The sequence below is a fragment of the Taudactylus pleione genome, unplaced genomic scaffold (assembly GCF_031769625.1).
Source record: "Taudactylus pleione unplaced genomic scaffold, aTauple2 ptg001381l, whole genome shotgun sequence".
Classification (NCBI taxonomy): domain Eukaryota; kingdom Metazoa; phylum Chordata; class Amphibia; order Anura; family Myobatrachidae; genus Taudactylus; species Taudactylus pleione.
The window spans coordinates 216,019-350,019 of NW_028285781.1; the positions used below are offsets into that span (position 1 = coordinate 216,019).

At 45.1% G+C, this 134,001-nt stretch overlaps 1 protein-coding gene across 3 annotated transcripts; it reads left to right on the forward strand.

Moving 5' to 3' along the window:
• The first annotated feature begins 29,728 nt into the window (after nt 1–29,728).
• PLA2G4F (phospholipase A2 group IVF) lies at nt 29,729–119,899 on the forward strand. Of its 3 annotated transcripts, XM_088463479.1 has the most exons (20): nt 31,229–31,400; nt 57,860–57,932; nt 59,236–59,372; nt 67,141–67,266; nt 71,722–71,762; nt 71,863–71,905; nt 83,506–83,563; nt 86,927–87,093; nt 87,181–87,294; nt 87,391–87,425; nt 87,852–87,987; nt 92,866–93,002; nt 93,091–93,313; nt 93,734–93,848; nt 96,747–96,884; nt 97,884–97,991; nt 109,624–109,818; nt 110,300–110,466; nt 110,847–111,033; nt 118,706–119,899. In XM_088463479.1, the coding sequence occupies exons 1-20, from the start codon at nt 31,278–31,280 to the stop codon at nt 118,939–118,941; spliced, it is 2,559 nt and encodes an 852-aa protein (XP_088319605.1). In that variant the 5' UTR covers nt 31,229–31,277; the 3' UTR covers nt 118,942–119,899. The 3 variants fall into 3 exon arrangements, with proteins under 3 accessions (XP_088319607.1, XP_088319605.1, XP_088319606.1); XM_088463481.1 differs by lacking the exons at nt 31,229–31,400; nt 57,860–57,932 and adding an exon at nt 29,729–29,748; XM_088463480.1 differs by lacking the exons at nt 92,866–93,002; nt 93,091–93,313.
• Nucleotides 119,900–134,001: the final 14,102 nt, after the last annotated feature.

The following is a 134,001-nucleotide window of genomic DNA, read 5'->3' on the forward strand; positions in this document are numbered from 1 at the left end:
CACCGTGCCAGCCAATAAGACACTGTAAGTCTGTTTATCTTCAAGTTACAATGCGGTGACATCATACACTGTGCACTATCGCCACCTGGTGGCAGCTGCAGCAACTACATGTGGAACATATTGAACTGTAGATTGATGATGAACCCTCCCAGGCACACACTACGCACACAGACTCAACAGCCACTGGATAAATTGCTTCCCTGCTACTGCTGCTGACGGCTCTGTGGGAGCCTCTGCTGCTGCCTACAAGGACCTCAAACCAACGAAGCAAGGACGGACGGACGGACGGATTCTTATTGAATATCAGGTCATTAATAATGGGGAGGGAGTGCAACATTGCACTCCCAGTAGTTTGCTACACGTCACTATGCTCTATGCACAGGTTCACTAATTCGCCATGCATCCAATATGATACATTCACTAGGAAGTAATGACACCCATGAGGCATGAGGCACTTTATGCCTCCAGATGGCTCATTAGTTCCTGGTGAATAGATCAGCTGTTTGGAGGTAACTGGGACACTGCACTGTATCTCTTACTGTGTATATTACCCTCACTAGTGAGCTGAGTCCAACTTACTACAGTAACTTCTTTACTAATAGCATAGATAGCGTGTCATCAATACACTTATTGTATGGCCTCCTGTTTTCTAAAATGGAAGCCTAGTGTACAGGACAGTACATACATATACAGCCTCCCCATCTTATACAGAATATACATAATATCCAGCTCTCAGACACGTTATGAAACATACATGTATATACAGTGCCTGTATCTGATGGTACTCATTGGTGAGGGCACTTATTGTTCCAGAAACAAGAAGTTCCTCTACCATCATTGCTGGGTACACACTTAACGATATGTACCCAGCGAGATATTTCAGGCGACTGGACTCGGCGGGGGTCCCGGCATCGGCAAGTTTATACACACTTGCCGATAGAGGCGTCTTTAGAGAGGAGGAGGCCCGTGTGCATCCCCCGTCACGGGCCTCCCCCTCTCACTCCGGTGTCCGGCAGCCGACTGACGCGGCTGGCCGGACACCGCAGAATCAATAGACTCTGGGCACTAGAATGTGCCCAGGCTCTATTGCGCATGTGCAGATCTCCGCCATTTTCCCGGCGATCTTCACACAACGCATGCGCAAATCGGTGGAAAAATGACCGCGGTGGCCATTTTCCGGTGTTTGAACAGCGCTGGGAGACCCGATGCGGGACTTCGGAGAGGCAAGTTTGGCAAAGTATGGGTGCAGGGCGGGCCCCCGGAGGCCAGTGTGCACCGCACACCTTGCACCCATTATAGATACGCCCCTGCTTGCCAATGCCAGCAGCGATAGCGGGAGACATGTTGCATTCGGCAGCATGGTCCCCGCTGATGATCTGATGATATCGCGTGTCGGACCTGCATGTAGGTCCGACAGGCGATGTCGCTGATGATGCGCAGGTGTGAACATCATCAGCGACAGCGGGTACACACTCGCCGATGTGGACTAAATGTCGTCCAATCCGCCGTATCCGACGACATATCGTCTAGTGTGTACCTGGCATAACAGTCCTGTCTGAAATGTGCATCACCCACGAACTGCTTTTCAGCTAATCTAAGGACCAGGAAGACACCTACCTGGCACCAGGGCCTTCAGCAAGTCAGGTGAGTATTGGCACATTTCTTCTTCAGGGTCCATAGGCTCCACAGGGAGACCTTGGGGTGTAGGTGATGGCTTGTACATCCAGGGAACCACGCAGGTAATTTTCAACTCCCAGGATGCACCGGGCTGCTCTCCCTAGCCAGAGCACCTCAGTTCTAGACGGTGCCCGGCCAGAGTCGGGTCACTGTAACGCAGGAGGCTGCATAGCAGCCCTTAAACTTGAGATTTCGCTGTCACTCCTCCCGGCCGCGACCCCAGTACTGATCTGGGGCTCTCGGCGGGCGGCTGGGGGACACGCTATCACAGGCTCCCATGCTGACCTGGACTGCATCCGGATCCAGGGGATAAGGTAAGTCGGGTCACCGCTCGCGGTGATCCGTGCATTGCGGCAGTCAATACCTCCGGTCCCAGGACAGATCGGAGGCCCTTGGGGTGGATGCAGGCTCCATCCATCGCGCTCCACTAGACCACCAGGGACATAAACGGTGTAGGAACCGGCGTCCCGGGGGTTTATAACCAGGCAGGGGAGGCAGCTTCCCTGTCTTAGCGGCTCCTCCCCTCAGCTCAGTGCGCCATTCCTATGAGGTCTGGCTTCCCTGAGCTGCTCTCCTCCTCTGGACACACCCCCTCTGAGGTCCCCGGCAGCTACTTTCTTTCAGTGGCAGGTCGCAGCTCTCTCAGGACGTAGTGGAGTCCAGTCCCCCTACATACCTCACCCCCTGGTCAGCGTATGTCTGCACTATAGTCTACCAGACACTGAGTCTGCATAGTTGAATTGTAGTGCCATTGTGAAGGTGTTTTCTGCATTGTATGTGACTTGTGCTAGCTCTGTCTATCTGTGTCTCTCTACTCATACTGTCACCATATTACTATACCTTTTCCTTTTTCCTAATGCCCTAACAGTATGTTGTCAGGGTGTTTCTAATACCTCACATTTATTAATATAATATATTTGTGTGGTTGGTCGCGTACTGTATGTGTTGCACTGTGCCAAATTTGAGCCTGTGTTCTTGCAGCTTTCCTAAAGCATCAGTCAAGAGCTGTATTTTGTCTTCCTACTGGTATCAGATATACTCAGGGGTTGCATTATACTCAGTGCCATATTGTGTGCTTATTTCTCTACAACTATGGGCCATATTCAATTAGGTGCGAAAAGTCAATTTCTGCGGAAAAGTATCGCGAGTGACATCATTTCCCCATGCGAAAAGATTCCTCCATATTCAATTCCGGAGACTTTTCACCGGTGCGGAAACTAACGACACGCGCCACCGTGCCAGCCAATAAGACACTGTAAGTCTGTTTATCTTCAAGTTACAATGCGGTGACATCATACACTGTGCACTATCGCCACCTGGTGGCAGCTGCTGCAACTACATGTGGAACATATTGAACTGTAGATTGATGATGAACCCTCCCAGGCACACACTACGCACACAGACTCAACAGCCACTGGATAAATTGCTTCCCTGCTACTGCTGCTGACGGCTCTGTGGGAGCCTCTGCTGCTGCCTACAAGGACCTCAAACCAACGAAGCAAGGACGGACGGACGGACGGATTCTTATTGAATATCAGGTCATTAATAATGGGGAGGGAGTGCAACATTGCACTCCCAGTAGTTTGCTACACGTCACTATGCTCTATGCACAGGTTCACTAATTCGCCATGCATCCAATATGATACATTCACTAGGAAGTAATGACACCCATGAGGCATGAGGCACTTTATGCCTCCAGATGGCTCATTAGTTCCTGGTGAATAGATCAGCTGTTTGGAGGTAACTGGGACACTGCACTGTATCTCTTACTGTGTATATTACCCTCACTAGTGAGCTGAGTCCAACTTACTACAGTAACTTCTTTACTAATAGCATAGATAGCGTGTCATCAATACACTTATTGTATGGCCTCCTGTTTTCTAAAATGGAAGCCTACTGTACAGGACAGTACATACATATACAGCCTCCCCATCTTATACAGAATATACATAATATCCAGCTCTCAGACACGTTATGAAACATACATGTATATACAGTGCCTGTATCTGATGGTACTCATTGGTGAGGGCACTTATTGTTCCAGAAACAAGAAGTTCCTCTACCATCATTGCTGGGTACACACTTAACGATATGTACCCAGCGAGATATTTCAGGCGACTGGACTCGGCGGGGGTCCCGGCATCGGCAAGTTTATACACACTTGCCGATAGAGGCGTCTTTAGAGAGGAGGAGGCCCGTGTGCATCCCCCGTCACGGGCCTCCCCCTCTCACTCCGGTGTCCGGCAGCCGACTGACGCGGCTGGCCGGACACCGCAGAATCAATAGACTCTGGGCACTAGAATGTGCCCAGGCTCTATTGCGCATGTGCAGATCTCCGCCATTTTCCCGGCGATCTTCACACAACGCATGCGCAAATCGGTGGAAAAATGACCGCGGTGGCCATTTTCCGGTGTTTGAACAGCGCTGGGAGACCCGATGCGGGACTTCGGAGAGGCAAGTTTGGCAAAGTATGGGTGCAGGGCGGGCCCCCGGAGGCCCGTGTGCACCGCACACCTTGCACCCATTATAGATACGCCCCTGCTTGCCAATGCCAGCAGCGATAGCGGGAGACATGTTGCATTCGGCAGCATGGTCCCCGCTGATGATCTGATGATATCGCGTGTCGGACCTGCATGTAGGTCCGACAGGCGATGTCGCTGATGATGCGCAGGTGTGAACATCATCAGCGACAGCGGGTACACACTCGCCGATGTGGACTAAATGTCGTCCAATCCGCCGTATCCGACGACATATCGTCTAGTGTGTACCTGGCATAACAGTCCTGTCTGAAATGTGCATCACCCACGAACTGCTTTTCAGCTAATCTAAGGACCAGGAAGACACCTACCTGGCACCAGGGCCTTCAGCAAGTCAGGTGAGTATTGGCACATTTCTTCTTCAGGGTCCATAGGCTCCACAGGGAGACCTTGGGGTGTAGGTGATGGCTTGTACATCCAGGGAACCACGCAGGTAATTTTCAACTCCCAGGATGCACCGGGCTGCTCTCCCTAGCCAGAGCACCTCAGTTCTAGACGGTGCCCGGCCAGAGTCGGGTCACTGTAACGCAGGAGGCTGCATAGCAGCCCTTAAACTTGAGATTTCGCTGTCACTCCTCCGGGCCGTGACCCCAGTACTGATCTGGGGCTCTCGGCGGGCGGCTGGGGGACACGCTATCACAGGCTCCCATGCTGACCTGGACTGCATCCGGATCCAGGGGATAAGGTAAGTCGGGTCACCGCTCGCGGTGATCCGTGCATTGCGGCAGTCAATACCTCCGGTCCCAGGACAGATCGGAGGCCCTTGGGGTGGATGCAGGCTCCATCCATCGCGCTCCACTAGACCACCAGGGACATAAACGGTGTAGGAACCGGCGTCCCGGGGGTTTATAACCAGGCAGGGGAGGCAGCTTCCCTGTCTTAGCGGCTCCTCCCCTCAGCTCAGTGCGCCATTCCTATGAGGTCTGGCTTCCCTGAGCTGCTCTCCTCCTCTGGACACACCCCCTCTGAGGTCCCCGGCAGCTACTTTCTTTCAGTGGCAGGTCGCAGCTCTCTCAGGACGTAGTGGAGTCCAGTCCCCCTACATACCTCACCCCCTGGTCAGCGTATGTCTGCACTATAGTCTACCAGACACTGAGTCTGCATAGTTGAATTGTAGTGCCATTGTGAAGGTGTTTTCTGCATTGTATGTGACTTGTGCTAGCTCTGTCTATCTGTGTCTCTCTACTCATACTGTCACCATATTACTATACCTTTTCCTTTTTCCTAATGCCCTAACAGTATGTTGTCAGGGTGTTTCTAATACCTCACATTTATTAATATAATATATTTGTGTGGTTGGTCGCGTACTGTATGTGTTGCACTGTGCCAAATTTGAGCCTGTGTTCTTGCAGCTTTCCTAAAGCATCAGTCAAGAGCTGTATTTTGTCTTCCTACTGGTATCAGATATACTCAGGGGTTGCATTATACTCAGTGCCATATTGTGTGCTTATTTCTCTACAACTATGGGCCATATTCAATTAGGTGCGAAAAGTCAATTTCTGCGGAAAAGTATCGCGAGTGACATCATTTCCCCATGCGAAAAGATTCCTCCATATTCAATTCCGGAGACTTTTCACCGGTGCGGAAACTAACGACACGCGCCACCGTGCCAGCCAATAAGACACTGTAAGTCTGTTTATCTTCAAGTTACAATGCGGTGACATCATACACTGTGCACTATCGCCACCTGGTGGCAGCTGCTGCAACTACATGTGGAACATATTGAACTGTAGATTGATGATGAACCCTCCCAGGCACACACTACGCACACAGACTCAACAGCCACTGGATAAATTGCTTCCCTGCTACTGCTGCTGACGGCTCTGTGGGAGCCTCTGCTGCTGCCTACAAGGACCTCAAACCAACGAAGCAAGGACGGACGGACGGACGGATTCTTATTGAATATCAGGTCATTAATAATGGGGAGGGAGTGCAACATTGCACTCCCAGTAGTTTGCTACACGTCACTATGCTCTATGCACAGGTTCACTAATTCGCCATGCATCCAATATGATACATTCACTAGGAAGTAATGACACCCATGAGGCATGAGGCACTTTATGCCTCCAGATGGCTCATTAGTTCCTGGTGAATAGATCAGCTGTTTGGAGGTAACTGGGACACTGCACTGTATCTCTTACTGTGTATATTACCCTCACTAGTGAGCTGAGTCCAACTTACTACAGTAACTTCTTTACTAATAGCATAGATAGCGTGTCATCAATACACTTATTGTATGGCCTCCTGTTTTCTAAAATGGAAGCCTACTGTACAGGACAGTACATACATATACAGCCTCCCCATCTTATACAGAATATACATAATATCCAGCTCTCAGACACGTTATGAAACATACATGTATATACAGTGCCTGTATCTGATGGTACTCATTGGTGAGGGCACTTATTGTTCCAGAAACAAGAAGTTCCTCTACCATCATTGCTGGGTACACACTTAACGATATGTACCCAGCGAGATATTTCAGGCGACTGGACTCGGCGGGGGTCCCGGCATCGGCAAGTTTATACACACTTGCCGATAGAGGCGTCTTTAGAGAGGAGGAGGCCCGTGTGCATCCCCCGTCACGGGCCTCCCCCTCTCACTCCGGTGTCCGGCAGCCGACTGACGCGGCTGGCCGGACACCGCAGAATCAATAGACTCTGGGCACTAGAATGTGCCCAGGCTCTATTGCGCATGTGCAGATCTCCGCCATTTTCCCGGCGATCTTCACACAACGCATGCGCAAATCGGTGGAAAAATGACCGCGGTGGCCATTTTCCGGTGTTTGAACAGCGCTGGGAGACCCGATGCGGGACTTCGGAGAGGCAAGTTTGGCAAAGTATGGGTGCAGGGCGGGCCCCCGGAGGCCCGTGTGCACCGCACACCTTGCACCCATTATAGATACGCCCCTGCTTGCCAATGCCAGCAGCGATAGCGGGAGACATGTTGCATTCGGCAGCATGGTCCCCGCTGATGATCTGATGATATCGCGTGTCGGACCTGCATGTAGGTCCGACAGGCGATGTCGCTGATGATGCGCAGGTGTGAACATCATCAGCGACAGCGGGTACACACTCGCCGATGTGGACTAAATGTCGTCCAATCCGCCGTATCCGACGACATATCGTCTAGTGTGTACCTGGCATAACAGTCCTGTCTGAAATGTGCATCACCCACGAACTGCTTTTCAGCTAATCTAAGGACCAGGAAGACACCTACCTGGCACCAGGGCCTTCAGCAAGTCAGGTGAGTATTGGCACATTTCTTCTTCAGGGTCCATAGGCTCCACAGGGAGACCTTGGGGTGTAGGTGATGGCTTGTACATCCAGGGAACCACGCAGGTAATTTTCAACTCCCAGGATGCACCGGGCTACTCTCCCTAGCCAGAGCACCTCAGTTCTAGACGGTGCCCGGCCAGAGTCGGGTCACTGTAACGCAGGAGGCTGCATAGCAGCCCTTAAAGTTGAGATTTCGCTGTCACTCCTCCGGGCCGCGACCCCAGTACTGATCTGGGGCTCTCGGCGGGCGGCTGGGGGACACGCTATCACAGGCTCCCATGCTGACCTGGACTGCATCCGGATCCAGGGGATAAGGTAAGTCGGGTCACCGCTCGCGGTGATCCGTGCATTGCGGCAGTCAATACCTCCGGTCCCAGGACAGATCGGAGGTCCTTGGGGTGGATGCAGGCTCCATCCATCGCGCTCCACTAGACCACCAGGGACATAAACGGTGTAGGAACCGGCGTCCCGGGGGTTTATAACCAGGCAGGGGAGGCAGCTTCCCTGTCTTAGCGGCTCCTCCCCTCAGCTCAGTGCGCCATTCCTATGAGGTCTGGCTTCCCTGAGCTGCTCTCCTCCTCTGGACACACCCCCTCTGAGGTCCCCGGCAGCTACTTTCTTTCAGTGGCAGGTCGCAGCTCTCTCAGGACGTAGTGGAGTCCAGTCCCCCTACATACCTCACCCCCTGGTCAGCGCATGTCTGCACTATAGTCTACCAGACACTGAGTCTGCATAGTTGAATTGTAGTGCCATTGTGAAGGTGTTTTCTGCATTGTATGTGACTTGTGCTAGCTCTGTCTATCTGTGTCTCTCTACTCATACTGTCAACATATTACTATACCTTTTCCTTTTTCCTAATGCCCTAACAGTATGTTGTCAGGGTGTTTCTAATACCTCACATTTATTAATATAATATATTTGTGTGGTTGGTCGCGTACTGTATGTGTTGCACTGTGCCAAATTTGAGCCTGTGTTCTTGCAGCTTTCCTAAAGCATCAGTCAAGAGCTGTATTTTGTCTTCCTACTGGTATCAGATATACTCAGGGGTTGCATTATACTCAGTGCCATATTGTGTGCTTATTTCTCTACAACTATGGGCCATATTCAATTAGGTGCGAAAAGTCAATTTCTGCGGAAAAGTATCGCGAGTGACATCATTTCCCCATGCGAAAAGATTCCTCCATATTCAATTCCGGAGACTTTTCACCGGTGCGGAAACTAACGACACGCGCCACCGTGCCAGCCAATAAGACACTGTAAGTCTGTTTATCTTCAAGTTACAATGCGGTGACATCATACACTGTGCACTATCGCCACCTGGTGGCAGCTGCTGCAACTACATGTGGAACATATTGAACTGTAGATTGATGATGAACCCTCCCAGGCACACACTACGCACACAGACTCAACAGCCACTGGATAAATTGCTTCCCTGCTACTGCTGCTGACGGCTCTGTGGGAGCCTCTGCTGCTGCCTACAAGGACCTCAAACCAACGAAGCAAGGACGGACGGACGGACGGACGGATTCTTATTGAATATCAGGTCATTAATAATGGGGAGGGAGTGCAACATTGCACTCCCAGTAGTTTGCTACACGTCACTATGCTCTATGCACAGGTTCACTAATTCGCCATGCATCCAATATGATACATTCACTAGGAAGTAATGACACCCATGAGGCATGAGGCACTTTATGCCTCCAGATGGCTCATTAGTTCCTGGTGAATAGATCAGCTGTTTGGAGGTAACTGGGACACTGCACTGTATCTCTTACTGTGTATATTACCCTCACTAGTGAGCTGAGTCCAACTTACTACAGTAACTTCTTTACTAATAGCATAGATAGCGTGTCATCAATACACTTATTGTATGGCCTCCTGTTTTCTAAAATGGAAGCCTACTGTACAGGACAGTACATACATATACAGCCTCCCCATCTTATACAGAATATACATAATATCCAGCTCTCAGACACGTTATGAAACATACATGTATATACAGTGCCTGTATCTGATGGTACTCATTGGTGAGGGCACTTATTGTTCCAGAAACAAGAAGTTCCTCTACCATCATTGCTGGGTACACACTTAACGATATGTACCCAGCGAGATATTTCAGGCGACTGGACTCGGCGGGGGTCCCGGCATCGGCAAGTTTATACACACTTGCCGATAGAGGCGTCTTTAGAGAGGAGGAGGCCCGTGTGCATCCCCCGTCACGGGCCTCCCCCTCTCACTCCGGTGTCCGGCAGCCGACTGACGCGGCTGGCCGGACACCGCAGAATCAATAGACTCTGGGCACTAGAATGTGCCCAGGCTCTATTGCGCATGTGCAGATCTCCGCCATTTTCCCGGCGATCTTCACACAACGCATGCGCAAATCGGTGGAAAAATGACCGCGGTGGCCATTTTCCGGTGTTTGAACAGCGCTGGGAGACCCGATGCGGGACTTCGGAGAGGCAAGTTTGGCAAAGTATGGGTGCAGGGCGGGCCCCCGGAGGCCCGTGTGCACCGCACACCTTGCACCCATTATAGATACGCCCCTGCTTGCCAATGCCAGCAGCGATAGCGGGAGACATGTTGCATTCGGCAGCATGGTCCCCGCTGATGATCTGATGATATCGCGTGTCGGACCTGCATGTAGGTCCGACAGGCGATGTCGCTGATGATGCGCAGGTGTGAACATCATCAGCGACAGCGGGTACACACTCGCCGATGTGGACTAAATGTCGTCCAATCCGCCGTATCCGACGACATATCGTCTAGTGTGTACCTGGCATAACAGTCCTGTCTGAAATGTGCATCACCCACGAACTGCTTTTCAGCTAATCTAAGGACCAGGAAGACACCTACCTGGCACCAGGGCCTTCAGCAAGTCAGGTGAGTATTGGCACATTTCTTCTTCAGGGTCCATAGGCTCCACAGGGAGACCTTGGGGTGTAGGTGATGGCTTGTACATCCAGGAAACCACGCAGGTAATTTTCAACTCCCAGGATGCACCGGGCTACTCTCCCTAGCCAGAGCACCTCAGTTCTAGATGGTGCCCGGCCAGAGTCGGGTCACTGTAACGCAGGAGGCTGCATAGCAGCCCTTAAACTTTAGATTTCGCTGTCACTCCTCCGGGCCGCGACCCCAGTACTGATCTGGGGCTCTCGGCGGGCGGCTGGGGGACACGCTATCACAGGCTCCCATGCTGACCTGGACTGCATCCGGATCCAGGGGATAAGGTAAGTCGGGTCACCGCTCGCGGTGATCCGTGCATTGCGGCAGTCAATACCTCCGGTCCCAGGACAGATCGGAGGTCCTTGGGGTGGATGCAGGCTCCATCCATCGCGCTCCACTAGACCACCAGGGACATAAACGGTGTAGGAACCGGCGTCCCGGGGGTTTATAACCAGGCAGGGGAGGCAGCTTCCCTGTCTTAGCGGCTCCTCCCCTCAGCTCAGTGCGCCATTCCTATGAGGTCTGGCTTCCCTGAGCTGCTCTCCTCCTCTGGACACACCCCCTCTGAGGTCCCCGGCAGCTACTTTCTTTCAGTGGCAGGTCGCAGCTCTCTCAGGACGTAGTGGAGTCCAGTCCCCCTACATACCTCACCCCCTGGTCAGCGTATGTCTGCACTATAGTCTACCAGACACTGAGTCTGCATAGTTGAATTGTAGTGCCATTGTGAAGGTGTTTTCTGCATTGTATGTGACTTGTGCTAGCTCTGTCTATCTGTGTCTCTCTACTCATACTGTCACCATATTACTATACCTTTTCCTTTTTCCTAATGCCCTAACAGTATGTTGTCAGGGTGTTTCTAATACCTCACATTTATTAATATAATATATTTGTGTGGTTGGTCGCGTACTGTATGTGTTGCACTGTGCCAAATTTGAGCCTGTGTTCTTGCAGCTTTCCTAAAGCATCAGTCAAGAGCTGTATTTTGTCTTCCTACTGGTATCAGATATACTCAGGGGTTGCATTATACTCAGTGCCATATTGTGTGCTTATTTCTCTACAACTATGGGCCATATTCAATTAGGTGCGAAAAGTCAATTTCTGCGGAAAAGTATCGCGAGTGACATCATTTCCCCATGCGAAAAGATTCCTCCATATTCAATTCCGGAGACTTTTCACCGGTGCGGAAACTAACGACACGCGCCACCGTGCCAGCCAATAAGACACTGTAAGTCTGTTTATCTTCAAGTTACAATGCGGTGACATCATACACTGTGCACTATCGCCACCTGGTGGCAGCTGCTGCAACTACATGTGGAACATATTGAACTGTAGATTGATGATGAACCCTCCCAGGCACACACTACGCACACAGACTCAACAGCCACTGGATAAATTGCTTCCCTGCTACTGCTGCTGACGGCTCTGTGGGAGCCTCTGCTGCTGCCTACAAGGACCTCAAACCAACGAAGCAAGGACGGACGGACGGACGGATTCTTATTGAATATCAGGTCATTAATAATGGGGAGGGAGTGCAACATTGCACTCCCAGTAGTTTGCTACACGTCACTATGCTCTATGCACAGGTTCACTAATTCGCCATGCATCCAATATGATACATTCACTAGGAAGTAATGACACCCATGAGGCATGAGGCACTTTATGCCTCCAGATGGCTCATTAGTTCCTGGTGAATAGATCAGCTGTTTGGAGGTAACTGGGACACTGCACTGTATCTCTTACTGTGTATATTACCCTCACTAGTGAGCTGAGTCCAACTTACTACAGTAACTTCTTTACTAATAGCATAGATAGCGTGTCATCAATACACTTATTGTATGGCCTCCTGTTTTCTAAAATGGAAGCCTACTGTACAGGACAGTACATACATATACAGCCTCCCCATCTTATACAGAATATACATAATATCCAGCTCTCAGACACGTTATGAAACATACATGTATATACAGTGCCTGTATCTGATGGTACTCATTGGTGAGGGCACTTATTGTTCCAGAAACAAGAAGTTCCTCTACCATCATTGCTGGGTACACACTTAACGATATGTACCCAGCGAGATATTTCAGGCGACTGGACTCGGCGGGGGTCCCGGCATCGGCAAGTTTATACACACTTGCCGATAGAGGCGTCTTTAGAGAGGAGGAGGCCCGTGTGCATCCCCCGTCACGGGCCTCCCCCTCTCACTCCGGTGTCCGGCAGCCGACTGACGCGGCTGGCCGGACACCGCAGAATCAATAGACTCTGGGCACTAGAATGTGCCCAGGCTCTATTGCGCATGTGCAGATCTCCGCCATTTTCCCGGCGATCTTCACACAACGCATGCGCAAATCGGTGGAAAAATGACCGCGGTGGCCATTTTCCGGTGTTTGAACAGCGCTGGGAGACCCGATGCGGGACTTCGGAGAGGCAAGTTTGGCAAAGTATGGGTGCAGGGCGGGCCCCCGGAGGCCCGTGTGCACCGCACACCTTGCACCCATTATAGATACGCCCCTGCTTGCCAATGCCAGCAGCGATAGCGGGAGACATGTTGCATTCGGCAGCATGGTCCCCGCTGATGATCTGATGATATCGCGTGTCGGACCTGCATGTAGGTCCGACAGGCGATGTCGCTGATGATGCGCAGGTGTGAACATCATCAGCGACAGCGGGTACACACTCGCCGATGTGGACTAAATGTCGTCCAATCCGCCGTATCCGACGACATATCGTCTAGTGTGTACCTGGCATAACAGTCCTGTCTGAAATGTGCATCACCCACGAACTGCTTTTCAGCTAATCTAAGGACCAGGAAGACACCTACCTGGCACCAGGGCCTTCAGCAAGTCAGGTGAGTATTGGCACATTTCTTCTTCAGGGTCCATAGGCTCCACAGGGAGACCTTGGGGTGTAGGTGATGGCTTGTACATCCAGGGAACCACGCAGGTAATTTTCAACTCCCAGGATGCACCGGGCTGCTCTCCCTAGCCAGAGCACCTCAGTTCTAGACGGTGCCCGGCCAGAGTCGGGTCACTGTAACGCAGGAGGCTGCATAGCAGCCCTTAAACTTGAGATTTCGCTGTCACTCCTCCGGGCCGTGACCCCAGTACTGATCTGGGGCTCTCGGCGGGCGGCTGGGGGACACGCTATCACAGGCTCCCATGCTGACCTGGACTGCATCCGGATCCAGGGGATAAGGTAAGTCGGGTCACCGCTCGCGGTGATCCGTGCATTGCGGCAGTCAATACCTCCGGTCCCAGGACAGATCGGAGGCCCTTGGGGTGGATGGAGGCTCCATCCATCGCGCTCCACTAGACCACCAGGGACATAAACGGTGTAGGAACCGGCGTCCCGGGGGTTTATAACCAGGCAGGGGAGGCAGCTTCCCTGTCTTAGCGGCTCCTCCCCTCAGCTCAGTGCGCCATTCCTATGAGGTCTGGCTTCCCTGAGCTGCTCTCCTCCTCTGGACACACCCCCTCTGAGGTCCCCGGCAGCTACTTTCTTTCAGTGGCAGGTCGCAGCTCTCTCAGGACGTAGTGGAGTCCAGTCCCCCTACATACCTCACCCCCTGGTCAGCGTATGTCTGCACTATAGTCTACCAGACACTGAGTCTGCATAGTTGAATTGTAGTGCCATTGTGAAGGTGTTTTCTGCATTGTATGTGACTTGTGCTAGCTCTGTCTATCTGTGTCTCTCTACTCATACTGTCACCATATTACTATACCTTTTCCTTTTTCCTAATGCCCTAACAGTATGTTGTCAGGGTGTTTCTAATACCTCACATTTATTAATATAATATATTTGTGTGGTTGGTCGCGTACTGTATGTGTTGCACTGTGCCAAATTTGAGCCTGTGTTCTTGCAGCTTTCCTAAAGCATCAGTCAAGAGCTGTATTTTGTCTTCCTACTGGTATCAGATATACTCAGGGGTTGCATTATACTCAGTGCCATATTGTGTGCTTATTTCTCTACAACTATGGGCCATATTCAATTAGGTGCGAAAAGTCAATTTCTGCGGAAAAGTATCGCGAGTGACATCATTTCCCCATGCGAAAAGATTCCTCCATATTCAATTCCGGAGACTTTTCACCGGTGCGGAAACTAACGACACGCGCCACCGTGCCAGCCAATAAGACACTGTAAGTCTGTTTATCTTCAAGTTACAATGCGGTGACATCATACACTGTGCACTATCGCCACCTGGTGGCAGCTGCTGCAACTACATGTGGAACATATTGAACTGTAGATTGATGATGAACCCTCCCAGGCACACACTACGCACACAGACTCAACAGCCACTGGATAAATTGCTTCCCTGCTACTGCTGCTGACGGCTCTGTGGGAGCCTCTGCTGCTGCCTACAAGGACCTCAAACCAACGAAGCAAGGACGGACGGACGGACGGACGGACGGACGGATTCTTATTGAATATCAGGTCATTAATAATGGGGAGGGAGTGCAACATTGCACTCCCAGTAGTTTGCTACACGTCACTATGCTCTATGCACAGGTTCACTAATTCGCCATGCATCCAATATGATACATTCACTAGGAAGTAATGACACCCATGAGGCATGAGGCACTTTATGCCTCCAGATGGCTCATTAGTTCCTGGTGAATAGATCAGCTGTTTGGAGGTAACTGGGACACTGCACTGTATCTCTTACTGTGTATATTACCCTCACTAGTGAGCTGAGTCCAACTTACTACAGTAACTTCTTTACTAATAGCATAGATAGCGTGTCATCAATACACTTATTGTATGGCCTCCTGTTTTCTAAAATGGAAGCCTACTGTACAGGACAGTACATACATATACAGCCTCCCCATCTTATACAGAATATACATAATATCCAGCTCTCAGACACGTTATGAAACATACATGTATATACAGTGCCTGTATCTGATGGTACTCATTGGTGAGGGCACTTATTGTTCCAGAAACAAGAAGTTCCTCTACCATCATTGCTGGGTACACACTTAACGATATGTACCCAGCGAGATATTTCAGGCGACTGGACTCGGCGGGGGTCCCGGCATCGGCAAGTTTATACACACTTGCCGATAGAGGCGTCTTTAGAGAGGAGGAGGCCCGTGTGCATCCCCCGTCACGGGCCTCCCCCTCTCACTCCGGTGTCCGGCAGCCGACTGACGCGGCTGGCCGGACACCGCAGAATCAATAGACTCTGGGCACTAGAATGTGCCCAGGCTCTATTGCGCATGTGCAGATCTCCGCCATTTTCCCGGCGATCTTCACACAACGCATGCGCAAATCGGTGGAAAAATGACCGCGGTGGCCATTTTCCGGTGTTTGAACAGCGCTGGGAGACCCGATGCGGGACTTCGGAGAGGCAAGTTTGGCAAAGTATGGGTGCAGGGCGGGCCCCCGGAGGCCCGTGTGCACCGCACACCTTGCACCCATTATAGATACGCCCCTGCTTGCCAATGCCAGCAGCGATAGCGGGAGACATGTTGCATTCGGCAGCATGGTCCCCGCTGATGATCTGATGATATCGCGTGTCGGACCTGCATGTAGGTCCGACAGGCGATGTCGCTGATGATGCGCAGGTGTGAACATCATCAGCGACAGCGGGTACACACTCGCCGATGTGGACTAAATGTCGTCCAATCCGCCGTATCCGACGACATATCGTCTAGTGTGTACCTGGCATAACAGTCCTGTCTGAAATGTGCATCACCCACGAACTGCTTTTCAGCTAATCTAAGGACCAGGAAGACACCTACCTGGCACCAGGGCCTTCAGCAAGTCAGGTGAGTATTGGCACATTTCTTCTTCAGGGTCCATAGGCTCCACAGGGAGACCTTGGGGTGTAGGTGATGGCTTGTACATCCAGGGAACCACGCAGGTAATTTTCAACTCCCAGGATGCACCGGGCTGCTCTCCCTAGCCAGAGCACCTCAGTTCTAGACGGTGCCCGGCCAGAGTCGGGTCACTGTAACGCAGGAGGCTGCATAGCAGCCCTTAAACTTGAGATTTCGCTGTCACTCCTCCGGGCCGTGACCCCAGTACTGATCTGGGGCTCTCGGCGGGCGGCTGGGGGACACGCTATCACAGGCTCCCATGCTGACCTGGACTGCATCCGGATCCAGGGGATAAGGTAAGTCGGGTCACCGCTCGCGGTGATCCGTGCATTGCGGCAGTCAATACCTCCGGTCCCAGGACAGATCGGAGGCCCTTGGGGTGGATGCAGGCTCCATCCATCGCGCTCCACTAGACCACCAGGGACATAAACGGTGTAGGAACCGGCGTCCCGGGGGTTTATAACCAGGCAGGGGAGGCAGCTTCCCTGTCTTAGCGGCTCCTCCCCTCAGCTCAGTGCGCCATTCCTATGAGGTCTGGCTTCCCTGAGCTGCTCTCCTCCTCTGGACACACCCCCTCTGAGGTCCCCGGCAGCTACTTTCTTTCAGTGGCAGGTCGCAGCTCTCTCAGGACGTAGTGGAGTCCAGTCCCCCTACATACCTCACCCCCTGGTCAGCGTATGTCTGCACTATAGTCTACCAGACACTGAGTCTGCATAGTTGAATTGTAGTGCCATTGTGAAGGTGTTTTCTGCATTGTATGTGACTTGTGCTAGCTCTGTCTATCTGTGTCTCTCTACTCATACTGTCACCATATTACTATACCTTTTCCTTTTTCCTAATGCCCTAACAGTATGTTGTCAGGGTGTTTCTAATACCTCACATTTATTAATATAATATATTTGTGTGGTTGGTCGCGTACTGTATGTGTTGCACTGTGCCAAATTTGAGCCTGTGTTCTTGCAGCTTTCCTAAAGCATCAGTCAAGAGCTGTATTTTGTCTTCCTACTGGTATCAGATATACTCAGGGGTTGCATTATACTCAGTGCCATATTGTGTGCTTATTTCTCTACAACTATGGGCCATATTCAATTAGGTGCGAAAAGTCAATTTCTGCGGAAAAGTATCGCGAGTGACATCATTTCCCCATGCGAAAAGATTCCTCCATATTCAATTCCGGAGACTTTTCACCGGTGCGGAAACTAACGACACGCGCCACCGTGCCAGCCAATAAGACACTGTAAGTCTGTTTATCTTCAAGTTACAATGCGGTGACATCATACACTGTGCACTATCGCCACCTGGTGGCAGCTGCTGCAACTACATGTGGAACATATTGAACTGTAGATTGATGATGAACCCTCCCAGGCACACACTACGCACACAGACTCAACAGCCACTGGATAAATTGCTTCCCTGCTACTGCTGCTGACGGCTCTGTGGGAGCCTCTGCTGCTGCCTACAAGGACCTCAAACCAACGAAGCAAGGACGGACGGACGGACGGATTCTTATTGAATATCAGGTCATTAATAATGGGGAGGGAGTGCAACATTGCACTCCCAGTAGTTTGCTACACGTCACTATGCTCTATGCACAGGTTCACTAATTCGCCATGCATCCAATATGATACATTCACTAGGAAGTAATGACACCCATGAGGCATGAGGCACTTTATGCCTCCAGATGGCTCATTAGTTCCTGGTGAATAGATCAGCTGTTTGGAGGTAACTGGGACACTGCACTGTATCTCTTACTGTGTATATTACCCTCACTAGTGAGCTGAGTCCAACTTACTACAGTAACTTCTTTACTAATAGCATAGATAGCGTGTCATCAATACACTTATTGTATGGCCTCCTGTTTTCTAAAATGGAAGCCTACTGTACAGGACAGTACATACATATACAGCCTCCCCATCTTATACAGAATATACATAATATCCAGCTCTCAGACACGTTATGAAACATACATGTATATACAGTGCCTGTATCTGATGGTACTCATTGGTGAGGGCACTTATTGTTCCAGAAACAAGAAGTTCCTCTACCATCATTGCTGGGTACACACTTAACGATATGTACCCAGCGAGATATTTCAGGCGACTGGACTCGGCGGGGGTCCCGGCATCGGCAAGTTTATACACACTTGCCGATAGAGGCGTCTTTAGAGAGGAGGAGGCCCGTGTGCATCCCCCGTCACGGGCCTCCCCCTCTCACTCCGGTGTCCGGCAGCCGACTGACGCGGCTGGCCGGACACCGCAGAATCAATAGACTCTGGGCACTAGAATGTGCCCAGGCTCTATTGCGCATGTGCAGATCTCCGCCATTTTCCCGGCGATCTTCACACAACGCATGCGCAAATCGGTGGAAAAATGACCGCGGTGGCCATTTTCCGGTGTTTGAACAGCGCTGGGAGACCCGATGCGGGACTTCGGAGAGGCAAGTTTGGCAAAGTATGGGTGCAGGGCGGGCCCCCGGAGGCCCGTGTGCACCGCACACCTTGCACCCATTATAGATACGCCCCTGCTTGCCAATGCCAGCAGCGATAGCGGGAGACATGTTGCATTCGGCAGCATGGTCCCCGCTGATGATCTGATGATATCGCGTGTCGGACCTGCATGTAGGTCCGACAGGCGATGTCGCTGATGATGCGCAGGTGTGAACATCATCAGCGACAGCGGGTACACACTCGCCGATGTGGACTAAATGTCGTCCAATCCGCCGTATCCGACGACATATCGTCTAGTGTGTACCTGGCATAACAGTCCTGTCTGAAATGTGCATCACCCACGAACTGCTTTTCAGCTAATCTAAGGACCAGGAAGACACCTACCTGGCACCAGGGCCTTCAGCAAGTCAGGTGAGTATTGGCACATTTCTTCTTCAGGGTCCATAGGCTCCACAGGGAGACCTTGGGGTGTAGGTGATGGCTTGTACATCCAGGGAACCACGCAGGTAATTTTCAACTCCCAGGATGCACCGGGCTACTCTCCCTAGCCAGAGCACCTCAGTTCTAGACGGTGCCCGGCCAGAGTCGGGTCACTGTAACGCAGGAGGCTGCATAGCAGCCCTTAAAGTTGAGATTTCGCTGTCACTCCTCCGGGCCGCGACCCCAGTACTGATCTGGGGCTCTCGGCGGGCGGCTGGGGGACACGCTATCACAGGCTCCCATGCTGACCTGGACTGCATCCGGATCCAGGGGATAAGGTAAGTCGGGTCACCGCTCGCGGTGATCCGTGCATTGCGGCAGTCAATACCTCCGGTCCCAGGACAGATCGGAGGTCCTTGGGGTGGATGCAGGCTCCATCCATCGCGCTCCACTAGACCACCAGGGACATAAACGGTGTAGGAACCGGCGTCCCGGGGGTTTATAACCAGGCAGGGGAGGCAGCTTCCCTGTCTTAGCGGCTCCTCCCCTCAGCTCAGTGCGCCATTCCTATGAGGTCTGGCTTCCCTGAGCTGCTCTCCTCCTCTGGACACACCCCCTCTGAGGTCCCCGGCAGCTACTTTCTTTCAGTGGCAGGTCGCAGCTCTCTCAGGACGTAGTGGAGTCCAGTCCCCCTACATACCTCACCCCCTGGTCAGCGCATGTCTGCACTATAGTCTACCAGACACTGAGTCTGCATAGTTGAATTGTAGTGCCATTGTGAAGGTGTTTTCTGCATTGTATGTGACTTGTGCTAGCTCTGTCTATCTGTGTCTCTCTACTCATACTGTCAACATATTACTATACCTTTTCCTTTTTCCTAATGCCCTAACAGTATGTTGTCAGGGTGTTTCTAATACCTCACATTTATTAATATAATATATTTGTGTGGTTGGTCGCGTACTGTATGTGTTGCACTGTGCCAAATTTGAGCCTGTGTTCTTGCAGCTTTCCTAAAGCATCAGTCAAGAGCTGTATTTTGTCTTCCTACTGGTATCAGATATACTCAGGGGTTGCATTATACTCAGTGCCATATTGTGTGCTTATTTCTCTACAACTATGGGCCATATTCAATTAGGTGCGAAAAGTCAATTTCTGCGGAAAAGTATCGCGAGTGACATCATTTCCCCATGCGAAAAGATTCCTCCATATTCAATTCCGGAGACTTTTCACCGGTGCGGAAACTAACGACACGCGCCACCGTGCCAGCCAATAAGACACTGTAAGTCTGTTTATCTTCAAGTTACAATGCGGTGACATCATACACTGTGCACTATCGCCACCTGGTGGCAGCTGCAGCAACTACATGTGGAACATATTGAACTGTAGATTGATGATGAACCCTCCCAGGCACACACTACGCACACAGACTCAACAGCCACTGGATAAATTGCTTCCCTGCTACTGCTGCTGACGGCTCTGTGGGAGCCTCTGCTGCTGCCTACAAGGACCTCAAACCAACGAAGCAAGGACGGACGGACGGACGGATTCTTATTGAATATCAGGTCATTAATAATGGGGAGGGAGTGCAACATTGCACTCCCAGTAGTTTGCTACACGTCACTATGCTCTATGCACAGGTTCACTAATTCGCCATGCATCCAATATGATACATTCACTAGGAAGTAATGACACCCATGAGGCATGAGGCACTTTATGCCTCCAGATGGCTCATTAGTTCCTGGTGAATAGATCAGCTGTTTGGAGGTAACTGGGACACTGCACTGTATCTCTTACTGTGTATATTACCCTCACTAGTGAGCTGAGTCCAACTTACTACAGTAACTTCTTTACTAATAGCATAGATAGCGTGTCATCAATACACTTATTGTATGGCCTCCTGTTTTCTAAAATGGAAGCCTACTGTACAGGACAGTACATACATATACAGCCTCCCCATCTTATACAGAATATACATAATATCCAGCTCTCAGACACGTTATGAAACATACATGTATATACAGTGCCTGTATCTGATGGTACTCATTGGTGAGGGCACTTATTGTTCCAGAAACAAGAAGTTCCTCTACCATCATTGCTGGGTACACACTTAACGATATGTACCCAGCGAGATATTTCAGGCGACTGGACTCGGCGGGGGTCCCGGCATCGGCAAGTTTATACACACTTGCCGATAGAGGCGTCTTTAGAGAGGAGGAGGCCCGTGTGCATCCCCCGTCACGGGCCTCCCCCTCTCACTCCGGTGTCCGGCAGCCGACTGACGCGGCTGGCCGGACACCGCAGAATCAATAGACTCTGGGCACTAGAATGTGCCCAGGCTCTATTGCGCATGTGCAGATCTCCGCCATTTTCCCGGCGATCTTCACACAACGCATGCGCAAATCGGTGGAAAAATGACCGCGGTGGCCATTTTCCGGTGTTTGAACAGCGCTGGGAGACCCGATGCGGGACTTCGGAGAGGCAAGTTTGGCAAAGTATGGGTGCAGGGCGGGCCCCCGGAGGCCCGTGTGCACCGCACACCTTGCACCCATTATAGATACGCCCCTGCTTGCCAATGCCGGCAGCGATAGCGGGAGACATGTTGCATTCGGCAGCATGGTCCCCGCTGATGATCTGATGATATCGCGTGTCGGACCTGCATGTAGGTCCGACAGGCGATGTCGCTGATGATGCGCAGGTGTGAACATCATCAGCGACAGCGGGTACACACTCGCCGATGTGGACTAAATGTCGTCCAATCCGCCGTATCCGACGACATATCGTCTAGTGTGTACCTGGCATAACAGTCCTGTCTGAAATGTGCATCACCCACGAACTGCTTTTCAGCTAATCTAAGGACCAGGAAGACACCTACCTGGCACCAGGGCCTTCAGCAAGTCAGGTGAGTATTGGCACATTTCTTCTTCAGGGTCCATAGGCTCCACAGGGAGACCTTGGGGTGTAGGTGATGGCTTGTACATCCAGGGAACCACGCAGGTAATTTTCAACTCCCAGGATGCACCGGGCTACTCTCCCTAGCCAGAGCACCTCAGTTCTAGATGGTGCCCGGCCAGAGTCGGGTCACTGTAACGCAGGAGGCTGCATAGCAGCCCTTAAACTTTAGATTTCGCTGTCACTCCTCCGGGCCGCGACCCCAGTACTGATCTGGGGCTCTCGGCGGGCGGCTGGGGGACACGCTATCACAGGCTCCCATGCTGACCTGGACTGCATCCGGATCCAGGGGATAAGGTAAGTCGGGTCACCGCTCGCGGTGATCCGTGCATTGCGGCAGTCAATACCTCCGGTCCCAGGACAGATCGGAGGTCCTTGGGGTGGATGCAGGCTCCATCCATCGCGCTCCACTAGACCACCAGGGACATAAACGGTGTAGGAACCGGCGTCCCGGGGGTTTATAACCAGGCAGGGGAGGCAGCTTCCCTGTCTTAGCGGCTCCTCCCCTCAGCTCAGTGCGCCATTCCTATGAGGTCTGGCTTCCCTGAGCTGCTCTCCTCCTCTGGACACACCCCCTCTGAGGTCCCCGGCAGCTACTTTCTTTCAGTGGCAGGTCGCAGCTCTCTCAGGACGTAGTGGAGTCCAGTCCCCCTACATACCTCACCCCCTGGTCAGCGCATGTCTGCACTATAGTCTACCAGACACTGAGTCTGCATAGTTGAATTGTAGTGCCATTGTGAAGGTGTTTTCTGCATTGTATGTGACTTGTGCTAGCTCTGTCTATCTGTGTCTCTCTACTCATACTGTCAACATATTACTATACCTTTTCCTTTTTCCTAATGCCCTAACAGTATGTTGTCAGGGTGTTTCTAATACCTCACATTTATTAATATAATATATTTGTGTGGTTGGTCGCGTACTGTATGTGTTGCACTGTGCCAAATTTGAGCCTGTGTTCTTGCAGCTTTCCTAAAGCATCAGTCAAGAGCTGTATTTTGTCTTCCTACTGGTATCAGATATACTCAGGGGTTGCATTATACTCAGTGCCATATTGTGTGCTTATTTCTCTACAACTATGGGCCATATTCAATTAGGTGCGAAAAGTCAATTTCTGCGGAAAAGTATCGCGAGTGACATCATTTCCCCATGCGAAAAGATTCCTCCATATTCAATTCCGGAGACTTTTCACCGGTGCGGAAACTCAATGCAATGGAACCAGCAAAAAAGTTTCTCCTATGAATAGGTGTCGAAAAAAAAAAGTGCAGAATTGGGGTTTTGGGGTACAAACGTCTGGAAACCACCCAGCACCCTTGGGACAGCCCACCAGAGGTAAACTGTGTCAAAAAAAGTTTAAAAAATACTTTAGATCACCCCCCCAAAAAAGTACTTTAAAATTGGTGGCGAAAAAGTCCAAAGTTGGGGGAAGGTATGGGACTTTTTCGCATCTAATTGAATATGGCCCTATGTCTGAGAATAATAATAATGTACACATTTCTGCGCCCATCCTGCTATCATGCAGGTCCTGTGCTGCAGGTTTAAGTGAGTGTGAGGGGGAAATGGTACAGGATGGATTATGCCTGAAGTGTTATAATCCTCCAGGCCCTTCTAATGTCTCGGTCACCATGCAGGAACCCCCTTGGTCTTCCTTCGCTCAGGTCCTGATGTCCATTAAGGGCCATTTGGCGGTACTAGCTGTTTTTCCCGCTATGGGGTTTCCACAGCCAGGGCCTGCTCTAGGGGTGTTCGACTTGTGCGGTCGAACAGGGGTGCCACCCTTGGAAGGCGCACTCCTCCCCAACATCCCGATTTCAGCTGGACAGTGCCGTCCCACTGTTCCACCCGTGGGCCGAAGTGGCCCACGGGTGGTGAAATTGGGAGGTTGGGGACCCCCACTGCCGTAGCTGTGCGGCAGTGCTGGACCCCGGAGTCTGAATGTGTAGCAGGGCTGAGTGTACCAGTGCGGTCACTCACCCTGCTACTAGGCATCCTCACCCTCCACGCCTGGATGGTGGGGGTGCCTTGGGGCAGCGGGAGCCCCGGGCATCAGAGTGGGGTGGGATCCGGAGAGATCCCAGCCCCGTTTGAGGGTGTGGCGGGGCCCATCCGCAAGCTGGCCGGCGGGTCAGGATCGGTCGTGATCCCACCCCCCATCCGGCGCAGCGGGCATGGAGGTAGCGGCGGATTGCCGCCGCTACTCCACGGGCATGATGGCAAGTCTGAATCCTGGTGGATTCAGACTCAGCCAATCAGCACGTGCCCCTTTGAATGTGGCACCGACTGTGAACCAATCAGGGCTCACAGATCGGCAGCCAGAAGGGGATGGCCACGGCGAGCCAATCGTAGCTCGCCGCGTCATCACCCCGTCCCCTGGCGTCGGCTTGAATTAGCTGGCGCGAGGGGAGGACCCAAAGTGCGACGGCCGGGACGGAGCGGTGAAGAGCTCCCAAAGATAGGAGAAGGAAGACGCCGGAAGTCCCGCCGGGCGGCGGCCATCGAAAAAGAGCTCCCCCAGGCCGCCGCCCGCCGGGCGAAGAGCTGCAGACCGGCGCCAACCAGGAGTGAGGACGGAGAAGGCACCGGAGGCCCTGGGGCAGCAGTGTGCGACGCAAAAGAGCTAGCCCCGGCCACTGCTGCCCAGGTGAAGACTGCAGGAAGCCCGGAGGTGGCGGACGTTGTTCCACCTCCGGTGAAGACCACACGGAGGCTGGGTCAGGCTCAGCTCCGCCGGAGGCCCCGGGACTGGTAAGTCCCTCACACCTCCCTAGACCACCAGGGTTCGGCGCTAGGCCGTGCCCCATTGTAGTTCGGCGCTAGGCCGTGGGTCATTGTAACTCGGCGCTAGGCCGCGGGTCATGGTAGTTCGGCGCTAGGCCGTGGGTCATTGTAACTCGGCGCTAGGCCGTGGGTCATTGTAGTTCGGCGCTAGGCCGTGGGTCATTGTAATTCGGCGGTAGGCCGCGTCTCATGGTAATTCGGCGCTAGGCCGTGGGTCATTGTAATTCGACGGCAGGCCGTGTCTCATGGTAATTCGGCGCTAGGCCGTGGGTCATTGTAATTCGGCGGTAGGCCGTGTCTCATGGTAATTCGGCGCTAGGCCGTGGGTCATTGTAATTCGGCGGTAGGCCGTGTCTCATGGTAATTCGGCGCTAGGCCGTGGGTCATTGTAATTCGGCGGTAGGCCATGTCTCATGGTAATTCGGCGCTAGGCCATGGGTCATTGTAATTCGGCGGTAGGCCGTGTCTCATGATAATTCGGCGCTAGGCCGTGTCTCATGGTAAGTCGGCGCTAGGCCGTGGGGTATGTTAATTCGGCACCAGGCCGTGGTCACTGTGAGTCTGTGTTAGGCCATAGGAGTTGTTGCTGTCGGCGTTAGGCCGTGATCATTGTAGTTCGGCGCTAGGCCTTGGACAAGGGACAGTCAGGCTAGGCCACAGGTACGCAAGGGCAGAAGGCCCTAGAAGCATCGTGAAAATTGGTCAGGCGGTCAGGCCCCCATCAAAGGTAGACCGGGCTGGGACCAGGACGTTCTCCCCCTCAGTCAGGCCCCCATTAAAGGTAGGCTGTTGGTAAGTCGCTGCACCCCCCTCAGTCAGGCCCCCATTAAAGGTAGGCTGTTGGTAAGTCGCTGTATCTCCCACAGTCAGGCCCCCATTAAAGGTAGGCAGTGGTAAGGTATCTGTTATTGTATCGGGTCCTGTGCGGGGCTCTTGCTGTTGTGTTCATCTACAGGTGCTGAGATCAGGACTCGTCCAGCAAAGGGACAAGATTATTTCTGGTGAGCGTAATTGTTTTGTTTGCTGTTTGTGTTGTGTGTCACCCAACTTCCCTTTTCCCTGTCGGGCGTTTTCGTTCGGGGTGCACCCTTGTGCTTGGCACGTAGGTGTAGCCAGTCTGAGGCCACAAGTGCCAATGATGACCATCCACTGATCCCAGTGGAGGTCACCCCACCTCAGCACCTTGTTCTTTCCCAGGGCCAGGAGTGGAAACCCAGTTCGCGACTGTCCGCGTCCGACCTGTGCTCCAGGACCGTCGACGGGAGCGGCCTGAAGGTGAGAGTCTGGGAGTCAGGAGGTAAGTGCCCGAGTCCACCGGCACCGCAGCCGAGGTTACACACTTACAGTTCAGGGGGACCCCCCCCCCACCTCTTACAAATGGATGCTGCGCGCATGCGCGTGGCATTCATTCAGTGACGTGAGAGGGCTGGGGAAGCCATAAGCCATACTTAACCCCACAGGGGGGGCCCGCACCGCACACCCTGCACCCATACTTTGCCATACTTACCTCTCCAAAGTCCCGCGTCAGGTCTCCCAGCGCTGTTCAAACGCCGGAAAAAGGCGACCGCACCATTTCCCTGGCGACCTTCACATGCGCAATAGACCTTGGGCACACTCTAGTGCCCAGAGTCTATTAATTCTGCGGTGTCCGGCCAGCTGCATCAGTCGGCTGCTGAACACCGGAGTGAGAGGAGGGGGACCGTGACGGGGGATGAAGATGGTCGTCCTCCTCTCTAAAGACGCCCCTGTCGGCAATTGTGTATAAACTTGCCGATGCCGGGACCCTCGCCGGGTTCCGCCACCTGAAATATTCGCTGGGTACACATCGTTAAGTGTGTACCCAGCAATGATGGTAGAGGAACTTCTTGTTTCTGGGACAATAAGTGCCCTCACAAATGAGTACCATCAGATACAGGCACTGTATATGCATGTATGTTTCATAACGTATCTGAGAGCGGGATATTATGCATATTCTGTATAACATGGGGAGGCTGTATATGTTTGTACTGTCCTGTACACTAGGCTTCCATTTTAGAAAACAGGAGGCCATACAATAAGTGTATTGATGACACGCTATCTATGCTATTAGTAAAGAAGTTACTGTAGTAACTTGGACTCAGCTTACTAATGAGGGTAATATACACAGTAACAGATACAGTGCAGTGTCCCAGTCACCTCCAAACAGCGGATCCATTCACCAGGAACTAATGAGACATCTGGAGGCATAAAGTGCCTCATGCCTCATTGGTGTCATTACTTCCTAGTGAATGTATCATATGGGCTGCATGGCCAATTGGTGACCCTATGCATACAGCATAGTGACGTGTAGCAACCTACTGGGAGTGCAATGTTCTGCTCAATCCCCATTATTAGTTACCTGATATTCAAGAAGACTCCGTCCTTCCTTCGTTTTAATTTGTGTATGTTTATGAATGGCTAGTGTGTTGTAAGGGTTGTGTCTTTACATTAGCGCCCGCTCATTGGCAGGGACCCAAGTGTGCGAGAGTTGTAGTTGTGCAATAAACTTCTACTTTCTACGGTGTGTGAGTGATGTGTTTTTTTAACTATTTATTTTACAGTGGAGATTCAGGTCCCACAGGTGAGCTAGCACTTGTAGTTCCACAAGTGCCAAAAGGCAGGCATGCTGGCACCTGTAGTTCCACCGCAAAATACAATAGTCACACTTTATTTGGCCCCTCATTACCCCTGTACCCACCGCTCCAGGGGGAAGAGCCCCGGGCTTCAGACCAAACCTGGGGTTCAGGAGAGGGGAGACCCCTTTTTATGGGGTCCCCACCTCCCATGAGATCCCTGGCTTGGCCTGAGCGGCTTGGGATGATAATGCTTTGGACCTGAAGACCCGGTAATAGGGTCTCCGGGCTGTGGCATTACACCCCGGTCGTTTTGGGTCCGGTGCTGGTTTTAAATATAGGGGGACCCCTATGCAAATTTTTCCCCCTATATTTAAAACCAGGACTGATGCTGGTTCTTAAATTACGGTAGAACCCTACTCATTTTGTTCCCCGTCATTTTAAGAACCAGGACTGGCTGGCAAATCCGGGGCTGGTTAGCCTTTTGGGGGGGACCCCACGTCAATTTTTCCATCAAACTTAACCTTTACAACACACTAGCCATTCATAAACATACACAAATCACACTGATTTGTGTATGTTGGAATGCAACTCACAGCTCTGGAGGTGGTGCATTTAAAACTTCTATTGAGTCCCCGGTTTGAGTGTAAAATGGCTAAAATTAGCAAATCGAATAATGGTAAATTCACGATTTCATAGAAATGAATCAAAAGTACTTCCGAATTGAGCCAATGGTGATGTCATTTCTATTGTTCAAAACGGACGAATTTGCAGCATAAAACCACCCGATTTCAACCTGAAAATATGAACAAATCACCCGACTTTAATGATAGTAAATTCCCGATTTGCAAAAAAGTTACATTATGAATATGTCTGTAATGTGATTGTGTATTATTTACTCCTGGGAGCATTTCTTTTTTTATCTTTTATATATTTTAATACATTTATATAAGAATTTACCATATTATAGGTTAAGGCTGTTCCATTAAGGATATAAGGGCCATATTCAATTTGGTGCGAAAAGCCCGGGCTTTTCGCTTGCCGGACTTTTCGCACCACATCGGAGATTTTGCCGGGGATAAATTATCGGGCGCCTGCCCGCTTATCCCCGTATTCAATTCCATAAGGTGCGGAATTGGGACCCGGCGGAAAGGTAAGTATGGAAAAAATTGGAATTTTCGGGAAATCATCCAGGGACCCCCCTAATTATGTCCTGACATGGGGGAATCACTATGGGTACCTCCGTTTTTGCCTGCGGAAGGTAAGTAGCGCCCTTAAATAGCCCCGGCAGGTGCATAAATGCGTCTGTGAAGAATAGCACTAGTTGCATCAAATTTGGGGTGCCTAAAGTGCATTTTTAAAATTCTTCAAAAATGCACCTGTCGCTACTACCCGCATTCTTCAAAACACCTGCCGCATACATGGGGACCCCCCCCCTGAATCAATTTTGCTACTTTAAAACTTTGCTCCCCTATTTTCATTTTTTAAACCCCAAATTTAAACTACCTTGTTTGGGGTGTCCTGAACGCTTTTAATTGTTTTTTTTTTACATAGAATACTTGTCGGGGTCTCTCCCAGGGGTACAGGCTATTTTTTTTAGGCCTGCACCCCTACACCCCAATTCTGCACCTTTTTTCGCCACCTATTCAGTTGTGAAAACTTATCCCCGTTTTATCCAAAGGCTTTTTGCACCGGCGAAAAGTCTTTGAAATTGAATTCGGGGATAATTAAAATGCAAAAATGACGTTAACGGCAAAAAATTATCGCCGATAACGGCTTTTCGCAGCCTAATTGAATACCCCCCATAGAGCAAAAAAGCAGGCTGCTCCCAAGGTGGGAGTAACACCCAGATGGTGACCCCATGATGGTAGGAGCAGAGCTATTTCTCCCTAAGCTATATGGGGGTATTGTACTTCCCCATAGAAGATGGTCCTAGTCTATAGCTCTGGTGGAGGAGAGGGGACTTGAGCCCGCAGCCTGGGCCATCCCAGCGGCAAGACTAACGACACGCGCCACTGTGCCAGCCAATAAGACACCGCAAGTCTGTTTATCTTCAAGTTACAATGCGGTGACATCATACACTGTGCACTATCGCCACCTGGTGGCAGCTGCTGCAACTACATGTGGAACATATTGAACTGTAGATTGATGATGAACCCTCCCAGGCACACACTACGCACACAGACTCAACAGCCACTGGATAAATTGCTTCCCTGCTACTGCTGCTGACGGCTCTGTGGGAGCCTCTGCTGCTGCCTACAAGGACCTCAAACCAACGAAGCAAGGACGGACGGACGGATTCTTATTGAATATCAGGTCATTAATAATGGGGAGGGAGTGGAACATTGCACTCCCAGTAGTTTGCTACACTTCACTATGCTCTATGCACAGGTTCACTAATTCGCCATGCATTCAATATGATACATTCACTAGGAAGTAATGACACCCATGAGGCATGAGGCACTTTATGCCTCCAGATGGCTCATTAGTTCCTGGTGAATGGATCAGCTGTTTGGAGGTAACTGGGACACTGCACTGTATCTCTTACTGTGTATATTACCCTCATTAGTAAGCTGAGTCCAAGTTACTACAGTAACTTCTTTACCAATAGCATAGATATACACTTATTGTTATTCGAAGCAGCAATATTTCCATACTTCCATCAACTAGCTGCAGATTCTAGTAGTTCTTATCACCTGACTATACCTGTCCCAACGTCCAGACACCTTCAGCATCACTTAAGGCCCCCACAATCACGATCAAAATTTGAAACACTTTAAATATGACTTCTACCTTAGCGTATTATACAGATCTTAGCTCACAAAGGGGTAGATGTACGAAGCCTAGAAGCGGTATCAGCGCACGTTAGGTGCGCTGATACCGCTTCTCCCCGATGTATGATCGGGGGTCTGGGCGGTAAATGACAGGGGTGCTATGCGCCCGTCATTATCGGCGCTAGATAGCAAGATAGCAGCGCAGAGCGCAAGGCCATGTACAAACGGTCATACCGCATGACCGTTCGGCCGGCTATAGATGTCGTTATCGACAGCTACAGCCTGGCGCTAGCCTATCCCCACAGCAGGGACAGCGCTGTCCCTGCTGCGGCGACTGCCGACTCCAGGCTGCACGAGGAGATCTCGCGATACTTGCGAGATCCCGCGCATGCTCAGTGGAGCCGGCCGGGACAGAGACACAGCGCATCAGCACTAGGCTGATGCGCTGCTGTCTCTAGCAGGTAGCGCCGGAGGGGGAAGTTAACGCTCCCCCTCTCCGGCCAATGAGATGTTCTTACATCTCATCGGTAATGCTTCCTGCTGCACCTCGGTAAAGAGGCGAAGCAGGAAGCGTTATAGCGGCACTTATCTACCCCAATGAGATTAATGATAAATGGGCCCCATAATCAGCTAAGATCTATATAGTAGGGGATGTTTCCAGCTGTGAGGATATATATTATGCACACAGCCTGAGTTGTGAGAAGGATATATTATATATACCTGCAGGGCAGAATGTATATGCAGTGTTCAGCTGTGAGGAGGATTTGTAATACATACATGCAGCTAGTTTTGCAGCATATGATATAAGAGTTTAGCCGTGAGAACCATTTAGCTAAGTAGCAGCTCTCTATTAGGTGTATAATATACACAGCCATGATAAGGGTGACCTGGGTGACTGGAAACGCCTGAGACACTGCATTCTTGGCTCGGTTCCCCACCTTTCACCTGGACTGGAGCAAATGCCGTCTGTCTGTCACCGGCAGATGCACTCCCGCCCACTGCTCTCTCTACTTCCCCGCCCTGTAGCCACAGCTCAGCTGCCCGTGACTTAGTTACCCGGAGTTAGGGAACATGTTCCGGGCTGCTATCAGCAACTTCCCCGGCCGGGCCCTGCCTGCCCTGGCTGCTGCTGGGTTACTGTGGAAGAAAGAGAAGGGGAGGGAGCGGCGAGGAACGAGGCCAGGCAGCTGGAGGGTAAGTGCGGGCATGGGGATAATAACACAACAATAGCTCCTCGGGGACAACTCGTTTGGAAGAGAACCTGAATGGAACGGATGGACAGTATCAGGGAGTAATATTACTATAATATAATACAATACATCATAATGACACTCAGGCACTTAGCTAACACTGCCTCCTATAGGCAATACAGTGACTGTGGTGACATTGACAGGTCTGAGGTGTTGGAATTTGCCGGTAAACTTATTATTATGCATTATTTAGCAGAGACCCATTCAGTTACCCTATAAAGTCTGCATTGTTACACATAATCGAGGCTTTGGTAGTGCTTCAATGCCAAGCTGTAGAAAATCAGGGTCTGATCCTGTAGAATTGGACACATTTTGTAGAAAAGCGCAGTCGTAAAATGTGCTGAAAAAGGGACCTCTATTACGTAGCTTGCAGGGGGGTTCTGCTGTACGATTGTATTATAGCCACCAGGAGAAAAGAATGGTATAGTCGCCAACTTGGTGCTAGAATGAAACAATATTATATGCCCAGGGCCGGTTCTAGACCAAGTGGAGCCCAGGGCAAGAATTTCCTTCGCTGCCTCCTCCCAAATACACACTCGGATAAAAATGGATACTGTCCTAATACACACATAACGTTTTACAGTATGGTAATGTTCCCAAAGCAGCACAAGAGACCGCTAGATGTACGACTATTGTATTTCAATTATTTGTTACTAGTCAGACAGCAAAGCTTTTAAATGGAATCTCCATAGGAAAATAGGTGAGGACAGATGGGCGCTTTACCTGGCACTCTGGACTCCACTAGTCTCCCATTCTGTCTCTTATTTAAGCAAGAATGAGAAGAGGAACTGCATACAATCAAGGAAGGGATTTCAGAACATCCTTCTCCTTCATGCAGTCAAGATGGCGTTATATACGTATACTGTAGGCATCGAGCTTTAAAAAAAAAAAATACCTTTTCAGATTTGATAAATATGATGACATATCCTTTCCCGTCAAGATATTTGGGAATAGCGATAGTCTACGGCAGTGGTTACCAAACTTTCTCTGTTTGTGGCACTCTTACTGTCTCAGATTTGTTTTGCAGCACCCCTAAGCCATGAGATAGATTCAATTATCGTGAGGTTCTCACGCTAATGTAACACTAGCAAAACTAATCTCTTATGTGTGCATAAGACACACACACACACACATTCAAACATTGAAGCATACACACATACAGGCAGGGTCAAATGTACAGACAGACAGGGTCAAACATAATACATACATACAGGTAGGGTCATACATACATGTGTACCATACCTCCCAACTGTCCCGCATTCAGTGGGACAGTCCCGTTTTTCTGGGACTGTCCCGCTGTCCCACCCGCGAGCCGTAGTGTCCCGCGGTGGGGGGGAAGTTGGGGGGGAATCATATACGGGTGCTCTGCATAGCAGAGCAGTGGGTATGCAGAGCGAGAATAGATACTGCACGCATAGCATCTATTCACAGCATGGGGGGAAGCCCGGGGTCAGCCCAGCATCTCAGAGATGCTGGACACCCACCTTAGTGACCTAAATGGGGGTGTGTCATCAGGTCACGCCCCCTTTTCGCGCACAAAAGTCCTGCATTTCCTGTGACAAATGTTGGGAGGTATGATACTTTACATACATACATTATCACACATTATGTACACATACAGGCAGGGTCATTCATACATACAGGCAGGGTAACACATACATAAATACAGGCAGGAAGGGTCACACATACAGGCAAGGAGGGTCACACATACAGGCAGGGAGGGTCACATATAGACATGTTACTGTAGCTCTGCCCTCTGCTGGGGTCAGAGGAGCACGTGCTGAGCTCCACCAATCAGGGCTCGGCACAAGCTCTTCTGACCCCAAAGTCTCACTAGAGCAGTAGGAAGGTAGGGCTGGAGCTGCTGCTTTGTATCCTGACCCCACCCAGCCTTTCCCTAATGCGATTCTCCCAAAATCGGGAGAACCGCATGGCCACAAAGACTGGCTAGGCAGGGAGAACTCATTGTTCTCCCTACAGCCTGTTCCGTTTTATGGCTAATCCTGCGTTGCATTGCACCCCTGTAAGTGCGCTGCGGCATACTGTATTATGCAAATACTTAACGCATGAGATATTTGCGATATCTGCTGCGCTAAACCATTTGATAAATGGACCCACACTAAAAAGATCTGGAAAACATTCAGAACATTTACTTTTTTGCATGTTTTTTGGAAAAACCACACAGCCTGACAAGTAGCAGTTAATGAGCTACCGATAAGATAATTTGTAAGTCAAGGTTGTTTTTTTTTCTGCTGTCTTATGTTGCAATTAAAGAATTAAAAACGTAATGAAGCTGTTTTAACGCAACTACAATATGGGTTAACAGCCTGTACAGGATGTAAGGATTTCCAGTTGCAGCTATGAGCTTCAGGGTTATGCTGAGCGTTGTGGTGCGCCAGGTAGTACACACACTGTATGGCTACTTATGCACGGTGGTGGCAGCAGGGTTATGTATAATAATAATATCGGTGATGGCACAGTGTAATTAGGGTCTCCAAGGGACCATCAGTTATACGAGATACTCCGGGGGGGCACATTTGGTAGGTTTTAAAGACGGAGAGGAAAGAAAGTCGTGCTGGGTAGTTGTGCATGCGCAGAAGGAGGCAGCGTGGAGTACAACTCTTTCGAGGCTCATCTGACGGCTGGGACGGGGTGCAGACCTGGCTCCGGTGTACACTGCGCCGACTCTGGAATTTTCTGGGTTGGCGCCGGCTAAATTCCGGGTCTGATCCGGTTTGGAACCCTGTTCCAACCTCCGGGTCAGACCCGTAATTTAGGTATAAAAGCAGTATAACAAATTACATAAGCTACTAGGACTGAAGCAGTGGGTGTACGTTGCTCTTTGTGACAGTAACAAGCATTTCAGTAACTGAATAGAAACATGGGGCTACGAGCAGCCTAACGCCATGATTGTACAAGTCCGAGAAGGGAGGGCCTATGATACCTGGCAGCTTTATGCCAGCAGCAGCCCTTCCTCATTATTCCTCCCCAGCTCCTTTCCAAACATGCTGACACAGGCTACTCAGATCAAGGTTCCCCGCAGTCGTTGTATCTCCAGGTACTAGCCCCCTTCCTAGTGAGTTACTGCCTGTGCACCCCGCTTACTCCCAGTCACACACCGCAGTGGTGCGGTGCCCTGGCAGGCAGTCCCTGGTTTGTGCTGGGCACCGAGCACGGTGTGGGGCAGGATCGCTGGGCACCGCTCTCACTGAACCTTGAGGGCAATACCAGTGCACACAGCTGGAGAGCTGTGCCGGGTCCTAGTAGCCAGCAGCTAGTCTATCAGTAAAGAGGTAGCACAGCAGCTGAGGCGGAACTCCCGACTGCGCCCTCCTGGCTACGGAACTGGCAGCCCACGGATTGAGCCGCCTCTGTATGTGTGCCATGTTTACGTTAGGAGATTTGTGCACAACATAGTAGTAGTTAATTAAGTATCATATACTCTGTGTGTGGATATTGCTTTTGCTAGTAATAGATATTAATAAGTCACATTTACCATGTAAAATACTATTAAATACAGATTCAAATATAAAATAAAAGTATTAAGCACAATTTGATATACCTTTAAATGCCAATGTAAAAATTAAATGGCAATCTGCTGAATGTAAACCTCAATTAAATAATGTGATGAGAGCACAGGAGCCACACTATTAATAGCAATTAGTGATTGTTAGACCAGCAGTAGCATGCAAGGCCCTTCCAGTAGCACCAACAGGTTTTGAGAGTTCCCAGGAGTTCCGGGAGCTCAGTAAGGCATATCACAGTCCACAAGCAAAAGGCATGTTTACACAATAAGCAATAGAACCCTATAAGACGCCAATTATATAATAAAGTGGTGTTAATTCCTTAACTACATTATAGAAATATAAAAAAGATGAACAGCGCTAGTGTGAATATAATAATGTACCCGTATTTAGTACCTGTCTTGCATTAGTAAAATAGGTCAGGCTGTTCGGTGTCCATAGGCATCCACAGGGATACCATAAGGGGATATTATGGTTGGAAGACCAGGTACCAAACAGTAAAAGCTTTGGCTTCCAGAATTCCCTGGGTCCTCCTCCATATATACCCCGCCCCTAGCAATAGGACTTCAGGTGTATTTCTCAGGTGTACACACAAGCTGATCTTCCTGTCCCAAGCACAGTGACAGCACATTCAACTCGGTCTATAGGGCCATCGTGGGCATTCAGACATAGTGCCTCTGTTGAACAATTGTGCAAGGCTGCCACGTGGTCTTCTGTCCACACTTTTCTTAGGTTTTCTGCCTTTAATACTTTTGCGTCCCAGGATGCTTCCTTTGGGCCACAAGTTCTTCTTTCTGCCCAGGAGCGTCCCCCACCTTAGCGGAACTGCTTTAGTACATCCCTGTGGATTCCTATGGACCCCAAAAAAGAAATATAGAGTTATGGTAGACTAACCTAGATAACTCCTTTTCTTAGAGGTACATAGGGTCCACAGGGCGCCCACCATGATGCACCTGGCTTCTTTGGGTGATTTTCTTTCGGTCAGAGATTCCCTCATCTTCTGTAAGAGTGTTTCTGTTGTACGATTGTTCTTCCTTCTCCTGCCTTTAGGCTTGTTAACTAAACTGAAGTCCTATGGCTAGGGGCAGAGTATATATGGAGGAGGACCCAGGGCATTCTGGGAGCCATAGCTTTAACTGTTTGGTGCCTGGTCTTCCAATCATAATATCCCCACAAGGTATCCCTTTGGACCCTATGGACTTCGAAGAAAAGGAGTTTTCTAGGTAAGTCTACCATAACTCTATATTTCCTAGCCTATGTCTCAATGAAGCAGCGAATGCCACTGGCACAGCATAAAATAGGAGCAAATGGTAATGTTTATCTAAGGTGTAGACACTAGTTGGTGGAGGAATGGGGTCAAGCTAATGTTTAGACTTTAAAGGACCTGTCTGGGCAACCCCATTGCTTTATATTACATTCTTGTAAGTTAATGTGTTGTCAACTAGTTTGAGCCATTGTAGATGAGATGAGGTGGTAGGAGAGAACCAGAGCAGAGTGACTGCTTTTCTAGGTACAGATGTGTCCACATACATCCATCCTCCATGCACTGCAAGTTGCATTACAATTAACGCTTGAGCTCTGTGTGTCTTGGTAGTGCTGAGTGTGTCTTTGTGCAACTTTTTCCCTTCAATGCTTCTTATTTGCACAGCGTTGCAAATAGGGCACACAATCAGCTTCTGCTGATTAAAATTATATGCGGCATGCCTATATTCTGTGTGCGACTGTGGCTGTATTTGCATGCAATGTTACAGTGTCAGCTGCTGTGACACTGTAGCATAGCGTTTCATGGTGCGACTAGAAGGGCTGTTTAATGCGCAAGAAGACTAGATGTTTGATGATACATCTGTAGGCCTAAAATATCATTTGTGTGTCGGGGTGCAACAAGTTACTCCGCAATGGAAAAAGGGATTTAAGAACATGCACTCATTGATTATTAATGCTAATAGGGCTAGCTGCAGATTTAAACAGAGGTTGATGCTATCCTCTGGATTTATACTTATAATTTATAACAAATATTGTCGATAATACCTGCACTCTGCTGGTTGGTGTTGACAGTGCTTAGTGAGGTGTATAGGATCTGCTAGTCATTAATCTTACTAAAATGAGAATAACCCTAATTTAAGGCGCACATCCACTTGCCGATTTCTATGAGCAATTGAATGGTAACGATATTGTTATCATTCAATCGCTCATGAATCGGGCACATTAATCTTGGAAACGAACAGCGATGTGCGCTCCCGCTGGTCGTTTCTGACATCAATCATCGCCCAAACATGCTGGTCAACCTGACGATGTTAGGAGATGATTGATGTGCCTACACTGAACAACTGAACGCTCAGTGTAGGCACAGCACAAACTGTAATCGTGCAGTCGTTTCACAATGTCGTAATCGTGCAGTCGTTTCAAAGTCTGCTAGTGGATGTGCCCCTTTAGAGAGAAATTCTAAAACAACATGTAATTGATAAAAGTTTAGTAAAAAATATTGGCAGATGCCTACTAGTTGGCACGTGTGTAGCAGATGTGAGTAAGAAGGTTAGTCCACATGTTGATTCCAAACCAGAGTAGGTTTTATCCAAGATGCACTTGATATAAGATAAACTGCAGTCAATTTGATAAGGTAACAATCTCTTTTGGGCTAAGTACCGTACAGCACTGTGATGCTCCAATTACACAGTGACAGGCTTGGGCACATGCAGACCCTTTTATAGAGCCAAGTAAACAAATCTTGCACCTGCAGTCTAGACAGCCTGACCTTTAAGTTTCATGAATAACATTCACTCAGACGTGATGGTTTTTTTCAGACTGATGAGTCATGTACAAAGCTTTAAGAGACAGTATGTAACATTTATCCATTTAACTACAAGTCAACAACCCCTGTCGCTTAAGGCACCCATACAGTGGTGCGATATAGCAGCCAATCTGACTTATAGGAACGGTATCGCTGCTATATCGTTCCGTGTGTGGGTATATCATCGGCCAGTGCGCGCTCCCATGGGATCGTACATATTCAGTTGATCTGGGAGAGCGATGTACGATCCCATGCAGCGCTATGCGGGTGGGGGGTGCCGCCATATTGGGCAGTCAGCCACCCGATTGCTCACACATCGAATTCGGCCATCGTATTGCAAGACGCATATCGCACAGTGTATGGGGGCCTTAAGAGATGTCTCTTATTATGAGTTCTAAATATCTTAACATTTCTTAAAACCTCCTATAATAAAACCTAATAAAAGCATTAAGCAATAATAACAACAAACATAATTAATCATCACATTTCAGTCCACATTTTTCACAAAATGCACTCTGCGCTTGTGATTAAGTCCTTTAGTTGAAGAGAAAGCAACTTTTGGTTGTTTGTTACTTGACCAGCTTATCGCTGCATCTGCTAATTCAACTGGGTAAGCCAGTATAAGAATGACTGCCGTCTTCATCTGCTCCCCAATCTGCATAGCAGAATATTTCAAGTTTTTTAAAGGCAGATTCAATTAGCCACGAAAAGCCACGTTTTGGCAAAAAGCATTCGCAGGTGCGAACGTTTTGGACAAAAATGTGTACCGTGCAATCCTGTTGCCGAAGTTTGTGTGAAAACTCCATAGACATAAACCGGCAAACTGTTTTCACCATCTCAGAGTAGGTGATAAAATATACAAAATCCGGATTTTTGGCTAAAACTGTGGGGACTTGGTTCAGAACCCTTTGGACACCCCCCCCCCCCCCCAATGACTAATTAGACAAAAATATTTTTTTTATCCAACTTATAATGACATGTAGTTGTTGAGGTCAAAACATAAAAGGTGTTGAAAAATGGAATTAAAGTACTTGGTGAGGTATTTTGGGGTGCTGTATGGATGGGACAAGTGTTCATTGTAGGTGGCTGCATAAGGTGTATTTTTAAGAAAAAATGAAAAGTGCACCTTTAGGACACAAAAATATACTTGCACCAATTTCAATGTACCCCTAGTTTAACTGCAGTAATTATTTTCTTGAAAAAAATATTGCTTTTTATAATTTTTCAACACATACAAATATGCATATAATAACCATTTAACACAATTTAAGAACCCCAAATACTTTTATTAGGGCCACTAATACACTTATATATTAATTTCCTATGTCAGTTAGGCTATTTATGGGGTACAGATTGATTTCCCTAAAATGTGCTGTACTTTTTGGTGGGTTCACCAAGCGCAGTTTTCGCATTAAATGCATTTTCATGTCTTTTATAATGGGATAGTGTGAGAAACGGGAGCGCGCATAGGCGAGATGCGAAAATATTGCACCAAAACATGCAAATTGTGCGAAAACTTCTCCAACGTTAAATTTTCTTTTTTTGTGGCTAGTTGAAGCTGGTCCTTAGTCTTTGAAAACATAAGTTTTAATTAGATCCTCATGACCTCTAAGGCACAGGTTCTCAAACTGGGTCATCAGGACCTCAAATAGTGCATGTTTTCCAGGTCTCCTAACAGAATCATAAGTAGAATAATTAGCTTCACCTGTGGATCTTTTAAAATGTATCGGTGAGTAATGAATACACCTGCTAGGTGACCTGGAAAACATGAACTGTGTGGGGTCCTGAGGATCGAGTTTGAGAACCTCTGCTTTAAGCAATGCTATTTTCCATAAATTAGTGAAAACTGGCTGACGCGGCTCACTGCATGTGTGATGTCCGGGCGACTTCCAAACACTTGCATACATCAGACTCCCAATTGCATTTTGGTATGGGATAGCTTGCATCTCCTCTATTTCAGATTCTGAAGTTGGCTACATGCTTCTGATTAGCTTTGTACTTTTGTTGACAGGAGTATACACTGGTATTGCATCTGACATACCATATTTCAGTAGTACAGTTTCAATATAATTTTGCTTATCTATACTGATAGTTCCAGATTTTTTTCTAGCAATGCAGTGTCAACTTTGATGTACCAACATCTGCCACTTTGTTTTAAGCTGTATAATTTCTTAAGAAGGCATACTTTTCCTTTGACAAAGTTTTGTCATAGTGCTCTGGTGGCTCCATAAAGATTTCTTCAGCTAATTCACCATGATGATATGCTGAATCAAAATCTAGTTGGTACAATAGAAAGTCGTGTAGGGCCTGATTCATGTTCGGACTGTATTGCACAGCTACATAGACTCCTGACCGCAATAGTGATCAGAGTGCAGCGTCCGTAGTCTTTCAGGACCCATGTAGGGAAAATCAGTAACTTCTAATAAGAAATTGCATAATGTGTAGCACAGATATTTGGGCTTTCCATTTATTGAAAAATCGGCACATTTGTCAGCACAATCAAAATAATAGCATAGTGTGTACCTAGTTTAAGAAGAAAGTTCAGAGCTAATACAATTGAACAGATAGATGAAGGCTATCAATGGGAGGGTTCTAGATTACAGATTGAGCAATGTCTGATTATGGAAGGAGGTTCATGGAGCCAACTTTTATCAAAAGCAGTGGAGGTGTTCTTTAAAGATTCTAATTGTATATTCTATCTGATATATTTGCCTGACAAGTGGCAATGCTAATAATGTCTAATTAATTTATATAGGGTTCAGGGACATCTGCAATCTGCAAGGATCGCAGCCTGTATTTTGGATTTTCTGTGTCAGATATGTTGCTAATGGTGGACATCAGTTTAATGATATTGGTCTAAAGTCTGGAACAGCTTCACCATTTACCTGAGATTTCTCTGAAATGCGTCCTATGTGTTTTGAAATGAGGAAGATTTGGAAACACTTTCCAAGATACCAGACCACTCTTCTGGGACCTACTCCTCATTGAATTCCGTTTTCCTTTCGACTTTGTGTGGTTCCTTCTCCCCACTTGGGATGGCAGGAGATCATTATTGAGCATCAAGATAAGGCCCTTGGAGGAGCGATTGTCAAGGGAAGGGAAGTCTTTTAACTGTTGGGAGAGACAAGCTGCTGGCCGAGGAAATCCATCACCTTTATAATAGTTCTGGGTTGGGTGAGTGGCCATTCCATTGTGGAGGCATCTGGACAGGTTAATGTCATTTTCTCTTAAAGAAAGTAATTGGATCTGCACTGGAGAATCGCTTTCCTCTGTGGGACTTTTTGCTCAGGGCTCTAGATTGAGCTTAAGGACAGTACATTGGAACGTATTTGCACCCTCTTAAGTGCGGACTACTCCTTATGGAGTTCTAGTAGGGTGTTTGAAATGTAGTTGTATATGTTTAAGCAGATTAAGATGGAGGCTCCACTGCAGTCGCTTAGTAAGATGCGGATTGTTGAAGATTACACTGTGACTAATAGCAAAGTTCCACTTCTGGTGGAATGTAACATTTAGACAGAGGAATATTTGAGGAAAATTTGGTGTTTTACAAAAATAAAGTTTGAAAAGAATTAACCTGGCCACACACATAGCGATATTTTACCCGATTTGGCCGATTTCGACGAATCATGATGACAAATCGTGTAAAATATGCCCAAATCGTGAGTTTCCACTCACGATCACGATGCCGATGCGCGTCCCCGCTCGTCGTACATCGCATCTTCAAATCTCCCGTGCTGTAGGGCAGATTTGCCAATATGGGACACGATGTGATGCAGATCGTGAGTACTTTTTACTCACGATGTATCTCACGATTCATCATACGTCGGGGAATTTGACTGACAGGACCCTGTACATGCCCAATCACCGTCTTGTGTAGCATCGTGGATAGAAGGAGAAGGAAACCCGATAGAGCCTGCACACTGAAGTCTGGATTGCAGCACTTTGGTGAGTATTGGTACTGTAGTTAATGCAACCCCACTGACCACCAATGTGTGCCACCCACTTATAAATACCTGACGCAGCCACCGCCCGCCTGATTCCGGTGGGCGGTGGCTAGGTCATGTATTAACCTCCCTCTGACCACCAATGTGTGCCACCCACCTACCCACCAATGTGTGCCACCCACTTATAAATGCATGACCAAGCTACCGCCCACCGGAATGAGGTGGGCGGTGGCTGGGTCATGCATTAACCTCCCACTGACCACCAATGTGTGCCACTCACTGGCCACCAATGTCCCGGGCCACCTAATAAATAACTTCAAAATCATAAAACACTCAAAATAAAATGAAATGCCAAGAACAAATTTAGCTCAAGAACAAAAATAAAACATTACAACATCAATACATATATTAAATGTGCTTTTGTTCTTGTGATACATTTGTTAATGATGTTTGAATATACCACCATAAACAAATGTGTCAACAACATAAACAAATACATAGCAACAACAAAAATAAAACATATTACAATACTTTTAAAAACACATTGCATTCCTGTAAAAAAAAAAAAACATATTACAATACAATAAAAATACATTAAAATCCGGGGGGAAAACATTACAGTACGTATAAAAACACATTACATTCCTGTAAAAAAAAATAAAAATAAATTGCAATACAATAAAAAAACCATTAAAATCCTGGAAAAAAACATTACAATACAGGTTGAGTCTCCGATATCCAAAATGCTTGAGACCAGGGGTATTTTGGATAACTGAATATTCCGTATTTTGGAATATTTGCATATCGTAATGAAATATCTTGGGAATGGGGCCCAAATGTACACACAGAATGCATGTATGTGTTATATACACCTTATACACACAGCCTGTAGGTAATTTTATACAATATTTCCAATAATTTTGTGGCTTAAACAGTTTGTGTACATAAATAAATTTCATGTATGTTTCATATACACCTTATACACAGAACCTGAAGGTAATTATATACAATATTTTTAATAATTTGTGCCTTAGACAAAGTATGTGTACATTGAACCATCAAAAAAGGGTTCATTATCTCAGTCATGCTGAAAATATTCTGTAGTTTGGAATATTTGGATTTGGGAGACTCAACCTGTACTTCTAAAAACACATTACATTCCTGTAACAAAAACATATTACAATAAATTAAAAATACATTAAAATCCAGAAAAAAAACATATTACAATACTTATAAAAACACATTACATTCCTGTAAAAAAAAAAAAAAGACAAATAAAAGCGTTAAAAAATACAAATAAAAATATAATAAAAACTTGGGAAAAAAAAACATTTTAAAAAATCTTAAACTTTAGAAATAAACATTAAAAATGTACAAAACAATTTACAATTGTAGCTTAATAAAATGACCTTATTATTTTTTCTTCCTAGCAATGTCTACGGATAGTGAACAGGAGTTTGTGACGGGATTCCTCGAGATCCTACAGTCAAAGGATTGTCTATGGCGGATATCATGTGGACAATACCACAACAAGTCTCAGAAATTGGCAGCTTTGGGGGTGTTGTTGGACTACACCAAAAAGTTAATTACGGTTGCTGACCTTAAAACAGTATGCCACAAAATCCAGAACCTGCGTACCATCTACATAAAGAAAAAGAGAAAAGTGGAGGATTCAAAAAGCTCTGGTGCAGGCACCGACGACGTGTACCACCCAACACTGTGGTACTATCACCTGATAAGTTTCATCAGCGAACAGGAGCCACAACGCCAGTCAGTTGTCCTGATGGCCGAGCAAGAGGAGGCGGCAGGTGAGTGGACCGTCTGAAGAAATTTTGGTAAGTAGAGACACAGGGCCTGATTCAGATCGCTCGCGAGCGCATAGCTGCTGTTGATGTTGATCAACAGCTCATCCGTTTTGTAGGCTGGGAGGGGGGGTGGCTACACAAACGAAGGCGTTTCCGAAGGAAACTCCTCCAGTGAAGTCAGTGGAGAGTTTCCTGCTCTGTTAGAGCAGGAAGCTCTCTGGGGCTTGCGACGGATGAGACCCTACCACAAGGGTCTCGTTGCAAGCCCCGATCGCGACCATCACTTGGCCGCTTGCAAAAGCTGTAGGTGGTCACCCACAGCTTAGCGAGCAGCCAGGAGGCCGCAACCAAAAAAACGCCCTGATTCAGAGCGAGCGCTCTTCAAGAGCGTCCGGCTCAGAATCAGGCCCACAGTTCAAAAACCAAAACCTTTGATTGATTTTGTAGCTCAATCCCAATTGTCCACTATAGTAATTTATCTCACAGACAGTCCTCCTGCCATGGCACCGCACCTGGGGCCTGATTCAGACACGCTCGCGAGCGCACATTGCTCGCAAGCGGGTCGGTGGTCGGGCAGTGCGCACGCGTGCTCCGGAGTGACTTAACTTCACTCGCTCGGGGCTCGCAGCAAAACGGGGCGGCTGTCGATGTTGATTGACAGCTCACCCCGTTTTGTAGGTGGGTCGGGGGGGGGTGGCTGCACAAATGGATGCGTTCCCGAAGGAACGCCTGCCGTTTGTGGGCGGCCCTACTGACATCACACGTGATGTCAGTAGTGAACTTCCTGTTCATTTAGAGCAGGAAGTTCACTGGGGCTTGCGGTGGACGAGACCCTACCACATGGTCTTGTCGCAAGCCCGATGGTCGCGATAATCACGACCATCGCCAGGCCGCCTGCTAAAGCTGTGGGTGGTCACCCACAGCTTAGCAAGCGGCCTGGAGGCCGGGTTTTAAAAAAACGCCTTGATTCAGAGCGTGCGCTTGCAAATAGCAAGCGCCTCTGAATCAGGGCCCTGGTCTGTTAAAATAGGCCATATACTCCTCCCTCACTTTTTTGGCACGTGCTGTCGATGTTGTAGGAATTGGTGCTGCAGGCACTGATATAAGACCTCCGGAGGAGATTGCCCAGTTTACATCTTCTGGTCTAGCTGGGACGGTCCTCGTTGTGTAGTTTTCCTTCGCAGAAAGTTATGCAGCACCCAGCACGCCATCACGACCCAGTCTATCTTCTCCACAAGTTTAAGGTGGTGTGGAAAATGCGGAACCGGTTGCTGAGTATTCCAAACGCATTTTACACAATGCACCGTGCCCGGGATAGACGATAGTTGTAGTTCTTCTCTCTGGTCAGGCCCATCTGTGCAAATGGCTTCATCACATGTTCATGTAATGCAAAAGCTTCGTCTGCGACGAAAACGTAATTTAGGCCATGCTTTGTCTCGTACAGTGACGGCAAGTGGAGGGTTTTGTTGGTGAATCTCTGGTAGAAAGCAGTCTGTTTGAAGGACCCACCATCTGAAGCACGGCCATTCTTGCTGACATCTACAAACAAAAATTCGTAGTTGGCATCCACCACTGCCATGAGAACGATGCTGAAGAAGCCTTTGTAGTTGTAGTAATATGATCCGGTGTTGGCAGGTGGGTTGATGCGGATGTGTTTTCCATCGATGGCTCATCTGCAGTTAGGGAAATTCCAACGTTGTTCAAATTCTTCAGCGATGCTCTTCCACGGTGTTTTTTTTCTATATAGACTCCCACCCAAGAGCCTGATATGTCCTCCACGCCAGACCAAAGTTTGGTTGGGGACAGCGAGGTGGAAAATTTGACCTCAGTAGCAACACCCATTCTACCAGGACCATCATCTTCTTCGGTACCACCACAAAAAAAAAAAAAAATCAGGGAAGAAAGCAACAGCACACAGAACAGGAGGACTTGTTTCTCCAAAAAGCTGAACGTATCCTTCAGAAACCGCCGGATGATATCGACGATTTTACTGCACGTAACAGTCGCATGAGAAAAATGGATGAGCTCACTAAGAAAAATTTCCACAGGCTCGTCTATGAGCTTTTAATTAGGTCACTCCACAACAATTTACACGACTCCACCTACATTGCAGACCCACTGCTTTATTCGCCTGCTCCAATTGCCTATGTCAGGTCCCCCCCAGCCCAGTTGGAGATTACTCCCCCACCCAGCGCCCCAACCACAAGCCAGATTTATAATGCTCTGCTGGAGTCAGTGGAAGATTTGCCGCGTTACTCTTAATTTTTAGGGTTTTTTTCTTCTTCTTGCATGTACTATCACCAAATTTTATCACTGCCAATAGGTGCTAGCTGTATACTATACGGTGGTGATAACACTAATTGGACAAGGTCACTACACACATGGCGCAAGTACAGATTACTGGAAGCTGGGGCCACAATTTGTATTTGTGCCATGTGTGTATTGGCCTGTTCACTCTGGCATCTGACCCACCATACAACATTCAGCAGCCTACCTATTGGGATTGATAACATTTGGTGATAATGCTGTTTTGTACAATTTATATACATTTTAATATATAAAATAAAAAATAACTAAAAAATAATTTATTGCCTACAGTTCAGTGCACAGTATGGTTTATGCAGCCTTATTGGCTGTCTTTTAATAAAGAATTTAAATAAAAACCACAGAAAAAAATGTTATTGACTACTGCACAGTGTTATTGGCACAGTGGCTGTCAATTTTTATAATGAGTTAAAAAAAAAAAAAAAACTTCCAAAAAAATGTAATTGACTACTATGTAGTGTTGTTGCCACACAAATGTTAATGACTGCTATGCAGCACAGTCTTGTTAATGCTGCCTTATTGGCTGTCACAGTTTATTATAAATAATTTAATTTAAAAAAAAAAAAACTAATAAAAAAATACACTTTTTTTTTGTTGACAAGAAACAAATGTGTATGGTGTTGTTTTTTCTTACCTTACAATACTGGTACTGCAGCACTTTTAACGACAGGTCTCCGGGATGATGACGCCCAAGGACTGAGGTGAGATGAGTATCCCAAACTTCAGGTCTTCAAATGACCTTCCTGTAGCCAGGTACCTTAGGGTAGCCACCAGCCTCTCTTCAGCAGGGATTGCCCTCCGCAGCCTTGTGTCTTGCCTCCGTATGTGGGGGGTCATCAGATGCAGCAATTCCTGGAAGGTGGCGTCATACATACGCAGGTAGTTGCGGTAGTCGTCCGGGTTGTTCTCCTTGATCTCCATCAGCAGGGACATGTGAGAGCGAGTATCCCTTTGCTGCAGCCACTCCTTGGTCCAGCATGTTCTTCTCCTCCTTCGCTGGGCCTTCTCCTGGATCACCTTGACCCCAGCTTAGGTGACCAACACTCTATACCGATAGGGATGCATCAGCACAGATATCAGGAACAGGATAGAATGCAGGTAGCACACACTTGCAGGTAGAAGACACTTTGTTAAAGGCAAGTCAAATACAAAGCAGAGCACAGTAGCAATGTACAGGGTTCAGCAGGTATACACCTAGCCTCGCTAGTAGCAGAGCAGAATGTGCACAGGGTTCAAATGCTGCCTGCTTTTTATACCCCCTGGCTAACCCCTCCCATTGTTATTATTATTTGAATTTCCCACCAATCTTGAAGAGCGTCGTGTCTTGTTTTGGTAACCTCACGATTTATCCTGCACGATCTCACGATGCGTGCGATCCGATAGATCGTGAGATCGTGAATCAAATTGGCGGATTTTTGGGCCAAATCGTGCCCACGACTGCCGGGGAGCACCCGGGAGAGTTCAGGGGAAATCGTACACAATGTCGGATCGTGAGCACATCGCTATGTCTGTGGGCACCTTTAGTCTCTCAAGTCAGCTCAGCCAAAGGATACACTGGTGCTAGTATCATTGGAGCTGCACTTAACAGTAAATATGTGGCATGTGAGTGCAGAGATACACAATCCGCTGACTGGTGTGACTGATTCCTACAGACAGTTGTGGTCTGCAGAGGTCTGTGTCACACACATTGAGCATAGCATAAGGCTGTACATGGGCCTTTTCTTTATGCTCACTTGGGAGCTAATTCTTAATTCGTGTCCTCTTTTCCGCCTGGCCTAGGATGTCTGTTTACTACATTATGGTAAATCCATGAGACTGCATGTGGAAGCTTATCCTGCCCACTGATCTTATGTCCACTGCTGCAGCCGTCATTATTAGTATCCGGAATTTACACCAGTCCTATGGGGATGTAGTTGTGGCAGCCGGTCTCAATCCCGACCAGCATAATCCCGGCAAGGGATTTAACATAGGCGTCTAAATACCGACGCCTATCTTAATCCCAACGCTGAGGGCGCCGGACCCATCCTCCTCTCTGGCGGGTAAGTATACACTTAGCCCGGGGATGAGAGGGTTAGGTTTAGGGACCCCTGGGGGGATTTAGGGTTAGGCAACCCCCCCAGGAAGGTTAGGGATAGGCTAGGGGAAAGGGGGTTAGTTAGGCACCCCCCTCCCATGAGGGTTAGGTTTAGGGTGCGGGGAGGGGGGTTAGGTTTAGGCACCCATGGGGGGAGGTTAGAGTTAGGCACTAGGGGGAGGTTAGGGCTAGGCACCCCTAAGGGAGGGTTAGGGGGAGAGGGGATGGTTAGCATACTTACCACCAGGCGTCGGGATCTTCACCTGTCGGCCTGTCATTGTTGGGATTTGAACCGGCGGTATTTCAATCCCATTCTGTCCTATGCTGGGTGCAAAAGATTCAGCTAAAACAGACGTCCTATTCCGTCTCCTCACCCTAATAACGAGCACAGAAGTCAGCTAACATGCCCACAGCTCTCCCATCACACTTTCACTAGACAGTAGAGACCCAGTTACTAACCAGAAATGCCCGTTTCATGGCTAGTGTGGTCCGTCAACGAACGGATCAATACATAAACACTAGCAATCTCCATGATACTTGATCCAGTACATGCTCAGAAGTAGATTTCTTTCTTTAGCGCCATATGCTGAAATCTGCAAGATCCGTGCGCATTGCGACTTGCGTGCAACTCAATATCAGCCCCTTGATGTTTAATGGGATTGAGGAATTGCTGCTTCTGCAGATGGAAGAATCCTGAAGGTGGAGCTGGGATTGGATAAGTCCCTGATAAGTACCAGGCAGGTGGGGGTAGGGATGCTCTGTAGTGGTGCTAGGATTTACCCCCACATCACATTCAGCATTTGTTTTCTAAGGCAACCACTACCAGACGTTGGAACTTTTATTGTACAAAGGGCTGGCTTCCCCTGTCACTGGTGAGTGGATGTCCACACTGCTTATAGCACAGTCTACACCATTGTTCTTTATTGTTCTTTCCCTTATTGATTTCAAACTGGAATTTATGGATTGAAACTTCAGATTGACACATAATATCAATTGACCTATATCAAGTGCACATGAATGATACAAAAGATGTTATGCAAACGTTAAGACAGGAGCTAGTTTCCACTAGACCTACCTCTTAACCTCTTACATTTATTTTAAATTTGTAAAATACTCATGTAAGTGCTGAGTATGTGCACCAAAAACTGCATGTGCTAACATCCGTACAATTATTCAGTTCATTTGCATCTCCTTGCGCCTTAGGAGGAGTCACAGGGGCAGGCAGAAGTTGGCAAGCACAGGAACAGTACAGCAAGGGAGTTTTCATGTAACTGTGACACTACTAGACGTGGACACATCGGCAGTTAAATTTTTATAGGAGGTGTTATTTCTTAATGGTATACCATTTTTTGTATATTTTTTCTCTATCACTTGAACAAGTAGGGTTACTAAGGACTAAGAGCCTGATTCAGCAAGCAACGCAAAGGAGAGAACGCACGCACTTGGCCGATGTTTTTGTACTGTGCATGCATCGCACTGCGCGTGCGCGAACTAGCCAGTGCTATCGAGAAAGTACACGCAGCATGCATGCAGACCCCTTCCGATATTGATTGACAGGAACTGCCGTTTTTGTGGGTGGTGACAGGGGGTGGTCGGACGAACGCATTCGCGCCTGTGCGTCCATAATTAACCAAGTGCGGTGATGGACGCAGTGATGAGACTCCGTGCACACAGGAAGTTGCCAAGATCCCGCACAAGGTCTGGTCAACCACTATTATGCAAATGTGTAGATGGTTCTCAATGTTACTGATGTTTTTGTTATCTTGCGCACTGATTAGGCTTTGAGTAAATGGAGATGGGCAGCTTAATATAGGCCTGGGCATCTCCATCTTGTGCTGCTGTCTCCGTGCGTATGCATTGATTAGCATTTTCTCGCAGCGGACGTGTGCGTGCTTTCTCTCTTTGCTGAATCAGGCCCTAAGTTTGGATTGCCTTCAGATGTCAACAGTCTTGTTGTAGTGTAAACAATAAAAATAGCAAATATTAATAGATTTGGCACTTTAGCTGGGCAAAGGGCCCTCTCTTTCAGTCTCTAAAATATGTAAAGTAGAAACACAAAAAAATCACAAGGTAATTATGTCACAGACAGTTGGTCAGAAAAGTCATGTTATGTGTGGTCACACTTGCTTTGCCTGCAGTTCCCAATTTGCCACACACTGGAATCTTTCCCCTAGGTTATGGACTAGTTCATACACAATACACTGACCTTTCCCAAATCTCTCACCACGTCCCCTTTTTTGGAGCATGACAACGGCGCAAAAGTTCCCTGTTCACTATAAGGCACCCTTCCCCATGCAACTCTATGGTCTTACCCTACATGAACTTACCTAGTAATCTAATGAAGATAAGCACTGGATTCCATGTTATGAAATATTTTTTCTTTATTTATTGCTCATTTTTATCTATTTAAATTCTTTATATGCATGTTGTTTTCTACTATTGCCAATGCTTTGTATTCTTACTAAATGTTTAAATATTCTTTGCACTCAGGATACTTCCATCTATGTGTGTAAAAAAAAAATAATATATATATATAAAATATATTTTATTTATTTATATTTTTTTCTAATGCAATTAAGCAAATTTGTCACTGGACATCAAGTTCACCTTTTACTTTTTCCTGTGTGTGTATGTATGTATGTATGTATGTATATAATTAATATATATATATATAATATATATTTTTTTTACCCAAGATCTCTAGATCGCTTTGATGGGGTAAAAAAGGATAAATACAAAACATTTAGTGTAGTGCAAATACTAATTAAACCATTTTAACAGTGTCAGCATTATAGCGTTAGACATGATGGTAAAGCATCATGATTAAAACTATAATGCTGACAGTTATAATGCTTTAATTAACATTAGTACTGTGCTGGCATTATGCTGTCTACATTACTCTGTCCCCATAGTAATTGTCAACATTGTATCTGTGGATACACTAGCAACTACACCTAGTGGAAGAGCAGCACGAGAAACTGAAGGACTGTGGGCCTGATTCAGCCAGGATCGTAATCGAACGCAGCCCCTTCGATGCCTCTGCCTGATTGACAGGCAGAGGCATTTAAGGGACAATGCAGGGGCAGGGTCAGCCAGCATTCCCAGAAATGTCCGCCCCGTTTACCGGGAGTGGTAAGGCCAGAAACTGCATCAACGGATGCAGTTTCCTTGTCTCGCAAGCCGGCCAGCCTGAGTAAGCTGTAGCTTACTCAGCTGGCTGGCAGGCTGGTGTGTCATACACCTCCTGCTGGGGATGTAGTTTGGAAGCCGACGGTCTAAATCCCGACCTCCGGCTTCCAGACGTTCTAATCCCTGCGTGGTACTAATGACAGGCGTCTAAATCTACGGAGGAAGACCGACGCCCGGCATGCCGATCGAAGTGATCCCGGGCGCGCACAGCCGCGGGGGGGGGGAGGTTAGGATTAAGCACCCCCCCGGGAGGTTAGGGGAAGGGAGGGTTAGGGTTAGGCACCCTTGGGGGGAGGTTAGGGTTAGGCTACCGCCCCCAGGGACTTAGGTTTAGGTGGTGGGGAAGGGGGGGTTAGGTTTAGGCACTTAGAGGGGGGATTAGGGTTAGGCACCCCTAAGGGAGGGTTAGGGGGGTTGAATTTGGTTAGCGATATTTACCTTAGTGGTGATCAGAATTTTCACTCCTACCGGGCTGCCGCTGTCGGGATTTGAACCGCCGGACGCAATACCTACTTCACCCTCCTGCTGCATTTGCATATTTGCTAGGACGGAATTGCCTACGTGCAGCTTTGCAATTCCGTCCGCTGCTGAATCGCCCCCTATATCCATTACAAAATCATAATCCAATCAATATCTTCTAACCAAGGCCTTATTGCAAAGAAAACTCTGAGATGAGGCCCATGTAATTTTTCCTACTCTTTCTTAATTTCTTCCAAATTTCTTCCAAATTTGCACTTAATTTTTTAAGTGGATTATGGATAAAGGCCCTGATTCATAAATGCACGCTGATTCTACCACTGTTGCCATTTTTTACACAGCTGATGTGCGAAAATATACAAATGCCGCACCTGCCGGGATTGGTATTGTGATGCCCACCGTCTGCTTTGCAAATCCAAGCGACCGTGTAGAAAGACGCAGCATCAGTCGCAGATCACTTATCAAACTTTAGAGTAACCTAATGGTCACTCAGAATGGGCGCCGTAACTGACATGCCGGGGCCATTTTTTCTGCTTTCGGGATTGCAGTCCCAGGTTGAGACACAACGCTGAAAACGGTCGTGATACGTTTGCGTTTTCATCGCCACACCCCCGTTGCCACCCACAAACTGTCCCTGCTTGTCATCATACTGTAAGTATATAGTTACTGCGAGCAACGACGGTAATGGAACTTGACGCATGTGCTGATAGGAAAGAACACTCCTGTCCAATTTATACACTTTACAATGACATGCTAGGACACAAGTTACAGCCTAATCCTAATGCAATACCTGCCTTTCTCCCTAGTCTTGTGCCGCCTTTTATACATAGCATAATTACAGCATAACACCGGAAAATACAAACACCCAGTCTTTTGGGCTACAGGAGGGGAGTTTAGGGTTAGGCTCTAGGGGGAGGGTTAGACTAAGGGAGGGGAGTTTAGGGTTAGGCTCTAGGGGGAGGGTTAGACTAAGGGAGGGGAGTTTAGGGTTAGGCTCTAGGGGGAGGGTTAGACTAAGGGAGGGGAGTTTAGGGTTCGGCACTAGGGGGAGGGCTAGTCTACGGGAGGGGAGTTTAGGGTTAGGCACTAGGGGAAGGGTTAGACTACGGGAGGGGAGTTTAGGGTTAGGCACTAGGAGGAGGGATAGACTATGGGAGGGGAGTTTAGGGTTAGGCACTAGGGGAAGGTTTAAGATACAGGAGTGGAGGTTAGGCACTAGGGGGAGGGTTAGACTACGGGAGGGGAGGTTAGGGTTAGGCACTAGAGGGAGGGCTAGGTTAGACTACGGGAGGGGCGGTTAGGGTTAGGCACTAGAGGTAGGGCTAGGTTAGGCTACGGAAGGGGAGGTTGGGCACTAGGGAGAAGGTTAGGGTTGGTGACAAAAGATCTGTCAGAAGTCAACCTGATGTTACTTCCGGACCTGGAAGACGCCACTGGACTCGACGGACCTGCAGTACCAGGTAAGTCATCACTAAATCACCAGGGCTGTTTTGTCGACATTGTAATCATTTTGTCAGTGTCGACGTGATGAATGTTGCCATGGAGAATGTCGACATGCCAAGCATGTTCACATACTGCATGTCGCATAAGGCCATGTGAACATTATGAATGTTGACAAAATATACCACGACCAAAGCTGAATTATCTAACATGCAATCTGTCATAACCCTACTGTAATTAACAGTAGTCTTAGGGGCTGTAAACATATTATTGCCTTATGGTACTAAAGACATAGGGTTCTATGTACTAATAAGCGCGGACCAGCTGCGATTATTATCTATCCATATGTAGAAAGGGGGAACTTGCAGGGACACCAGTTGCGGCAACTGCTGTCCCTGCGGGTTATATCCCTGGCAAATTGTAGAGGTCCTCATCAGAAGTGAAAGACTTCTCCGGGGGAAGCTGACACTGCGCATGCGCACTGTTGGGGTGATTTAGCATCCAACGGAATTGTGCAGCTTTTCATTTCCATCCTTGCAAATCTGCAAATGCAGCAGGAGGTGTATGACACCCCCTGCTGCATTTGCGATCCCGGCACTGCTACCGATGTCACCATCGCGACCATCTGTAGTCGATGGTCGCGATGGTGGTCGATGCCGGGCCGCCAGCCAGCTCCACTCAGGCTGGCCGGCTTGCGAGGCCAGGACACTGCTTCAGGTGACGCAGTCCCTGGCTTTGCCACTCCCGGAAAACAGGACACTCCACCGTTTCTGGGAACACCAGCCAAACCCGCCCCTGCACCAACTCTTAAATGCCTCTGCCTGTCAATTAAGCAGATGCATCGAAGGGGCTGCGTGCGATTACGCAGGACCCATTCTGCACACTCGCAGAATGAGTCCTGTGCACACGCAGATTCCCGATCGTCGGGAATCTGCGTTCAGCATTGCACTTGCGTGTCCGCTTCCAGAGCTGGCCAGAGGCTGCGATGCGAGAGAAAGATTGAAAGATCTCTCTCCAGCACCTAGAGCCTCCATAGGCTTACAGTAGTTTACACCATCTGAAGATGGTGTAAACTACTGGGGCTAAACTCTGAAAAGCTTTGGTTTTTGGAGTTTAATACATAGGGGTCAGATTGTAGTCCCCATTGATAATAATAGTGACTGTGATCTGCAGCGCTAATTAGCACTTTGCCGTAGATTTCTGTGAAATCTGCATTGTGCCAATAGTACATAGGAACAATACATAAAATTATACAGAAAGTGTAGTTTCTGTATACTTTATGTAAAAAACATAATCCATATTTCATATCCAGAAACTTTAGAAAATGTTATCTCCACATTTATAATCAGAAATGTGTATACCAAACAATTAGACTGGTTAAACATTTATGCTACAAATCATGTTGTATCCATATAGGAATGAGAACAATAAATATACAAATTGTATCTCCATTTCACACTTTTCACAAGCAACTAAATATTTTCAGTCAGTGGGCCGAATTCAATTCAGTGCGATGATGAATAGCTGCGGGAGGGAGCTCCCGCAGCTATTCAATACAACGTGCTGTTTGCCTGGTCGGGAATTGGTTAAGTCAGAGAATGCCAGTTTTCACGACTTAACCTGGGTGTTAAGGCGCGGTAAACCGTCATTTTCTGACTAAATTGCCAGCCGCGCGGCTGTCAGCGCCTTGCTAAGCCGGCAAACAGCTATGCGCCCGGCACTTTTGTTGGATTTCTCCTCGCATCCCCAGGGGGTTGCGAGAAGAAATCCTTTAGCCGCCCAAACAGCGCGGTTTATTGAATAGCCGCGGGAGCTCCTTCAGACGGCTATTCATCATCGCACTGAATTGAGGGCCTGATTCAGAGCCGGACGCTCTGACAGAGCGCTCGCTCTGAATCAGGACCGTCCTTCTTGTTTTTTAGAGTGGCCTCCTGGCCACTTGCATAGCCACAGCTATAGCGAGCGGCCAGGAAGATGGTTGCGATGGTCAAGACCATCGCAACCATCGGGCTTGCGACAAGACCTTTGTGGTAGAGTCTCGTTGCCGCAAGCCCCAGAGAGCTTTCGGCTCTAACAGAGCCGAAAGCTCTCCCACTGACAACACTTGTGATGTCAGTGGGGCCGGCCCCAGACGGTATGCGTTCACATGGGAACGCCTCCGTCTGGGCAGCCACGCCTCGGCCCACCCTCCAAAGGGGGCGTGCTGTCACTCAACATCGACAGCACGCCCCCTTTGGTACGAGACCCGGAGTGCCCGTCGCTATCCGGGTCGTGCGCATGCGTACTGGCCTACCATCGACCCGGTTGCGAGCGCACAACGCTTGCGACCGGGTCTGAATCAGGCCCTGAATTCGGCCCAGTGATTGTCCCAGACAATATTGTGTGGGTAGTGGATAAATCCCATTCAGTATTTGTACCCTGACGTCATCAGTTAAGGTGCGTACACACTAGGCGATCAGGAAAGACAGTACGATTACGACATTGTAATCGTACCGTCGTTCCTGATCCCCTGTAGTGTCTGCACTGAACGATCAGTCATTCAGTGCAGGCACTGTCCATCATGCCTGAACATACCAATCTGTTGTTATCGGCAGATTGTGCTGCAAGTTCAGGCGAACGACAATGTCGGAAACGACCAGCCGGAGCGTGCATCGCTGGTCGTTTCTGACATAAAAGTGCACGATTTGTGCACGATTACTGAGCGATTGCACGATTACGATGTTGTAATCGTGCAGTCGCTCAGTAATATCGCCCAGTGTGTACGCACCTATACTGTCCAACGTCATTCCCTACTATTCACTTGGGCATAGATGAGAAATATAAACCAGTGGTGAGCGAACACATTTCTTCTTTTGGTGGCCTTTATGGTCATGGAACCGCACTTCCGCCCTCACTCCACGTCACTTCCAGGTACAAATATTGAAGGGGATCTATACACTACCATATTGTGTGATATCTGACTCCTCCGGTAGAGATGACACTGATACCCCGTTTAGACCACCGACCCAGGAAATACACGGGTCTATCAACCCATGAATTTCCCAGGTCTCGACAGTGGCGGATCAAGGGGGTGGCAGTCAGGGCGATCACCCCCCATAACACACAGCCACAGTGTACACCGTAATGGAGGCCTCCTACAACTAAAGATGGATTCGGTGATATGCAGGGGTTACCTCAATACATGCAGCTTGGAGCCTGGGGACATGCCGCACCGCTCTGCAAAAAATGTTTTAAGGGGGCGTGGCCATGATGCAGCGATTAGGCCACAACTTGGCCCGGCAATCTCTCTACGGCCCTGGCGACGGACAAGTAAGTTGCTGAGGTATATATGGGAGGAGGGGCAGAGATAGATAGCCCAAGCAGGCGAGCAAGCCTCCCAATGACTGGTGGAGTATGGGGGTGCTGTCATCATAGATATATAATATATATGTGCATACATACATATATACAATATTATATATATATATAAATAGATAGATGTGTATGTATGAATATATATATATTTATATTATACACATAATATCTCCACCCCTGGGTGTCAGTCCTCGACCCTGGTGCAGAGTGGTGTCGTGGACCCGGGACTTTGATCCTGGTCATTGGTGCTCACACATAGAAAAAACCCGGGTTGATGCGTGTTCACATTCAAAAGGGTTATGAGATGAACTGATGACAAATAAAAAATCTCCAATGTCTCTTAATATATGCAGCAACAAACAGATGAATTTCTGTAGAAGTATTGTTCTGATGTTTATAATTCTATGAATACTAAGTAATGCCTACCGAAATTGTTTAAAAATGTAATGAATTCTACACATTTATTATTTTTTAAAAAAAAGTTTTTTTATGTCATTCAAAACACTGAATATCAAAAATACATTCATGGTAAACATAATTATTATTGAAAAAAAAAAAAAATCAAAGGTATTTGTCATGAAGCATCCCTGTGATTCAAGTTCTGTATACGCATTGGCAGCACCTAATGGTCTGCATCATATTGAAATCTAAACACAAGCTTTTGACAATCATTCTTGAGCCTAGGTTTCACACATGTTTATTATAATTATTACCAGTTATATATAGCACACATATTCTACAGCGCTTTACAGATAGTATTTGGATATTCACATCAGTCCCTGCCCCAGTGGAGCTTACATTCTATATTCTCTACCACATGCTCACACATACACACTAGGGTTAATATTTTGTTGGGAGACAATTAACCTACCAGTATATTTTTGGTTTGTGGGAGGAAGCCGGAGTACCCTTGTAATATTTTTGTTCCTGGTGAATAATTTGTCAGCTCAAGTGGCACATGGATTTTGCTCATCTGTATCTGCTACCTACCTTGATCTTTCCTTCTGTTCATCTAATGTCATCTCTTGGGAATCGGTATGGGATGCCGGCAGTCGGGATCCCGGCTGTCAGAATCCCTACACCGGCATCTGACAGGGCTAGCATACCGAAACAATCTCTGTCTGAGAGACTTACAAAGTTTCCAGAGTGCTCCCATACACCTGGGAGAGATCCTGCAGACTTCCCCAATGAAGTGGGCGATCCGGGGATGGATGACACAATTTACATACAGTTGCGTTACCACAGCCACACCCACACACTCCCTCCAATGCTGCAATTCACAGCATTCCAAGCTCCCTGCACCCCCCCCACAGAATTCCCTCAAGGGCAAATTAAAGTAGACAAGTATAGTTTGAGAACAACTGTATATGATCCTACTGACACTTTCCATAAATGATGGGGAAAGATCATCTGCTTCTGTGATCATGCCTGTGGTTATATTTGGTACATTTTTACTCATAGAAGAATATTTTTAAAATTACAGAAGGAAATTCATCCATACTACAATCTGAGTGTGACTGTATTAAGAGCCCAAAACATTCACGGCGTGGACCTGTGTAAGTGGCAAAGATCTGTATTCTTCAAAGAGCATATGATGACTTTATGAACCCTCTTCCCCTCAGTCCCTGGCACTAAAATTATCCATGAGATCATAAAATCAGCCAAGAGCAGACAACACTATAGATATACTATAAATAGACATTGTGGCAAACGCATTACATAGATTAGAAAACAGGTGATTCTAAACGTTGTACTGTATATCCAAAGCCATCACATCACTTTTGCTGTCTGTTAAATATCTCAATAGGCATTCAGGGTTGTCATTGCCAAGAGACAGGGTGAGAACCTCTAGGGGAGCTAAAGTCCAAGGTTTTAACTTTGGCTCCCAGTCTTACACACTCACACACATCTACCTGTTCCAGGTGACAGGCTCACTAGCAGAGATACACACCAATCACATGTGCTGCCTCATGTACACACTTGGGTCACTTATAAAGCTGGAAAAGTTGCAGTATAAATTTCTCTTTGGCTCTGTGTGCCTTGATTTGTGTGTGTCGACTTTTACTGCTGTCAAAGTGTATGAGTTTTAGGAGAAGCAAGACTGGTATTTGCGCAAGAACATGGTTTGCACCGGCTGAAGGGAGTTAGGCAGAGAGAGGGCGTGTCTCACTAAGCACAGAGTAGAGGTGTTGGTGTGCCTCGTTCTGTGAAACCGTACTAAAATTAAATACTTTTTATTTTCAAACCTTCCCAATATAACAAATTATTTTGTAATAGTTTTTCTATCTGTTATACGTTTACGTTTTTTTATGCGGTACAGGAAAAAAGAAAAGAGATGTGGGGGGAAAGCACCAGCACAAGGAAAGACACAATATCACTCCTGTCCATAGAGCAGGCATCTCCTGAATAGAACAAAATAATGTACAGCGTCAAAACGGGGGGAAAAAATGGAGAACCAGACCATGAGAGAAACCTCAACATATTGGTCAAGGTACAGGTGGTTCAGTCAGGGTGAAGAGTTGGGGTCGATGCCCAGTTTTTCCATGTTTGTGCAATGGCAGCTCTAGCAGCTACCAGAATACAACCAAAACACATGTGAATGGTGATTAGGAACACATGGAGGTTGTAGCTGGAGAAGGGCCAGATCTTGGTTTAGTGGGTTAATAATGACTTTGGCCTATCCATTTTTTTTTATTATTATTTTTTTTTAAAGGAAATATTGCTTTATCATCTGGCTGAAATCACGTTTTCCATTTTGTGTGTTTCTATCTATTTTTGGCACTTTTACTATTGAATACATATTTTTACTCTCTTCCCATTATCCTTGAATCCTAATATTTCCTTTCTTACCATCCTCAGTGTCTGATGCGGATTGCTATGTTCAGTTGCAACTCCCGACTGCATCTCCGCTCCCTAACAGGACAAAGGTGGCATACAATTCCAGTGACCCAGAATGGAATGAAACCTTTCACTATCAGATTCATGGAGCGGTCAAGGTGAGAGTTATAGGTGCCTAATTACTGTGCATCTTGTAAACAAATATATGGCACGGATTACAAGAGAAGTTTATACTTGCATTTTATTATATCTGACACACTATATTACAGGGTTAAAGGACAAAACAAAAGAATTCTGACATCTTTACTAAAAATCATAAGTTTAGCTCAGTAAAGGAATACAGTTATTTTTGTCATTCGAATACTCTTGGAATAGCATAAAAATAAGCATCGTGGCAACTTCCAGTAATTTCACTAGATGCAAATAAGCAGAGAGATACAATTGTATGTGCCCATTCAGCAAGTATAAAAACATGGTATAAGTACACTATTCAATCATTCTGACAAGGTTAGATCATTTTGCAATTATACTTAAAGCCAAGCTAATAGCACGCATCACAGTTTTTGCACCCTGTTTGAAATGCTAATGCCATGGGATGAAATTTCCTCTTGGCAGTGCATTTAATATCAAATTATGTATCAATAAAGTGCAAGAACATCAATATTTGGATATATTATATATTGTGGCACCCAGGCTAATTATTGTTAATAGTTTGATGTTTAGGTGTGTAATAAACTTGTACTATGTATGTGGCACAGCTGTATACCTAAGGGCCTGGACGCTAATGCGATCGCATATATACAAAATTAGAGATCAAATTGGCGCTGTCAATCAAGCAGCTGGTTCAAAGAAGTGTTTCAAGCTCCAGTATATCAAAAAAGCATATACATAAATAAATGAACAGCTCTGATAGAGGGGGATTGTATGATATTATGGTTGCAATATAATAAACAGCAATTAATGTGAAAATATCTAAATAATAACCTGAATAAAGAATCTAGCAGATAGCAAAATATTCTGGCATTCAAAAACAAATTAATTCAATTCACACATGGAATTGCTAATACGGCTTGGTTTTAAAAGTAGCGGACATCTTTCCCCCATGAGGACTCTTTAGCATTATAAGTATCAAATCCCAATCAACTTTATAATTTACTCAACCATATACTCTATTTAGATGACCTAATATGACCCTTGATTAAACAGCCACTATCAAACTGTTCAGCATGCTTTCACACATACTTTGCAATTACCACTGTCAATTATATGATGGCCTAGTGAAACGCACACATGACGTCACAGGCTGATGGATAAATACTGCCCACACCAAGATGGCGCCCATCATACTCCCTATGGAAGGCCAGATGGCCGACACGCGTAGGAGATCAATAGACACTCCAGTGAGTAATACACAGGACACCCGAACAGCACAAAGTCTCCTCCCTATCGAGGAAAGTAGAGAGCGCAGACACCCCGGAACTCCGTTCCCGTCCGGACCTTGCTATCTCGCGATAGCACCGTACTGGCCTTTGGACTGTTTTCTGGAGGACACTGCGAGGACCACGCCGGTAAGCGGCGGACGTGCGCCCACCAGAATGCGGTCCGGATCATTGGGAAGAAGAAAGAAGACGAAGACATCGTAAGGTGAGGCCTCACCAGAGAATTTACATGTTCACAGGTTATGGACTTTGGCCCTCATTCAGAGCCCGCTTGCGAGCGCTATGCGCTCGCAAGCAGGTCGATGTTAAGGGCCTGCGCAGCACTCGCACTGCACGTGCGCAAGCCCCGGAGCGACTGACAAATTCACTCGCACCAGGGCTCGCTACGAGCAGCTCTGTATGAGGGCCTTTGTTTCTTAACTTAAGAATCACAGTGACTTATACCTCGGGGGTGAGGGTCGCCTCACCACTTAGCCGATCTCCATTTAATTACATTTTAATTGATTTCATTTATTTTGGACATTAGATACTTTTTACCACCCGCCCCCTCCCCCCCTGACACCATTCCCATATGCAGAATAATTAGAGCATTTATAATTACGTGCACTGAATTTTCATCCCTTGAGCATTGTGACTTGAATAAAGGGGATTCCCACATTAACACATTTGCACAAATGTGAAAAATATATTACAATGCTAAAGTAATAATAGAAAATATATTCTACTTTTACTTATAATAAATATCTCTCCAGTGGCCAATCTTTCTACAAAAGGCGTATAATACCACCATGTTATAAATGACATATTATAATAAAAATATTGTAAATAACATATTGTAGAAAGCAACATGCTATAAAAAACAATGTAATCTTAGGATCTCATTCAAACCCTTAGGGGCCAAGGTTTCTAGGCGGAATATCCACCTAGACTTCGCCTGTAGGAGCAATTTACCTCTGTTATCCCCTCTGATGTTAGCTGGAATATAATCATTCATTCTCACTCTAATATCCGCCAATACATGTCTCGCTAATAGACCGTGCTTTGTGACTGGCTGGTCACTGGAGCCTGTGGTGATTGCTGCCCGGATGGCGGACCTATGCAGTTCCTTGAACTGCCTTTCTGTCTTGCCCACGTGGTGTAACCCACATGGACAAGACAGAAGGTATACTACGTGTGTGGTACTGCAGGTCACCAGGAATTTAATGATGTATTTTACTCCTGTATATGGATGGTAAAAGTTATCACCTAGTATCACTGATCTGCATGTAATGCATCCTAGGCATCGATGGTATCCATTTTTTGTGTCGGGAAATGTTTAGGTTTGTGAATAGCCTTCAACCTACCAACATCCGATCCTTTAAATTACGATCTCTAGTGTAGCAGGGGAGTAAATGTGAATTTAGTAGGTGTGGTAATTCTTGGTCCGTATTCACTATGGGCCATTGTTTCGCTACTCTCATAGTTAATTGGCTCCTAGTAGTGTATCTATTCACCCAAGGTATTCTAGTGGTTGATTGTTCTCTCCTAGCCCTAGGCTCTAGTAGTTGTTCTCTGGGTAATTCCAATACTTGCTGTTTAATTTTCAACATCTGGTTCCTATCATATCCCCTAACTACTAATGTATCGAGCATGATGCTCCTTCGCAAGTTGCTGGAGGTCACTTGTTATTCTCCTCACCCTAATAAACCGGGAATATGGGAGACCCTGTTTTAAAGGTACTGGATGAAACTAATGTTATGGAGGAGTGTGTTTCTATCTGTCTCCTTAACAAAAATGGACGTACTCAATATGCCCTCCTCCAACTTAATGTTTACATCTAAAAAGTGTACCTGATCTTGCGAAATGGAATAGAAAAGTTGGACTACATGACCGGTTTCATTATGATATTCCAGAGACTTCTGTAGATCTTCCCTTGTACCTGAGCAAAAAATTAGTAAGTCATCAATAAATCTGCAATACAATAAAATCCTCTGTGATATTGCCAGCACCAATAAAAAGCTCTGCTGTTCGGCCATGTGCATGAAGGCAATTGCATACGATGGGGCCACATTGGACCCCATTGCACATCCAGCGCTCTGCAGGTAGAATTTTCGGTCGTATAGAAAATAATTTCTCTCCAAAATGAACTTTAGTAGTTTAAAAAAAAGCTGTATAGGTGGATCTACAGTATGTGGATTGTCTCTAATCAAATATTCAACCGCCCTGATGCCCTCTGTGTGTGATGCACGTGTATAAACTTGTGTAATCCGGGCTGCAGAGAAGGGCATTGGGGCAACATTCCCACTTCCTTTAATTTACTTATAACGTCTGAAGTATCCATCAGATAAGACCCAATTTTCTGTGTACATGGATTTAAGTATGCATCCAAATACACTGATACTGGTTGATGACCCCTGGCTTACTATTCCAAGGCACCCATCTATTAAAGTATTATTAGAACTTCATCATCTCCCTGCATTTGACACGGAAGAGTGGAGATTTGCATGGTTATGTAAGGATTATTTGATGTTTTAAAGGACTACACCACAGTGGTTTACTGTAACCCTCCCTTAATAGCAATGGAAGAAAGTATGGAACAGCAGAATCAATTTGCTCAGATTGAAGTAAGTGACATTTTCAGTTATTCTGATATGGAAGCGGAGGCGATTCTATTTAAAGAAAAACTGCTAGTTGAAAATTATGTCACACATAAAGATGATCTTTACAGAGAGTGGTACAGACTATGCAAACGATAATTAGATTATCTCTATCATGGCATATCATTGTCTAATTAAATAAAGAAAAGCAAGGGTTTCACATTAGGAATATGCCTACCATAGGTAGGTATAACCCCACCTTCTGCCATAAATGGATTTCCATACTCAATAAGTGTTTGATGGACCTTATGTTGCTAGTAATGGAGGAATCATCTAAAGAGTTAAAAGAAACCAAAGAAAAGATCACATGTTTTGAAACCGCACTAAGGAAACATTGTTACAGGATACTGTAAATTGGCTTGAGAAACTACAAACACAAATTGAGCAATACAAAGCAGACCTCATTAAGTACAAGAAGGATAAATTAGTCAAGGTACAGATGGATTATCAACAAAGGAGGGTGTATTCCTAGCTGAATGAGACTTCAAGGATTAACAAACCACACAGAGAATAAATTCAATAGGAAGATGTGGAGAACAATACCACCTAGTGGCTGTAGCACTTCCCTGAGTGAGGTAGAAAACCAACCTACGACCTTTAAGTCAGGAATTGAACACCCTTTAGGAGCTATGGGCCTGATTCAGAGCCGCTCGTAAGCGGCCGCTCGTTCGCACCGAGCGATGTTTGCCCAACTGCGCATGCGTACGGATCGTAATACGCATGCGCGAACCAGTCAGTGCGGCCAAAAATCGTTTGTTCGCTAAATAGCGAATGCCTGCTATTTTGAGTGACAGAATGAGGCGTATGTGGGTGGTAACAGGGGAAGGTGCTTGAAAACGGGGAGTGGAGATCCGAACGCAGGCGTGCTTAAAGGTCAAAACGGGCGTTTTAAGGGTGTGCATAATTAATACAGCCAGAACTGCTTGCAAAATTGTGGTAGCAAAAACGAACCACAAGAATAGCGAGCAGTTCATACCCTGGTCGATGTACTCGATTAATCTAATAAATAGCGGACATGACGTAGGATGCTAGCGGCCAGGGGGCGTATTTTTCCAAAAAATGACCGCAAGTTTTGTTCGCTCGTTCAGACATAGAGGCGTGAACAGACCGCAATAAACGAACGGTTCATTTGAATAGCCACCCCTATTTTCTGAACGAGCGAGCGCAAATAGCGTCCGGCTCTGAATCAGGCCCTATGTCCAGAATGACTACAGAAAATCCAAGCAGAGATATACCAGAAGGGGCCAGCAGAACAAGAGGAAGAGGAGCGATCGTCAGGAAACCGCCCAGAAGGAAATAAATGTAATATTCAACTGTTAGGATTTGCGGTTAGCAAATCATCTTGGTGGCAATTCCCAGTCTTATTTGTTACTGGGATACTGCATCATGTCCTATCCTTGTTCTGGCTTTTTGCAGGAAGCTGGAAATCCTGTCTTGTCTGTGTCAATTAATTGCTGTCATTCAGGTCTATCTGTGTTTGTGTTGTTTCATGTGTTCACTAATTAACTAGCTCTCTCCTTGCAGAGCAGGTACACACATGCCTTTTAATAGGAATCACTCTCCAGGAATGGTCTCTGATTGGATCCTGCATCTCATAAGTATACACCCAGCCCTGATTTCATTGCCGGTTATACTGTGTCACTACCAGTGTATGTTTGCTGTGTTCAGTTCCTAGTGCTTGCAGGTCTACTGAGTGCTTTGGTTATTGAATCTGGATCCTGTCTCCTTTCAGCCCTGCAGTAATATGCCACAGCCCTGTCTGTCTGCATTTATCTTGTTACCTGCAGTGTTTCCACCTCACTGCCTCCATTATGTGTTACTGCAGCATCTGAATCCACCGGTCTGCTTTTTAGGCCCCTGCCTAGACCATCTCAGCTGCTTGTGTCAACCAGGCGACACAGGCTGCATTACAGAGTGTCTGTGAGTACCCTCAGCCTGGCTGCAGAGTCAGGTTGTTCCTGTTCACTGAACCACCAATCTCCAAACGGCTTCCTAGCCACTCCAAGTAGCTTCAGTGCTACCACCAATCTCCAAATGGCTTCCTAGCCGCTCCAAGTAGCTTCAATGCTACCACCAATCTCCAAACGGCTTCCTAGCCGCGTCCAGCAGCTCCTGTTCTGCCAACGTTCACCATACAGCTTCCTAGCCGCTCCAAGTAGCTTCCGTGCTACCACCAATCTCCAAACTGCTTCCTAGCCGTGTCCAGCAGCTAATGTGCTGCCAACGTTCACCATAGACTGTTTATTATCGGCATAATTGCCGCACCATCGGCACCATTGCCGCACCATCTGCACACTTGCCGCACCATCGGCTCTCAAAGCCATTATTAAACCATAGACTGTTTATCTACGGCTATTGCCGCACCATCAGCATAATTTCCGCACCATCGGCATCACTGCCGCACCATCAGCACCATTGCTGCACCATCGGCACAGCTGCCACACCATTGGCTCCCAAGCTATTGTCCAAAAAACCAAACTGTACTCTCATGACATCTGGACCATCGATATCCTTATCATCATCAACTGTGTCAGTCCTAACTGTACATTCTTTACCTATTTGAATTCCCCTGTATCTCCATGTGAGCCACTACTACCTCGGGCATAAGTCCAGGTGGCCACCTAAGTACCGGTGAATGTATCTTAGCTCTAAGGGAACAATGGGCGGTTGATCTTGCTAGCTGGGTTCTTGTGGTGTCACACGGAGTAGGCATTGGAATTCATAACATCAACTTGTCGAGCAAACCTTTACCACACATGGAGGTGTCCGTCCTATCTAAAGGATTATCCTTTATACCAGACCCTTTTCAGTGGACTGTTGACACTTTCAAATTAAGCAGGACATTACGTTTAAAGGACTGTTTTGGAAAAAAAACAACTATGATTAGTGATCAACAAATAGAACCTTTGGGATTTACTATAGCCGAGACATGAACAAAAAAATAAAACAATTTGACACCAGCACAGTAAATCCTTCCATTAAGACCTTTTCCAGGTTGTGGGATCAGAAGGTGACAGAGATACCTGCCAGGAATCCTTGTGTGAATAATTTAAGGATGAACATAAAGCGTTGTTACCATTGGAAAAAAGGTTGGATATAGTAATTAGAAAGGCGGACTAGGGTGGTTCAGTGGTAATACATTCCATATGATAGGGAATGTCTCAGGCAACTGTCAGATAGAACAGTATATGAATTACTGCCCAGTGACTCCACCAATAGTTTCAAGAGTGAACTAGATGACACCTTGAAATTAGCGACGAACCAAGGGGATATCACCCCAGAGATTAAGGATATATTGACCACTGACCACCCTATTATCCCAATATTTTACACAGTACCAAAGGTACATAAAAATACAGTTCATCCACCTGGCCGACCTATAATCTCAGCCAGGGGGGCCAGTGTACCAACCAGTATCCGTGTATTTGGATGCATACTTAAATCCATGTGTACAGAAAATTGGGTCTTATCTGAAGGATACTTTAGACTTATTAAGTAAATTAATGGAAGTGGGAATGACGCCCCCTGATGGCCCGTCTCTGCAGCGCGGAAGTCAACAGTTTATACACGTGCATCCCACACAGAGAGGGCATCAGGGGGGTTGAATACAGAGTGACTGTGTGCTGTGTTATACATATACAAGCCCTCTGAGTGCCGCCTGATTTTTCCATTATATATAATATATATCCTGTGTGTGTGTAAATAATTAAAAGCAGCACTCAGGGATTCAAAATAATCACAGACAGCAGTCTTCTTATTTGTCAATGTTTTGTAATAACATTTTCGTCATTATATGTATAATTTTAGAGTAATTGTGTGATCACCAGTGTCATGTTCTTTCTGCCTTGTAGAACATTCTGGAGCTGACACTCTATGACAGAGATCTGATGCTGGATGACAAACTTGCTTCGGTTGTATTTGATGTGGGAAACCTTAAGCCTGGACAAACTAGGCGAGTTTTTAAACTCAACCCGAAGGTGTGTACATGCTTGGAGATTGCATCATTAAAACTTGGCTTTTGGAGCTCCTGTTAAACAGGTTAATAAGAGAAGGAGAACTACTTCTGTAACACTGGTAATCTTATGATTTTTTATATATATATATATATATATATATATATATAATATATACACACTTTTTTTTACTTTTTTTTTTTTATATGGAGAGGCAGTAGTGACTTCTGTGATATGAAAAGGTAAAGAAACAGAAACAGTTATATTAGCTCCATGGCCAGTGCTAGCTTCAGGACACATCTGTGATTATATAAATTAATCCTTTGCATTCCAAGAAGCTGGCATTTTCAGAATAGAATAGAACCATGTGTATGAATCCAACTGACTTTTCTCCAGTCAAATGAGCGTATACTCAAGAATGACTTGTGGAAGTTTAACCCTTGCATGTAATTATTTATTTATGCTCATCACCATCGTAGACACAAGTGCATCAAATCTACTGTAATTAAGGATTTGCTTGTCTGGAATAGGAGCGATTGCAGGACAGATATCACTTGGGCTGCTGCTGATTGGGATAAGGTTGAGAACATGCAGATGCAGAGGCGTAACTAGGGTCTTTGGATCCCAGGGCAAGTTGAAGAACGGCGCGCCCCCCCCCCATACAAACATAGCAAAATATATATGTGCGCCAAAGGTGAGAGCCACAAAATGGGCATGGGTCACATACCTAAGGGGCATAGCCACCCATTTCTTATCACTCTGGGAACATTCCTTTCCATTCCATATGCACCTTACCTATACGGTGGCTTCTCACAATGTGGAACCTCTGAAGAAATTTATCCTCCATGGGAAGACGTCATCTTCAGTCGGCATTCATTATTCATGTAGGTCACATCGTCCGGAAGATGTCTGTTTTGTGTGGGAATATTAACAAGGTCATCATCTTAAAATACAACAGCGGTTCAACCAGACTCGTTCTCCCTGTGTAACTTCCTGCCCCCTGCATCCCTTAGCCACACCATCTCCCCACTGCGTCATCTCTCAGCCACACAATCTCCCCACTGCGTCGTCTATCAGCACACCATCAGGAATGAGGGGCTGCATTTTTACATTATTGTGGGCTTGTCAACTTTCCATGTGTATTTGATGGACACTGACGCAGATACACACACACACACACACACTGACAAAGCCTACACAAACATACACACCTCTTTCACACAAATGCAGCCAGCCAAATAAATACAATGCCCCCCCCCCCCCCCAGTGGCAAAAAAACTAATACACACCTGCTCTGGAGCGAAGAGAGCGCCGGGGAAGGAAGAGTCACTCTGTCACCCCTCAGTTCTCAGGATACAGAATGGGAAGACTGCCTGGGAGGGGGCTGCATGCTTCTGCTGCAGCTCCCCCTACAGTCAGCAACGGCAGGCTCAGTTGCCTGCTCATTACATGATTAGAGTGACAAATCTTCGGTTCGGGCGCAATGGTGGCAGGGGGGCAGGCAGGAGGGCGGTGTGGATACGATGCCCTGGCCATGGTCACCCCCTTCTGCTTGGCCTGCCTCGGCGCCCAGGGCACATGCTCTGCTCGCCCCTCCCCCTAGTTACGCCACTGGGCAGATGTACAAAGCTCTGGAAAGTGATACAGTGGAGAGATTCGTCTCAATGGGTAATGCCACCGTCAGGTGGCTTTATCCAATAGAAGCCTATGGGCTTCTTCTAGGGATGCTCTTCCTTGGGAAGAAGGACGCCAGAGGGACTTCTGGGTGTTAAACCCGGAAGTCTCTCTATCCGGAGCCATCACAAAGGACAGCTCTTATCGGGAGAGCTGTCCTTTGCAATATTCTTGGTACATAATGCGGTAGCGATGCTTAGAACTTCCCGCCCTATGTCAGTGGTTAACTGGAGGAAGCACTGCTGATGCCAACATGGGATGAGGTAAGTGCCCAGAGACTATGGAGCTCATTCAGACCTGCTCGCACCTAGCGTATGGAAATCCAGTGCACACCCAGCACGGCAGGCGATCGCACGGCAAGGCATTAGCACGCCCACTATGTCTTGGTATTCAATCACTTTGTGTATGCAGATGCCCACCATCCATTCATAAGACACTCACTTGCGCACGTCATGTCCTGGAAGTGCATGAAACCATTAGGGAGGTGTAGGTACATGGATAATGGGGAAGTGTAGGTACATGGGGAGGTGGGAACATGGGGAATGGAGAGGTGTAGGTACATGTAGAATGGGGAAGTGTATGTAGATAGGGAATGGGGAGGTGTAGGTACATGGATAATTTGGGGGTGTAGGTACATGGATAATGGGGAGGTGTAGGTACATGGATAATGGGGAGGTGTAGGTACATAGGGAATTGGGAGGTGTAGGTACATGGGGAATGGAGAGGTGTAGGTACATGGATAATGGGGAGGTGTAGGTACATGGATAATGTGGAGGTGTCAGTACATGGATAATGAGGAAGTGTAGGTACATGGGGAGGTGTCGATACAAATGGGAATGGAGAGGTATAGGTACATGGGGGTTACAGGATAACCTCTGAGATATGCACCTCTGACAACATTTGGCATCCTGTGAGACTTGATAAACAGATCAAATTCTATGAAGACATCCATTTTTTACAAATTTGGAGATTTTCCCCCTCTGATAAAAAGACCCCTAGCTCTTGGTAAATTACTATGAATAGCTTTTCTTCATCACCGCTCATTGATGATCATTTACTTCCTTTCGGCTAATGGATGAGTACTCATATTTTAGCATACTTTTAATTGTTCTTTATTTAAATCTCTGCGCCTCACTAACCAGTCTCTGTTGAACTTTCACACTGAAAAGTTTTCACTTTTTTTCTGTGCTCTGTTCTACTAGAAATACAGGTGAGACTATTCACCCGTTAGTCACTGCAAACTTTCCCAGCTCATCTAGCTTAAAGTGATACTAGGTCCCAACATGTACACTTGCAGAAGGCAGTCAGTGAAAATAACTGCAGTGTAAAATTAAAGTGAAACAATATGAAAAGCTTCTAGGATCAATGTCAGTCACACGAGCTGCTAAAGTTTACAGTGACCAATAGGTGAATATTTTCCCCACAATTTTTAGGAGTAATTTTTTTTTTTTTTTTTATTTGGACCGAATTTCTTTATCCCCATGATGACAATCCACGTTTGTCATATTTGGCATGCACTTAATTAATTTTGATCAGTTAATATATGGGTATATGTGTATTACACATCCCAGACAAATGTTAAATGAAGGTTACAGTATATACTATAGGCTCTGCACAATTATTGTAGAATATGCATTCCTTTCATTTTAGTAACATGACCAAAACAATTTTTTATTTATTATTATTTTCTATATTGCACATCAAGATATAAGCAGGATTTGAGACCAGTCGATTAACATTTTTCAGAATCCATTGTACTTTCAAAAGCTATATTAATAGGGAATGGAGAATGCCATATTAATATTTTATCTATTTGTTTTAGAAATGTTAGTTGTTTTTTTTAACCTGTTTTTTTTTCTTGCCTGTCCCCCTTCATTTTGCTGTTTTGTCCTGATGCCAGTCACATTCTAATGATAGGAATGGAAGAAACTGACTCTACTAATTTATATAGAAAGCTGGACTCTGGACCTCCTTCAGACCCGCTCGCTAGATGCGATCGCGCGCATCCAGCGTATGCAAATTTGTCAAAGTGACGCCATGGGAAGTGCTCGCTCGCCAAGGCATAAGCACACCCACTTTGGCTGTGCGAGCGATCGCTCTGTGTATGCAGACACCCATTAGCGTATGTTGAGACGCCCACTAGCGCACTTCATCTCCAGGAAGTGTTTTAAAACATTGGTACATCGAGCACCATCAGTAGCGATCGGCCTTGCACTGCGAGGACTTCAGTGTAAAAAACAGGCATGTGACGTGTACTATGACGCTGCTTGTTAATTATGCACGCCTTAAAAACGGCATTGAAACTTCGAGGCACGCCTACGTTCACACCTCCACACCCCCGTTATTAGTGGCCTGCCCCTGTTACCACCCACAAACGGCATCTCCTGTCACTCATTTCACTGGGCGAGCGAGCAGGCTGCGATCGCACAGAGTAGTTCGTGCACGCGCAGAACGAAGCGTGCGCATGCACGTATGCAAACCATCGGGCCGCTTGCGAGCGCACAGCGCTAGCGAGCGGGTCTGCATGAGGTCCTCTGTCTTTTATAGGTAATGGGAGAGAATAGAAAAAGTAACCGCAGAGGCTTTATTTTCTAAACCTCCAATAATACATACTAGTTTCAAGAACATCAGAGTGCTGGGATTTTGGAATGGGAGTTACAATCATAAACTATTTTAACCATTCAGGCATAAAGCACTGATTTGAGACATATAAAAAAGTTCTTTCTCCATATAATCAAAGCACAAAATTATGCAAAAGTTCTAATGCTAACTGTTTGGCAATCATGTTAATTTTGGTTTTCTTAGGACAAAGAGGTGTTGGAAGTTGAGTTTCACCTTGAAAAAAGGTAAGAAATTAGTTTTTTTATAGACTGGTTGGTCTATTTAAAAATGCAAGGCTAAATTGTTTTATAATAAATGGAAATTAATGTTGTATTCTGTTGACAGCAAAAGTCCACCAACTGAAATTATAACCAATGGCGTGCTAGTGGTGAGTATATTAATAATGCAGATAGATCAATTATCTGCATAGAGTGAGAAGTGAAGAGTGCAGAGTATGTACACATGCACTGAACACACATAAAAAGTAATAATTCCAGGATGGATTCATCTTACCTGAAAATAATATACAGATTATGAGACCTGGGTTATATGTGACAAGAAGGTAAGAGCACATTTTAGATGCTAAAGACATACTAATTGCGCCTGATTAACCAGTAGGCTCATCTGGCTGCAGCCCAGGGTGCCAAAACTTGGGGTGTGTTGAGCCCATTCAGTAACTACAGTTTCTGTCAGGGCTGGTTTAAGGGGGGTGGGGGGGCGACAGGGGCGGTCGTCCCGGGGGCCCCCACCTGTAGTGCACCTGTTGAAGTGGTGGTGGAGCCAAAAAGGCAAGCCCTACATCACCTGTGAATCGTGGGATTACAGCACGAGGGGGTGGGGCCTAATTAAGTAAGGTGCCCGCTTTCGCAACCAGCAGCTCCTGCATATGTGTGTGTGTGTGTGTATATGTGTGTGTACTGTGTTTATGTGTATGTATGTGTTTGTGTGTACAGTATATGTGTTTTTGTATATGCAGTATGTGTTAGTGTGTATGTATGTGTCTAATGTGTGTATAATGTGTATGCATAAGTGTTAATGTGCTTGTATGTGTTCATGTGTGTGTCTACTGTATATGTGTGGTAGTATGTATGCTATATATATATATATATATATATATACACACTAGTGTGTGTGTGTGTGTGTGTTTAACAGAAGGCAAGTAATCGGGGGGAGGGGAGGTAGGGGTAAGCTCCATTTGGCGGGGAACTGGGGTAGGCTCCGTGTGGCTTGGTGGGGGCCCCCACAATTTAGTTGCACCAGGGCCCCCACAAGTCTCATTCCAGCCCTGGTTTTTGGTACAGCAGAGCGGAAGAGGAGGAGGATAGAGTAGAGAAGAGAGGATGCGGCAGGTACTAGGTGAGGAGATGTATAGTAGAGAAGGGGTTGCTCCATATTGAAAACATTCTCTAGATACAATCCAGTTTCAAGGGACTTAGGACCTCATTCAGAGTCGTTCGAAGCGGCCGCACGGTCGTACGCCACCGATGTTTGCTTAACTGCGCATGCGTAAAGTTCGCAATGCGCGTGCGCAAGCTAGCCGCTACGATCAGAAATTTCTCTCTCCTTGAACACAGCCAGGTCGGTAGTTTGAGTGACAGATTGAGGCGTTTGTGGGTGGTAACAGGGGAAGGTGCTTGAAAACGGGGGAGTGGAGATCCGAACGCAGGCGTGCCTAATTATGCGAACGGCATTTTATGGGAGTGCATAATTAACAAAGTAGTGTCATTGCACACGTGACATGGGAGGTTTTTACACTGACATGATCGTAGAGCTTAAGAGAGGGTATGGTCAACCTTAAGCTCTACGACCAGTTCCGATGGTCTCGATTAATCCTTATATGCCCGGAGATGACGTGTAATGCATACGAGAAGGGGGCGTATTTTTTGTCTTACGGCCGCTTCCTCCCCTTGGTCGGCCAGCTACCGATCCGAACTTAGGGACGCAACTTGCGAGGGAATCATTTGCATATCCGGCCCCTTTTCCCGTACGACCATGCGGCCGCTTCGACCGACTCTGAATGAGGTCCTTAATCTCAACCCTCTACAGTCGTCTTCTTTCACATAATTAACCTGACAAGGAAATTCATGAACTGGTCTGGGTGAAGGACATAGGTCCTTGGACCCTGGAGAATGGCTTAAAATCAAATGGGGGCTAATGAAAAGTTCCATCTTTGTACTCATTAAGGAAAACTCTTTTGGAGGTCTATTCATCATCACTTAATTTATACAAAAGCAGGTGAAAAATACAATTTTCACTTACTTTTGTACAATTTTAAGTATCGGACCCATTAATTAGTCATGTAATGCAGGAGATATGACAGATATCTCCTGATTTCAAATATGCATTGATAATTTCCACAATACTTTAGTATTAGAAATTATGAAATTCATAAAGTTCCGAAAATGTTTTTTTTCCAGAACTTGATTAAGAAACTGTATGCCACCCTGAGATGGCGTACAGCCCACGATAGTCTTCACGGGCTGCTGTTTACATGACAGCCTGTGAAGATTTACATGCCAACCCTGCCACTGCTACCAGCAGAGGGATCTGTTCAGAGACCTCCCTGCTGTGTCTGAACCTCAGAACTTCGGGAGCTGAGAGCTCTGGGGCACCACACACATGTGGCTACACTGCTTCTACTTGACTCAACAGCAGAAGACAGTCAGAAGGAGACAGGTGAGGGGGATGCTGCTGCGATGGTGCCCCCCATCGCTGCAGCAGGATGCGGCGGAGGGGAAGAAGGGAGTGGAAACCACTACTGGGAAAGTATGCGGTGCATGGAAGAAAGCAGTAGGGGAGGAGAGTGTACAGGGGGAAGGGGGGGGGGGTACAGAGCAGACACTGCACTGGGTAAAGAATGTGGGGACGGGAAACAGCAGTAGGGAAAGGAGAGAGGCCACGGGGGAGACCGAAGCTGACAACGGGATAGGAGGGGGGAGTTTACACACAGCAGTGGGCTGGGGGGCACCTGCAGTGGGGGAATCCATAGGGACACTGTAGAGAAGGGGCCAGAGAATAGACAGAATGAAAACTGAAAGGGCAGAGTCTCTGAGAGGGAATAGAGACATCCTCACCACTTGTCATTCAAAGCACAGCATTAGCTCTTTATTTTTAATCCAGCTCCTCCTCCCTTAATATCATAATACAATATATTATTATAGGTTCAGAGTAATGTGTGGCAGACATGTGAGTCTGCACATGGGTCCATATTCTTTTATGTTATTATGGTTTTCTGATGTGCTCGATTGGTTTCAGTTAATATACTGCACCATTCCATATTTTATTCTAATTTATTTTTTATGTTGGCTACTGCAATGAAAATATGGGGATATATATGTGTATGTGTGTAGCCTCCTGCTTCTAACCCCTGCCCCTGCATCTCACGACAGGCCTCTGTATCTACCCACAACCCCCTGCGTCTCACCAGTGTCACCACAATTCCCCCTGCAGCTGGCTTGGACACGGCCACTGGAATGTGCAGGGAAGGGCAGGATGTTCATGGATGAGAGATTTGTATTGCAGATACCATAAGCATTATCAGCAGCATGTGCCTGTGGCACCTGTGCATATTTCCACAGCCTCCATGCTCACCCCCTCCCTGGCTGCTGAACATGGCGATGAGCAATGTAGTCTTCGCACAATATACCCTGTATTTTCTGGTCTTCCTCTTGAGCTTCCTTGCTGTGGTGCCCCTGTCCGAGAACAGCCCTGACTTCCATGGAAGGTGCCTCCTGTTCACCAAGGCCGTGTGGCGGAGCGAGAATATCACGCTGGATTTGGAGCACTTCATGGTGGAAGACTGGTGGCCGGGGTCCTTCTGCAGGTTCAGCATAGGGATGGACATGTGGCAATTATGGATATGTTGCCCAGTAAACCGCAGCAAGAGGAAACAAAGAGGTAAAGATCAATGAAGACCGACTCAGCCTATCTGTGTGTCTACAGAAAAAACTTGCAAATTGCCTTAAATACTGGATTGCATGTGAAACCAGTAAGCAATTTTTTTAACCTTTTAAAATATTTTTAAAGATCATGCTGCTTAACCCCAAAACCTAAGAATGCTCTCTGTATTGCATAGCAGTCACTGGGATGCACTGTGTATTGTTTGGTCATTTGGGTGTTCTATGTCACACGCCGGCCTGGAGACCCCAGAATCAGACCCCGTCGCTTACCTGTGCGGTGCCTGACCCGCGCTGTCTTCCGGCTCCCGCGCTGTACGCTCCTTCAACATCTCTCAAGGCAGTCTCCGCTGTTGTCCTCTGGAGGGTCCCGCTGCTGTGCTGCTCCCACGCCGGCTCCTGCTGACCGCTGGTCCCCGCTGACTACCTCCAGGAAGCGCTGTCCTCCGGTCCATGGGCGCGGCCATCTTGGATTGCCCATGTGACCCCACTACCACCAATGAGGAGTATTCTCCTTCTCTCTCAGCCTGTCAGCTCCCAGTGTCCACTACAAAAGGATCCCCAATGCTCACACAAGTTGCCAGTGCAACTAGTTTCTTAGTTTAACTAAGCAAGCCTTCCCACTGCGCTCCAGCCGCTCCACGTAGCCACTCAGCTACCAACGTCTACCCACGGCTATCCAGCCGCTCCACGTAGCCACTCAGCTACCAACGGCTACCCAGCCGCTCCACGTAGCCACTCAGCTACCAACGTCTACCCACGGCTATCCAGCCGCTCCACGTAGCCACTCAGCTACCAACGTCTACCCACAGCTATCCAGCTGCTCCACGTAGCCACTCAGGTACCAACGTCTACCCACGGCTATCCAGCCGCTCCACGTAGCCACTCAGCTACCAACGTCTACCCACGGCTATCCAGTCGCTCCACGTAGTCACTCAGCTACCAACGTCTACCCACGGCTATCCAGCCGCTCCACGTAGCCACTCAGCTACCAACGTCTACCCACGGCTATCCAGCTGCTCCACGTAGCTTCCCAGCTACCAACGTCTACCCACGGCTATCCAGCCGCTCCACGTAGCCACTCAGCTACCAACGTCTACCCACGGCTATCCAGCCGCTCCACGTAGCTACTTAGCTACCAACGTCTACCCACGGCTATCCAGCTGCTCCACGTAGCTTCCCAGCTACCAACGTCTACCCACGGCTATCCAGCCACTCCACGTAGTCACTCGGCTACCAACGTCTACCCACGGCTACCCAGCCGCTCCACATAGCTTCCTAGCTACCATGCTACTGCCGCATTCCTCAAACTCCTGTCAGTTCGCTGCACCCTCATGCGGAGAAACTTCATTAAGCCAAGTCTCCTCCAGCGAGCGTCTGCGCCAAGTAATACAGATCCAAGGCCCAGTCCGGGAACACAGCTCCTAAATCCCACGATTGTGACACTCTAGAGAATTTATATCTGTCACTTGGATGCTCCATATATTGTAGGACAGTCTCCGAAAGCTCTCTGTTGTATGTTAGTCTCTGGAATGCTCTCTATTATATGGTGGTCTCTGGATTGCCCTCTGTATTGTATGTCATCTGGAATATTCTCTGTATTGTATATTGGTCTCTTTGATGCTCTTTTATTCTGTACTATATGTTGGTCTCTGGAATGCTTTCTGTATTGCATGACGATCTCTTTCGAATGCCCTCTATATTGTATTGTAGTCTGTGGAATGCTCTCTGTATTTTATAGTGTTCTCTGGAAGGGCTGTAGTTAGGATGCCGGTGGTCAAAATGCCGACCGCCATAATCCCGACACTGAAAGCCCGGCATGAGACTAAAGATAGGAGTTTAAATTCCGACGCCTATCATTAGCCCCACGTCGAAATCCCAACGCCCGGCATCCCGAACGAAGTTTAGCTGGGCATCGCGACGTGTTAGGTTTAGGCACTCCCGGGGGGACTTAGGGTTAGGTACCCCCCTGGGATGGTTAGGTTTAGGCTAGGGTAAGGGGGGGTTAGGAACCACTGGGGGTGATGTTAGGGTTAGGTATCCCCCTGGAAGAGTTAGGTTTAGGGTAAGGGGAGGGGGTGTTAGGGTTAGGCACCACGGTGGGGGACTTGGGGTTAGGCACCCCCAAGGGAGGGTTAGGGGGGAGATGGGAGGGCTAAAGATCCTTATGTGCTGGCATCGGGATTTTGATCTGACGGGATTTGAACTAGCAGCTGGAATGCCCCTCTGGAATGCTCTCTGTATTTTATAGTGTTCTCTGGAATGCTCTTTGTTTTGTATACCGGTCTCCCTGGAATGCTATTTGTATACTAGTCTCTTTGGAATGCTCTTTGTATTCCATATCATTCTTTGGAAGGTTATTGAATGAAAGTAGGCAATTTTTTTATTTAAGTCAATCTTCACAAAATGTTATATTTACCAATAGTTGCCTCCTAAATTATATATTTAGTAATGAGTGTATCAATTCGTAGACTTCTATTTATTAACGGAGGGCTTTCACATTGACCTATTTTTGGAGCAGAGCTGTAGCAAGCACATTTCTTATATACACAATACTGCTCTCCTTTAAAAACTAGCAGTGTTGATTTCCACCACTGACTTGACTGAGTAATTTGGTACAAAGACCAGAGCAAAAAAGAATTACCATGGATATGTTCTGTGGATCCACCCTAACTCCTCTTTCAGACCCTCACTCTGCAGAAGACTGCTGAGAGCAACTAATTGAAAGCAAATATACTGTAGAGCTAAGAGTTGAATTGCGTCATATCCCCAGAAACGTCAGTCTTCCTTTCTTGGAAAGCCATACTGTCTATGTTCTCCTCTCCAACTTCAGGTTGCTGTCATTTATCACCCCCAGGTTAAGTTTCCAAATTCCTTGACCACTATGCTGGCTGGCTCATTTATCCTTTTGATCTGATGCTAAATTTCCAGTTTCCATTGTTATAGACACTCCTTTGACTTTGTCTCTGCCTGTTTCTGCTCCATCTCTAGTTTATCCAACTTGACTTTCCTGTTCTCCGACCATAACCTTTTTTCCTTCTACCACACCTTACCTGCTTACCCTCCATTCCCTGCACCTAAATTCGCACACACATACCGCAACACCTAAATATGCTTTACCCAAGTCACTTTTCATAGTCACTAAATTACTATCTCCTGTGACTGCCCTGTCCTGCCATAATCAGACTGCCTCTTTCTGCAACAAAACACTCTTTTTAGCCCTAGGCAGTACAGCTCTTGTCACCACATGTAATCTCAGGTGACCTTCACTTGCAAAAATGCCCCTGAACTGCTGAGTTTCTATACCGACTTCCTCAACTATAAATGAATCCTTTCATTTTACAACACTGGACTTCCACTTGCTAAGCCAACTACTTCCCTCCTTTAATATTCACCAAGTTTATGACACCCACCACATCTTTAACTTGCTTCTCTATTCACCTGCACCCTTCTCCCGATTCTTTTGTCTTAGCCCATGATAAAATTGACACCATTAGATAAGATATTTGCTCATGCCAAATTCTACATACTTCACCATTTTCTCCTGTAGTCACAAGTCCACCCTACATTCTCTCCAGTTCACAGTTCATATTACAATCTCTCCTGCAACCAAAGTCTTTGCACTCATGGCATCATCACTGCCTACAACTTGCCCCCCTGGACCTTATTGCCTTCCAACATCTCGGCTCCATCTCCCACTGCAGTGCCATATCTAGCTCACCTATATAACCTGTCGCTCTTCACTAGCAAATTTACAGCCTACTTTAATAAAGATCTCATCTCTCAAATTCTAAAGAATATATCTCTCAAGCCTGCCTTACTTTCCAACTTCCACCCTATTTCTCTCTTCCCCTTTGCCTCCAGTCACTTTTTCTTTTCTCACTGCCTTATTGACTGTCTGCAGTCAGGATTCTGCCCCCAACATTCCACTGAAACTATGCTCACATAAGTGATCAATAATCGATTTACCACAAAATCTAAAGGTTAATTATATATACTCGTTCTCTTGGTAGTCCCTCTTCTCCTGCAAAGTTTTTACTCCTTTGGCCTATGTCGCACAGTTCTTTCCAGGTTCAAATCCTATCTAATGCATCACACTTTTAGTGTCTCTTGTATATCTTCCCCTCCACCCTCACTCTGTTGGAGTCCCACTTGCCTCTGGCCCTGGCCCTCTGCTTTTCCACTGTACACCTCTTCTTTTGTAGTAATTTTCTAATTTGACCTCCAGTACCTCCTCAACCCTGATGGCATACAGATGTACTGCTCCTCTGACCTCTCCACTTCTGTACTATCTGTATAACCAACTTTCTCACTGCTATATACACATGGGTGACCCAAAGCTACCTAAAGTTCAACATTTCAAAAACCTAAACTTATTATTTTCCTTCCTCTCAAGATCACCACCTAACTTCACATTTCCCACACTATCCGTAACATATTTTTCCTTTGTCTCTCAAGCCTGATGCTTTGGTGTCACACCCTGTACTTTATCTATCACATCCAGTCTTTCTTCCATTCATGCCAATCTCAACCTTAGTCAGGCTACACAGTTTTCCAAACAAGATTATACCAATTATTCATTCTCTCATCATCTCCTGCCCTGAATACTGCAACCTCCTGCTATCTGGCAATTTCCCATCCATCTTGTCTTGCTTCAATTTATCTTAAATTCCACACAAAGACAGGCCATACATCAGAATGATAGCATTCCAACCAGCCTACTAGTTGGTTGGTTGGTTGGAATGATAATCAGGCAGTGTATAGGAGCAAATGATAATCACTCGTTTGCTTCCACACACTGCAAAACGGGCAAAAACGGTCGATCCAACTAGTTGGGAAAATCAAACATGTTTGATTTTTTTTCTCAGCTAGTTGCCTGCTAATTGTTTTTGCGTAGGGGGAAAGTTACCAACTTTCCCCCCAACTGAACGACAGTGTCCGCCTACTTTTTCACCATCCTCATGGCCATCACGCCTCTGTCAGCCCGGGATTCTGGAGGAAGATTGGTGGTACTGGATCAGCCCTGCTGCTGCATGTCCCCTATATATATACACAAATGTTCCCGTGATTTTTCCCCTCCCCCAGGATCAGCACACCCCTTCTCCCGCAACGTATTTAGTCCAATATACTGTAGATACGGCCCACGAACACCACCAGCAACAGCACTGAACATACAGTAGCAGGCAACAAGATGGCACAATGCAGGGAGCAGTCAGCAAAAGCCTCCAGGGTTGTCCCAGAGAGATAGCAGGACACACACAAATATAGGAAGGCAAGAAAAAAAGTGGGCAATGGAGCCAGGAGTACACTCTGGAGACAGCAACTCTCCCTCCCTCTGTCCAATCTGTATAATAATATGGTACCACCGTCCAGCAGCAGCAGAAGGGGGGAATAGCAGATAAGTGAGGGAGTTCCTGGGGATCCTTAATCAGAGGAAGCAGAACGGGTTCTGAATTCAACCCCGGTTACTTCAGCCACACTCCGAGTCCCAGGGGATTGTGTGGAACAACACTGCTCTTACAGAACCTAATCCATGATGGCGGCTGCCCAGAGCCTAGCGCCACTGGGCAGGGCAGAGGGGGACCCACCAACCTGGTCTTGGAAGCAACCGTAAGTACAGTGGCAGTAGAAGGACCGCTGGGCAGCAGGAGGAGGTGGGAAAAGGAGGAAATGACGAGCGGTGGCAGCACAGCTTCAGGTCCCGGAGTAGGCCTTATTGGAGAACGGGCATCTGGAGGGCAGCAACTGGCTGGGAGAGGACCTCACAGTGCGTGCACGTGGGCAACGGTGCCCACAGGTGTAGGAGTGCAAATGGGCTCCCTATGTGCTGTGGATGGAGACTGGCAGCAGGAGCTCCCGCAAAACATGTACGCTCACCCAAACAGTTTAAGAATTTTAAAATAATAAATAGACATGCAAAAAAAAAAATTCTATTAAAAAAAATAATAATAATTATTCAAATCATGCAGAAGTAGGCAGAACCTGTCAGACTACTTGACCTCAGAAGTTGGAGAGAGGTTTGCTGGTGTACTGAAAAAGTTGGCTGGTTGGCTTGTCTGTTGAAAAAGTTGGTTAGGTGTGTTGGGCACTGTTTTAGTTGGACCCATACGCGCACGCAGGGGGGGTTTCCGAGCACCTAGAAACCCCCCCTGCACGCCACTCCATCGCAGCGCACCTTACAGGTTTTTTTTTTAAAGAACCTGATTGTTGCTGGCTGAGCTGGCTGTAGGGGGAGCTGCAGCGGTAGCGCGCAGCTCCTCCCGGGCAGTTCCCATGGTGCCGGAAGGGGATCTAGCTGTTACCATTGTGGAAGGGCTGAGATATCGGAGCCTGCTGATGGTGAGTGAGTCAGTGACCGACGTTCTCTCCCAGACCCGCACCACGTGCGTGTAATGTATTACATGTGGGGGAGCCGGTGGGGGCGGAGAGGTGATCTTTAATTAGCCATGCCAGCGCTTGTCAGTGTGTATTTCAGTGTGTGTGTCTAAGGGTTTGTCAGTGTGTGTGTGTCTGTGTGTATAGGCTTTGTTTTGTCACTGCAGTTTGTGTGTCTGTGTCAGTGTGTGTGTTTCTAGGCTTTGTCAGTGTGTGTGTTAGTCTGTGTGTATAGTCTTTAAGTAAAGTATGTGTGTCTTTGTCAGTGTGTGTATAGGCTTTGTAGTGTGTGTGTCGGCTTTGTCAGTGTGTGTCTGTGTGCGTGTATATGTCACTGTGTATGTTTGCAGTACCACCTTTTTATTTGTTGGAGGAGCTGAAAAGCTCTGCATAAATATAGACAAGTAGGCCAGCACTCCAAATAAAAAAGTTCAACACCCGGGGTGCAGATCCTAAAAACTAAGCAGACCGCTCAGTCTTGAACATATAATCGGATACAGGCAGCACTGCTCGGGTACCCAATAATCCAAGCTTGTTAATCCATTACTGTGCAACATTTCAGATGCAATTATTACATATTTCGTCATTGACTGACGAAATATGTAATAAATTCATCTGAAACGTTGCACAGTAATGGATTAACAAGCTTGGATTATTGAGTACCCGAGCAGTGCTGCCTGTATCTGGTGAGATTTTCTATCATTGGTTTTGTACCCAAGTATTGGAAACCCCCCTTTCAAAATCCTGCGTTTGCCACTGGTGGACCGTTGGTCAGTTGGATGGTTGGAGGAAAGTTGGCCTGATGTATGGCCAGCTTAATCGTCCTCTGTCACTGCTACACATCTGCTGTATCACTTTGGCTCCCTGTGTCTCCAGAAACAAACTTTAAATTGAAAAGAAAACAGCTGCAGATGTACCATAGTATACTCCACATAATAAATAAATAATTATTGAATATGTTTGTGACTACATAATAAGCCTGTCACCCAATAGCTGAAGATAATAGTTGTGTTGTGCCATATTGCATGTCTTGTGCTATGTTGTTACACCATGTGCTATGTTCTCCATGTGACCCTCTACCTCAGGGGTCAGGGAACTTTTTTTACCTTTTACCAAAAAAATATATTTAGATACGCCGACGTTACCCCCTTGATTTGAAAGGAAGGAAATCATATAGTAGAGCCCCCATATAATGCCCCTGTAGTAGTGCCCCCATAGTTATGCCCCTGTAGTAGTGCCCCCATATAATGTCCCTGTAGTGCCGCTTGTACAAAAAAAAACAACACTTACCTTAATCCCCGCTCCTGCATCCGCCGCTGCCCTGTACGCCCGGCTGGTCCTCAGAACTATGGGAGAGACGTCATGACGTCTCTCCCATAGTGCGCATGGAGAGAGCCGGAAGCTGGTGTTCAGAAGAGAACTCCAGCCTCCTGCTAACGCGGCGCTACAGGGAAGGAGCCGGCACCCGCTGGTAATAACATCTCAGCGGTTGTCCGGCTTAGAGCCTCCCTGCGGCACAGCCAGGCATGCATATGAATCATTCTATATTATAGAATGATTCATATGCATGCCCAGCTGTCCGTCCATTACTCCCAGGAATTTCAGTTTTACCCCAGGTGGGGTAATTTACCCCTGTTCCCTGACCACTGCTCTACCTTTATCATGTGAATGCATGATTTATTTAATTAGTGGTGTCTCTTTACTTTCACAAACTCAGGCTCATCCATGTGTATGTATTGAAGGAAGGATCAACAATGGAGAAAATAAGGAGACAGGTAGGAATTTGTGATACACTAATTATGGTTGAAGCATTTTCTTCTAAACTTTTTGTCTAATTTGAGACCAGATTGATGTTCTGAGATACTTTGACCATTAGCATTCTGGGGCATATCCAATTAGACTTGGGGTTTACCCCTCAGTTAACTGACAGCCCGGACCTATTCAATGCGGAGATGGCAGGCTAGCCTGTGGGTGCTGAGTAGGTGGCAGGGTGGCCTGCGGGTGCTGGGGAGGTGGCAGTTGACCATTAGAATGTATAGGTATTTCTTTATTCCACTTACGAATTTGTCAAGTAATGATTAGATAGTTGTTTTTGTTTTTTTTTACAAAATATGTCATTGTCATTTCCTTGGTTGTAAAATATTGGGCCGGTTCCCTTGGGTAATCTGGCTCCTAAGCCATTTTATTTGCCTCCAAGTTCTTCTCCATTAGACTCAATAAGGTACTCTCATGAACGTATTTACTAAAGTGCGGGTTTTAGAGATGCTGCCCATAGCAACCAATCAGATTCTACTTAACATTTATCTATCACCTTCTAATAGATAATATCTAGAATCTGGTTGCTATGGGCAGGGCTGCCATTAGAAATCGTGGGGCCCGGTACTGACAAAGTAGGCAGGGCCCCCCTGGGGGATAGCGCAGAGGTGGGAGGAGCTGTTTATAATGTGGGTGGAGTTACACTGGGGGGTGAGACGTCAATTGGTGAGTAAACTAGTTTAAAAATTCTCAACGTTTGAGGTTGGGAATGGAGGATGGACATGGGGACACAGGGCTGGGAAGCCTGGACTGGGAGGGCACAGAGAAGGCTGGACTGGGGGTGCACAGGGCAGGGAAGGCTGGACCTTAATTGGGGGGGCACAGGGCATGGAAAGCTGGCTGGACTAGAGAAGGGCATGGCAGGGAAAGCTAGGTGTACTAGGGGGGAGGCACAGGGCATGGAATGCTAGCTGGACTAGGGGGGACAGGGCAGAGAAGACTGGCTGGATTAGGGGGGCACAGGGCAGGAAGGATGGCTGGTTTAGGGTGAGCACAGGCCAGGGAAGGCTGGCTTGATTAGGGGGAGCACAGGGAAAGGAAGGCTAGCTTGATTAGGGGGAGCACTGGGGGATGGGGGCACAGGGCAGAGAAGGCTAACTGGAGTAGGGGGTTATGGTAGGGAAGGCAGGCTGCACTAGGTGGAGGGGCATAGGGCAGGGACTCCGATTCCTACCTGGTTTCTTCAGCGGGCTCGGGAGACAGCGGTGCAGATATATAACGGCAGCCAGAAGAAACAGCGCTGCCGGCGGTATTTCAAATATGGCGTTGGCTGCGAACCAATCACAGCTCGCGTACCAACAGCCAATCAGGAGCGGCCCCTGATGGCGGCCCTGGCTATGGGCAGCATTTCCACTTCTAAAAACCCGCATGTAAATATACCCCTAGCACTTAGTTAAGATGTGCAATCTTATTTGTCAAGGCCTCATAGGGTTTATTCTTTGTAATTTATAAATCGAGAACACATTTTGTAGACCTCATTCAGACAATTTGGACTTATATTTTCCTTAATTCTCAATAACTAGATAGCTATTGTAGCTCCTCCAAAAGTCAATCAGAGTAATATTACAGTCTCCTTCAGCATTAATTGCTTGTGTAAAGATGAGAGCATAAGAAGTAGCATTAGTCTTGATCCAGGGGCAAGTTGCGATAGGTAGACGATACTTACATCCTGATGAACATGAGTTGGTGGGTGACCAGGAGCATGGTGAAACACAATTATCATTTAAAAAGTTATACACTCTTATATCTGCAGTAATTTCGCACTTTAGGACTAAAGTAGTTACTGAACCAATCTTCACGCCAGGTTAATGTTGCCCAAACTCGGCAGCTTGTATGGAAATGTACTGAATGTTCTGCTTAATGGGTTCTGGATTGTCTTGGCATTTTATTTCCAGAACATTAATCCAGTACAACAGTAAACACTTGTCCAAAATGTGCATTTTCGGCAAGGATAATAATCTGCATTGGAAGCCTCACCGCACAATGAGCCTGATTCTGAGTCAGATACAGCTCCTTACACGGACGCAAATAACAGTAACAAATTTACGCATTTTTGTGCCTCCCTGTCCGATTCTGAGTCGGATGGATCTTGGCTAGTTCTCTCTTGCCTGGACGGCAACTGGGTGGCAACGCTATGGTCACACTCGAGAGATCTGCCTTGTGTGAGTGTCGTGGGAATGTCGTAGACGTGTAGCTAGATTTCTGTGCTATTAGTTGTATCAGGAGACAAAACGCCTGTTTCTCGACATGGGGCTGGTACAAGAGTCGATGTTGATGCAGACAGTTGCGGCTCTGCACGGAAACACAGTGGGCTGTGCGGCTTCCTGCTTGAAGCCGCATGGATACTCGCTTTAGCAGTACGCATTCTCGCGTTATCGTAAGTAGTAAGGGGCCTATTTATCAACAAGTTTTTTTCATATGCAATGAGTGATAAAACTTGATGTGTATGATAAATGGTGCTCCAGCCAATCAGCTCCTAACTGTCTTGTGTTTGAAAAATGACAGTTGGGAGCTGATTGGCTGGAGCACCATTTATCATACGCATCAAGTTTTATCACTCGTTATGTACAATAAAACGCGATGATAAATAGGCCCCTAAATCTGACTTTGCTTCCATTTCACAATCGGGCCCATTGAGAGAATTTTCACAATTAAACTATCAATGGATACTAAACTAGACTTTCCCATGTTTCACATGCAACTCTTTAAAAAGGCTTAAATACTTTTTTTAATATAGATAATAATAAGACTTTGTATTACGTGTCTCTCTCGCTGTTGTTCCATATATTAGGTGACACTTGAACATAGTTACCAATATATATTATAAAGTTGATGAACATATTCAATTATACCAACCTACTCCCTCACAATGGGGCAGATGTATGAAGCTCTGTGAAATGATAAAGTGGAGAGTGATAAACGACCAACCAATCAGCTTCCAACAATCATGTTACAGGCCGTGTTTGAAAAATGACATTTGGGAGCTGATTGGTTGGTTGTTTATCACTCGCACTTTATCACTTCACAGAGTTTCATACATCTGCCCCAATGGTCTTTACTGTGGAAGTTGTGGAGCCCATTGAACATGCAAAGAATGAAATAGTTTGTCAAGCTACATAGTTTGAATAATAACTTTTGGTTTCAGGTCAATAGTGGTACACTTCCGTGAGCAATCTTCAATGCTGTTATTATTTCTTACCTTTCCAGACATAACTGTACTGTATTATATAATCTTATTTTATAGTCCGTTCTCTCAGTCAAATCTATGCATTGCTTTTGATGAACCCTACCAGTGGTATCATATTTAGTATGTAACTCTTCAGGGAATCTGGTGAAGTTGTCTGTGCCTGGTTCCTATGAGAAGCAAACATGCATCTCCTTAACACCGTCACGCTCCCAGGAAGTCAGCGCTCCGTTTGTATTCCATGCTGACCGTGACATGAGTCCACATATAGATGTTTGCCTGCAGAGAACTTTGCGAGTAGGGCAGGTCAGTGACTACAAAGAACCTCACTAATTCCTACAATGTAATCTGTGAGTCACACACATATTGAGACTTTTTAATGGTTTCTTTAAGGATGATTTGGCTCCTGAGCTCGACAAAAAAAGCCTCTATTTGGGTAAAGGTACCATACCAATTTCATCACTTCCTAGTGGACAGGACATAAACATCAACCTCCCTCTGTCCAAGGTGAGAGGACTTTCAGCATTAGAAAACTATACCAAAAAAGATTCATTTGATCCATATTATATTATGCATAAATATCCATCAATTTTATTTTTACAGGACCAGTTCATCAATATGAGTATGAAAAAAGAGAGGTCAGTTGTATTTTTGAGCAAATGAAATTAGTAAGAAACAGTTACAATATCAATAGTAGTAAAAGGTGGAAGCTCTCCCAAAAATCCAATGAACAAATGTAATTAGATCTCAATAGCGCAAGGGTAAACCTATAAATGGCAAATGATGAATCAGTGGGAGGACAATATTACCCAGTTTACTATAATATTTGTTTTCCTTCTCAATATATTTTTTTCTTTCTCCATATTTCTTGGCTATGGATATTTGAAAAGTTTTCCACTTTCTACTAATTAAAATGCAAGCACTGAATATACTGTTGCTGCCCACGTGACTAATGGTCCTAGACCTCAGCCTCCCTACCTTTTGTATGCTAGTACAGAAGTGAGTTATTTTATTACACTACTGTGGATTTCACCTACTGTCTATTGCTTTGTGTCCACTGTTAGCACTGAGAACCTTGACCTTCGCCTTGGTTTTGAACTATCGAATGGGGAGCAAGACTTTTTGGAAAAGAGGAAGGAAGTTGTTGCACAATCCCTTAAAGAAGCCCTAGATCTGAATAGACTACCTAGTGCTGATAAGGTGGGATGTTATATTGTGTACCGAGAAATCAGAAAATATTATTTATTATTTTAACAGCTGGTTACAGTGTTGGATTAAAGACTGGGTACGCACTTAGCGATTTTTTTTTTAACAATTTGCCCGATTCCGTCAGACCGGAATGACAAATTGTCAAAATCGTTTAGTGTGTACGATCTGTGTCGAGCGGTGCGCACTCCCGTATGGTCTTCGGCTGCATTGTCAGATTGGTCCTACATGCAGCCTAACCTAACGATGCGGCTGATGACCCCATGTAGCGGGATGTGTACCGGCAGCATGGTATGTTGGCCCATCAGCAGGGTGGTGTCGCCTGTCGGATCAAGGGTTACACACATTGTTTACTGTGTACCCAGCTGTACACCTGTTCTCACATTATAGCTACAGTTAATAAATAAAATTAGCTTTTAAATGTGTAACAAGAAGTAAAACATTAAGTTAGCTGTGAGATGCTGTCAGGGCGGCTTCCGGTGGCTTTGCAGGATGTGTCTCAGTTCTGACTTCTGCTCGCAGCCAATGGAGGTGCGAGCAGAAAGCAGCCACTGCAGTTGTTGGTTATAGGCGCAGCAAGAGCCACCTGAGGCAACTCGCAGCTAATTGAAACTCGCCCTAAATATCTACAAAATGTATGAAAGTAAAATAACTCAGCACTGCAAAGGAATTGTTTATTATGTAGCAATTGAAATTTAGATGTTGTGGTATTGATAATGCAAATAAATGGAGCTTAATCGTTTTTATAATCAAGCCTACTTCAACTACTGCATTTTGGTATAAACCTAGATGACCGTGCTCAGATTGTGGCTGCTTCTACGTTTTTGGACCATAGTTCTCATTTTCTGTTAATATTCGTTACATATTTACAGCTGACAGGCTTGTCTCTTATCTTAGCCAAGTATATACTGTGCATAGAAATGACTGATTAGGTGTAAACAAGCAGGTTTTATATTATCACACTTTCATGTAATGCTCTCGCTAACACCGACCAGCGTACAGATTTAATAATATGTAACTGTAAAGCCAGAGCTATTTAACTAAATGCTAATGACAAAACAATATTATAAAAGCTCCAGAAGGGCAACTGTAATTCACTTTACAAAGACAGAAAAATGGCACAAGCCGAGGCGCAGCATGAAGCCATGGCACCTGGTGTACCGATTATTTCCTTCTCACCATGTGCTGACATTCGCTACCAAAATGGACAGAGAGCTTGATGTCTTTTATTATTTTAAGGCAAGAAATGCAGTTTATATTTATCATGGCCTGTCTCTTTGTGGTGATAGGGCAAAAACCCTTCTGGCCTCAATGCAGCAAAACATGTTACTGGGGCAGCTCAGCATTACTTATTGGCTTCGGTGACCATGACCAAAAGCAGTATGGGCTAACTTACTACAGACTTTTATTTTGGCTTTCATTTCAATTAAAGAGTAAAAATTGATTAAAAAAAAAAGAAAAGATAACTTGTTTTTAAAAGTTATAAAAAATAAACTTTATGCATTTAAATTATGGTTTTAAATTGTTAAATGATGTTTCTGTTAACAGCATAAGCATTGCAGTGGTAGGAATAATACTACAATACTTCTACAGCTCAGGGAGGCCTCCATTGGTGAAAGTAGGTGCATCTTACACCAGTGGCAATAGCAGGGTTAAGAGGCAGACATTATTAAAACCAGTAGAGTATTCATGCCTGCCATCCTTAGGTTCTTCACGGTCACTACTGATCGGCAGCCGGCAGAAGAGGAGGGGGAAGCTAGGGGGGTAAAGAGGACAACCGTGGAAGAAGGGGAATGCGTGGAAAGATTTAGGGCAAGAATAAAAGTGGGGTGAGAGGGGCACAGAGGAAAGTGGGTGGTGTGGGCAAATGGTAGGATAAGGTAGGTTTGATAGGGTTAAAAGAAGATGCACACAAAGGGGGAATGTGAAAGGACAAACATTGCACATCCATGGTGGTGGGAGGGAGGGTAAGGCAAAAAAGAGATAGGAAGACAGAGATGCACATAATTATATAGAGGCTTTATGTCACAAGTGCACTTCCTTTAAGAGCCTAGAACGTGTAAGCACCAAGTATAGAAAGTGGCAAGCTCATTTTTGTAAAATCAACGATCTGGAAAAGCCCTTCTAGAAATTCTGTGTTTGTCTCTGAAATGGGCGGCAAATTCTTTCAACTATTTAGATATCTGTTTTCCAGTTTGTCAGTCGCAATTGTATAGACTCCACCTCCTGCACTGCTTGAAAACACTTTAGGTCATATTCAATAATTGTTTTCAGACATTTTAATTGCAGCCTGAATCACACGTCTTGCATAAGTCTGTGCAACCAAAGAGGCCTTAACCAACCAAATGTCACACAGTGTCACTGCCTTGTTTATGCAGTACTTGTATTCTAGTATTTATACAACCTCTAAATTTGCCTGCTACATATTATATTTAGCTTTATAATGCATTTGTTTGGACTAGCGAGAAAACATTAATCCTGGATGCTTTCTTTTTATTTTTCTGTCCTTTCTCTATAATCCCCAAAATCAGAGGGGATATGTGAGTAGTTATTTTATTAGAAAAAACAGACGCTTTCAAATAAGATTCCTGTTCAAATGAGACTCCTGTTAACAATTTTGTTGTGGCCGCTACTGCAAATTTATGCTAATTATGCAGCCAATGGGCTGTCTACCGAAACGCCCATCGGTTGCTGCTGTAATCCCTGCGGTGCGCAAATAGTCACACCATTGAGTGGACATCGGCTGCACCATCAGACATTATAGCTACCCTATGGTTGCTCAGAACGTCCAACAGTACATGAACGCCAGTGTTACTGTGTCCTCCGACACAGTCCCTGACACTGGCATGCCCACCATCCAGGAACCCCTATTGGAATTGTATGGATCTCCATGAAATTCCGGTCTGTGTCCCCTGGCGGTAACCATCAGGAAAATAAAATTACATTCACAAGCCTGTGTAAAAATGACTGCCTGGTGTAACTTGAAGAAAGAGTGTAGAAACTTTGGCACGGAGTTTTATTATTTCCCAGCCCAATTGCATGTACATTTACAATCATGTTTCCTTTATAAAAAGGGACACTATACCAACAGCACGATAGAAAAAAATTAATTATTAAAAAAAAAAAATAAAAAAAAATATGCGCAGTGCATATTATGCGTCCACTTCTGAATCAGGTCCAGGTTTTTCATTCTTCTAAGCTAGAAGTTTACATGTGTCTGATGTTTTTATGCAACAAAAGGCAGGTGCAATTTGTATTCACTAAACAAAAGACACAATTGCGTGAATATGCAAAACTGCAGCTGGGTCATATATATATATTTAAACCTGCTCTTCTAATTATTTTTTACAATATGATTGTTATACTATACACTAAACTTATGATTGACACACAAACAAAAAAACTGAATGTTAACTAAACATACCAATGTGACTCCCTTTACATTTCTGTCCCCAGTCAAAGAGCTGAAACCTGTAGAATCCACGTGAAAATGTAGGCTTGTTTATCTTCCTGATCCGGTTCCCGGACGAATCGTAACGACATATCGGCCGCCTCGCTGAGTGTGTATAGCCAATATGCGCGCTCCCGTGGTCGCATGTGACATCATCCGGTCGGCCGTTGTGCACGACCAACAGGACAATATCACATGAGGCCAGTTGTAATAAAGGATGGAACGAGGGCTCGTTTTGTTGTTCATTGGATCGCTGAAATGTGTACCCGCAGTACGCCGCCATATCGTCCGATACAGTTTGCATAATGTGTACCCAGCTTTACTGTGAAGTTGTATAAAATATTGCATCTGGTGATGATGGTCATTTCCAGTTGCTGCCAGCTTGCTCCATTGTGCTCACTAAGTATTCATAATTTCTGTCCTTGATCTCACCTTGGTAACTCTTTCCATCATATACAACATAGAGCCAGTCACCAACATTAACTACATCATCTAAAGCAGTGGTTCTCAAACTCGGTCCTCAGGACCCCACACAGTTCACTATTTCCAGGTCACCCAGAAGGTGCACAGGTGTAGCCGTTACTCACTGACATTTTAAAAGATCCACAAGTGAGGCTAATTATTTCACTTGTGATTCTGCTAGGAGACCTGGAAAACATGTACTTTGTGGTCCTGAGGACCGATTTTGAGAACCTGTGATCTACAATCACTGTGACAGTTACATTAAGTTCATCAGTAGAAAGAAATATGAAAATGTCTTGGCATCTGCTGTGATTACAATTTAATTTTCATGTATTGTGTCCTATATTTCATGGAATGATCCATTTATTGCAAGATACAACATCGGTAGCCCAGGTTTAAGTTTTGATTGCAAAACACATATTTCACCTATACACTTACATACATAATATATATTTATTATATGATCTCAAACACTTGGCGGCACTTAAGATGACTTGAAAGAAGTACAGTAGACTCGTATTATGAATCAATGTTTCTGTCCTGACGAAAGTACTAAAGGTTCTGAAACGTTGTTTCATAATGCGAGTCTACTGTACTTCTTTCAAGTCGTCTTGAGTGCCGCCAAGTGTTTGATATTTTTTCCTCCATCGGCTGGTGTGAGGTAATGAGGAGGGCACCGGACGCAGTAACAGTATAAAGCATGAGGGAGTGCTGGCTAAGTGTTTCGTATATGTATGTATGTATATATGTATACAGTATGGATACTTATATACTGTATATGTACTTGTCTACAAACTTGTAAAAATTATAAGACCTTTTAAAATGACACATCCCATAACATTACAATACATAATTGTAATTACATTAAAAAGAATATAGGGTTTGAGTCTCTTTAATAGATACAGTTCATGGGATCCGACACAGCATATATTGTCTAAACATAGTGTTTTTATTACCAGGTCCCTGTGGTGGCAGTGCTGGGTTCTGGAGGTGGAATACGAGCAATGACGTCATTCTATGGTAGCCTACAAGGCTTGCAAGATCTGAACTTACTGGATAGTGTCACATACATATCTGGGGTATCTGGATCAACTTGGTATGATCCAAAAATAATCTAACTGCATACTTAGGTTCTGCAGCACAGTCACTGGGTATTTCCTATACAATGTATAATTCCTCTCTAGGTGCATGTCCACCCTTTATGAAGAACCTAACTGGTCACATGAGGATCTCAAGCATTCAATTAGCAGGATGAGGAAATCAGTTACATCTAGCAAGGCCCATGCCTTCTCAGCAGAGAGGATCAAGTATTGCTCTCAAGAGCTGGTGGCCTTGGAGAGGGATGGGCACAAAGTAAATTTCAGTGACCTCTGGGGCCTTGTGTTGGAATATTTTCTGCATCAGAAGGTACAGAACACATCTGTAATGAGGCAATCACAGTTGTCCTTGTAGAACCATATGATCTATAATGTCTTAACCTTGATGTACAAAGCTTTCAATCTACTTATATAAAGAGCGAAAATGTTGCCCTTGAAATTTCCACAGGATTTTCAGATGATGGCACAAGAAGATTTAAAAAGAATGACCCAACCATGTGGCTAGAGAAGATTCTTAGAAGATATGCAGTTGCTCCAATCATATGTTCTACATCTGGAAATTAATATTCTAAAGAGTTTTGTCCTAAAATTGTATGTTGACTCCCTTTTTTTTTTTTTGCAGGTCAGCTAAATACTACCACATTTATACACTAGTACAGGGTGAACGTGTTTACACAAATACGACACAGTATTAATATATTCATATTGCCTGTCACCCAATGTGTTCTAGGACAATCCAGCTAAACTGTCCGACCAGCAGGAGTGTGTGTGCCGGGGTCAGAACCCTTATCCTATCTATGCCGGAGTCAATGTCAGATTAAACATCAGTGGTGGTGACTTTGCAGGTCTGTTCTGGAAAATGCTTTGTTGTTGTGCAATTTTTTTTCCCTTTGGCAAACAGGAATTAAGGTGCAGAAGGTTTTTTTGGGGCTGAGCACAGAGGCAGAAATTTGTATCATGTTCTGGATGAATTGAATTTAAAAAAAAAAAGTGATTTACAAATACATATTAATCAAATGAATATGTTAATCATTCAGTTAGAAATGGTACACAGACATTCCATACAAGTACACAAGGTATAGAGGGATCTGCTTGTAGAAGCTTGCAATGTATAGAGAAAGGGAACAAGCTAAATAAAATGTGGGGTCTGTATAAAGGACAGATGGGTTGAAAAAAGCAATGTAAAGAACCTGAAATGTGGAGCGATCTGGATCATTTTCTCTGCAAAGCATATAGCAAACTAGAGGATAGTTATGAGGGGAGGTAGTGTACTCCAATGCAGAAACTGGAAATGGCAGTGCTGTCATGTGTGCCAACTTTGTATCCACTTTACAACTAGTAATTGTAGCTTGCGTACCTGGGGGCGGGTACAGAGTTGAAGGCAAGTCCGCAGTAATTGCTTTCTCATTGCGGCCACAGAACTAAAAGCATATACTTGCCTGTATGCTAATTTGCTCATATCTCTGCAGCTGGACTGCTCCACATCCGTATGCTTGGTCTCATAGCCATCATTCCTATTCTTGGTGCAAAAGACACGTCTGAAAATGGTAGAATGTATGCTTCAGCACAACTCACTGTACATAGCCTCAGTGCAGATGCCACATTGCCTCCCAGTTACTCTTTTTCAGCCGCAAGTGGAGATGCTTGGCTCCGGAGAATACGCTATGCATAAACATGCAAGATAGATCTGCAAAACTGACTTTCATTCAACTCCTCACCTATCCCCCTGGGGTATGGAGTCTGGAGTGTGCGATACTGATACCCAGAGTTTATGGTCCCAGGCTCACTCCATTAGTCAGATGCTAAAAAGTGCAGAACACATTAGTAATGGATTCAGGACACATAATGTAGGACGTACAGCACAATATCAGAAGCCATAGACAAGCAGGGTTACTAGCAAGCAAACTTAGTCTGTGACAAAGTTAGGAGAAGTAATTAGTACAGACACAAAAGCTTTACAAAAATCTGCTCACAGTGAACATCAGGCCTAAACACATTTCATAGAGGAAGTCACGTCAACAACCATGCCATGCCCAAAGTCATGAAATGCACCTAGATCTGCACCACTATAAAGGGGTTTATATATCAAGCAGTGAAAAACTTAGTGAAGCAGACCAGTGGAGAAGTTGCCCATGGCAACCAATAAGCTCCAACCTATTAGTTTATAGGCTCTACTTAATAAATGTTACCTCAAAGCTGATTGGTTGCCATGGGCAACTTCTCCATTCCTCCGCCTCACTAAGTTTTTCACTCTGATAAATAAACTAAATCACACACGGAGAAGCTGGCATTCTAAATAGCACTGTTTGGAGCAAAGAGGCTCCAATTGCATTGTAACTTTATTAACTTTGCTTGTGCCTCTCTCTTCTTACTTTTGTCCGATGTCTGTTTACGTTTCTTTCCTTTGTCTACTATGCAAAGCTGAAATTGTTTTTTTTGACAGAATTTGTTTTAATCTTTTTAAAAAAAAACTAAATAGGGAATGCAAAAAAAAATAAAAATTAAGGTATTTCCGAGAGAGGTTTAATTTTTTGGCAATTATTTTTTTTGGCCTATGTATAGCAGATTAATAAACCACAAAAACAGTTGTCTGAATGCATATATTTTATAAAATATATAAACTTAAAAAAACCCCAAAACATCCTGATTTAGGAAGGATCTATTAGATTACTTTTGGTTGAGCCCTTATATGTTTATTTATATTTAAACAGCTCTACTTAACAGAGGATGGTTTTTTAAATCAGTGTACTTATATTTTACATTTATTTCATTAACCTTAATTAAACTTAAATTTAAATGTTTAACCAGCCTTCATCATCAACCCTCCTTTAAGGAGCATACAGTTCTTAACTGCCCTTTTTGTCTATTGATTTTCATATTTTTTTATTTCTAATCATAGAACAGATGAAAGTTCTAAATGACCAAACAAATAATGGCCCTCATTCAGAGCCGTACGCTCTGAGCAGAGCGCACGCTCTGCATGAGGGCCGGGCTCCTTTTTCATGGAGCGTCCTCCTGGACGCTCGTATAGCTGTGGGTCACCACCCACAGGCTATACGAGCGTGCATTTTGATGGCCGCGATGGTCGTGACCATCGCGACCATCGAAATTGCGAGCCGGAGCCTGCGGTTGAGGTTTTCAACCGCAAGCTCCGGCGTGATTTTGGCTCTATCAGAGCCAAAATCACTCCCACTGACATCACTAGTGATGTCAGTGGGCCGGCTTCTGACGGGAGGCGTTCCCGTTGGAACGCCCCCGTCAGGGAGGCACGCCCACCAAAGGGGGCGTGCTGTCAATCAACATTGACAGCACGCCCCCTTTGATCGGACACAACGAGCGAAGGAAAGTCCTTCGCTCGTCGTGTCTGGCGCATGCGCACGACGGAGCTCCCTCCGTCGTGCGCATGCTCAGTGCAGACCATCGACCCACTTGCGAGCGTACAGCCGCTCGCGAGTGGGTCTGAATCAGGCCCAATGTACAGTACACTGCAAAACTGGGCTACCTACCATACAGTGCAGACCAACAAATGCCAAAACATGAGATGCGACATGACATCTTTAAAGCAGATTAATGAATTAAGACAAACAACAGGCAAAGCATACAGCTAAAATAAACTGATTTAATACAATTCATGTTGATGGGATACTCTCACCAGTCTGACAATCATATGGACTGATGGGCATAAGACATTTTGATTTTTTTTCCAATTTGTTCTATCTTTCACTGTTCTGTATCGGTCATAGAATGGTGTGAATTTACTCCCCACGAAGTTGGATTTCGGAAATATGGAGCATTCATTCGCACTGAAGATTTTGGCAGTGAGTTCTTTATGGGACATCTTATCCACAGGAGGAAAGAACCTAAGATCTGTTACCTACAGGGTGAGGGCTGAAAATCTATATGGATGCATATTTGTTAGCACCATAAAAATAAGAAGTTTAGATAGTGATAGATTTGCAGTAGAGAGGGTCTTTCTTATAATAGATCACAATTTAAGTATAGAAACATATTAGATGATGGGCCAGGGCCGTAACTAGGGGTGTGTGACCGGTCCGGCCCCAACCAAAGCACAGGACTCTGTGGGTTACACCATCAACTGCTCCACGGCTCTTGCTTCTGGCTAGCATGGTGCCTGGAACGGCACCATGCAGCCAGGATCGCTTCTACAGTGCTGTCCGGAGCGTCCTGTGGACAGACCAGATGGGCACACTGCAGTCTGTGTTGTCGATCAGGGTGCTCCCCCATGGTGTCGACGCCATGGGTGGAGCCACAGGGAAGTACGTCAGGTGATTGCCGCAGCTGTGGTTCCACCCATGGCGCCTACGCTACAGCAGAGCGAGTGACTCCTGCCCAGTCCTGCTGGAAAATCACACAGCAGCCCTGCCTATACAGTATCTTTTGCTCCTCTACTGCACGTACCTCCTTGCAGCCAGTAATTAACAGTGAAATGTGCCTGTGCTTACATTTTATTTACAAACTACAACAATATCACTGTAATAATTAAATACATTGTTATTTTCTATGAAATATTATTTTTTAATTTTCCTTAAATTACCTTCAATTGTTCGGTTATTAGCCAGATTTTTTTTTCTACAATTTTAGCACCTCTTCAGGAGGTTTCATTTTACTAAAGTAGCTCACACTCAATTACGGTTGACGACCACTGGTATAGGGTCTCAGACTGAAAGGAGATCATCCATTTGCTTGTTCTCAAATATTTTGTGCCTAAGCCTTTTTGATGACCCTCACCACCTGGTGTAATGTTCTTAAAGGGCTACCACATACCACAAATGGCAGCTTATATTGCACTGGCTGCCTCTCAGGCTCTGGTGATAGATATTCATTCCATTGTCTTATTGTGTGTTGTAACATCTTTGCAGGAGTCTGGGGAAGTGCATTTGCAGCAAACCTTGATGAGATTTGGGCTCGTGCATCTGGTACAAGCATCCGCTGGCTCAGTTCTTTGACTGATGTTATCAGAGTGATAGGTAAGGAAGCATGAATGTACAATTATTTGAAGGGCAGAATTACTGCTGCATCTGCTATGGGTGATACACAACTGCTCTTCCACTGATAGCACAATGAACTAATAAAAAAGCAAACCCACCTATTGATTACCAGGAATCAGTGCTCCATGAAAAGTTTGAAGTCAGGAACAACACAAAAATTACTTTAAAATAGGCTACAGGTTGAGTCTCCCACATCCAAAATGCTTGAGACCAGGGATATTTTGGATATCGGAATATTCTGTATTTTGGAATATTTGCATACTATAATATCTTGGGAATGGGGCCCATGTCTAAGCACAGAATGCATTTATGTGTTATATACACCTTATACACACAGCCTGCAGGTAATTTTATACAATATTTTCAATAATTTGTGGCTCAAACAAAGTTTGTGTACATACATGAAATTAATTTATGTTTCATATGGAATTGGTATGTAATGTCAGCTGTCGGGAAGCCTCCTGTCAAAATACCGACAGCAGCATCCTGATGGTTGGTATCCCAACGGGTAACTATACTTACCCTTCTCCCCTAACCCTCCCCATTAGTGCCTAAACCGAAGTCTTCCCCCTTAGTGCCTAACCTTAACCCCCCCCCAGTGGTGCCTAACCCTCCCCCCTAGGGGTGCTTTACCCTGACCTCCTCCCGCCAATAAAAATCTAACCGTAACTCCGCTACGCTGCCTAAACCTAACACTCTGCCCCCCCCCACCAGATAATGCTAAGGGCGCCCCGTACTTGCCTCGTTCGGGCTGCCGTCCTTCTGGATTCCGGCATTGGGATTAAGATAGGCATCAGTATTTCGACACCTAACTTAAATCCTGTGTTGGACTTTCAGGGTTGGGATTCAGACTGGCGCCAGTCTGATAACTACATCCCGTTTCATATACACCTTATGCACACAGCCTGAAGTTCATTTTATATAATATTTGTAATCATTTTGTGCCTTAAACAAAGCTTATGTACATTGATCCATCCAAAAAACAAAGGTTTCACTATCTCAGTCACGCTAAAAAAAAAAATTGTATTTCTGAATATTTGGACATTGGAGACTCGATCTGTATTTGATAACAAAAGTATGTTTCAGACTGTTAGTATAAGTAATAAAAGTCACCAACTGCATTATGCAAAACAACTCTTTATATGTTCTCAGAGGAGTGTTGGTAAGCAGGCTTGATTAACCAGGCTAGAGCCAGCTTGTTGGTTATGGTACAGCAGAGTTAGATACTATGTTCTACTTCTGGTATGCATACAATGCGTCATGCTAGTTATTGTAGTCTATCATGGTTATTGCACACAAGAATGTGATATTAGTACAGTTTAGAACACCTTCTCTCCTTCCCTCTACCCTTACTCCTACTTCTCTTTCTCTACCCCTCTCTCTACATATACTCTCTCTTTACACTTATCTTTCTCTACCCCTCTATCTACATATACCCTCTCTTTTCACTTATCTTTCTCTACCTCTCTCTCTACATATACCCTCTCTTTACACTTATCTTTCTCTACCCCTCTATCTACATATACCCTCTCTTTTCACTTATCTTTCTCTACCCCTCTCTCTACATATACCCTCTCTTTACACTTATCTTTCTCTACCCCTCTCTCTACATATACCCTCTCTTTACACTTATCTTTCTCTACCCCTCTCTCTACATATACCCTCTCTTTACACTTATCTTTCTCTACCCCTCTCTCTACATATACCCTCTCTTTACACTTATCTTTCTCTACCTCTCTCTACATATGTATACCCTCTTTACACATCTCTCTCTTTCTCTCTACATATACCCTCTCTTTACACTTATCTTTCTCTACCTCTCTCTCTACATATACCCTCTCTTTACACTTATCTTTCTCTACCCCTCTCTCTACACTTATCTTTCTCTACCTCTCTCTCTACATATACCCTCTCTTTACACTTATCTTTCTCTACCTCTCTCTCTACATATACCCTCTCTTTACACTTATCTTTCTCTACCCCTCTCTCTACATATACCCTCTCTTTACACGTATCTTTCTCTACCTCTCTCTCTACATATACCCTCTCTTTACACTTATCTTTCTCTACCTCTCTCTACATATGTATACCCTCTTTACACATCTCTCTCTTTCTCTCTACATATACCCTCTCTTTACACTTATCTTTCTCTACCTCTCTCTCTAGATATACCCTCTCTTTACACTTATCTTTCTCTACCTCTCTCTCTACATGTACACTCTCTTTACACTTATCTTTCTCTACCTCTCTACATATACTCTCTCTTTACACTTATCTTTCTCTACCTCTCTCTCTACATGTACACTCTCTTTACACTTATCTTTCTCTACCCCTCTCTCTACATATACCCTCTCTTTACACTTATCTTTCTCTACCCCTCTCTCTACATATACCCTCTCTTTACACTTATCTTTCTCTACCTCTCTCTCTACATATACCCTCTCTTTACACTTATCTTTCTCTACCCCTCTCTCTACATATACCCTCTCTTTACACTTATCTTTCTCTACCTCTCTCTCTACATATACCCTCTCTTTACACTTATCTTTCTCTACCCCTCTCTCTACATATACCCTCTCTTTACACTTATGTTTCTCTACCTCTCTCTCTACATATACCCTCTCTTTACACTTATCTTTCTCTACCCCTCTCTCTACATATACCCTCTCTTTACACTTATCTTTCTCTACCCCTCTCTCTACATATACCCTCTCTTTACACTTATCTTTCTCTACCTCTCTCTCTACATATACCCTCTCTTTACACTTATCTTTCTCTACCCCTCTCTCTACATATACCCTCTCTTTACACTTATCTTTCTCTACCTCTCTCTCTACATATACCCTCTCTTTACACTTATCTTTCTCTACCCCTCTCTCTACATATACCCTCTCTTTACACTTATCTTTCTCTACCTCTCTCTCTACATAGACCCTCTCTTTACACTTATCTTTCTCTACCTCTCTCTCTACATATACCCTCTCTTTACACTTATCTTTCTCTACCCCTCTCTCTACATATACCCTCTCTTTACACTTATCTTTCTCTACCCCTCTCTCTACATATACCCTCTCTTTACACTTATCTTTCTCTACCCCTCTCTCTACATATACCCTCTCTTTACACTTATCTTTCTCTACCCCTCTCTCTACATATACCCTCTCTTTACACTTATCTTTCTCTACCCATCTCTCTACATATACCCTCTCTTTACACGTATCTTTCTCTACCTCTCTCTCTACATATACCCTCTCTTTACACTTATCTTTCTCTACCTCTCTCTACATATGTATACCCTCTTTACACATCTCTCTCTTTCTCTCTACATATACCCTCTCTTTACACTTATCTTTCTCTACCTCTCTCTCTACATATACCCTCTCTTTACACTTATCTTTCTCTACCCCTCTCTCTACACTTATCTTTCTCTACCTCTCTCTCTACATATACCCTCTCTTTACACTTATCTTTCTCTACCTCTCTCTCTACATATACCCTCTCTTTACACTTATCTTTCTCTACCCCTCTCTCTACATATACCCTCTCTTTACACGTATCTTTCTCTACCTCTCTCTCTACATATACCCTCTCTTTACACTTATCTTTCTCTACCTCTCTCTACATATGTATACCCTCTTTACACATCTCTCTCTTTCTCTCTACATATACCCTCTCTTTACACTTATCTTTCTCTACCTCTCTCTCTACATATACCCTCTCTTTACACTTATCTTTCTCTACCTCTCTCTCTACATGTACACTCTCTTTACACTTATCTTTCTCTACCTCTCTACATATACTCTCTCTTTACACTTATCTTTCTCTACCTCTCTCTCTACATGTACACTCTCTTTACACATCTTTCTCTACCTCTCTCTCTACATATACCCTCTCTTTACACTTATCTTTCTCTACCTCTCTCTCTACATGTACACTCTCTTTACACATCTTTCTCTACCTCTCTCTCTACATATACTCTCTCTTTACACTTATCTTTCTCTACCTCTCTCTCTACATATACCCTCTCTTTACACTTATCTTTCTCTACCCCTCTCTCTACATATACCCTCTCTTTACACTTATGTTTCTCTACCTCTCTCTCTACATATACCCTCTCTTTACACTTATCTTTCTCTACCCCTCTCTCTACATATACCCTCTCTTTACACTTATCTTTCTCTACCCCTCTCTCTACATATACCCTCTCTTTACACTTATCTTTCTCTACCTCTCTCTCTACATATACCCTCTCTTTACACTTATCTTTCTCTACCCCTCTCTCTACATAGACCCTCTCTTTACACTTATCTTTCTCTACCCCTCTCTCTACATAGACCCTCTCTTTACACTTATCTTTCTCTACCTCTCTCTCTACATATACCCTCTCTTTACACTTATCTTTCTCTACCCCTCTCTCTACATATACCCTCTCTTTACACTTATCTTTCTCTACCCCTCTCTCTACATATACCCTCTCTTTACACTTATCTTTCTCTACCCCTCTCTCTACATATACCCTCTCTTTACACTTATCTTTCTCTACCCCTCTCTCTACATATACCCTCTCTTTTCACTTATCTTTCTCTACCTCTCTCTCTACATATACCCTCTCTTTACACTTATCTTTCTCTACCCATCTCTCTACATATACCCTCTCTTTACACGTATCTTTCTCTACCTCTCTCTCTACATATACCCTCTCTTTACACTTATCTTTCTCTACCTCTCTCTACATATGTATACCCTCTTTACACATCTCTCTCTTTCTCTCTACATATACCCTCTCTTTACACTTATCTTTCTCTACCTCTCTCTCTACATATACCCTCTCTTTACACTTATCTTTCTCTACCCCTCTCTCTACACTTATCTTTCTCTACCTCTCTCTCTACATATACCCTCTCTTTACACTTATCTTTCTCTACCTTTCTCTCTACATATACCCTCTCTTTACACTTATCTTTCTCTACCCCTCTCTCTACATATACCCTCTCTTTACACGTATCTTTCTCTACCTCTCTCTCTACATATACCCTCTCTTTACACTTATCTTTCTCTACCTCTCTCTACATATGTATACCCTCTTTACACATCTCTCTCTTTCTCTCTACATATACCCTCTCTTTACACTTATCTTTCTCTACCTCTCTCTCTACATATACCCTCTCTTTACACTTATCTTTCTCTACCTCTCTCTCTACATGTACACTCTCTTTACACTTATCTTTCTCTACCTCTCTACATATACTCTCTCTTTACACTTATCTTTCTCTACCTCTCTCTCTACATGTACACTCTCTTTACACATCTTTCTCTACCTCTCTCTCTACATATACCCTCTCTTTACACTTATCTTTCTCTACCTCTCTCTCTACATGTACACTCTCTTTACACATCTTTCTCTACCTCTCTCTCTACATATACTCTCTCTTTACACTTATCTTTCTCTACCTCTCTCTCTACATATACCCTCTCTTTACACTTATCTTTCTCTACCTCTCTCTCTACATGTACTCTCTCTTTACACTTATCTTTCTCTACCTCTCTACATATACTCTCTCTTTACACTTATCTTTCTCTACCTCTCTCTCTACATGTACACTCTCTTTACACATCTTTCTCTACCTCTCTCTCTACATATACCCTCTCTTTACACTTATCTTTCTCTACCTCTCTCTCTACATGTACACTCTCTTTACACATCTTTCTCTACCTCTCTCTCTACATATACTCTCTCTTTACACTTATCTTTCTCTACCTCTCTCTCTACATATACCCTCTCTTTACACTTATCTTTCTCTACCCCTCTCTCTACATATACCCTCTATTTACACTTATCTTTCTCTACCCCTCTCTCTACATAGACCCTCTCTTTACACTTATCTTTCTCTACCTCTCTCTCTACATATACCCTCTCTTTACACTTATCTTTCTCTACCCCTCTCTCTACATATACCCTCTCTTTACACTTATCTTTCTCTACCCCTCTCTCTACATATACCCTCTCTTTACACTTATCTTTCTCTACCCCTCTCTCTACATATACCCTCTCTTTACACTTATCTTTCTCTACCCCTCTCTCTACATATACCCTCTCTTTTCACTTATCTTTCTCTACCTCTCTCTCTACATATACCCTCTCTTTACACTTATCTTTCTCTACCCATCTCTCTACATATACCCTCTCTTTACACGTATCTTTCTCTACTTCTCTCTCTACATATACCCTCTCTTTACACTTATCTTTCTCTACCTCTCTCTACATATGTATACCCTCTTTACACATCTCTCTCTTTCTCTCTACATATACCCTCTCTTTACACTTATCTTTCTCTACCTCTCTCTCTACATATACCCTCTCTTTACACTTATCTTTCTCTACCCCTCTCTCTACATATACCCTCTCTTTACACTTATCTTTCTCTACCTCTCTCTCTACATATACCCTCTCTTTACACTTATCTTTCTCTACCTCTCTCTCTACATGTACACTCTCTTTACACTTATCTTTCTCTACCTCTCTACATATACTCTCTCTTTACACTTATCTTTCTCTACCTCTCTCTCTACATGTACACTCTCTTTACACATCTTTCTCTACCTCTCTCTCTACATATACCCTCTCTTTACACTTATCTTTCTCTACCTCTCTCTCTACATGTACACTCTCTTTACACATCTTTCTCTACCTCTCTCTCTACATATACTCTCTCTTTACACTTATCTTTCTCTACCTCTCTCTCTACATATACCCTCTCTTTACACTTATCTTTCTCTACCCCTCTCTCTACATATACCCTCTCTTTACACTTATGTTTCTCTACCTCTCTCTCTACATATACCCTCTCTTTACACTTATCTTTCTCTACCCCTCTCTCTACATATACCCTCTCTTTACACTTATCTTTCTCTACCCCTCTCTCTACATATACCCTCTCTTTACACTTATCTTTCTCTACCTCTCTCTCTACATATACCCTCTCTTTACACTTATCTTTCTCTACCCCTCTCTCTACATAGACCCTCTCTTTACACTTATCTTTCTCTACCCCTCTCTCTACATAGACCCTCTCTTTACACTTATCTTTCTCTACCTCTCTCTCTACATATACCCTCTCTTTACACTTATCTTTCTCTACCCCTCTCTCTACATATACCCTCTCTTTACACTTATCTTTCTCTACCCCTCTCTCTACATATACCCTCTCTTTACACTTATCTTTCTCTACCCCTCTCTCTACATATACCCTCTCTTTACACTTATCTTTCTCTACCCCTCTCTCTACATATACCCTCTCTTTTCACTTATCTTTCTCTACCTCTCTCTCTACATATACCCTCTCTTTACACTTATCTTTCTCTACCCATCTCTCTACATATACCCTCTCTTTACACGTATCTTTCTCTACCTCTCTCTCTACATATACCCTCTCTTTACACTTATCTTTCTCTACCTCTCTCTACATATGTATACCCTCTTTACACATCTCTCTCTTTCTCTCTACATATACCCTCTCTTTACACTTATCTTTCTCTACCTCTCTCTCTACATATACCCTCTCTTTACACTTATCTTTCTCTACCCCTCTCTCTACACTTATCTTTCTCTACCTCTCTCTCTACATATACCCTCTCTTTACACTTATCTTTCTCTACCTTTCTCTCTACATATACCCTCTCTTTACACTTATCTTTCTCTACCCCTCTCTCTACATATACCCTCTCTTTACACGTATCTTTCTCTACCTCTCTCTCTACATATACCCTCTCTTTACACTTATCTTTCTCTACCTCTCTCTACATATGTATACCCTCTTTACACATCTCTCTCTTTCTCTCTACATATACCCTCTCTTTACACTTATCTTTCTCTACCTCTCTCTCTACATATACCCTCTCTTTACACTTATCTTTCTCTACCTCTCTCTCTACATGTACACTCTCTTTACACTTATCTTTCTCTACCTCTCTACATATACTCTCTCTTTACACTTATCTTTCTCTACCTCTCTCTCTACATGTACACTCTCTTTACACATCTTTCTCTACCTCTCTCTCTACATATACCCTCTCTTTACACTTATCTTTCTCTACCTCTCTCTCTACATGTACACTCTCTTTACACATCTTTCTCTACCTCTCTCTCTACATATACTCTCTCTTTACACTTATCTTTCTCTACCTCTCTCTCTACATATACCCTCTCTTTACACTTATCTTTCTCTACCTCTCTCTCTACATGTACTCTCTCTTTACACTTATCTTTCTCTACCTCTCTACATATACTCTCTCTTTACACTTATCTTTCTCTACCTCTCTCTCTACATGTACACTCTCTTTACACATCTTTCTCTACCTCTCTCTCTACATATACCCTCTCTTTACACTTATCTTTCTCTACCTCTCTCTCTACATGTACACTCTCTTTACACATCTTTCTCTACCTCTCTCTCTACATATACTCTCTCTTTACACTTATCTTTCTCTACCTCTCTCTCTACATATACCCTCTCTTTACACTTATCTTTCTCTACCCCTCTCTCTACATATACCCTCTATTTACACTTATCTTTCTCTACCCCTCTCTCTACATAGACCCTCTCTTTACACTTATCTTTCTCTACCTCTCTCTCTACATATACCCTCTCTTTACACTTATCTTTCTCTACCCCTCTCTCTACATATACCCTCTCTTTACACTTATCTTTCTCTACCCCTCTCTCTACATATACCCTCTCTTTACACTTATCTTTCTCTACCCCTCTCTCTACATATACCCTCTCTTTACACTTATCTTTCTCTACCCCTCTCTCTACATATACCCTCTCTTTTCACTTATCTTTCTCTACCTCTCTCTCTACATATACCCTCTCTTTACACTTATCTTTCTCTACCCATCTCTCTACATATACCCTCTCTTTACACGTATCTTTCTCTACTTCTCTCTCTACATATACCCTCTCTTTACACTTATCTTTCTCTACCTCTCTCTACATATGTATACCCTCTTTACACATCTCTCTCTTTCTCTCTACATATACCCTCTCTTTACACTTATCTTTCTCTACCTCTCTCTCTACATATACCCTCTCTTTACACTTATCTTTCTCTACCCCTCTCTCTACACTTATCTTTCTCTACCTCTCTCTCTACATATACCCTCTCTTTACACTTATCTTTCTCTACCTTTCTCTCTACATATACCCTCTCTTTACACTTATCTTTCTCTACCCCTCTCTCTACATATACCCTCTCTTTACACGTATCTTTCTCTACCTCTCTCTCTACATATACCCTCTCTTTACACTTATCTTTCTCTACCTCTCTCTACATATGTATACCCTCTTTACACATCTCTCTCTTTCTCTCTACATATACCCTCTCTTTACACTTATCTTTCTCTACCTCTCTCTCTACATATACCCTCTCTTTACACTTATCTTTCTCTACCTCTCTCTCTACATGTACACTCTCTTTACACTTATCTTTCTCTACCTCTCTACATATACTCTCTCTTTACACTTATCTTTCTCTACCTCTCTCTCTACATGTACACTCTCTTTACACATCTTTCTCTACCTCTCTCTCTACATATACCCTCTCTTTACACTTATCTTTCTCTACCTCTCTCTCTACATGTACACTCTCTTTACACATCTTTCTCTACCTCTCTCTCTACATATACTCTCTCTTTACACTTATCTTTCTCTACCTCTCTCTCTACATATACCCTCTCTTTACACTTATCTTTCTCTACCTCTCTCTCTACATGTACTCTCTCTTTACACTTATCTTTCTCTACCTCTCTACATATACTCTCTCTTTACACTTATCTTTCTCTACCTCTCTCTCTACATGTACACTCTCTTTACACATCTTTCTCTACCTCTCTCTCTACATATACCCTCTCTTTACACTTATCTTTCTCTACCTCTCTCTCTACATGTACACTCTCTTTACACATCTTTCTCTACCTCTCTCTCTACATATACTCTCTCTTTACACTTATCTTTCTCTACCTCTCTCTCTACATATACCCTCTCTTTACACTTATTTTTCTCTACCCCTCTCTCTACATATACCCTCTATTTACACTTATCTTTCTCTACCCCTCTCTCTACATATACCCTCTCTTTACACTTATGTTTCTCTACCCCTCTCTCTACATATACCCTCTCTTTACACTTATCTTTCTCTACCTCTCTCTTTACATATGTATACCCTCTTTACACTTCTCTCTCTACCTCTCTCCCCCTCTCTTTCCACTTCTCTCCCTCTTCCCCACTCTTTACATGGGGATGCAGTCATGAAGCCGACGGTCGCAATGCCGACCGCCGGCTTCCCAACTGTCAAATCCCGGCATTAGACCTACGCCAGGAGCCCGGCATACCGATCGAAGGTAAGCCGGGCGCGGATAGCCACGGGGGGGAGGGTTAGGTTAGTGGCTCCCAGGGGGACTTAAGGTTAGGCAGCCCCCTGGGAGGGTTAGGGTTAGGCTAGGGGAAGGGGGGGTTAGGTTTAGGCACTTTGGTGGGGTTAGGCACCCTTAAAGGAGGGTTAGGGGGTAGAATAGTGTTAGTTGTACTTACAATTTTTAGCTTCGGGATCTTCACCCCTGCTGGGCTTCCGGCAGTATATCATACTGGTTCCTCTATATGTACCCTCTCTCTACACTTCTCTCTCTCTACGTATACATTCTCTTTACACTTCTCTCTCTATACCCATCTCTCTCCCCCTCGCTCTACACTTCTCTCTTTCTCTTCCTCACTCTCTACATCTAAACTTATCTCTCTGTTCCGTTCACTCTCTCTTTACCTCTACCTTTGCCAGTCTCTCTATCATACCAATCTCTCTCTTTCTCTCCAGTCAGGGTGAAATTAAAGCAACATCTTTTAGTTATAAAGGGTCTGGAATTTTATTGCATTGTGTTCCTTGTTTGAAATGTTACAACTGTTATAGTATTATTGTTAACCCTTCACTTAAAAGCATTGTTGGCGTAGTCTTTTGTTTAATAAACATAACTTTTCTCTCTTTGGGTATTTCCCTGGGTGTCAAAATACTTTCCCATGTCTGTGGGACTGGAGGCAGATGGCAGGCTTGGTGATGCCAACATGGTGCAGGAGTTTTTTCTGGCTAACTCCAGATACACTTCCTGCCGGTCAGTGCAGGCACAATAGCCCTTGGGCACCCCGGTGTCCTGTTATACTCATATTCTCTCTGTCTTATGGTTTGAGCTAGTAACTTGATTATCCTTTCATCCCCTATTTTGGCTTACTATTTTAGAAAAAGCAAAACAAAAAAGTACACTTGCCTAAATTCTAATCCAAAAGCAGTGTAGCTCTCTCCTATTATACTACATATTTCATAATATAGTGTTTTTCCCTGATATGTACGCGGAGTTTCGATGTACAGTAAGCTAGATAAATTCCAGTGGGTAATTGTGTAAATAGCTGTATTATTGCACTACATAATTATTTTTGCTGTGTGTTGCTTTTGGACTAAAGGCAAAAAAAATATCAAATATTATAATGGCGTCAAATTATAAAATATGCATTTGCCGAAGACCTCTGATGCCAAGTACCATTCCTAAAGGCTACTTCTGTCTTTCCAGATGATTGCCGAAGATTCCACTTCCAGGATTCCACTCGCCTACAGACTCGTTTGGTGATGCCAGGAGGGATAGTGTCAGACCTTTTCCAGGATGTTTTCAAGTCTCGTTTCACTGCTGGACAACGCTATAACTTCACAAGAGGCTTGTACCTATACAAGAACTATGTGGGCGTAAAGGAATTTGTAGCTTGGAAAGGTATTGGTAGTCACTAAATGATCATGTATCAAGAATTGATGTTGTAATGTGGTGACTAAGGCTGGGTACACACCTAAAGATTTTCTGTCCAACCATCCAACTAGTTGATTGGTTGGAATGAAAATCTGCTAACGTATGGGAGTAACTGATGATCAGCAATTTGCTCCTAAATGCCAGAAAACAGATGAAAATGGTCGGTCGGACAAGTTTTTTAAATGTTTGATCTAAACAGTTTGTTCAAACAACAGTTTTTGTCCATTTTCCGGCGTTTGGGAGCAAATTGCTGATTGTCATTTGCTTTCATACCTTACCAGATTTTCATTCCAACCAATCAACTAGTTGGATGGTTGGACAAAAAATCTTTAGGTGTGTACCCAGCTTTACATTAATTGTCCTCCATACATTCTTTAGAGCTCCGTGGCAATGATGCCCATACTGAATGACCACATCACTCACTGCATACTATACCTCTCTCTCTCAGGGAATCACTTGGATGCTTTTCCCAACTTATTAACTCCAATGGAGGAAAACTTGTACCTAGTAGATGGAGGATTCTCAATCAACTCTCCTTTTCCACTGGTGCTGCAGCCAGAGAGGGATGTTGATGTCATATTGTCCTTCAACTACTCTTGGAATGCTCCATTTGAGGTGAGTCAGGTGGGAGGTAGGGCTACATCATTGCTTACTTGTGTGTCTTTGCCTAACAGGTCATTGTTGCCCAGTAAGCTATGATATGTGGGATAACCCAACACTCCATCACCCTGTTTGAAATTATGTGAACATTTAGTCATATCTTAGTAATTTAAATAAATGTTTTCTTAAACTGTTAAGATATACAACTTTACTAGACAGCGTACTGCATAAGTGTCTTATTCAAGCACTAAAGAGTAGTTGTACTTTAAATGTGAAAAGCATTTTCTAGCAACCCTAATAAATGTAGTGCTAATTGATACATATAGGATATTCCAGGGTGATCTCCCATAATATCTTCATAGCTTCTTACACAAATCTGTATTCCTGTCTTACAGATCCTGCACCTGACCACACAGTACTGCAGGGAAAGGGGCATTCCATTCCCTGACATTACAGTGAGCGAGGAAGATGTAAAACAACCTAAAGAATGCTATCTGTTTATGGATGCCGACAGCGCAAGAACACCCATAGTGCTTCACTTTCCCTTGGTAAATGACACATTCTGCGCATACAAAGCACCAGGTAACTAGTCAGACTGCTATCTTCATATGCACCAACACTTACATTAATAATATAAGTAATGACACATTAGCACCTTTTAAAAGCATACAAAAAACCAATACTATGGGGTCAAAAATGTGCTTCTCCTTTTGTGTTCTGGTGTCTGGAATTTTCAGAGGTATATGTGTTGGTACTGCGCTAACGAGGGCTGTGCGATACAGATAGGCGAGATGTGCTGCTATGAGAGTGTAGGAATACTCTGGTCCCTTAGGAGCTGTGCTGCAGAGTGGTCTATTTGGGTCTCAGCACAGCCTCGGTTAGGATTTAATGTTTATATATACTGTATACACAGTTACCTGGCATAAATAGTAAAATACAATAAATACATTCTAAACAGTGTATTAAACACTATCGATACAATATGTTGATAGAAAAATGCCATTTAACATAGGCCAGGTACAATATAAAATGTCATTTAGTAATCGGCATATAAATAGTACCTTCAAATGTAAACAGGATAAAAATTTATAAAATAAACAGTAATAATGTCAATATAAATATTTGTATGATCTTGCATTTAAAATATAATGGATATGTTTAAATGAATAAACAAAAGACTCATAGTCACCCACGCACGCAGGGGGGGTTTCCGAGTACCTAGAAACCCCCCCTGCCTGCTGATCCATCCACGCGCCTGACCTGCACGCAGATCCATCCAAGGAGCTCAGGCAGGCTGTGTTTGTAATGTGCCGACTGCCTGCTTCCTGGATACAAACAGGAAGCTATTTGCTCCGGCTAACAGGCACTTCAGGATGCCGTTAGCCAGGAGAGTGGGAGCGGAGTGTATGGAGCCAGGCAACCAATGCGGGGGCAGCGCATAGCGGTGTATATGTGGATGAAGTAAAGGGGCGGTCCGTTTGTGCACAAGACCACCCCTTAGAAGTGTGGGAACTGGACAGCGGGAAAGTGACCGACCCACCGAAGCCAGTGACCCCAGTCAGGACTCAGGAGCCGGTTCGCGATTGCGGATATAGCCAGGGGCAGAGCGCCTCCTCAGCTCCCTTACCAGCGGTCCAGCCCGGTCTGACCACAGTGATCCTGGGCCCTGCGGAAGCTGCATTGTAACAGCATCACTTGCTCGAGCTCTACTTGCTTGGAAAGGTAAGAAGCAGGTGTCCTCTAAGGCCCTCATTCAGAGCCACTCGCTAGCGGCAGTACGCTCGTTCCGAGCGATGTTCGCACATCTGCGCATGCGTACGGTTTTTAGTACGCATGCGCGAACCAGTCAGTGCGTCCGAAAATCGTTGGTACGCAATATAGCGAGGGCCTGCTATTTTGAGTGACAGAATGAGGCGTATGTGGGTGGTAACAGGGGAAGGTGCTTGAAAACGGGGAGTGGAGATCCGAACGCAGGCGTGCTTAAAGGTCAAAACGGGCGTTTTAAGGGAGTGCATAATTAATACAGCAGCGTCATTGACCACGTCACTTGGTTTTTTTTAACTCAGAACTGCTCGCAAAATAGCAGTTGAAAACACCAACCACAAGAATAGCGAGCAGTTCATACGCTGTACGATGTACTCGATTAATCTAATAAATAGCGGACATGACGTATGGTGCGTGCGGCCAGGGGGCGTTTTTAACAAATAAACGAGCGTATGTTTTGCTCGCTCATTCAGACTTAGAGGTGTGAACAGACTGCAATTTGCGAACTGATCATTTGAATAGCCACCCCTTGTTTTTGAACGAACGACCGCAAATAGCGAACGGCTCTGAATCAGGCCCTAAGTTAGTATGTGCAACCAGGTCACTGTCTGTCCAGCTGTGATGAGACTACAAATCCCAGCACACTTTGTCAACTGGATGTGCTGGGACTTGTAGTGCCATCACAGCTAGAAAGACCCTGAAAATACAAGTATATACACTGTGTGTGTGTGTGTGTATATATATATATACATATATATATATATATATATATATATATATATATATATATATATATATATGTAATGAATTTCTTGAAATTCCTCCTGTCCTATGAATTTGTTCATTTTATTATTTAGTCTGCTTGGTAATATATAGTTTATTTAGTGTGTATAGATACATAGATCTATCTATCTATCTATCTATCTATCTATCTATCTATCTATCTATCTATCTATCTATGTGTATCAGTGTCCCCACCCTCTGCTCCCCCTCAGTGTCCCTGTGCTTGCTTTCCCTTTAACTCCCCCCGGGGTGGGGTAGTGGGTAGTTTTAATAAATGATGTTGGCCGGGTGAGGCACTCACTGTCTTCCACTCCCGATGTTCTGATAGCTGATGCAAGTATTTGTCTGACTCACACGTCAATGTGTGCTGGGGGAGGGGGATATACTGTATATATAATAGATATTTTATAACGAGATCTAATCGACATCCCGGGATGCAGGATTTTGGCGCGATATTTATAACGTCGGCATCCCGCAGGTAAGTATCAGGGTGTTAGGGGAAGGTTGGAGTGCGGGGTTAGGGTTAAGCACTAGGGGGAGAGTTAAGTTTAGGCACCAGGTAGGGGGTGTTAGGTTTAGGATGCGGGGAGGGGGAAGCTAGACTTAGGCACTAGGGGGGAGGTTAGGGTTAGGCACCGTAGGGGGAGGATCAGGGTAGGGGTTAGGAAAACACTTACCGTTCGTTCCTATGGGTGTTGGGATTCTGGCTGTTGTGATGTCGCTGTCGGTATTCTGACCAGCGGCATCCCGACAGCCAGGATTTCATACCAAACCCTATTATAAGACTTGAACTACACAATAAAGTGTATGCTGCAGGCTTATTGTGGTTAGACATTTTTCATTGGTTCTGTAATGAAGTATTTGGAAACCCCCATTTAAAAATCCTGCGTTTGCCACTGATAGTACCAATGTATACACCCTGAACCAGTGCCACTACAGATGTGTCCTCATAAACTATTGCCGCAGTGCCAGGTCCCGAGCTACTCTGATTGCGACAAGCATCTTTTTGTGTGAAAATGCATCTTAGGGGGTATTCAATTTGGAGCGAAAAGTCCGTGCTGGACTTTTCGCTCCACATCGGAGGTTTTGACGTGGATAAAGTATCGGGCACATGCCTGCTTTATACCCGTAATCAATTAGTAATCTGCGAAAATGGGAGCCGGCGGAAGGTAGGTATTGAAAAATCCTGGGAATTTTCGGGAAATGTCCCTGGCACCCCCCTAAAGATGTCCAGACATGGGGGATCACTATGGGTACCCCCGATTTGGGCTGTTGAAGGTAGTCAGGGATTTTAATAGCCGCGGCAGGTCCATAAATGCGGCTTAGGAAGAAGGGATGCAGAATAGTACTTAGGGTTTTTTGGGTGGAAAAATAACTTGTCCCATCAAATTTGGGGTACATGAAAATGGGTGCAAACATATTTTCAAGTCCCTAAAATGATTTTTTTTTTTAATTCTTCAAAAATGCACCTGCTGCTACTCCCCGCAATGAAGAAAACATCTGCCGCATAATTTGGAACCCCTCTGGATTTCATTTTGCTATTTTAGAAGTGTGTTCCCTTTTTTTTTTTTAACCCCAAAATTAAAGTACATTTTTTGGTGTGTCCTGATTTTTTTAATTTTTTTTCTACTTTTTTTGACGCACATATTTTTTTGGGGGACATTCTCAGGATTGCAGGCTATTTATTTTAAGTCTGCACCCCTAAACCCCAATTCTGCACTTTTTTCGCCATGTAAACATCGTGAAAAGTTATCCCCGATTTTTTACAAAGACTTTTCGCACTGGCGAAAAGTCTTTGAAACTGAATACGGGGATAATTAACAGGCGAAAATGATGTCATTGGTCATAAATGATCGCCGATAACGGCTTTTCGCAGCCAAATTGAATACTGCCCTTTGTCGCAAACTGATATGAGGAGCCGCAGCTGTGAGACTGCACAGATTTAATGTGATGTGTGACACTTGTATATCTGTGTGCAACTGAATCTGAATCTCTATATAAAGTGCCACTATGTAGGGGCCGCAGCTATTTTTTTTCACACCAAGTTCCATTGTGCCAGTCGCACACAGATATACAAGTGTCTCATATCAAATAAATCAGTGCAGTCTCGTGAAGCGGCTTTGCCGAATCCTGGATCTTGACTTACAAAAACTGAATGACTTATTTTCAGTAGAGGCTCCTACCATAATCCGTAAGGAGGGCTGCCTGTGCTGCAGTCCGGGTGGAGGTCCGGACTGTTGCAGTGCCTGCCAGATGCGTTGTGCATACACAGTGGATCTGTCAAGCGTTGCGACTGGTGCATGCACACAAACACCAGCTTCTAGGGACTGCATTGTCTGCTGCCCCGTGAAGTCAGGGAGTAGCAGCCTATTGGAAGCACTTTCTCTGCTAATCACGGAAAACACTTCCCCCTGGGACTACCTGTCTGGCGTGTGATCAGCAGGTAGTGCTTCCAATGGGAAGGCACTGCCAGGGAAGACACCCAGTGCACAGAGTCACTGGAGAGGGCAGATAATACTGAGAAGCAGTCCCTAGGTAAATATGCCTCTGTTTATTACACTAATAAATTAAATATCGAAATTCAATTTCAGTACCCACTGTGTCAGAAACAGTAGTGCAAGGGACTGCATTTGCGTAAACATACCCACAAAGAATTAAAGAGCGTCACTAAAAAGACTTACATGTTAGGAATATACATACATGATCTTTATCTGTATTGTAGTGGTAACCTGAAGTAAGATACAAATTGATGAGCACGGTCAGCTTAGTTTGTCACCCTATTTGCACAGAAACAGGTTTCATTACCATCTTATGGTATGTACATTATTTGCTTTCTTTTTGAACATTTGCAAATACCCTATCTATGTGTAGAAATAGAATGAGCCGGATGAAGTTATTTATTATGTATTGCCACATATGTATATGTTTTCATTTTAATTCGGTTCATATATAAATATCAATTGAAAAAAGAAAAAAAAGCACAGGCTCCCCCGCATACTCCCCAAGCTGCAGGCACAGTACCCGATGCAGGCCTAAATTCCCAGCCGGCTGACCCTGGCACACATCACCTCCCTCTCACTAGAAAATATAACAGGTCCTGCAGTAAGGTGATATATAACAGTGGCTCTATATTCCCCATTGTCCAATGACTCCGAATTGGATGAATGAGGCAAAATAGAGACCACACTCGGCCAAAAAAACTAATCAATAGTAAAAATATTTTAATAAAAACATTAAAACAATGTTTTATTTTGTATTCTACAATTGTAGGCTCATATTGTGATTTTGTTATTTCTGTCATTAAGCATTATTTATATTGTATAAATGTTTATTAAAGTATGTATTTTTATACTGGAGTGGCTGAGAGTGGCATTTATATTTATCTTCTAGTCAGGTTCGAGTTAGGGGATTATTTTTTGGTTTTGTTTTTATTTCTTTGAGGCTTTGCAGTGCCACTTTCCTTACACTGCCATCTTCTATGCAAGCACAGATAGCTGATCAACACCCCCTGATGCACTTCTTTCTCTGGTGTATCTCGGCTGCCTAGGACTGACTTTATTCACCTTCTTATGAAGCCTTCTTATCACAAGTGATAATACTTTTGCAATAGGTCATATAAGGAATGCGTTGTGTCCTTTCAATCACTGCGTCAGTCAGCAGAATGGCTAGATTACCATTTCACCCAGACTTTGCCAACTGCTATGTGGCACTATTGAGACATGCACAACATACAAATAAATAGTTTAGTTTTCAAACCACATTGACCATTAAAGGCCTGAATCAGAGGTGCACCAAGTTATAGCCATGACTGTGTCTTTTTACGCAGCCGCAAAACTGCTCTTTAGTCAAATGTTGTGTTGTGGCTTCCTACTGAGGTACGCACCGGCTGTGGAGCTAATTCGTTGCTGTGCGTATTAATATTGCACCGTGCGAGATCGCATCTCTGAATAAGGCTCTAAATCATCAGTGTGAAGAGGAGAGTGGCTCTACCTGCTGTTTATGCTGTACTGCGGGTTTTGTTTTTTAAGCAATCTTTATCGAATCCCCCCAATAGGCAAACGCAGGAGGGGTTTCCGTCTGCCTGGAAACCCCCCTCCCCAGCCCACAACATGACCACAATAGAAATAGTAATATAATAGAATGTTGCTATCGCTACATGTTCTTGTCAGTATCACAAATTAAATAATTAGCAACACCTGTGGATCTTTTAACATGTATCAGTCAGTAATAAATAACCTGTGCACCAACTAGGAGATCTGGAAAACATGCACTGTTAGAGATGTAATGCTATAAGAGCCCAATATGTACATATATGTCCAGGGCAGTGCTAGGTTCTTCTGCTGCTCCTCCAGGCTCCCGGACTTGCTCCAATAGCCTGGAATGGTGCCCACATCTAAAATAAATATATTCTGCTAAGGTAGGATGGCCTACTGCCGCATCTAATGGCTTACTGTGATCGCTGGTCCTGTATATGCTGGAATTATTATACACAATACACTTTGTACACTTATTAAAGCTGGTTAAGTAGTAATTATGCCCTCTTCATTGACAGCCATACTCACTCTAAAATCAGGCATTTGGAAACCCCCCTCTAGAAATCCTGCGTTTGCCACTGCCCCCCAATCTAAAAACTAGTGCTGACTAGGGGCCTGATTCAGGTTGGAGCACAAGTGCAATCGTGGTTGCAATTACGTACACACAGGGCCTGATTCAGCTTCAGACAGAATTGCAAAGCTGCTCACAAGCAGCTTTGCAATTCCGTCTGTGCTGATGTGGTAATGCAGCAGGAGCCATCACGCCTCCTGCTGCATTACGTATCCGAGCTGCGTTGTCCAACGCAGCATCGGACACTTTGCGGGAAATCGGAGGGCTAAGGTGAACCATGGGGTTACGCAGCCGGCCGTCACAGTTGAGATGAAGATGCCTTGAAATCTGTCTCTGCCCCCCCCCCCCCCCCAAACGGCGGCGACACACCTCTGTTTCGGGGATGGAGGGCATCGCCGCCCCCTCCCCACCCACAAATTGCAGCAGACTGTCAATCATTGATAGCGGAATCGCATACCCGTTCTGCACATGCGCAGAACGGGTCATGCGCCTGCGCAAGTTCCCGAACTGCAGAATCAGGCTCACTGCGATCTTATGCTAATACACTGCAATCTCTATGCTGTCGCAGCACAACATAGGGATGCACACACACATCCGTAATACTTTTCAGGACTGCAAAACCATTGGTTACATCGAGTACCATCGGAGCCTCACGCACACTTGCACGGGGTCAGACCTTACTCAGAAATTGCTAATCTTCCGGTACACAGTGAGAGCTCGGGCTGCATATGGCATCGCAGTGACTAATTTATGCACGCCCTTGCAACAATGTTCAAACGCACTGGCAGGCAGGCGTTTCGCCGCCCCTATCACTTTACGATGGGTCTGCGTAGTTACTGTCGGCAGTTCCTACCACAGTGGCTGGTTTGTGCATGAGCATTGCGATGCATGCGCAGGACGCAACAATCGTCCGTCTGCGTGCTTAATCGCAGTTGCGATCTAACCTGAATCAGGCCCTAGGATTCTACTTGCAAAGCGTTTGAGGCCAGATTGTGCAGTATATAATGTCCTCTGTGCATATAGGATGACAAAACCACCTATTTATTGTTTTGTGGACACGGTCTGTTAATCTCACTTGGCTGTTTTATGTCATACACCACAGGAGTACGACGTGAGACAGAGGAAGAGAGAGCGCATGGAAGCTTTGTACTTAGAGGAAAAGATTCTCCTTATCGGACAAAAAACTTCACTTATGAACCAAATGACTTTGACCGGCTGCTAGACCTCCATCGGTATAATGTGCTGAACAACAAAGAACAGATTATGAGTGCGCTAAAGGCCGCATTGGATCGTAGGAAAAAAAAAGTGTCCAAGTCATGGTCTAAACTGAAGTCATGAAAAACTGACTTCATAGTCCTCCAGTGTGTGCACACCCATATTTACACCCATGTCATGATGGTAGGACTCCATATTCACTGTATTATAAAAGATTGCTGCCATACAACATTTTGAGAGCCGCATAAATCAACACAGTCTGTCTCCCACTTTTTCTATTTAAGAATTTTAAGTTTTATTGTTGCCTTCTATTTGGCTATTTTGACATCTCTATTCCTCATCTGGTTGCTTTCCATGTGCAAGTACAGATTATCACCTTTATGGAATGTATATTTTGTAAGCAGATAGGGAAATGTCAGGTACTCTGCTCACCACATATTCATCTCTCTATAGTATAAAATGAAACTATTGCTCTTGTTTAGAGTTGGAAGCATATCGCACAAAAACTGCATAAAAATACTGTCACCAAAGAAGCACACTTCATACTTGCCTACTTTTGAAAAAGCATTGCAGGGAGATTGTGAAAGCAACACCTATGAGCGTGGCGGTAAAGTGGGTGTGTACTGCTACATCTGAGAGGCGTGTTATAAAATGGACTTACATCCATATGTAAATGAGCCCCAAAGCAGTTAGTAATTTCTACTTGTTGATGAAAACACACTGATACTTTTCAGAAAATGCCTGTAGCCATAGGGATCATTGAGACTTCTATCCAATGCAGGGAAATTATATTAAAAAAAAAACCCAGAGTTTATATACATTCAAATTGGATCATTATTATATCGGCTTCATAATGGGTGTAAGGTGCAATCAGGGAGATTGCTAGACACTTCAGGGAGTCAGGGAGATTGCTACTATTTCAGGGAGTCTCCCTGACAATCAGGGAGAGTTAGCAAGTATGGCTGATTTACATGTGCATGTTGTGACAAAATTATCTCAGAATCTGTGGCAAATGAAAAATGTCAACAGATTTATCTTTATTACAAATTACATCACACAGAAACAAACTCATAATTATTTGTCTGCAGATTTATTTTTGTTAAATAAAAAACAAATTGCTGTTGTAGAAGCACCTTTAGCTGCGATATCACAGGTAAAGTCTCTAGCAGGTTTGCACACTGTTTGGAAGTGGTTTTTGCCCATTCTTCCTTGCAGATTTGCTTCAGGTTGGTTGGATGATGCTTATGGACTGCAATTTTTAAATAGTACTACAGATTCTCAATTAGATTGAGATATGTAATTTTTTTTTCAAGAAAATAAAAGGGTACAAAAAAAAAGTGGGAACAAATACAGGGGGAGAAGGGGTACAGGCAATTGGCACTCAGAAAAAACCAAGACAATACTTTATACAAAAGAAAGGAAAAAAAATCAATCAATCAAAATCAGTGTATGACATACACAATCAGCGGAAAACACTATCATAACTGTAATGGGGAAACCATAACATTTATAGGAAAGAAATAATAAGATTATCATTGTGCAGCTACTGGGAGGCATGGGCCCTCCGTAATAAACGGATGCCAGCTAAACCATTTTGTAACTGGTGATTTAACAGAGGAAGAATAAGGGCAGTTTAATGTCTCCATCAGAAAACTAGCTTGTAGTTGGGTGAAAGACATAAGGGTATTATTTATAAATAAGTCATGAAGGGTACGAACACCTTTGGAATGCCAAGAAAATAAATTCAAATTTGGGATTATACATGACAGACCCCGGATCGAAAGGTAGACAGATGGCAGTTTAAACTGTAAGAGAGCAGATAAGCCATCCCACGCTTTAAGAGAAGCCAGTGTTGCCCTGGACATAGATTTTATAAACACTCTAGAACTAGGTGGGATCCACAGTAAGTTACAAAGGGGGAATTTACCCAACATATCATTCTCTAACTTGACCCAAGGTTTAGGGCTAAGGGCTGTCGACCAATCGCTAAGTTGATCTACCAAGCACACAGCCTGATAAAGTGCTAGATTTGGAAAGGCCAAACCCCCTGACGATCTAGACATCATGAGATATTTTTTAGAAAGTCGGGCTCTTATTGTTCCAGACAAATTTATTCAGCACTGCTTTAAATCTATTTAACCAGGAGGAAGGGAGGGTCCAAGGGATAGACCTAAATAAATATAAGAGTTTGGGGAGGAGTGTCATTTTGACAGCCGCCATTCTACCCATCCAGGAAACCTCGTAATTCATCCAATCCTTTGTAAATGCAATAAATTGCCTCAATAAGGGGCCATAATTATATTCAAGGAGGGTTTCTTCTTTAGCCGATAAAAATACACCCAGATACCAAAGAGAAAGTGGTTGACAATTATAATTGTATTGTGATTTAAGAGAGAGTAGGAGCCGAGGCGGGATGTTAAAGGCCAATACTTCTGTTTTAGATGTGTTCAATTTATAATATGAGGCCGCAGAATAATCATGGAGTAATTTTTGTATATTTGGAAGAGAGGTTTCCGGATGAGTAATAAACAATTTGAGAAGCACGGCCTTCATGTAACCCCAAGTTAACCTATCGAAGGCCTTTTCGGCGTCCAATGAAAGTGCCAGCAGCGGGTCCCCCACTTTCGTAAAATATTCAATAATATTAAGGGCTCTATGTGTGTTATCTGTAGCTTGTCGACCCAGTACAAAGCCCATCTGATCTGGATTGATCAAGTCAGGTAACAGTGGGTTTAATTTATTAGCTACCAATTTTGCATATAATTTAATATTGGTGTTTAACAGGGCTATGGGTCTACAATTTTGAGCGTATGAGGATCTTTGTCAGGTTTTAGAATGGTGATAATTTGGGCCTCGAGCATTTCAGGGGGAAAAGAGCCTAAAGAGTTCCCCGCTTCAAACACCTGCACCAGCGCTGAGACAAGATCTGCTTGAAAAGTTATATAAAAATTATTAGAAAAGCAATCTGGTCCAGGCGCTTTATCGCGTTTCAGGGACTTGATGGCATCTTCTACTTCCCTATCTGTCCAAGGGGTGTTTAGAGAATCTAAAACTTGATCATTAAGGGCGGGCAAGGAAAGATTTGAAAGGAAAGAGGAGATAGTCTCCGAGGTGGGTTGAAATGTATTGACATCATCTTTCAAATTATAAAGGTGGGTGTAATATTCTGCAAAGGCATTCGAGATGTCCAATGGGTTGGTCAATTTAGCTCGAGAACAATTATATAAGCCTCGAACTGAAGCATGGGCCTCTTTCCCTCTCAGCTTCCGTGCCAGGAGGTGGGATGCCCTATTGCCATCCACATAGAATCTTTGATTCATCCTATCTATAGTGGACTTGATTTTTTTCAGAGTATTTTTCGAGCTCTTCCCTAACTTTCAATATTTCTTGAAAAAGTAAAGAATTTGAGGAGTCAGACTTATGTTGAACCTCTAGTGCACGAAGTCTAACTTCCAAGTCTTTTTGAGCTTGCGCTTCTTTGCGTCTAGTTCTAGAGGCTATCTGAATCGCCAATCCCCTAAGGACCGCCTTAAGGGCAGACCAGAAGTTAAAAGGTGAGGTATCTGTAGACTTATTATGTTGGAGATAGTCTGAAAGGGCAGATTGGATAGCTTGTTTCGCTTCCTCTGAGGAGAGAAGTAAATTTATTAAATCTCCATGGTCTATTGGAGGGAAGGGACCGAGTGAGGTCCCATGTAAGTGTCAAGGGGGCATGATTGGACCAAGTTATAGGGAGAATATTGGAGCATCGGACCTGTTGCAGAGACCATTTATCCATAAGGGCAAGATTGATTCTGGAATACGATCTGTGAGAGAAAGGTGTAGTCACGGGTTGTAGGATGTATTGCCTGCCAGACATCACACAGACCATATTCCAGAACCAGCTGAACAAAGGCCTTTGAAACACCAGAGGAATCAATAGAAGCACCACCGACTACATTATTAGATTTATCCAGCCAAGGGTCTAGGACCAAATTAAAGTCACCAAGAAGAATAACCTGGCCGGAACACACCCTTTGAGTAACCCTAAGAAACTTTCTAATAAAAGACAGTTGACCAGAATTTGGGGCATATACAGATGCTAGGGTAACGGCTTTACCCTCTAACAAAATAAGGTATCGACCTAGAGCATCAGTTACTTGGGATTTTAAAATAAAATTACAGTGACGGTGAAAAAGAATTGACACCCCCCTTTTTTTACCAGGATGATTAGCAAAGTAACCAGATGGGGAGAGAGGATCGGAAAAAGTAGGGGCGGCATCTTTAGCAAAATTAGTTTCTTGGATCGCTATAATATTCATATTATGGGTTCGGAAATAGCGTAAGGCAACTCTTCGTTTCTGAGGAGAGTTCAAACCTTTAGCATTGACAGACATAAAATTCACCATTTAAACAAAATTGGAGAAATGCGGAGGTTGGGCATGGCAACCTATTTATACTGGGTCAATCAACACTGACATTGATAAATACAAAGAAAGTGGACATCACATAACCTGTAAACATAATGAGGGGAAGGGATGGGCTCAAGGGAAAAATAAAACACAAACATAAATGACTCCACAGCGGAAGTCAGAGGGGCCACGGTACGGAGTGGCGAAAATGGTAGAACAGTGGGGGTAGTGACATAGGACCTGATTCAGACCCACTCGCGAGCGGCTGTCTGCTCGCAAGTGGGTCGATGTTATGGACTGAGCATGCGCACGACGGAGGGAGCTCCGTCGTGCGCATGCGCCAGACGCGACGAGCGAAGGAAAGTCCTTCGCTCGTTGTGTCCGATCAAAGGGGGCGTGCTGTCAGTGTTGATTGACAGCACGCCCCCTTTGGTGGGCGTGCCGGGGGCATGCCTCCCTGACGGGGGCGTTCCCACGGGAACGCCTCCCGTCAGAAGCCGGCCCACTGACATCACTAGTGATGTCAGTGGGAGTGATTTTGGCTCTGATAGAGCCAAAATCACTCCGGAGCTTGCGGTTGAAATCCTCAACCGCAGGCTCTGGCTCGCAAATTCGATGGTCGCGATGGTCTCGACCATCGCGACCATCACAATGCACGCTCGTATAGCCTGTGGGTGGTGACCCACAGCTATACGAGCGTCCAGGAGGACGCTCCATGAAAATGGAGCCCGGCCCTCATTCAGAGCGTGCGCTCTGCTCAGAGCGTACGGCTCTGAATGAGGGCCATAGTTCCCACCACCTGGGAACAAAATAGGATATAACACAAAAACAGTAGGAAATAACACACCAGATATAACCTTAATAACATACATTACGAAACAAAAAAAAGTTTTATCTCTTCCCTTTCCCTCCTCATCCTGCCCTCTACAGCAAGTGTAGCCATAGAAAATCACTTTACCAATATAATGGAAAAAATGGATTCAAAAAAAAGAAGAGAGAAAAACAGCATTACAAATAGAGAGAACAAGTAAATATTTACGGTGATCCAATTCTTCGTGGCTTGTGTGAAAGACAACTGGAACTGCAAGACACAGATCTATAAAGCCACAAAGAAAGTTCCATCAGATTCTAAAAGGGGATACAACAAACATTTAGGCAATAATCCAGAATGTGGACAGTCAGCCGTTATTGCCCACCACAGACCACTCCGATCGAATCGTAGGAGTGGGCGCGGTAACTTGGAAGCATATGGGATCTGCCAAAGGTCTAGGGCTTTCATTCCATCTTCCAGGAAACCAAGCACTTTTGTAGAACCGTCATGAGTGATGATAAGTTTCGTCCGGAAGCACCAACGGTATGGAATTTGGGCTTGTCGTGAGGCCGATGTGATGCAGGAGAGTGAACGTCTCTTGGTTAATGTGGCCGGGGAGAGGTCCCCAAATAGCTGCAGGTTGCCCAGTGCTGCTGAAGAAGAGTCTGTGTCCCTAGAAATTCGGAGCAAGCGTTCTTTCACCTGGAAGTAGTGCATCCTCATAATAGTGTCTCGTGGAGAAGCATCAGGAGCATTGCGAGCTTTAGGGAGATGGTGTTTGCGATCCAGAAGGAATTGTGAGGAAGGCAGGTCAGGGAGTAATTTCTGGAATAAGGCTATAGCTAATTCAGGAAGTTCGGAAAATTGTATCGATTCAGGGATCCCACGGATCTTAAGATTATTTCGGCGAGCCCTGTGTCAAAGCCGGATAATTGGCTGAGACAGGATCGGTTTCAAATTAAATCTGCACGATGCAATGAGACGCCATTTTGAGACTGGCTGCCCAGCGCCATTTTAGTGAATCTCGCCCATTATAAGTACATATGGCGATGCTATTATTTAACGTTGTGCGATTCCCACGCAATAGAAAGAAGTTAAAAGTCCTCACCACATAAATACAGACAGTCACTAAAACCTATAAAATGATTATCCCTGCAAAACACGTACCATGGTGCACTCTACAAACATGTAGTCGCATAGCAATAACTAGCGTCTTTTCACAATTCCCCAATATTTACAAACTGCACACTTACATAAGAGGTTCCCTAGCATTAAAGTGTAATATTCAAGGTTTATTCAGTAATTATTAATGTTGTGAAATAAAGGTTATTTGATATCTAAGGTGTTTAGTACATGGTAAGCAGACAGTGTTTGGTGTTGTACTGATCCACTGTGTCTCAACAGATTTGTGGTATCATCGGTGAGAAGATCGCAACATGCGTCTGCAAACTATGGACTATAGAGAGTTAAAACATTAAAATGTACTCTATAATGTTACCAGCTTAGATTAGCATGCAGCGGAAAAAAGGACACAAAGGGCTGTTGGAAGCTGGTTTGTGTCCATTCAAACTGTCCTATGAACTACACTAACAGAAGAACCAGGAAGAAGAACCAATGGAATCATGCCAAACTGTTATATTGTATTGCCTATCCCTGTATAGAGTATATATGTGGGCTCTCTGAACTCGGATGCCAGTCTTCTTGCCTTTCTGTTGACGGAGGTTTCTATACTGATGCCGGTATCTGGGTCCAGAGCGCGTGCGTATGTAACAACTGTACCATGGGTCTGTATGATTTATTTGCGCTAATTGTATTTAGATCACAGCGTGTAGCCATCTGTTTTTATATTGAATATTAACTTTTTGTGCTTTGGAATCACACTCAAGTCTGAAAGCATTTATTTCTTGTGCGACTCCTTACGCTAAATAGCGACAATTATTAGAAGGTATAGGCAGGCAGGATTTTAGAAGGTATAGACAGGCAGGAATCAATAGTTGGGGGCTCGCAGTGTGAAATCACGCTACCGGTCACTTAGTAACACTCGGTAGCGATCTCTCAGCAAAAGGGTGGAGGCGCCATAGCAGGAGAACGCATTGTGCCTTCGAAAATCTGCTACCATTTTGTTGCTGAGAGTCCGCTCCTCGTTATTGTGGCTTAAGGAGCGCTGATTAAGAATCCAGGGACGAGGGAGGAAAAAGTTTGTTTTCCTTCATCAATAGATTTTGTTTTGTTTAGTAAAAAGGGGAAGTCGCACAATAGCGTAAGGGTAATAATACGTTTTGTGTAGTAGTTGCATTATTGTGTATGTGACTAGTTGCACAATAGCGTATACGTATTTCCTGTATTGCTGCCATGTGTTTAAACAAAGCCGTCGAGACTGCATTGATAGACAGCATTGTTGTAAGCATCTTGATCAGTGTTGCCTTAGTCTGGGAAAACGTGTATTTTTCTGCACAGGAAAAGGGTGTGTAACAGTGAGTATTTGTTGGTAGGGGTAACATGTTCCCTGGTTAAGGGTATCGTATGACCCTTAAGTGCTAGGCGCCTGGTGTCAACCTAGTGGCTCGGTAGTAGATACCGCAGTCTATACACATAAGCAGGTGTAGTTGTTGTCTTTGTTGTAGTTTCGGCTCTCAGTGTGATTACAGTATTCAGTGATCAGTTAGGGTTATTTGAGCATTGTAATTGAACCGCACAGTTTTGGCTAAATTGTGATTGTGAACTGAGTAGAGGGTGGACGAAATCACTGAAAAGGGTAGGTGTTATTGGAATACCTACATGCTAGCAGTTGAAAGGTAGTCAAAAAGGGATTAGGTATGTGGAAGCAGCCTGGTTATTCTTCCATAGGTGTGTGGGTGCATCCTGTTAATATCGTCCGCAGGTGAGTGAAAGTATCTTGACTGTCTTTCACCAGTTTAAATATCTATTGAAAAGCTTAGGGTTCTCTCAGATGGGGGCCAGGCAAACGATAGAGATGTTAGATGATGTGCTGCTGTTGGAAGTGCCGCTTGGGTCGGCACGGCATATAATGCATACTAAGTACGGTGCTTATGCAATTAGGTACTGTGATGTATGGTTTAAAATGACGATGAAGAGTGTTAGACCGTTTCCCAGAATTGGCAGCTTTGATAAGGAGATATTGAATAATGTCCAAGAGAGCATCTGTATGGTGCGCTCTCGAATGAAAAAGGTAAAATATAACGAGTGTTTAAAGTTGTGGCAGCGTGAGGGGTATGCGTGGCTTAAAGGTGTGCATGCGATGCAAACTAGCGTTGCGAGCATGTTACAGAAGTGTGCACGCGCAACGCTAAACTGCGGTGCGTGTGCGCCGCGAGATAGCGCTAGCGTGCAGTAAGGTAGCATTGTGGAAGGTATTGCCAGTGGTTCACACGCACCACCACCGCCCATAAAAATTTAACAAGTAACTTGTACCCTCTCTTAAGTAATCACAAGGAAAATGCTTATGATGCGGATGATGAACCTATTGTTATGTCTGCCATTTCCCATGCTGTATACATGTTAGATGCTCCATCACAACAAGCACAAGTGGTCCAAGGCAATGCATTGTCCTTGGACAAGAGCGGAGCTAAATTCCATAATGAATGATTTCCCTGATCCTAAAAAGGAATTAGCCAAATGTCAAAGATTTTTGAAAAATTTGGGTAGTGCTCACGAGCCAACCAATAAGGATTGATGAGTGGTGTTAAGGGCTTGTCTTCCACACAATACCGATGTGAAAAAGTTTATCACGGATTGCGTATTGGATGGAGATGGTCCCATAACAGACGAGAGTAACCCAGGTAACATTACCTGCATAATAACTTAATTGGGTGTATATTTTCCAGTAGTTAACTGGAGCAAAATTTTTACCACAAAACAAAAAGAGAGTGAATCTGCAGAGGATTATTGTAACCGGGCTCTCCAGGCTATCACCCAGTACACTGGGATAGAAGATATTAAAGATAGCACTCATCACGGGGGAATGATCATCACTGTACTTATGGATGGTCTAAAAGAGAATCTAAAGACCCAAGTTCAGACCTCACTACCTGGCTGGAGAGGAGTTACTGTAGACACGCTCATAGAATCCACTATTGAACATGATAAAAACATCCTTAAAAAGAGAGAGACCCAGAGCGAGAAGCTAATGGCTGTTAGTATTCAAGCTCTAGAAGGAATGACTGTAACATCACAGCCACCAGACACACCTGCACAGCTACACGTCCTCACCAATTCTGCACCACCGCAAACATAACCCTACCCCACTTATCACACACAGCCACAAAACCCATACTATCCACAACCACCATATTACCCTCAACAGAAATAAACCTTGGCACTTAGGAGTTTGCAAGAATACCTTCAATATCAGTGCGACTGTATGAGGGAGTCACCCTCATAAATAGAAAAATATATACTAAAACAAGGGAAGGCAGTCACAGGACAATGAGGTAATAGTTAATTAGTGCACTCAAAACAGTTATCCATAAAAGGATATACTCATTTATTTATAAAACATCACATATATATTGACAGTAGGACAAACAATGAATAAATTTATAATATATACTGAGCCGTATACAGGAATCTTATTTATTTTAATTTACATGTTTTATTAGTACTGATATAAATTTATTCATTGTTTGTCCTACTGTCAATATATATGTGATGTTTTATAAATAAATTAGTATATCCTTTTATGGATAACTGTTTTGAGTGCACTAATTAACTATTACCTCATTGTCCTGCGACTGCCTTCCCTTTTTTTAGTATATATTACCCTCAACATCCTTATCCACACCCACAATCTTTCCCTACCGCTAAACCCACACAGCAATCCTTTCACCCACCTCACTCACGAAGGTGCTTTAACTGCAACCAAGTGGGGCATTTAAGTAGGAACTGTAAGGCAAAGAAGGTAGGACCCCCTAACCAGGGAGTACCTGGATATCCACATAAGGGATATACACAAAGTACAGGAAACCCACAACAGTCACCAGCTCCAATTGTGGCCTTAAATGCTGTATTGGAGAGTGAGAGTCAACGCTAGGGGTCAGGTCATACCTGTAGTCTACAGATAGTCAGGTTAACAGGAAGTGCTAGGGAAGAACTGGTAATGATGGTTGATGTAGCTGGTACTAAATATCCTGTTCTTGTAGACACAGGGGCGACCAGATCAGTGATAAAATCTCCCGCTAACTTACAGGTGACCAGCGAGACAGTACCAGCAATGGGTGTAATGGGTAAAGTGCAACATTATCCTTTAACCAAATCCACAGAGGTCACTATTGGGCCATTGCATACCAGGCATTCTTTCCTCCTGGCAGCAGCGGCTCCTACTAACCTACTGGGAAGGGATTTGTTATGTAAATTGGGATGTGTCATATATTGTACCCCTGATGGTATATTTCTAGATATCCCAGAGAGTTGCGCACAAGGTAAGGGATAGAGTGGACACTTCCCAAAGTATAATGAATCACTCTACTGGTTCAGGTAAGAATCCATCTCAGGTAGATCAAATGTTATCCCAAATTCCAGATTCACTTTGGACCAAGGATGGACAGGACACTGGATTAATGGCAAATGTAGCTCCCGTAATGGTAAATCTAAAAAGCGGTAGGCAAGCTCCAAAAATTCCTCAGTACCCATTAAAACAGGAGGTAGAGTTAGGGGTTTATCCCATAATTGAGCAATTATTACAGCAGGGAATCTTGGTATGTACAGCAAGTGTAGCCAACAGTCCCATCTTTCCTGTGAAGAAAAGTGGTGGGAGGGGTTATAGGCTGGTTCAAGACCTTAGAGGGGTTAATAAGGTGGTAGAGAGCCAATTTCCCATAGTGCCAAATCCAGCTGTCATTCTTATGCAGATTCCACCAAATGAAACCCATTTCACTGTCATTGACCTCTGTTCTGCTTTCTTCTCTGTACCTCTTCATCCTGTCAGTACCTATTCATTTTTACATACAGGGGTGTACAATACACATGGACACGATTTCCACAGGGTTTCAGACAGCCCCAGTATCTTCTCCCAAGCCTTACACGACTGTTTACAATCTTTTCAACCTGCCAATGGATCTGTTCTAATACAGTATGTGGACAATTTATTATGTATGTTGATTTGTTTGTCATGTTTAAATGATACTAAACTTTTATTGCTTCATCTCTCGCAAACAGGACACAAGGTTACTAAGGACAAACTACAGCCATGCCAGTCCAGGGTTAAATACTTGGGACATTGCCTAACCCAGGGGTTACGACATCTGGCAAATGACAGAATCCAAGCCATACAGAACATGATACTGCCGCAGAATCAACAGCAAATTCGTACCTTCTTGGGAATGTGTGGATACTGCAGAATGTGGATCGTATGTCTTTCTATTTTGGCCTTGCCATTACAGGACTTAGGACCTCATTCAGAGTCAGTCGTTGCGGCTGGACAGTCGTAAGGGAAAAGGGGCCGGATATGCAAATGATGCACTCGCAAGTTGCGTCCTTAAGATCGGATCGGTAGCTGGACGACCAAGGGGAGGATGCGGCCGTAAGACAAAAAAGTATGCCCCCTTCTCATACGCATTACACGTCATCTCCGGGCATATAAGGATTAATCGAGACCGTCGGGAACCATCGAAACTGGTCGTAGAGCTTAAGGTTGACCATACCCTCTCTTAAGCACTATGATCATGTCAGTGTAAAAACCTCCCATGTCACGTGTGCTATGACACTACTTTGTTAATTATGCACTCCCATAAAACGCTGTTTGCAAAGTCAGGCATGCCTGCGTTCGGATCTCCACTCCCCCGATCACAAGCACCTTCCCCTGTTACCACCCACAAACGCCTAATCCTGTCACTCAAACTAACGACCTGGCTGTGTTCAAGGAGAGAGACATTTCTGATTGTTACAGCTAGTTTGCGCACGCGCATTGCAAACTTTACGCATGCGCAGTTTAGCGAACATCGGTGGCGTATGACCGTGCGGCCGCAACGACCGACTCTGAATGAGGTCCTTAGTCTCTTCCTCAAAGCCCGATCATGTCATACACACAGAGGAATCAGAGCAGGCTTTCCTTAATATTAAGGATAGTCTGACAAGAGCACCTGCATTGGGAATACTTGATTATGAAAAACCTTTTGATTTGTATTGTACGGAAGCTGATGGTTGTGCTGCAGGTGTCCTCACACAAAAACATGGTGATGCCAGTAGGCCCATAGCATACTACAGTGCACAATTGGACACTGTGGCAAGAACACTCCCAACGTATTTAAGAAGTGTAGCAGCAACTGCTCTATTGGTCAGTAAGAGTGAGGATGTGGTACTAGGCCATGACAGGATAGTCTATACTCCCCATGCTGTATCTGCTTTGCTAAATTATGCCCAAACCAGACATGTCTCCTCAGCTAGATTCTCAAAATGGGAACTAGCCTTAATAGCACCTGCAAACATCACCATCAAAAGGTGCAGTACGTTAAATCCAGCTACGTATTTACCATATGTGCAACATGATGCACAAGGGGTGGAGAGAGGTGAGTCACTGGCGAAAGGTGAGTTCTGCAGGTATATTGATGCACATGATTGTATGGAATATCTGAATCAAACCTTTACTGCAAGACCTGACATATGGGATACATCTTTAGAAAATATGGATGTGACATTTTACATGGATGGGAGTTGTCATAGACAAACTGACACTGGAGAGTTGTGTACAGGTTATGTTGTGGTAAATGAAGAGGTCGTCATAGAGGCCGAACCTTTAGGCCCACCACACTCGGCCCAAGTGGCGGAACTGGTGGCACTAAAGAGGGCGTGTGAATTAACGGAAGGTAAATCTGCTAATATCTACACTGACTCTAGGTACGCCTTCGGGGTAGTACACGATTTTGGCGCTCTATGGTGTCTGAGAAAATTTATGACAGCAGCAGGCACACCAATTGCACATTCCAGACGTATAAAAGGACTACTGACAGCAATCCAATTGCCTAAGACAGTGGCAGTAATTAAGTGTAAAGCCCATACATGTGAGGATGATCCGGTGTCACTGGGCAACAACAGGGCAGACGAAGCTGCAAAATGGGCAGCGGGGTTAAAAGTGAATGTACCAACTGAGCAAATGATGACTTTTCAAACGACTGACATGCTGAAATTAATTGAGTTGCAAAATTTGTGTTCCATTCAGTAAAACGCAGTCTGGAGGTCCAAGGGATGTGGGCAAGAGTCTTCTGGACTCTGGAGAGATGGACAAGGTAAGCCAGTGGTTCCCAAGGTGTACTACCCAAGCCTGGCTGGGGCAGAGCACGGTCTGACTCATTTGGGAAAGCAAGGTATGTGCAAATTGGTGAGAGCATACTGGTGCGCACCGGGTTTTTCTTCTCAAGCGGAACAGAGAGCAATGTCCTGTCTGACCTGCTTGAGGAAAAACATTGGGAAACCGATCCCTACCGAACCATCCCACATTTCTCCGACTGACGGACCTTTTCAGGTAATACAAATTTATTTCATCCAATTACCACCCTGTAGGAATCTCAAGTATGTATTAGTGTGCACTGATGTGTTTTCTAATTGGGTTGACGCATACCCAGCTGCCACTAATACTGCTGCATTTACTGCCAAGAAAATTGTTCAGGAGTTTGTATGGAGATACGGTATCCCTACAATTATTGAAAGTGATAGGGGTACTCATTTCACACGTGATGTTTTCCAAAATATGTGTAAGCTGATGGGTATTAATAGTCGACTTCATACCCCTACCGACCACAAGCCAGCGCCAAGGTGGAGAGGATGAACGGAACTATTAAAAACAAATTGAGTAAAATCATGTTGGAAACTGGACTAGGTTGGCCAGAAGCACTACCACTTGTCCTTCATAGTATCAGGACAACTCCTAGGCCTCCTCTTAATTTGTCCCCCTTTGAAATACTGTTTGGTAGACAACCTCATTTGATTATAAGTCTGCAGGAAGATTTGAAAGGTAACAACGAGGTAACTGTAAGGTATCTTATATCAATGAGTAAACAGTTAAAACAGCAACAGCAGAAACTGAAATTGTTGTCACATGATATGCCTGAAACAAACTGTCATGATGTTGAACCTGGAGAATATGTTATGATCAGAAATTTCTTGCGTTCAGGTTGTTTGACAGATCGGTGGGAAGGTCCGTATCAGGTGTTGTTGACGAGTACCACATCTTTGAAGGTGGCGGAGAGAGATACCTGGGTCCATTCCACTCACTGTAAGAAGGTCAACCAACCGGTGGAGAAACAAGGCGGAGACAAGGCAGATAACGTGGACCTATCGATCGCGAGCTTGTTCTGGGAGGGTTAAAAGGTTGCAGTGAGATATCAGAGCTAAAGAAATTTGCAGATTCTTGCTACGGCAATGGACTGGTCTGCTGTGTTCATTTTAAGGATACTGAATTTGAACCTCTATACGCTCCTACCTATACCTCCTAAAACCTGCCTATAAACCTCTAAAATTGACGCTATTTGCGTATGCAGTCATACCGTAAAATAAAGACTTTAGACCTTGAACATGTGTTTCCAAAGCACAAAGTATTATTCAAGTAAAGTACAATCAGTTACACACTGTGATCTAAGTACAATTTAGTGCAAAGAATTATACAGACCCAAGATACAGTTATACATACGCACGCACTCTGGACCAGATACCGGCATCAGCAAGAAACCTCCGTCAATCAGCAAGAAGACTCCAGACTGGGGTCACAACACATACATCTATACCCTTACAGAAACAGAAAACACAATAGAAAGGTTTGTTGCTGATCCCATTGGTTCCCCATCACAGTGCGTTTGTTACAGGACATTTAACAGGTTGATTCAAATGGACACAGAACAGCCTCTAACAGCTTGTTGCCTCCTCTATTCCCCCTGCATGCAAATCTAGGCTGTTGGTTTCACAAAATACATTTTGGTGCGTTATATCTCTACGGTCCATAAGTTGAGAATGCATGTTGCGATCTTCACACCG

Bases quoted from the DNA above. Each gene is read 5' to 3' on its own strand.
- PLA2G4F (XM_088463479.1), top strand. From the start codon at position 31,278: ATGTTCCGGGCTGCTATCAGCAACTTCCCCGGCCGGGCCCTGCCTGCC. The intron at 59,373-67,140 runs GTGAGAGTTATA...TCTGCCTTGTAG, and splicing joins AGATTCATGGAGCGGTCAAG to AACATTCTGGAGCTGACACT. The intron at 87,988-92,865 runs GTGGGATGTTAT...TTTTATTACCAG, and splicing joins GACTACCTAGTGCTGATAAG to GTCCCTGTGGTGGCAGTGCT.